Source organism: Miscanthus floridulus, chromosome 18, assembly GCF_019320115.1.
Source record: "Miscanthus floridulus cultivar M001 chromosome 18, ASM1932011v1, whole genome shotgun sequence".
Lineage (NCBI taxonomy): Eukaryota > Viridiplantae > Streptophyta > Magnoliopsida > Poales > Poaceae > Miscanthus > Miscanthus floridulus.
The window spans coordinates 107690318-107834496 of NC_089597.1; the positions used below are offsets into that span (position 1 = coordinate 107690318).

Here is a 144179-nt window from a genome sequence, read left to right on the forward strand (position 1 = left end):
GGAGTATACGACGAGCTTGGGGCAAGTCTTGCCGTGGGGTGCTACCTAGGCACCCCTGGAATGGATACCTGTGGTGGGTAAATGGTATATGAGGTGGTCCTAGGTGTGAACCTGTGATGGGAGGAGCCCGGGATGGAGGTGCTGTGGTGGCACGATAAAATGGAAACCCTGATGAAGACATTCTGGCTTGGTCACCCCTAAGGACTTACTAGTACTCAGATTCACCGAGAAGCCTTACATACCACTCGCCCTATATGGTGCGGGACGGCCGGACTACTTGGTAGGATATTGCCACTACTGCTAGGTTGATAGCGGACAGTGTAAGGAGGTATGGGGCGCGAAGGATTTCCCCCACACCGTTCCGAGACTTCATGGAGACCTTGTGGACCCGGCTCATGACTCACAGTTTCAGCCACCCTAGATTAGACTAGGGGTGTACCAGGGCTGAATGGTAGAGTGGCATTATCCTAGGCTAGCAAGCGGCCGGAATTAGCCCAGTTGACGACGGTCAGCGAGGAAGGCAGATCTTGTGGTCACGTAAAACCTCTGTAGAGTGTAGGGTTGATCGATCGATACATGAGCTAACTTGTCGGCTATGGACCTTTCCTGGGTTTTGCTTAAACTAGATAATGAGATGAGTCCTTCTTTTCTCCCCCTAGAAGTGAGTGTTCGGTCGTAGCCAGGGGCTACGGGCCTTGAGACAGTGCCGAGAGGGAGTTGGCCTATCGACTGAGTGATGGTATGGTATGGTATGGTATGGTATGGTGATGGTGTGGAGATGGTGGTATGCCAATCCTCGGGATCGAAACCTGGCTCTGGAATGGGAATGGGTGGAATATGTGTGGGAATGGTGTTAAAACTTGACTATACTATTATATACTTGATATGCTGAATGCATAGGAAACCCCAGCCTTATAGGTTCCTCTTGACTATATCCAACTTGCATCCAATTTCTACAAAGCAATGCTCATATGGTTGGGAGTGGCTAGTACAAATCGTACTGATAAATTTTGGCATATAGGTTCTGCTAAGGAGTATAGCTCCGAGGAGTTTGACGGTTGAGGGGTTCATGCCTACGCTCGAGTTTGGCGATCTTATCTTCAAGCTGTTCTGAATGAATGTTACTTTTGATTCCGCCAATGGGGCGATGTAATAATTAATGTAATTCTGCACTATTTGTACTCTGATATTATCGTTGTATGGATGTGATACTCGACTGGGATTTGGGTAATATGATCTACAACGGTCTTATTACACTTCAACTTTGTGGATTTCCCTTCACGGAAATTGGGGTTGTTTCAGTTGGTATCAGAGCCATACTTGACCCTAGGACAAAACCCTCAGAAATGGATGATAGAATAGGACGTGAACAACCCTTCTTTCGGTTATATACCGACCCTGCATTTACTTTTATGCAAGGCTTATCTATTTATTGACCTGCTAACACCTGTCCCCTTGAAACATGCAGATGGCAACGAACGTCGACTGGTCACCTCTAGGACCACTACCTCTGGACCACGCCAAGCTTACCTTTGACCTACGTGAGCTCGAGGGTTTTGCACAGACCCTCTGCCGAGTTCTCATCATGTTAGGTGTCCCTAATGAGCTTGTCAAGGTCACCTGCACCGGAAAGCCAGCTCAGGAAGGAGGAATCGAAGGACCAGTCATCACCTCAGTCGAGTTCCCAGCTAGCACTACCTTACCTTCTATCCTAGCTTCCACCGAGTTGACTATAGAGGACACAGTCGAGGAGGGACTGCAGGCTATCTCACACAAGGCACTTCGCAGAGTGATGAGGGACCACTACGAGCACCTGAAGATGACAGAGTTCCGTCTACTTCCCTAGGCCCTCGACCTCAGCCTTACCCTTAGTGAGCAGAGTTTTGCAGCAAGACGAAGCCTAGGGTAGAGGAGTTTGAGTTAGCCTCGACTCGCCTCAACCTAGACGCCTGCCCTACCCTACCTGGAGCCAAACCTACTGAGAAGCTCGCCGAGGCCTTAAAGTACGTGTCCCGACTTCACAAGTCTGATGAGGAGATCGAGATCGAGAACAGTCGTATCCTAGCCACGGTATACGAGCAAGAGTAGAATGACCCTGTGTGGTCATGAGTCATGTCAGTAGCTTCCATGAGTTGTACCCCATGATGTACCCTTATGAGATGTATTATGAGACATTATGCATAGTACAATTCTTGCACGTCTTTAAGTGTAGCTACTGGAGATGGTGCTATGTAATAAAACCCATGTAATGAATGTTTTGGATCTTATTGCATCTTATGGATCTTATTGCTTCTTTGTAATGAGTGTTGGATAGTGTAAATGTTTTTCTTTAAATCATCAAAATCATGTAATCATATTGAATTATAAGCACTTTTGGCACAAGCACTAAATTCTCTATGATCCATGTTGCAGATGCCGAACCGCTGATCTAATCGACTAATGAACCATGGATGTGCGCCCACCCCTGAGCTAGTTGAACCAAATGGGGGACGTGGTGGCAACAACTATGGCCGTGGTCATGGCCATGGACATGGAGGGATACCCTTCCACCTAGAGAATACTCCGCCGCCTGAGGAGAACATTCCACCACCACCACCACCTAACCTGGCGGAAGTGATGGCACAACAGACCTAGCTTCTTGTAGCTCTTGTTGAGGGAGAGAACCGTCACCAGGGAGGTCAGTAGAATGACTTCCAAAGGAAGCTAGAGGGATTCCTGAAGCTAAGGCCACCTACCTATGATGGCACCGACCCTGACCCGCTTGTAGCCGATGACTGGCTCAAGGAGATAGAGAAGAAGCTTGACCTCACTACTTTCACCGACGATGAGTGTGTTGGAGCTACCGCACACCAGCTCACATGTGCAGCACATGCCTGGTGGGACAGTTTCAGTGATTCCCATGAGGACCCTGCTAACATCTCATGGGATGAGTTCGCTGAAGCATTCATTGAGTATCACATTCCCAAGGGTATCATGGAGGCCAAAGCTGAGGAGTTCCACAACATCAAGATGGGAAAAGACAGGGTGACTGAGTACACTACTCGTTTCACCAATCTTCTGCGCTATGCACCTCCCTATGTTGTGAACTCGGAGAAAGAGAAGCTGTACTATTATCGCAAGGGACTTAACCCGCACATCAAGCTAAAGTTTGGTGGTATTGAGAGTATCATGTTGTGTGCTCTGGTAGATCGCTGCATCCAGATTGAGAAGGACCGTGCTGAAGCTGGAAAAGAGTACAGGGAGAGGAAGCATAAGCCTGAGGAGTCTCTTCGTGGTCGTGATTGCAAGATTTTCCGCAGAGATGCACCATCCAGGGAACGCTCTCGCCACAATAGGGATGACAACCCTTGATCGAGTAGGGGTAGTGGAGGTTACACCACCAAATACTCCCGCCCTGCTTAGGATCGATACACCCGAGACCGTTATGCTAAGGACCGCAACACTCAGGACCGTTCCAACCGTCCCCGCTCAGCGAATGAACACCTAGCACAGAACCGCTCCGCACCAAGCACTGGAAACTGAAAGGCACCCATGCCAATCCCTATAGGCAGTACGCCTTTCACCTGCTTTGCTTGTGGCCAACCAGGTCACAAAGCCGCTGAGTGCCCTCAAAACTTAGCTGCTCAGAAGTCTTAGCTCAAGGGATCTGCTACTCATGGATGTCTCAACCATCTGGACGCCGAGGAAGCACAAGCTGCCCCTGATGTGGTGTATGGTATGTTTTTAGTTAATAGCAACACTGCATCAGTTCTATTCGACTCTGGAGCAACTTGTTCATACATATCATCCAAGTTTGCACGAGAGCATGACCTGCCTGTAACCCCATGTAAAAAGCCTATCATCACCAGTTCACTGTTAGGAGACCTAAAATGTACCCACATCTATAAGGGAGTGAGTCTTACCATTGAGGGTCTTGTCTTTAAAGCTGACCTAACCCTTTTACCTTCCACTAGCTTAGATGTCATCCTAGGTATGGATTGGTTAACCATTCACCAAGGTATCATATCATGTTCACCTAGATACGTCCAAGTGACCCACCCATCAGGCCAAGTCATTAGATGTGAACCCTAGTCTAGAAAGTCCACCTCTATCCTATGTGCCCTTAAAGCAAGTTTAGAATCACAAAAAGAGGAGAAGACAGTTCATGATGTGCCAGTAGTCAGAGACTATCTCGATGTATTCCCTGAAGAATTACTGGGTATGCCACCAGACCATGATGTAGAGTTCATCATTGATCTGTTACTAGGAACAGGACCCATTGCCAAGAGACCCTATCGCATGTCAGTGGATGAACTGGCCGAGCTCAAGAAATAGCTTGATGAGCTCATCTCGAAGGGATATATCAGACCTAGTGCTTCACCCTAGGGATCCCCTATTCTGTTTGTTAAGAAGAAGGATGGCTCGATGAGAATGTGCATTGACTACTGGAACTTGAACGCAGTCACTATCAAGAATAAGTACCCCTTGCCAAGAATTGATGATCTGCTTGATTAGCTTCGAGGTGCCAAGTATTTCTCCAAGATTGATCTCAGATCTGGCTATCATCAGATGAAGATCTAGGAAAGTGATATTTCGAAGACAGCTTTCGTGACTAGGTATGGACAGTTTGAGTTCACTATGGTATCCTTTGGACTCATGAATGCGCCCGCATATTTCATGAACATGATGAATAAGGTTTTCATGGATGAACTAGATAAGTTTGTGGGGGTATTCATTGATGACATCCTTGTCTATTCACCCACCGCTGAAGAACATGAACATCATATGAGAACTATGCTCGAGAAATTAGCCCAACATTAGCTCTACGCAAAGTTCAACAAATGTGAGTTTTGGCTACAGGAAGTTACCTTCCTAGGCCATGTACTATCAGCTAAAGGTGTCGCAGTTGACCCAGGCAAGATCGAAGCTGTGAAAGAGTGGGATCAACCCTGTAATGTGACATAAGTTAGAAGTTTCTTGGGATTGGCTGGATATTATCGCCGATTCATCGAAAACTTCTCCAAGATAGCCCGTCCAATGACCAATCTTCTGAAGAAGACCAAGGAGTTTGAATGGACACCCGAGTGCGAACTAAGCTTCTAGGAATTGAAACAGAAGCTTACCACAACTCATGTGCTAGCATTGTCTGATATCGACAAAAATTTCGTAGTGTATTGTGATGCATCCCGTCAAGGACTTGGTTGTGTATTGATGCAAGATGGAAGAGTGATAGCATACGCATCTCAATAGTTGAAAGAACACGAGAACCGTTACCCTACTCATGATCTTGAGTTAGCAGCAGTTGTGCATGCCCTAAAGATCTAGAGACACTACTTGATAGGCAACAAGTGTGATATCTATACGGATCACAAGAGCTTGAAGTACTTTTTCACTCAAGAAGATTTGAACATGAGGCAACGCCGTTGGCTAGAGTTGATCAAGGACTATGACCTAGAAATTTACTATCATCCGGGAAAAGCTAATGTAGTCACAGATGCTCTCAGTCGCAAGAGCTACTGTCACACTTTGATCACTGAATCCGTACCACCTGAGCTCAAGGATGAGATTGATGATTTCCAACTTAAGATACTACCGCACGGCTTGTTGAACGAGCTCCACATATAGTATAATCTCACAGAACGCATCCGTCAAGCTCAAAAAGATTGTGAAGAGATCGAATATCTCTGTGGTCTGATGAAACTAGGCTATAAGACCAACCACCATGAAGATGAACAAGGAACCATCTGGTTCAAGAACAGAATCTGTGTTCCATCTGACCCAATGATATGAGAGGAAATTTTGTTAGAAGCTCATGATTCTAAGTACTATATCCACCCTGGAGGTTCAAAAATGTATCAAGGTTTGAAGGAACACTTTTGGTGGAAAGGCATGATGACAGACATTGCAGGACATGTGGCACGATGTGACACCTGTAATAGAGTCAAGGCTGAACATCAAAGGCCTGCAGGTTTGCTAAAGCCTCTTGACGTTCCCGAGTGGAAGTGGGAGAGCATATCTATGGATTTCATAGTTGGATTGCCCCGTTCACAGAAAGGCAATGATTCCATCTAGGTGATTGTTGATCGTCTGACCAAGATTGCTCACTTTGTACCAGTTAAGACCAAGACCAATGCCGAAAAACTAGCAGATCTATACAATGAACATATTCTCAGACTGCATGGAGCTCCCTCTAGTATTGTATCTGATCGTGGCCCTCAGTTTGTGTCTTGATTTTGGGAAGCCCTACACAAGTCCATTGGAACCAAACTTGACTTTAGTACCACTTATCATCCACAGACAGATGGACAGACTGAACGAGTAAATCAGATCTTAGAAGACATGCTTCGCGCTAGTATACTGAATTATGGCTCTAATTGGGAGAAATGCTTACCCTATGCAGAGTTCTCTTACAACAACAACTACCAAGCCAGTATCAAGATGTCACCATTTGAAGCTCTGTATGGTAGACCTTGTAAGACACCTTTGATGTGGTCTCAATTGGGAGAAAGATCGTTCTTTGACTCCGCTAAGATTCAAGATGCCAAAGAGGGAGTTGCTCAAGTGAAGGAGAATTTGAGAATTGTTCAAAGTCGATACAAGAGCTATGCTGACAAAAGGAGAAGAGAACTTGAGTTCAATGTGGGGGACTTCGTCTATCTCAAGGTATCCCCGCTACGTGGGACTGTCAGGTTCCATGTGAAAGGAAAGCTTGCCCCTAGATTTGTTGGCCCATACAAGATCTGCAAGAGAATTGGAAAGCTCGCTTACAAACTCGAGCTACCTGAGGAATTGGTAGGTGTACATCCCGTATTTCATGTCTCACAGCTATGCAAGTGTTTGAGGGTGCCCGATGAGGTAGTCCCAATTGATACACTTGACATTCAAGATACACTTGAGTATAAAGAACATCCTATCAGAATTCTGGATAGAGATACCAAAGAGACCCGAAGCAAGACTATTCCTATGTGCAAGATCTAATGGAGTAATCATACTAAGAGAGAAGCAACATGGGAGAAAGAGTCAGACCTCTGGCTACGATATCCTTACCTCGGCCCAGCTAGCCAGCCGCTCGGCCCAGCTAGCCCAGCGCGCGCAAGCAGGCCTAGCAAGCAGGTCTAGGCTATCACAGCCGCCCGCGCGCCCAGCCCCGCCAGCTGCCGCTACCACTTGGGCCCACGCGTCAGTTGCGCGTCACCCAAGCCTGCGCGTCCATCTGCTCCACCCGCTGTCGCTGCCACCACGACCCCACGCAGCCGGCCGCACGCCACACCGTTGTTCATCCCACGCTGGCTAACGAGTGGACCCACAGCGTCATCCTCTTCCTTGGTCCCCTCCTCTGCTTCTGGCAAAAGCAGAGCACGAAAGCCGTAGGAAAGATCCCAGGCCCCTGCACCCTTTCTCCGTCATCCGTGCCTCACGACCACCTGCAAAGCCGTTGGATGGATACCACCAAGGCACCGGCTGCCTGACAGGGTCACGCAAGATGCATGACCACTGCCGCACGCCTACCATGGCCATGGCCAAGCCATGCCCTTGCTCCCTCCCTGTCCCCCGCCTTGCTGACCAAGGATCACGCAAACGGATTCTCCATCGCACCCACGACCGCGTCGCAACCCCGTAACCCTAGCCGCGACGCAATCATGGCCCTTCACGCGCACCTAGCCATCTCCAGCCGCTCGTCCATGACATGGCCGATGCTCCGTCTATAAGAGCCCTAGCCCCAGAGCCCTAGCGATCGTCCATCGCCCACCGCCATTTGGTGGCCATACACTGCACACCTGAACCAAGAGAGAGGAGGGAGAAGGGGAAGGGAAGGGGGAGAAAAGCACCGAAGCCGCTACAGAAGAGGAGATCGCTGGAGCCGAAGACGACGCCGTCGTCTTCATCATTGGCGTGGGCAATGCGGCACTGCATGGCCACCGAAGCTACACAGCCTCGAATCGACACGGCTTCACCACCCGCTCTTCCCCGCCACCCACGGTGAGTTTTTTCCCCCTTCTAGTCTCTCTCTACCGCCGAACCTCACCATTGACCATGATGCCCCACACCTAGAGCGCATAGGCCAGTGCCTTGTCTCCGGCCACTAGGAACACACGCACCCACGCACACCCCACGACCATGCCGTGACCACCCCGCGGGAGCCCCCTTGATCGCCCGTGCGCATCACCATCGACATCGTGTCGCCATGGCCGCTGGAGCCCCTAACGGCCACCTAGGAGTCTGAAGCCCCGCTTGAGCCCTAGACGCCTTCGTCGTGCACCCACGAAACCACCAGAGCCATCGTCTGCCCAGCCTAGTTACTAGAGAGCCAGCGTGCGCGACCTTGCCACCGGCGGGCACCGCCGAGCCGCCAGCCGCCGTGGCCAACAACTTGGAAGACCCCGGCCACCACTAGGGCCCTAGGATCATGATCGCCATGGCCTAGGGTAGCCTTTCCCCTCCCCAGTTGGGCACTAGCCTTGCCACGGAGGTCACCCGCGAAGCTCGCCGCCGTGGGAGAAAGACATGGGAAACACCCCCCCCCCCTCGCTGACACCCCTGCGAGAGCTTGATGCACGTGAGCCGAGCCAAGGAGAAGAGACAGTGGACTTGGTTCACCGTGCGCCCTGTTGTAGGTCCATGGACCATGAGCGTTGGTCCAACGTGAGCCACACGGTGTGAGCCGCGCTGTGGACGAAGCCTAATAAGAGCCCACGGCCGTGACATGGCTGCGCCATAGCACGCCACGTGTTCGGCCCAGCCCGACCCAGACCGGCCCAACCTGAAGCCCGTTTGAGACCCGGCCGTGTTGACCATTGATCTGGCCCCACATGTCAGTGACACGGATATTTTGGACCCACACGACAGGCGCTGACGTCATGCTGATGTCACACGGGACCCACATCTCAGTAGTGTAACACCTCGGGTGTTAGCCTTGCATAACTTGACTTTCATAACATGAGCATGATCATCAAGCATTCATAAACAAGCATTTACAACTGAAACATTTGATTAAAACATCTGTAACATTTGCTTGTTATCGCATGTTTCTTAAACATTTGCAACTTTTCTCATTATTTCATGTCTCCATGTGTCTATGCATATGCTCATGAGTGTATACATGTAGATGGTTGATATGAGTCACCAAAATATTTTGGCAATGCTTAGGTTCACAAATGGAACATGGTTCATGAATGTCATTTTCCATGATCAAGTCCTTAAGTCATGTTTCCTATGATTACTTAAATAGCTCTATGAGTGACTACTACATGAAATGATTGAATGACTTTGAAAATTGCTTAAACATGTTTAGAGTATCATTATGAACAACTTTGATATTCATGGTTAGGGGTAATTGGGTCATTAAGCCATGATTTGAAGTGTATCATCATTTAAAAGTGACATGTTTGACCAACTTTGAACTAGGTGTTAGAGACCTTGCAAGGAGGAGATCACTAAAGCAAAGTTGTAGTATTTGACATAAGGAACAACTTTTATTTTTGGGTCACTAACTGATTCAGCTCCTAGCATGCTTGAATGGGTCCCACAAAAATCAGCAAAATCAAGATTTCAACACTTAAGAAATTTTTCTAAGTCTTGTACCCTAACCGTGCTGACAGCCGATGTTTGGGATGATTTTACTCTGTTTCTGTTGTGAATTAGAACAAGTTCTTTGAACAAGATTTGTAGCTGGTACTTCGAGCTTCAACTTTGGTTTAGGAAGTTTTGGCTAGAAGTCCACGGATTAGGAGTTTGATCGACTCGAAAACGCGCTGTCAGGCTGCTACTCGCTCGACTGAATGAACTGAATCGCAAACCTTCAGTGGCCGACACCGGCAGGAACCGCGCGCCACGTGGAGGTCGCCATGGCCGTGCGTCGCCGTTGCCCTAACCGCGCAGGCCACGACGCGCATAAGTGTGGCATTATCACGCCAGCACCCGCCCGCTCCTGTCCGCGCCCTCATTTCAGTTTCCCCGCTCCTCCTTCGCCGTCCGCAGCACCCGCAAGCGTAGCCACTGAGCTCCCCCAGCGCCACCGTCATCGTCGATGGCACAAACCCGCGCCTAGCCACTCGGTCGCCACCGCAACCTCTCCACCCTCGTCTCAGCGACTCACCGCGCCCGCACTAGCTCGCTGAGAGCGCTTGGTAAGCCACACCAACGCACATGCCCTCGCTGGAGCTTCACCGTCGTGTTCCGTCGTCATGGCCATGCCGTTATAGTCTACCATTCCACGCGATAGCTGATGTGCTAGGTTCGCCGTAGGACACTGGTGCTCGTCCGAGCTTTAGGTCGAGCCGCCGAGGTCATCACCGGCGTACCGCCATTGTCTCGCCTCACCAAGCCGCCATGGCCGCCGCCGTCATCACTGGCGTCGACGATAGGGCCGGCCAAGTGGTTCAATAGATGCGCTAGGTCGAGTAGGTCACGCCGTAAAGATGTTACCGCCGGCAAGTTCACCGTCGTGTGAGCTCTAGCCGCGTCCGTAGAGTAGCGCCGCTGGCTCTGTTTCCGTCTCAATGACAGGTGGGGTCAACTGACCAGTGGGTCCCGCGTGTCAGCGACTCCATGTATTAAAGCCAGTTCATTTTTTAATGTAGATTTCATATGTTTTGTAATTTTTGTATCTTCAGTTTGGTAACTTCAAAAATTGTGAAATAAATTTGTTAGTGTTCCTTAGGAAGTGTAGTATTTAGGAAAAATATGTTCTTGACATTGACAGTAGAAATTTTTGGAGATTTAAATAGAGATTTGAAATGTGCTTTCGAATGCATTCAAATTTGTTTATTTTATATCTAGAGTTCCTATGCTCCAACAATTATGCAATTTTTGTGGTAAGCTAGTCTTAGCATATATGAGCTCTGGTAAAAATTTGAAGATGAGTGCATGTGTAGATTTGTAGTTATAGATTTTTCTTTTATAATTTGGAGATCCTTGTGTAAATTTTTATAAATTATTTAGGAATCAAATACTCATGAAATTTGTTGGAGGTTATCCTAGTAGTATATGGATACTAAGAAAAATAAGAAATCTATTGCTTGACACTTTTCAATAGGGTTTTCCATTTATGCTATTTCAAGCCTTGCTGCCTTATAATTTTTGTATAGGATGTTCTACTTGGCAAAATGACATGAAATTTTTATAGTAGTCCTTTGATAGCATTAGAAAGTCACTGTAAATTTTTGAGAATTTATGAAGTACATCTGGTATATGTTTATTATTTAACCTAAATATCTCAGTAAAATAATAAAGGCATTTAAATAAATAGTTTGGGCTTCACCATTATTTTGTCTTACATTTATTTGGTATGCTTAAACTGTTGGTAGGTTTTATGTTGTCCAATTTTGACTGATTACATGAAGTAGAAGTATTGTTACTTTGTATTGCAAATTGAATAGTTTCCGGATAGATTCTGGAGTTTGATGAGTTGCATGTTAAAAATGATGTGTACTGTAAAAATGGTTAATAACAAAGTTGTAGAGAATTTGATAAGCTTTCCAGAAAGTCTAGGATCACTGTATTTGGATTAGTAGAACTCTAGTTGTGAGCGAAACAAGTAGCTGTTGTTTTGTGGTATAGTCGATGCATTGTGGAAGTAGCTAATTAAATAATCGAGAAGAAATATGCACCTACTCAATAAACATGATGCACTTGTTAACATATATGCATTCGTAATACTTATGCCATACTCATGCATCTAGGATCGGAGGAAGAGATAACGTTGCTGGAATTCGAAGAAGCAGAGGAAGGGGACCAGTAGGAGAATCCTCAAACCACAGCTCCCGAAGGCGTGGAGCAGAACCCTGAATAGCTTCCGGAGTGTCCTGACCACCGCCCTACTTCCGTTCTGCGAGGCAAGCCCCGGAGCATTATAAGTCTCCTAGTAATTTACAAATGTTTACTTAAGCATTTATGATTGGTGCATTAGGTTATACGAGTTGAATGGAACCACTTGATGCATATAAATTCCTTATCTAGATATTACACCTTTAACTGGTATAGGTACAGGATCGAATATATGCTTAGCCATGCTTAGACTGGTAGAAGTCAGGTGATGTCCTATCACCTGTGAGATATAGGTGGATACCGGAGCACGGTTGGCTATATTTGCTATCGTGGAACAGAACCATGGGGTAAAAGAAAATCGAGACCGGGCGGGATGTCGATAGAGAAGCAACAAGACATGGAGGTCTTGGGTGTGGATTTATCCCCGTCTGTGTCGACTAAGGACCGTACCGTTGTTGGTGCTTCTGACAAGATTGAACGCATGCCTCTCACTTAGCTGGCCGGATAACTCGTTCTGACCATGAAGCCGAGTAATTCAACTTAGGCCGGGACCCGTTCTGTTGTGCGCTCCTTCCAGGGAACAATCAGACTAAGCCAAAGGGCAGGCTTGGCCTGAGCAACCTAGCATCTAGTGTTCCAGATTGTGCGGCGTGGTATGGACCAGCGAAATGTGTACCTGAGTTGTACCAAAGGTGACCTATGGCTATCGTGGCTGGTAGACCTGGGTTTGTGTTAGGAATAAATTCCCAGCTGGTTGGAAATCGATTCGAATCGCCATCTCTCCCGAATAGTGAGCAACTTGGCTAGTCCCAACATCGTAGTAACTATGTTATAGAACATGATGGTTCGGATGAATATGGAATTACAATACCTGCTATGGTTACTATTGTATGCTTCTCAATTGATATACCACATGTTTGGCACAGGATAGTTGCTAATCTAGAAATGGATAGTTATAATTAACTTGGTAAAGAAATTGTAATTGTATAATGAGTCAATTGCTTTTATGCAAAATGTTGTCGAGTTACGTCCACTTATACAGCCTTGCATAATTCTTGGAGTCATTTTTTTCTGGTTCATGACGGGTAAGTCTAGCTGAGTACCTTCTCGTACTTAGGGTTTTATTTTCTGTTGTTGCAGATGGCACTGTGTATCATGGTTATTGCAAGAGTTGCTTCTATCCCGCCGTGGATGAGGAGTAAGCCTTAGGCAAGCTTCTTTATTAATCCCTATCTTTGCTTTTGTGGACCGTGATCCTACTTGGCACTGTATCAACTATGTTGGAAACTTTATTTTCGAACTTAATTGCTTCCGCTTTATCTATCAAACTCGGTTTGTAATAACTTTTATTCGTACTCTGATGAGGAAATGTATCTGTGAACTTTATGTAATATATGGCATGTATGTTGAATCATGTACGATCTTGGTTGTTATAAATCGTTTATCGAGACCCGACGTGGTACTCGATGGACTACCGGGTTTATATGGGTTTAAGTATGACAGTGCGACCGCTTGCGGGCTGCCATTGCACTTGTACTCTTATAAATTAGTCGGTTCTGCGACAGCTGGTATCGAAGCAAGATTCAACGTTAATTGTCACATGTATATTTAAAACAAAAGTTTTTGTTTTCCAAAAACCTTTCTCTAGCAACTAATAGTTATATAATAGGTATTTGAAATCTAAAGTGTGCCAATGATCACTTTCCTTATGCCCAAATTAAGGACTATTAGGTGGCTATTTAAGTACTAACATGGGGGTTTTTACTTCGTCGTCCATACAGCGTGCTATTGTATGGATGCCATTCACTTGAGTGGTAATGTATGGATCAAATGCCTCTACGTCAAGGTAAGATGATTAGTGTATGACCACAAGAGGTGAGCGTGTGGTCGGGGAGAGTTAGCTTTGGTACGACTATGTATGCATGCTTGCATGTGTATATGGTACGTATTTAATTGTGGGTTTAAATTATTGTCGGGTAGCTTGATACGGAAGTATATGTATGGGTATACATATATGGAAGTATTTACAATTACATTCTGCATATTTCATTATAGGTTTAGGGCTGAAATGGAATTTTATGCAGGTACACTGACAACGAAGCGTGTAGCTCGACTAGTTATGCTATATATGAGAGAACGAATGTATGCCACTGTGTCTACCAGTAGAAACAAATTTTTCCTAAGTTTGTGAGGATGTACGGAATGAGCATGCATCATTATAATTACCATTCACATAACTACATTGTTCCTCCCCTTATAAAATTCTTACTCGGTTATGTAACTCTTATCCATTATGGCATTGTCTCACCAAGGGGTACATGTTAATGGTGCAGATGGCACGCACAAAGCAGACCGCTCGCAAGTCCACCAGAGGCAGAGCTCCCAGCCGTCAGCTTGCTCCACATACCTGTCAACGTCACATGTTTCTTGGAGAGTTTGGGATGCCTACACTCTTGTGGAGAGTGCTTAGCTATGTAGGCTATCCTGACGGAATGGAACCCCGCTACTTCTGGGCAAATGAGCAGTTGGGGGAAGGTCTCTTGGTTACTATGGAGGCCATTGTTCATCCCCGAGGTGATGATTCTGAGTGGATAGGTTGGTGTTATGAGTCAACTGGCAGGACTGCTGAAGAAGCAGCTGGCAAGGCAGCCTTTGGGATCCTGAGGGATATCATGGATTGTTTTCCTCAGGAGCTGGCAGCCACTTTGGTTGGAGTCTTTCCGAGGGGCAGCCCCTCCACTGACTCATGGCAGTAGGCAAGAGGAAGACCCTTGGAGATTGGTGCAGTAGAAGGGTAGAATAGTAATAACCCTGCCATGAGCACCATGTTCACAGTGATGAGAGTGTTAGATGGAGTAGAAGGTAGCCTCAGACATGTTTCAGGTGCTCTTGGTCATGCCCGTGAGGACCGACGTCAGCTTCAGAGGGAGCATGATGCCAAGATTGAGAGGCTCACTATAGAGATGGCTTGGTTAACTCACCAGAGGAATGCAACCTGGTCCAGGGAAGATGTTCTAAGAGCTCGACAGTTTGAGCTGGGGCAGCAACTGGCTAATGCAGAAGAATACAACGATAACCTACATGAAGAGGTTCATCTGCTGAACAACCAGCTCCACCCTTATGTCCCACCTGGAGCCGCAGAGATGGATCTAGAAGAGGATGAGGAAGAAGAAGAAGTGGAGCCTGAAAAAGAAGTGGAGCTTGAGGAAGGAGATGATCCTATGTCTGACCTCGATAGTGATCATGATGAGGATTAGATCGCTTAGTACTTAGTGGAAGGCCAATGTATCACCTTTATTCATGTAATGGACCTGTAGCTCCAAATTGGTAGTAGCACTCTGACTATCATGTAATATCATTAATCGCACGACTATCGCACGTTTGGTGGAACATCAATGCAATTCCAGTCCTTTGTTGGTAATCACGATTTAAATTTGCATGTGCTGTGAGCGCGATAAGTGGTCAAATTGGTGATGTCATATTGCGAGAATGAATTGTTATGCCTCTATTTTTATTGTGATTTTGAGAATTTTCTCTAGTAATTTCGGTTTGGCATGATTATGGTTCATCTGCAATCTCTTGGCATCAACCAATAATCGCTTATTGTTGCAACTTCACAGATGACGCGCACCTATGCTGGAGCTGGTGGTAGCCAGGAGGGCAACCATGATGACTTGCCACCCCCACCACCGCCGTCTGCTTAGGAGTTCTTTACCCAGTTCCTGGGGAGCCAAAGGACAATGGAGGAAGCTTTGTGCCTCATCGCGCAAAACACTGCTCGTGGCCACCCACATCAACCAGGGCCCGAACCAAATCAGCACAGTACATTCAAGGAGTTTCTGGATACAAAGCCTCCAATCTTCAAGGTGGCTGAGGAACCACTGCAGGCTGACGAGTGGCTAAATACCATTGAGCAGAAATTTCGTCTGCTAAGGGTCACAGAGCATCTGAAAGCTGAGTATGCTTCTCATCAATTGCAAGGACCAGCAGGGATCTGGTGGACACATTTCCTATTGTCCTTGCCTGCTAATGCGCGAGTTACCTGGGGACAGTTCAAGCTGGCTTTTAGGGGACATCATATTCACCTGGGCCTAATGCGCATGAAAGCGGCCGAATTTATGAGGCTCACTTAAGGAACAAAGTCACTCACAGAATATATGCACGCATTCAACAACTTGTCTAGATATGCTCCATGTTTTGTGTATACTGAGGAGAAAAAGATAGAGAGTTTCAAGCGAGGTCTGGGTACTAAACTGATGAAGACTATGGCAAATTCTAGATGTGCCACGTACAATGAGTTTATTAGTGATGCCTTGACCCAAGAAAACCACAATAACATGCATGCAGTTGCCAAGGGTCGCAAGAGGGCATATGAGGCAGGTGCCTCCAGATCCTTCTAGTCAAAAGCGTCTATCACAGCTAGGCCACAATTCCGTCCACCTGCACCCAAGTTTAGGCCTCCACCACCTAAAGCTCAAAATAATAGGCCATAGAAACCATTCCGTAAGGCGTTCACTATTGCCTTACCAAAAGGAAATGGCAGTCAGGACAGCTCCACCGGATTCCGAAGTAATCAACCATGTTTCAACTACAACCAACTGGGTCATTGGTCCAAGGAATGCCCCCACCCCAAGAAGAATGGCAACCAGAATCAGAACAATCAGAGGCAGGCGAATGCTAGGGCACGTCAGGGACACGTGCATTATACCGCTGTTGAGGAAGTACCCGCTGGAGAAATTGTCACGGCTGGTATGTTTTTCGTCAACAAGCATCCCGCTATTGTTTTATTTGATTCGGGAGCTTCTCATTCATTTATGAGTCAAGCATTTGCATCTAAACATGATCAAGAAATAATTGAAGTAAGCAAAGGGAGTTATAACATAAGTTCAGCAGGGGGTACTGTTACTACCAAAAAGATAGTCAAAAATGTACTCATCTCTATACAAGGGAGGGAGTACACAATGGATTTGATAATATTGCCTGGGTTGTCAATAAGTGTAATCTTCGGCATGAATTGGATGAAGGATCATGGTGTTCTTATTGACACTAGCACCCGCACTATTATGTTGAGGGAACCCACAGGAGGGAATGCTTTTCTAGTACCACTCTCCCAAAATTTTGAACTCCAACATTTAGCCTGTGCTATCCAAACCACCACAATATGTGATATCCTAGTGGTTTGTGAGTTTTCGGATGTATTTCTAGATGAATTACCAGGCTTACCACCGGATAGGGATGTGGAATTTAAGATCAAGTTAGTGCCGGGTACGGCACCCATATCAAGAAGGCCCTATAGAATGCCACCTAATGAGTTAGCAGAACTTAAGGTTCAATTGCAAGATCTATTGGACAAGGGTCTTATCCAACCTAGCTCATCTCCGTGGGGATGTCCAGCCCTGTTTGTAAAAAAGAAGGACAAGTCACTAAGAATGTGTGTAGATTACAGACCACTCAATGCTATGACCATCAAGAACAAATATCCATTGCCCCACATCGACATCTTGTTCGATCAGCTAGCGAAGGCAAAGGTATTCTCCAAAATTGACTTGAGATCAGGTTACCATCAGATAAAGATCAGACCGGAGGATATACCTAAAACTGCTTTCTCTACTAGGTACGGCTTATACGAGTATTTGGTTATGTCTTTCGGACTAACAAATGCTCTAGCCTACTTCATGTACCTGATGAACTCGGTATTCATGCCCGAACTCGACAAGTTCGTGGTCGTGTTTATCGATGATATATTAATTTATTCAGAAAATGAGTCAGACCATGAAGAGCATCTGAGGATTGTCCTATCCAGATTGAGGGAGCATAAGCTATATGCCAAGTTTAGCAAATGTGAATTTTGGTTGAGAAAAGTACCTTTCTTAGGTCACATTTTATCAAGAGATGGAATCTCAGTAGACCCATCAAAAGTACAAGAGGTCATGGATTGGAAAGCCCCAACTTCGGTTCATGAAGTTAGGAGTTTTCTAGGGTTAGCAGGATATTATCGTCGTTTCATTCTAGATTTCTCAAAGATAGCTAAGCCTATGACCAGACTACTTCAGAAAGATGAGAAGTACAATTGGACACCAGAATGTGAAGTAGCTTTTCACACCCTCAGAACTTTGTTGACTATAGCACCTGTGCTAGCACAACAAGACATTAAAAAGCCTTTTGATGTATTTTGTGATGCATTGGGAATAGGTTTGGGGTGTGTGCTTATGCAAGAAGGAAGAGTTATTGCATATGCTTCTCGGCAACTGAGGAAACATGAAGTCAACTACCCTACACATGATTTGGAACTTGCAGCCGTTGTTCAAGCATTAAAGATATGGAGACATTACTTGTTGGGCAATATATGTCATATCTATACTAACCATAAAAGTCTCAAGTATATCTTTACCTAGCCAGAACTAAACATGAGACAACGAAGATGGTTGGAATTTATTAAGGACTACAATTTAGAAGTGCATTACCATCCGGGTAAAGCAAATGTAGTAGCCGATGCCCTTAGTCGGAAGTCTCATTGCAACACTGTGGAAGCATTATTGGAAGATGGATTCAACTTGTTACATCCTGCTGTACTACACAATATCATGATCAGTTGTTCACTTGAGAGCAAAATCATAGAGCTACAGCAGACCGATGTAGGAATAAGTCACATCAAGAGAAAAATGCAAGAGCAAGAAGCCAAACATTTTAGATTGGACGAAAGAGGTGTATTATGGTTTGAGGACCGACTTGTGGTACCAAAAGACCATGAGCTAAGGAATCAAATTTTAGATGAAGCTCACTCGTCCAAATTGTCCATCCATCCGGGTAGTAGTAAAATGTATCAAGATTTGAAGACCTATTTTTGGTGGACTAAGATGAAGAAAGAGATCGCAGCCTATGTTGCTAGGTGTGATAACTATAGTAGAGTAAAAGCTGTCCATATGAAATCTGCCAGACTACTTCAGCCATTGCCTATTCCAGGATGGAAATAGGAGGAAATCAGCATGGACTTTATCACAGGCCTTCCAATGATGCCACAAGGTCACGATTCAATATGGGTTATTATTGATCCACTCACCAAGTCAGCACACTTCATACCCATGAACACACGGTATATAGTTGGAAAATACGCTGAGATATATGTTTCCCAGATCGTGAGACTGCATGGAGTACCTAGGACTATAATCTCAGATCGAGGACCACAGTTCATAGCTCGTTTCTGGGAGCACTTACACTAGGCTTTGGGAACCAAGCTAATCAGAAGTTCAGCTTATCATCCGCAAACTTCAGGATAGACAGAGCGAGTGAACCAAATCCTAGAAGATTTACTTAGAGCTTGTGTTATATCTTCAAAAGGTTCATGGGAGAAATGATTACCTTTAGCTGAATTCTCCTATAACAACAGTTATCAAGCGAGTATCAAGATGGCTCCATTTGAAGCCTTGTATGGCAGAAAATGTAGAACTCCATTGAATTGGATTGAGCCCGGTGAAAGGAGATACTTTGGTATTGACTTTGTCAATGAAGCCAAAGAGCAAGTACGTATCATCCAACAACATATGAAGGCAGCTCAATCAAGACAGAAGAGTTATGCCGATAGAAGAAGAAGACCACTGACTTTTGAAGTGGGTGACTATGTATATTTGAGAGTATCACCCATGAAAGGTGTGAAAAGATTTGGGATGAAAAAGAAGCTTTCACCAAGATATGTAGGGCCATACAAAATTTTGGAACGAAAAGGAAATGTTGCGTATAAGTTACAACTTCCACCAGAGATGAGTGCAATATTTGATGTGTTCCATGTGTCTCAGTTGAAGAAATATCTACGAGTACCTGAAGAAGCTATTGCACCCACCAACGTGCAGCGTCAATCGGATTTGACCTATGAAGAAAAGCCAATTCGAGTATTAGAGGAGATGGAGAGAGTAACACGGAGTAAGATTATTAAGTTCTATAAGGTGGTGTGGAACAATCATAGTGAATAAGATGCTACGTGGGAAAGAGAAGATTATCTACGAGAAGTTTATCCCGCCTTTTTCCAAGAATGGTAGGTCTTGCAAATCTTGGGACAAGATTTTTATAAGGGGGAGGGGCTGTAACACCTCGGGTGTTAGCCTTGCATAACTTGACTTGCATAACATGAGCATGATCATCAAGCATTCATAAACAAGCATTTACAACTGAAACATTTGATTAAAACATCTGTAACATTTGCTTGTTATCGCATGTTTCTTAAACATTTGCAACTTTTCTCATTATTTCATGTCTCCATGTGTCTATGCATATGCTCATGAGTGTATACATGTAGATGGTTGATATGAGTCACCAAAATATTTTGGCAATGCTTAGGTTCACAAATGGAACATGGTTCATGAATGTCATTTTCCATGATCAAGTCCTTAAGTCATGTTTCCTATGATTACTTAAATAGCTCTATGAGTGACTACTACATGAAATGATTGAATGACTTTGAAAATTGCTTAAACATGTTTAGAGTATCATTATGAACAACTTTGATATTCATGGTTAGGGGTAATTGGGTCATTAAGCCATGATTTGAAGTGTATCATCATTTAAAAGTGACATGTTTGACCAACTTTGAACTAGGTGTTAGAGACCTTGCAAGGAGGAGATCACTAAAGCAAAGTTGTAGTATTTGACATAAGGAACAACTTTTATTTTTGGGTCACTAACTGATTCAGCTCCTAGCATGCTTGAATGGGTCCCACAAAAATCAGCAAAATCAAGATTTCAACACTTAAGAAATTTTTCTAAGTCTTGTACCCTAACCGTGCTGACAGCCGATGTTTGGGATGATTTTACTCTGTTTCTGTTGTGAATTAGAACAAGTTCTTTGAACAAGATTTGTAGCTGGTACTTCGAGCTTCAACTTTGGTTTAGGAAGTTTTGGCTAGAAGTCCACGGATTAGGAGTTTGATCGACTCGAAAACGCGCTGTCAGGCTGCTACTCGCTCGACTGAATGAACTGAATCGCAAACCTTCAGTGGCCGACACCGGCAGGAACCGCGCGCCACGTGGAGGTCGCCATGGCCGTGCGTCGCCGTTGCCCTGACCGCGCAGGCCACGACGCGCATAAGTGTGGCATTATCACGCCAGCACCCGCCCGCTCCTGTCCGCGCCCTCATTTCAGTTTCCCCGCTCCTCCTTCGCCGTCCGCAGCACCCGCAAGCGTAGCCACTGAGCTCCCCCAGCGCCACCGTCATCGTCGACGGCACAAACCCGCGCCTAGCCACTCGGTCGCCACCGCAACCTCTCCACCCTCGTCTCAGCGACTCACCGCGCCCGCACTAGCTCGCTGAGAGCGCTTGGTAAGCCACACCAACGCACATGCCCTCGCTGGAGCTTTGCCGTCGTGTTCCGTCGTCATGGCCATGCCGTTATAGTCTACCATTCCACGCGATAGCTGATGTGCTAGGTTCGCCGTAGGACACTGGTGCTCGTCCGAGCATTAGGTCGAGCCGCCGAGGTCATCATCGGTGTACCGCCGTCGTCCCACCTCACCGAGCCGCCATGGCCGCCGCCGTCGTCACTGGCGTCGATGATAGGGTCGGCCAAGTGGTTCAATAGATGCGCTAGGTCGAGTAGGTCACGCTGTGAAGATGTTACCGCCGGCAAGTTCGCCGTCGACGAGCTCTGGCCGCATCCGTAGAGTAGCGCCGCCGGCTCTATTTCCGTCTCAATGACAGGTGGGGTCAACTGACCAGTGGGTCCCGCGTGTCAGCGACTCCATGTATTAAAGCTAGTTCATTTTGAATGCAGATTTCATATGTTTTGTAATTTTTGTATCTTCAGTTTGGTAGCTTCAAAAATTATGAAATAAATTTGTTAGTGTTCCATAGGAAGTGTAGTATTTAGGAAAAATATGTTCTTGACATTGACAGTAGAAATTTTTAGAGATTTAAATAGAGATTTGAAATATGCTTTTGAATGTATTCAAATTTGTTTATTTTATATCTAGAGTTCCTATGCTCCAAAAATTATGCAATTTTTGTGGTAAGCTAGTCTTAGCATATATGAGCTCTGGTAAAAATTTGAAGATGAGTGCATGTGTAGATTTGTAGTTATAGATTTTTCTTTTATAATTTGGAGATCCTTGTGTAAATTTTTATAAATTATTTAGGAATCCAATACTCATGAAATTTGTTGGAGGTTATCCTAGTAGTATATGGATACTAAGAAAAATAGGAAATCTGTTGCTTGACACTTTTCAATAGGGTTTTCTATTTATGCTATTTCAAGCCTTGCTGCCTTGTCATTTTTGTATAGGATGTTCTACTTGGCAAAATAACTTGAAATTTTTATAGTAGTCCTTTGATAGCATTAGCAAGGCACTGTAAATTGTTTAGAATTTATGAAGTACATCTGGTATATGTTTATTATTTAACCTAAATATCTCAGTAAAATAATAAAGGCATTTAAATAAATAGTTTGGGCTTCACCATTATTTTGTCTTACATGTATTTGGTATGCTTAAACTGTTGGTAGGTTTTATGTTGTCAAATTTTGACTGATTACATGAAGTAGAAGTATTGTTACTTTGTATTGTAAATTGAATAGTTTCCGGACAGATTCTGGAGTTTGATGAGTTGCATGTTAAAAATGATGTGTACTGTAAAAATGGTTAATAACAAAGTTGTAGAGAATTTGATAAGCTTTCCAGAAAGTCTAGGATCACTATATTTGGATTAGTAGAACTCTAGTTGTGAGCGAAACAAGTAGCTGTTGTTTTGTGGTATAGTCGATGCATTGTGGAAGTAGCTAATTAAATAATCGAGAAGAGATATGCATCTACTCAATAAACATGATGCACTTGTTAACATATATGCATTCGTAATACTTATGCCATACTCATGCATCTAAGATCGGAGGAAGAGATAACGTTGCTGGAATTCGAAGAAGCAGAGGAAGGGGACCAGCAGGAGAATCCTCAAGCCGCAGCTCCCGAAGGCGTGGAGCAGAACCCTGAAGAGCTTCCGGAGTGTCCTGACTACCGCCCTACTTCCTTTCTGCGAGGCAAGCCCCAGAGTATTATAAGTCTCCCAGTAATTTACAAATGTTTACTTAAGTATTTATGATTGGTGCATTAGGTTATACGAGTTGAATGGAACCACTTGATGCATATAAATTCCTTATCTAGATATTACACCTTTAACCGGTATAGGTCCAGGATCGAATATATGCTTAGCCATGCTTAGACCGGTAGAAGTCGGGTGATGTCCTGTCACCTGCGAGATATAGGTGGATACCGGAGCACGGTTGGCTATATTTGCTATCGTGGAATAGAACCATGGGGTAAAAGAAAATCGAGACCGGGCGGGATGTCGATAGAGAAGCAACAAGACATGGAGGTCTTGGGTGTGGATTTATCCCCATCTATGTCGACTAAGGATCGTACCGTTGTTGGCGCTTCTTATAAGATTGAACGCATGCCTCTCACTTAGCTGGCCGGATAACTCGTTCCGACCGCGAAGCCGAGTAATTCAACTCAGGCCGGGACCCGTTCTGTTGTGCGCTCCTTCCGGGGAACGATCAGACTGAGCCCAAGGGCAGGCTTGGCCTGAGCATCCTGGCATCTGGTGTTCCAGATTGTGCGGCACAGTATGGACCCACGAAATGTGTACCTGAGTTGTACCAAAGGTGACCTAAGGCTATCGTGGCTGGTAGACCTAGGTTTGTGTTAGGAATAAATTTCTAGCTGGTTGGAAATCGATTCGAATCGCCGTCTCTTCTGGATAGTGAGAAACTTGGCTAGTCCCAACATCGTAGTAACTGTGTTATAGAACATGATGGTTCGGATAAATATGGAATTACAATACCTGCTATGGTTACTATTGTATGCTTCTCAATTGATATACCACATGTTTGGCACAGGATAGTTGCTAATCTAGAAATGGATAGTTATAATTAACTTGGTAAAGAAATTGTAATTGTACAATGAGTCAATTGCTTTTATGCAAAATGTTGTCGAGTTACGTCCACTTATATAGCCTTACATAATCCTTGGAGTCATTTTTTTGGTTCATGACGGGTAAGTCTAGCTGAGTACCTTCTTATACTTAGGGTTTTATTTTCCATTATTGCAGATGGCACTGTGTATCATGGTTATTGCAAGAGTTGCTTCTATCCCGCCATGGATGAGGAGTAAACCTTGGATAGGCTTCTTTATTAATCCCTATCTTTGCTTTTGTGGACCGTGATCCTACTTAGCACTGTATCAACTATGTTGGAAACTTTATTTTTGAACTTAATTGCTTCTGCTTTATCTATCAAACTCGGTTTGTAATAACTTTTATTCGTACTCTGATGAGGAAATGTATCTGTGAACTTTATGTAATATGTGGCATGTATGTTGAATCATGTACGTAAATCGTTTATCGAGACTCGTCGTGGTACTCGACGAACTACCGGGTTTATATGGGTTCAAGTATGACAGTGCGACCGCTTGTGGGCTGCCATTGCACTTGTACTCTTATAAATTGGTTGGTTCTACGACAAGCAGCCCACGCAGCCAGGGTGACGTCATACTGACGTCACGTTGACATCAGCTGCTGACGTCAGCAGCCAGGCCCCACATGTTAGTGACCCTGACTGTTGACCGTTGACCATTGACCATTGACTCGACGTTGACCGACGTTGACATTGACCGGACCCACCTGTCAGTGACCCAATAGCCTTTGGCCCCACCTGTCGGTGTGGACGATGTTGATGACGTCACGCTGACGTCAGCTAGGCCCCACTTGTCAGCTCGGAACAGTGATGTTGATGTCATGCTGACGTCAACAAGCCACGTGGACCAACCACAGCATGACACGTGTCAGCCCAGGATTAATTCAGCCTTTTTCCATTTTCAGAAATAGATTTAAACTTCAGAAATTCATAACTAATTCATATGACCTCAGAAAAATACGAAACTAGGACCAAAATTCATCTAAAATTAAGCTCTACGCATTGAACCCATGTTTGAGTGCATTTGGCTCTTTTGAATTTTCATTGTTCCTTTGTGCTATTCTATAGACGTCGCTAACACGACTATAATGCGATCGTTTGTAGACTCGGAGGAGCACCAGATCGACGAGGATCGTGAGTACCGTGAGGAGTACGAAGATGACTACACTGAAGTTGCCACATCCCACCCAATCTTGTAGCACCTATTACACATGGCTAATGTAGAATTGCTATTGCTTTACTTTACTGTTATAATCATACTATGATAGGACTTGCATGGTAGTATGCTTTCTTGATGGCCTTTACCTTGACGCAACCTTACCCCTGCATACCCTGCTATTAGGTTAGACACACGCTTACTGCTATATTTTACTTGCTTGTACTTCTACTACGCTTATACTACATTAATGCATGGTGTATTCTGGACTACGGGGAGAGTGCTGCGTGTGTGACTTGGGTGTGTGGAGGGTGAGGGTTGTGTCGACCAAGTTGGAGTATACGACGAGCCTGGGGCAAGTCTTGCCGTGGGGTGCTACCTGGCCACCCCTGGAATAGATACCTGTGGTGGGTAAATGGTATATGAGGTGGTCCTAGGTGTGAACCTGTGATGGGAGGAGCCCGGGATGGAGGTGCTGTGGTGGCACGATAAAATGGAAACTCTGATGAAGACATTCTGGCTTGGTCACCCCTAAGGACTTACTAGTACTCAGATTCACCAGGAAGCCTTACATACCATTCGCCCTATATGGTGTGAGAACGGCCGGACTACTTGGTAGGATATTGCCACTACTGCTAGGTTGATAGCGGACAGTGTAAGGAGGTACGGGGCGCGGAGGATTTCCCCCACACCCTTCCGAGACTTCATGGAGACCTTGTGGACCCGGCTCATGACTCATAGTTTCAGCCACCCTAGATTAGACTAGGGGTGTACCAGGGCTGAATGGTAGAGTGGCATTATCCTAGGCTAGCAAGCGGCCGAAATCAGCCCAGTTGACGACGGTCAGCGAGGAAGGCAGATCTTGTGGTCACGTAAAACCGCTGCAGAGTGTAGGGTTGATCGATCGATACATGAGCTAACTTGTCGGCTATGGACCTTTCCTGGGTTTCGCTTAAACTAGATAATGAGATGAGTCATTTTCTCCCCCCTGGAAGTGAGTGTTCGGTCGTAGCCAGGGGCTACGGGCCTTGAGACAGTGCCAAGAGGGAGTTGGCCTGTCGACTGAGTGATGGTATGGTATGGTATGGTGATGGTGTGGAGATGGTGGTATGTCGATCCCCGGGATCGAAACCTGGCTCTGGAATGGGAATGGGTGGAATATGTGTGGGAATGGTGTTAAAACTTGACTATACTATTATATACTTGATATGCTGAATGCATAGGAAACCCCAGCCTTATAGGTTTCTCTTGACTATATCCAACTTGCATCCAATTTCCACAAAGCAATGCTCATAGGGTTGGGAGTGGCCAGTACAAATCGTACTGATAAATTTTGGCATACAGGTTCTGCTGAGGAGTATAGCTCCGAGGAGTTTGACGGTTGAGGGGTTCGTGCCTACGCTCGAGTTTGGCGATCTTATCTTCAAGCTGTTCTGAATGAATGTTACTTTTGATTCCACCAATGGGGCGATGTAATAATTTATGTAATTCTGCACTATTTGTACTCTGATATTATCGTTGTATGGATGTGATACTCGACTGGGATTTGGGTAATATGATCTACTACGGTCTTATTACACTTCAACTCTGTGGATTTCCCTTCGTGGAAATTGGGGTTGTTTCACAGCCGGCATAATTTCTCCTCTTAGCCTTGGGGAAAACGCTTGCTATTACAACCCTAAATCAGGGAAGAACAGTATTCCATTGCATGCAGACTTACCAAGGGTTCTTGTTTTTGGAGACAAACCATCTTAATCTCGAGCGTGCGGATCTCTGAACTCTAGACCTGAATAGTTACATACAACAAATGATGAGTCTCAGGTTTTATTATCATATAAATCTACCTTACTAGGATTTAATAAAGGGACTCATTATAAATATATGGTTACACAATTTATTACAAATATGTATCCCTACAAAGAGTAGTAAAACAATCCATTGCTGGCTGGATTTTAAAATAATATCATAGCACAAATATTTGAGCTGTCTTAGAGAGGGAAGTTCTAACAATCTTTCATTTGAATAAGATTATTAACTAACCTTGAAGCAACTTTCACGTGTCATGAAACATTAAATGGCAATATCGAAAGGTTGTATTACATTAAAATTCCTACGACGTGCACAAAAATATATTGGATTGAATTATTTCGTTCCATACTTGAAATAGGAAAAGAGATGTCAGCCTAGGCATTATATTTGCTAAACCATTGATAATCATCTGTGCATGACACAACAATACATCTATAGGTAGCAACTAAAAATATACACTTATCGAACAGTTAGTAGAACACCAGCCAAGTAGAAAATTATCAACCACAACTGACAGTCCATGCTTAGACTTATAAAGGAATTCGCTCAGATAAGTGAACATATAATTTTTAATCAGATATAGCACAATACGCTGTTGGTCGCCTTGACTGTTATAATATGAACCAGATAATACCCCAAGGGTATATCATCAATTAACATTAAAAAAGATACAATTGGAATAACCCCACCTTTTCGTCTACTCAAACTAATTGTTGTGGAAAAAAGAAAGACTTTCTTATGGGTATAAAACGAAGATGTTACATGTCTAGGCATCCGATAACTACATATGTGGTCAAATGTATGATCCTGGTCCATTAGCACCAGCATGCATACAGAATTTTTGACTTGTTATTTGGACCATAAATGAATGATAAATATTGGTTGAATGAAAGGAATCAAAGGGACAACTGAAATAATTTAAAATACAAGTTGATTGTTCTAAACTGATTTATAAAAAATTAGAAACACTCACACACCAAATAAGTTTTTCCAAGTTAGAAAACAAATTGCAGGAAATGATTGAAGTTTCTAAGGTAACTAATTTTTTAGTTCATCTAGAAACCACACAATAGAAACCCGAGTCAACTTGGCCAATTCAGATTGGAAAACACCACAACCAAGTGGTAATGTATTATGAAGGTTTTCTATACAACCGAATATACATCAGTTCTCATCTAGCCCTAAGAACTTAAAACTGAAATATACATCAAGGAAAAAAAGGAGAGTATTTTCCTTGCATCTGGTAATTTACAGAAGCAAACAGTAAGAGCAAAAAAGATAGCATCATTTTAGGAAGAAAAATAACTTAGTACTATAGTTGTTGTAGACTAACGGTAAAGAGTAATAAGAATAAGTGTCAAGCTTAGGTGAGGAATACAAAGATTGTGGCACAAGAAGCATGATGTGTACATGGTACTCCCAAGGATGACATAAGATAAATTCACAGAAACATTATAAGGGTACGGCACAAATCTTACCTAGACAAACGAAACCTGCATAGATTGGCGCGCCAGGAGCTCCTTGCCATAGCAGAGCTAATCGTGCTAATCTTGCACACCTGCATAATGGTAAGTCTAAATTGATAATCTAGCAATGACCATTGTGGCCATGAAAAAAATCAATCATGAGACCTACAAAGTACACAAAAGAAATTCCACACAGGCCATCATTTTTACTCTATATGAACTATGCACTTCGAAGTTGTTTAACACGCCGCCTCTTTTTTGTTTCAGTAGTCTCAAGTTACGTCACACACCTCACTACAATAAAAATCATGTTTCAAATCACATGGACCTGGAGACCATTCCTTGGTTCGTTAAATTTACTACTTCTAAAGTAAACAACCGTGTCGGACGTATGAAAGATAAAGACAACTTACATTGGCAACATGCTGCTGCTGCATATGCACAGAAGAGAGGGCAGCAATAGCTACAAAACCTAGCAAGCAGCAACTAATAACCCCTTCCGCACAGTGACCTGAAAAACAGTAATAGTGGCTCCTAAGGACACACGTAAATTTGGTAAATACAACTGCAGTCTATAAACGCCATGTACCAAGCACACATCAGTAGGACGCCCCCATGTTGCATCCCTCGATGCTGGACACTGTGAGAGGACGCCTTCAGGCCAAATCCGGTAGGGGAATGAACGGGTCCATCCATGGAGGTCCTGGATCCGGTCGTGGAGGCCTCGGATCGACCCCAGCAAAGGCCGACACCCATTTACCCCGGGGAGCACCCACGCACCGCGCCCAGAGAAATGAGAGAGGAGGAGGGAGGTGGGAGAGGCAGGCGTGCTCGCCTTGCGCCGGCGGGCGCCGCTGGAGCATGCCTGTGCTGGGGCACCGCGCCGCCACCGCGTCGGGGCCCGCCCATGCTAGGGCTGCCGTGCCCGGGGGGCGTGCCGAGCCACCACGCCGGGGGCCTACCACGCCACCACCGCCGCTGCCGCCGGGACGCGCGCGACGCGGCCCGCCCTAGCCAAGAGAGACAGAGAGGGAGGACTGGAGGAGATGCGGGCACGAGAGAGAGGAGTGTGTGCTGTGAATCGGAAGCCGGATATATATTTGGTGTTGAGTAGAAGCGGAAGCAACATAAGCTATAAGAAGATGCTCCGGACAGAAGCGGATTGAAGCAACATCTGTCGTAGGATCAAAGATCGAACAGCCAGAATTAATCGGAGTGACGTGTACGCTCTCATTGAGGTTGAGCTCCTGCGGTTCTTTTGTTTTTAAATGCCTCGCTAGCTTGGGCCACCCAAGAAACTACACCATTTATGTTTGGATCGCGTAAACTAACCAATTACGTCTTCATTAGCTTTTCTCGTGGTTGGAAAGTAACGGTACTTTCTATTTTTATTTTTACAGAACATGAATTTGAGAAAGAAAATTAAAAATAAATTCATAGAGAGAAGGATATATTGGTAATTCTTAATTTGACTCGCTCTGGTCGAGTCAACAACCCCCTCAGCCGACGCACTGAGGCGACTACCCATTACCCCCTCTATTTTCCTAAAGGAAGTCTTTGAGGTTGTGTTAAGTCAAACATTTTAAACTTTGACTACAAATAAATTCTTTTGTGTTGCGTTTGAAAATATGAAAATGATGTAAGTAGATTCATCTCCAATTGTAGTTTTATAAAATTATATATTGACTATATTTTATTAATATTTTATAGCAAAAGGTAGCCATTAAAGTTGACAACTTCGAAACGGAGGAAGTAGGTCACTACGTGCCTTCTGCAGTAGAGCAGCCATCCCGCTCGGTTCACGAGCTCCGACAACAAACGATAGGCTTACACGACAATTCAGTTGCACTGATTAATCAAAGCAAACACATATGGCTTGCTCTAATCATCACAAAAGCAATCATTAATCATTTCATATCTATCAAATTTGCAGTTCATAGTTTATTAACTATTTTTGTTGTGATGGTTCCATGCATTGACTGCATGGGGTCGGAACTCGCCGGTTCGACCCTACCGTGGCATAAGAACCAGCCACTACCCACTAGCCTTGCCTACGATGGTGTACAGGATGAGGGCGGCTGTGACGACGCATGGCCAGGAGGAGGGCGCGCGGTGGCGAGATGCATATATAGGATCTGCTCTATCCGGTCGTGGCACTCCATGCACGACGTGGAGGAAGGGTAGAGGCTGGGCGGCGCATGAGCACAAATCATCCCCAACTCGATAAACTGCCGGCGATGAGGGTGCATCCGGATTCCGGAGGCGGAACTCAGGTTGCAGGGGATCCATTTTCGGTCGTGCACGAGGATCGTCGCTCAGCTCGATGTAGACAGGAGCAACGACAAAGGAGCTCACCATGAACGATTCTCGTCCTCATGTTCGTGATGATGCTCGGGATGGAGAGGGAAACGAGGAAATTGGTGCTGGGCATGATGGATCCGAGGGTCGTTGACATCGAACCAAGTTAAATTACCTAGATGCCCTTTATTTTTTTAAAAAAAAATCAGTAAATCAACTAGAAAATATAGGTATAGGCTCTACACGTTTTGGTACTGGTCCCACATATTTTGGTACTTCTCAATACCTTTGCTTCAGTGCTTCCTATTTTTCTGCTGTTCGATCTCGCTGATGGATGGTCCATGTTTTTTCCAACCATTATAAAACTTGTAAATTCTGAAACATACTAATCATGTGTGCTGATTTTTGTTGAAAATTTATTTTACAATACATTTATTAGTGGTGAAGTCGCATCTTTGAAGATTGTAAAGCTCGACAGAACGCAAATAGTTTGCGAAGACTGGGGATTTGAATGATACTATATCAAAATTTTGAAGTGGCGTGTATACGTAAAGTCCGTTAATCAATCGCACAGTGCTGCGTCTGTACGCACTAGCAACAGCATCACACTTGCTAATAGCTGAGCCATCAAGGCTGGAACAGTCTTGCTAATAAGCTCTCATCTGTTTTCCCATGCGACAGGGTTGGGTTCCAAGACAAGAGAGGCATAGATGAGCTCGTTCCAGGCGTCCGGCACGCCGAGGAGGCACCAATGGCTGCAGTCCTGCTTCCTCTTGGACACCTTCTTGTCTCCGGCCTTGCCGTACACCGACGGGTGGCCGTCCCTGCGGAAGTTGGTCAGCTTCGTGACGTTCAGCAGCCGCACCGGGAACCGCATCTGGGCGATGGCCTCCTGCACGATCCTCATCTTCAGAGGGTAGCTGTCGATGATGGCGCCTCTGAACGTCGGCTCCGTCTCGCCGTTGCACGAGCCGCCGGAGTCCCAGTCTCCTCCCCTGCCGCCCAAAAAACACGTGAAACTCCTGTCAAGCTTGCTTCTGTGCTTCACACTACTACTGTTGGTTGCTCGATCTATCGTCACCTGAAATGCGCAGTGGAGTATCCTCGGTAGAAGACGACGCTTCTGGCCGGGTCCATGTTCTTGTCGATCCAGCGAGCCCATGTCTTGAGGGCTCTTATGTAAGCTTCAGTCGAGTCGAATCGAGGGTACAACGTATCGCCTTCCTTGTAGTAGTTCTGGCTGTGCACATCGTTCCAAATTCGAGACTGATCAGTCATCAGTAACTATGAGCAGAGGAGGCTGATTGTTTGAGCTGCAAAAACAGCACAATCTACCATCGAAAGCCGTGCGTACCCTCTCGCCGTCTTGCCGTGCGTCCACCAGTGGCCGGTGTTGAAGACGAGCACGTCGGTCTTCCTCCACCGGTTCGCCGTCTTGTCGATGCGGTCGATCTGGAGGATCGGGTTGGAGTTGCCCTGCCTGTTGAAGCGCACCCCTTCGCGGACCAGGAAATGCGACCGCACGAACTCCACGGTGCAGCCGTAGTCCTACGTTCGTTCGTCACACGCACACACACTGAACGAGCTCATCATCCTCCTCCACCTCCATTCCAGGCTAGCTAGCTAGTTTGCAGGCTGCCACACACACTTGATTGATTTCATTACCGCAAACTTGAAGACGAAGTAGCCTCGGCCCTTGCTGATCCTGTACCCGTGCGTCTCGAACATCCTGGCCTTGTCCGGCAGGGCCTCGCGCAGGACGCAGAGCATGGACTCGAACTGGTTCCGGTTCATCGAGTCGCCCACCAGCAGCAGCCGCTTGCCGCGCAGCCTCTCCAGGAAGTCCGTCGCGTTGAACCTACGGACCTAGCGCGCGAATCAGCAACATTTTTTTGGGGACGCAACGCAAACGTGTCGGTGGGTGGGTTGGTAGTGGTACCTGGGGAGGCTGCAGTGGCGCGGCGCCCAGCGCCACCGCGTGTACCTGGAGTCCGGCCGGCCGTTCGCCGCGCACGCGTACGCCTCGTCCACGTAGGGGCACGTTCAAGGCGGGTAAAGCGGCCGCGCCTCCTCGTACGGCACCCACTCCCCGTTGTACACGTCGCACCTTCCGGTTTCAGTTTCACCTGCCTTCTCGTCCGCCGCCGCTGCCGTGGACGCAGGCGGTGGCGGTGGTGGTGGTGGTGGATGCGGCGGCGGTGGAGAATGCTGTGCTTGTATCGGCGGCGGCGGCGGTGGAGAGTGCGACGCCTGTATCATCAGTGGCGATGGGGGGACGGACGGTGCAGAGGGAGACGGCGGTGGTGGGGAAGGCGAAGGTGACCAGGGGCGGAGCTACAAGGTGGTCCCTGTGGGCCACGGACCACCCTGCGCTCGGCCCAACAACCGAAGCCCATCCATGTAACGTATACTAGAGAATTGATGCGCCGGCCTTCTGGAATTGCATCTGGCGAGAGACCGACGAGCGACGGTTCACGTATTCTACTGATCTCCTCCGTACGGCGCGGGTGCGGCCACGGGCCATCGAGATTGGATCGAGCACAGGGAGCGGCGACTCCACGAGGACCTCTCCACGACGGCCGTGACTCCGTGATTAGCAACGACGGCAAACGCTAAGCCGTGACTCAGGATCAGCCGATCAGGTACGTACGTCCAGGAAAACCTAAGATGAAGACTCAATTGCTATTTGCTAAGCCAAAGCCCTACTCTGTAGTCTGTACTCACGTTTCTCCTTTTTCTTTCAGCCAGTATCGAAGATTCGGAGGATCCACGTTTCTGCAATTGGCAAGCTAGGAACAACAAAAGTGCACAGGGTATGGGTATATAAAACTGATTTAACTTTAATTATATGTTTTTTACGGTATTGGATTATTGGTTTGGTAAATTGAAACGTCAAATAATTCTCATGCAGATTTGTTAAAAATGAAGAGGAGTGGTGATATTGCCTCTCTTTTCCGGAAATATGAATCAAAGAAGAAGGCTGGTTCTCAATCTCCTTCTGTGGCTTTAGCTGTTCTAGAAGAGCAAATGGAAGAACAAGAAGATGGACAAGATCAAGATAGAGTGATTGAAGAAAATGTAACTCCAACTCCAATGTCTGAACAAGAAGATGGTTCAGATCAAGATAGAGTGATTGAAGAAAATGTAACTCCAACTCCAATGCCTCCAAATCCACCTCCAGTTGCCCAAAAAGAACCTATTTATGATATCAGTCGGCTTCCACTTGATCCGGGGGAAAGACGACCCATTGCAAATTATCCAGTCAATGATCAAGATGCAGTTCGACGATCATATATTATTAAAGGTCCATTCCAACCTTATGCACATCAATTTGAAAGCAGAAAAATTGGAAATAGGGATCGACAATTCAATCCTATGTGGTTTTATAAATATCCATGGATTGAATACAGTGTCAAGAAGGAAGCAGCATTTTGCTTTGTGTGCTACTTGTTTGGAAAGGAGAAAAGTAAGAAATCTGCATTTGTTGAAGGTGGTTGGAGAAATTGGAATAGAAATGATGCACTTGATTTACATGTGGGAGGTGTAACAAGTGCTCACAACGCAGCTCAAGAAAGATATAACTTATTTATGACTCCCCATGGAGCAATTGATGATAAAATTGTGAAGGTGGATAATGAGGAGCGCCGTCTCTACAAGATTAGGTTGACTTATTCACTTAGATGTTTGAGATTTCTTTTGCAGCAAGGATTAGCATTCCGTGGGCATGATGAAAGTGAAGAGTCTAGCAACAGAGGGAACTTCATTGAGCTTTTGAAGTGGCTTGCAGCAAATAATGAAGAGGTCGACAAGTTTGTTTTGAAGAATGCTCCAGGTAATTGCACATTAACTAGCCCAGACATACAAAAAGAAATTATTCAATGTTGTGCAATGGAGACTAGAGATCAAATCATTAAGGAAATTGGAGATGATCACTATACAATTTTAGCTGATGAGTCTAGTGATGTCTCTCATAAAGAACAACTAGCCCTTTGCTTGCGTTATATTGATAAATCAGGAAGGCCATGTGAGCGGTTTCTTGGAATTGTTCACGTAGATGATACTACTTCTTCATCACTTAAGGAAGCAATTCAATCTTTACTAGTTAGTCATGGTTTGACTATAACTCAAATCCGTGGTCAAGGCTATGATGGGGCTAGTAACATGAAAGGAGAGATTAAAGGGCTAAAAACCTTGGTTATGAAATAATCACCATCTGCTTATTATGTTCACTGTTTTGCACATCAACTCCAATTGGTTCTTATTGCTGTTGCCAGAGACAATGATGATTGTGTGTGGTTTTTTGATCGAGTATCCCTCTTGCTAAATATTATTGGTAGCTCTTGTAAGCGTCATGGCATGCTTCGACATCACCAATATGCCAATGTCATGAAAGCACTTGAGTGTGGTATACTAGAATCTGGAAGTGGGTTAAATCAAGAGATGGGGCTACCTAGACCTGGTGACACTCGGTGGGGCTCTCATTATAAAACTGTGGTCAACATGATTGCTATGTATCCCACAATTCACGATGTACTCATAGCTCTTGGACGAGATACTTCACAAAGGGGTGAATGGCCAAAAATACATACTATGGTTGGAGTGTTTGAGTCATTTGATTTCATTTTTAGTGCTCATTTGATGCTTGATATTCTTGGACATACAAATGAATTGTCTGAGTGTTTGCAAAGAAAAGACCAAGATATCCTTAATGCAATGTCACTTGTCCGTTTGGCAAAGAGTAAAATGCAACAAATGAGGTCTGAAGGGTGGGCTTTATTTTTTCAAAGGGTTACAATATTTTACAATAAATATGGTATTCAAGTTCCTGGAATGGAACATAATTATGTGCCATATAGAAGATCAGCACGTTTTGCTCAGGACCAAACAAATGATGATCACTTCAGAAGAGAAGTATATATTGGAGTCATTGATAAAATTAGTCAAGAGCTTGATAGTCGGTTTGATGAGGTAAATATGGAGTTGCTTACTTGTATGGCTGCTTTGAATCCAGCAGATTCCTTCGCTTCTTTTGATGCAAACAAGGTACATAGACTTGCTAAATTTTATCCTAATGATTTTTCAAGCTCTGACTTGCTAAGGCTCGATCTGCAACTTGAAACTTTTATTGATGACATGAGGAAAGATGAAATGTTCAAAGGCTTAAACAATCTTGTTGACCTCTCAGTAAAACTTGTTGAAACAAAGAGGGATAAAGTTTATCATTGGGTCTATTTACTTATCAAATTGGTATTGCTTCTACCGGTGGCTACGGCAAGTGTTGAAAGAATATTTTCTGCAATGACCTTTATCAAGAATAAGTTGAGAAATAAGATGGGTGATAGCCTTCTCGATGATTGTCTAGTGACTTTTATTGAGCGGGATATGTTCTTACAATTGAGTGAAGAAGAGATCATCAACACTTTCATGGCTATTAGAAGGCGAAGGCCTGACAAGAAGAAGTAGTAGTGACATATTCTTCTTCAACTATTATAGGTATGTAATATTTCGATCAATTCTACGTTAAGAAAGCTATACTCGTCTATTTTATGAACTCTATATGTCCTTTTTTCCTTAATTGTATTTTGTAATTCATATACTTGTGTACTGACAAGTTAAATTTATAGCGGTTAAAAAAATTTAGACAATGGACCACCATAGCTACAAATCCTAGCTACGCCACTGAAGGTGACATATGTAACATTGGCGGCGAGGGCGCGGATGGTAGTGACGGTGACGGAGCAAGTGGCGGCGAAACCGTCGGAGCTGTCCGTATCGTTGGGGACGAAGGGAGCCAGGTGAGGCTGTTCAGGGAGAGCGCCCGTGGGGAGACGTTGGAGCGGAGGAGGAGGGGGAGCGTGAGCGGGAGGATGAACGGAACGGAGGCGAAGGCGGCGACGAGCGGGACGACGAGGCGCTAGGGGAGCCACGGCGTGGACGGCATCGGGGAAGCCGGCAACCGGTGCGGGGGGAGCTGTCCCTGCCCCGCGGCGAGTGATGCGAACGGGCTGTGGATCCGGCGAGGGTGAAGCGAGAGCCAAGAAGAGTGGCGGGAGTCGCACCTGGCAGTTGACTGACTCTGGGCTTCCGGTGACAGTGACATGTTATGTGGGCCCCAGAGATCGTGGCCCGTTACAGAATACAGAGTGGTGCAAGCCTGCAATTGTGTCGGTGTCGACAAGCCAAGCTGTGGCCTGTGAAGTCGTTTGGGCCGTCCAGTTTGGAGTCGGTCTAAAACAAGGGAACTTTTTAGACCCAATTTGAGGATTTCTAAATACCTCCAAGGCTCCAAACGATTATTGACCATGTTTTTATTCCCAAATCCAAATTAGAGAACATTCGCCATAATAAAAAACAGCAAACTAAGACAACCCCGTGACTTTCTTTTGTTTGGAAAAAAATGTTTTCATAATTTTTCATTTTTAGAAAGTTACAAAGTTATAATATTCAAAATTGTTACACGTAATATTTTGTGGGGCATAACTTATCACAGCAACTTCTAATCATAATTATTTTCAATATTTTTTTATAAAAATTTGTAGACAACTTATCTTAATAATTTTCCTACATGACATTTCAAACCTAACTTTCTTACAACGATTTCGCAATCATGACGTAATATCCGATACTACGCCCTATTATCTCACTCTCTTTTCTTCTTCTTAATATTAACCTATCTATTTTTCTTTTATATACTATGAACAAATTTTTTGGTTGAGAAAAGTTTGTCCATAACAAACTGTGTAAAAATGTGAAGTTGTATCTTTTTTTGAAATATGCTGAACAACAAAAGCTTATGTGTATAAGTTACGTCATTTGTAATATTTATATTTATTATATGAAAGTATACCTACAAAATTGATGTTTAGAAATTGTTATAAGTTTGTCGGATTGTAGATGTCATGTTGAAAAGTTGTCTACGAGCCCTTTGAAATACAAAAAAAAAACAAATTATATATGAATTTCAAATGAAAATACGGAATTTATGAAAAAAATTACGTGTTCAAAAGACGATGTACATGTACTACATGATACATTGGCACATGGCCATCTTCTTTGTGATCCCGAGGTAAGCAGGAACAGAAAAATCATACTCCGCCGCCTATGAACTTGGGAAGCCGACGCCGTCTCCTGACATCCGGTCGTCGTCGCAGCTTCCTCGTGGCTCGTGCCATGCGAATACGAGTTTGCTGTACTTTGTACCCAAGCATCAGATTGAGGCGCCATTGCTCGTCACTTTCCGTGCTGACGAGCTCACGGCCTCATGAAAGTCACGACGCGTTGACGCTCCTCCGCCGCCTGTCCACGTCTATCTCCCAGCACGAGCACCGCCACCGTGCACCGGCCAAGCCACTCCCGCGCACCGGGATGAACCCGTGCTGTCTCCGCGAAGCAAGCACACTGGCCACACCCACACGACGCCGCGCGAAAAAAAAAAGCAGGAGCAGAGCAATATCAAACGATCCGTCGGTTCAGACTTCAGACGTCGGTCCGGCTCACCACGCCGCACCGGCATCGCACCATCAGGCCCAGCCGCACAGGCGCGCAGCTGAACGGAACCCGCCCCGTCCTGGCACCGAGACGGGGGGCGTCCACCCTGTGACGCCCCGGTACGCCGGGCCCCAGGCCTCCAGCCCCACCGCCAGGGTGACGCTGGCGCTGCGCGCGCTGCGTACGACCGGGCGGCACCGGGAATTGGACTTTGTCTGCTCTCCGTTTCTCCCCTTTCGCCTCCCAGACTTGTTTTTGAGCTGCCGGTTGCCGGTGGGCGCCTGGGCGGTGACCGACCTCTATGAATGGCTACGTGGACTATATCCTAATCCTCGTCACCTTTCGGCGCAATCACATTTTTTCCCTGTAGGACTACATGGATTATGGATGGACCGATGGCTTCGAGCCGCCAGACAGCTCAACAGAAGTGCCAAAAGAGGAGCAGCTCACTCGACCTTTGTTTGCTTGCTTGGTACTTTTACTTTTGGTAAGAACATCTGTGTGGGCAGGCCGGCCAGCTAGCATGCGATCGAGTAAAAACTTTCTCTAATAATCTGATTATAATTCTTCCTGGAATGAAACAACTAATGGTGTTCAGACTAGGGTAAATTAGGAACTGATGAAGATTCTCTTAGCAAGGTGGTGGGGTCGTACGAAATGCAATTTAAGTATGATTAATATTCAAATCCTGCTAATGAATGCATAGGTTTTGCACTTGTGTGTGACCGTCACCTCTTTGCCATTGCAAGCTGCTACCAATGTTGGTATCATACATATGCCATGTTTGGAACGGCGACCGACCAAATTCGTGACCACGATAAGCCGAACGCGGCTCAAATCTTATGATTTGTGATTTCGGCCTACTTAGTTCATTTTCTTCGGCGTCTCGCGTGTAAGCGCCGCAAACACGGAAACAACACGTGGCCATAGTATATTAGGGCGCGTTCGCTGGTCTGAATGGTCCAGACCAGCCGGGTGACTCCCCTCACAAAACACTGTTCATTAATCAGCCGCTACAGTATTTCTCTCTCACAAAACCAGCCAGTTTCAGCCAAGTTTCAGACCAGCGAACGGGGCCTTAGCATCCTTGTCGCGTCGCAATTCCAAAGTATGTTGTATGCCCAAGTATGCTTCCATTAACCAATGCACGCGACGAGTATCCAATAGCCACCTAGTGTGCGTGTAATTTTGCTCAGGTTTAGTTTTTTTTTTCTTTCATACGTAGAGTCATAGCTAAACTTCCTTGTAAATTTGTATTTTTCCTAATAACCATTACTCTAACGGTCAAAATAATTCAAACCACTTCACGGTGAATTTCTTTTGTTTGTAGTTCATTTATTGCCCGTCCAACTCAGTTCTTTGGAGGTGTTTATAGGGGTAGGATGTCTATACAGACGTTCATAGGGGTGAGTACGCGCTCATGTATGTGAGCGTCTGGGTTTGTAAAAAAAAAGAAGCGGAGTCCAAGCTTCCTCATAATTTTGTATTTTTCTCCACAACTCTGCTCCAGTACTTAGACTAACTCATATATATACCCGCTAATCTTTACGTACTCTATCTAAGTTGGCATTAAAACGCATAAGGCCTTGTTTAGATCACCTCCAAATTCCAAGTTTTTTCACTCTCTCTCCGTCACATCAATTTTTAGCCGCTTGCATGGAGCATTAAATGTAGGTAAAAAAATAACTAATTGCACAGTTTAGTTGGAAATCATGAGATGAATCTTTTGAGCTTAGTTGGTCCACGATTGGACAATATTTACCAAATAAGACGAAAGCGCTACTATTCATCGGGTTACAATTTTTTGCAATCTAAACATGGCCTAAGTTGAACCATTCTTGTGCCAAAGTTCAAATATGGCATCAATTTCAAACGGTGTGTGAATTTTCATTTCCATGAAGGCGACATTATCTATCATTTCTTGTTTTGTTTATCATATCAAGCAGGCTGCTGGAACCTTCAAAGTTTGACGAACATTTTGCTCCTATCCTTTTCAACAACCTTTCAGTCTCTCGCTTTATCGAGCTCCCTTTCTCTCTCTTTGTTTTCCTCCCTGATTATGCAGATCTAGCTGTACCATGTCGTCCTCTACGCCGTTAGCATCATGCTAGTATATCCGCCTGTAGCTGTCGACGGCCGTTTCCCCAGCTCGGCAGCTCGTCAGAACGAGGAGCCACGACAGAATAACGGCGCAGCGAAGAATTTCATCCAAAATATAAATAGCGCAAACTCCCGAACACCTGCTTCACCTCCTGATTTTTTTACATTTTAGCCTTTTTTTTTTAAGTTTCTCATAAATATATAATAGGACCTGAGCTCGGCGCCATTGATGCCGCCACCGAGTTAACACGTCTCGGCACCAGCGTCTCTGGCGCCGAGCTCCTGGGCACGGTAGATGACATGGCAGTGAGCTCGGCGCCAGTCACTCTGGCGTCGAGCTCGGCGCTAGAGTGATTGGCGCCGAGCCTTTAATACATATGGGCCCCGAGCCTCTCTTCCTCTCTCTCTCGCCCTAGCAGAGCCGAGCTCCGCCGCCGCCGCCCACGCCCTTGTCTCCACCGGTCGCCCTCGCCCGCGCCGCGCTCGCTCCCCGAGCCCCGCGGCCGCCCCGCGCCGCGCCCCAGCGGCCCTCCTCCGCCCTCCACCGCCGTCCTTGCCGCCCTCCACCGCTGTCCTCGCCTGCGGTCACCGTGCCTCCCGCGCCTGTCGAGCCGGACTCACCGCGCGGAGCCCCGGGCATCCCGCGCCCGCCGCGCGCCACCGCTGTCGTCGGCCGCGCCACCGCCGACCCCGCCACCTGCAGCGGGCAGCCGTGCCACCGCCGGCCCCGATCGTCGGCCTGACCCACGCCCATCGTCCGCTGTGACTCCGTCGACGTCCGCGGATCAGTTGTTGGAAAGATAAAAATTATGAATATGCAATGTACCTACTTAGTTGGCATTTATTATTTACTAGTTAATGTGATGCCTCAGGTAGTTGATATATATGTCAATCTAGTGAGATATATATGCCGATAGATAGAAACATAAATACATAGGTACATAGATATAGTTAGATAGCTACTTAGATATGTAGTTACATATTTAGTTAACTATATATGATCTAGCTATTTAGTGAGTACACTGTATATATATAGGTAGTTATTATCTTATTTACTTAGTTTGTAGTTAGAAAGTACTTGTTAGATAGCTACTTAGATATGTAGTTACATATTTAATTAACTATATATGATCTATCGTCTAATTTAGACTAAATGACATGTGTTTCGTTACATGTTTGAATTAGATGGACAACCTAGTCACCATATATCATGGAGGCACCATTGAAAGCGATCGCTGTGGATATGTTGAGTTTATTGACATGCAAAGCGTGCCTGTGCTATTTAATGATATGCCTTCATTTAGTGAGATGGGTATGAGCAGCTGCCAGTTCTTTTCAATGCAATCAAAGCGGTGAATTCAGGCATGCATTATGAGTACATCTCAAAACCTAATGCATGGAAGGATGGGAGGCAGATATTCTTCCGTACCTTCTGGTGCTTTCCTCAGTGTGTCGATGCTTTTAGGCACTGTCGTTCCGTCTTCTCCATTGATTGTACGTTCTTGATTGGTAAATACCAGGGCACACTTCTTATAGCCATATCCTGTGACGCGAACAACAAGTTGGTTCCTTTGGCATTTGCTTTGGTTGAGAAGGAGAACAATAACAGTTGGGGATGGTTCTTGAGGCTAGTCCGGATATACGTGGTTGGGCCTGACAGGGAGGTTGGCATCATATCTGATAGGCACCAGGGCATACTTAATGCCGTGCGAGAGCAGATAGAGAGGTATGCACCTTTGCACCATCGTTGGTGTACTCGGCACCTTGCCGAGAATCTACTCTGGAAGGATGGTGTGAATGGTAACTTTGATTTGTTCCAGAAGGCTGCTCGACAGCTTGAGGACAAGTACTTTCATGAAAAATTAGAGCAGGTCAGAACCGCATCAACTGCAGAAAGTAGACAATGGATCACAGGTTTGTGAGGGATTTGGAGAAATGGATGAGAGCCTACCGCTTGAAGTGCTCACGTGCATGTCTCCCTCTAAACCAATCGTCGAAAAGAAGGTACATAGGATCAAACTTGTCTGCATCGTCGATCCACTGAAAGAAAAAGCACATCTCATGGTCCTACACAACGAGATTCCAATAAAATATAGTAGCATACTTACACAAATAAAGAAAAAGGATAGTGAAAATAATTTTTTACATTAAAACGACTGCATGTGTAGAAGCAACGCGTCACTATGTCCGAATATTTCGATTGAAAAATATGGGCTGGGAAACCACAGTCACAGTTAGGGACAGTGAGGTCAGGAGGGACGGGGCATCTTTGCTAGACGCGTCGGGGTATAATTCTCGAGGACGACTCCGTTTTCGCCAAAACTCCTCCTGAAATATTTCTTGCATCTAACAAAACGGATGTAATTTAACAAACATAAATCAAAACATCACAAATAAATATCAATGAGAACCATAACTACAGTACAACCAATTTCGTTACAAGAACCCAAAGCAGTTAACATTAAATCATAAACCTAGGGTTTCCCATTTGATGCACAACAATGAACCCATAACATAACTACATGCGCCTAGGTTTGCTAGCTTTTTCACGCCTTGGCATCATCCTACGGTTGTATAATACATATATTGATGGATACAATGAAACCCTAAGTGATGACGATTATTATGTTAAAAAATCCGACTAATACATACTAAATCGATGCGAAAAAAACTAGGAGAAGAGCGAGGATACCTTGCTCTCGAAGATCTACGGATCAAATCAAAGTTTTCAAGGTCCAATATGCCAATTCGTGAGGTAGGGTGAAGTGGGGAGAGAAAAAATCCGAGAGGGAGGAGAAAGAAGGACAAAAACGCTCGGGCAGGAACATTGGCTGGGGTTAAATGGTAGGGAGCTCGGCGCCAGTCACTCTGGCGCCGAGCTCGGTGCCAACATCTATGACGTTAAACTCGGAGCCAAGATCTACGGTGCCGAGCTCACTGCCATGTTATTTACCATGTCCAGACCAACGACGCCGAACTAAGGGTCCATTTTTTGAATTCTTCGTATGAGGAATTTATATATGAGAAACTTTGAAAATAAAAAGGGTTAAAATGTAAAAAAATCGGCTCCACCTCCCCCTCGCCTGTCCTGTCTTCTGCCTCTCCATCCTCCTCCTCGTCCTCCTCCTCCATAGTGGCGAGCACGCCACCCGCCACGCCCACGCCTCGCCTCCAATCATTCGCCTCCCAAACCCAACCTCTCTCCGCTCCGTCCCGTTTAGCCGGGGATTAACGGATTATTAGTTAATTCGGAGGCTTCACCTCGTTTTCGCGGCCCTGTTCGTTCGCCCCGCAAAAGGCTAACGCCAGCCCGGGCGCGCGCTAACGGCAGCAGCGACAGCAACCCGCTGGCTAGCTAAGTCCTCCCCACGATTCGACTCCGCCACCGCCCCTCGGCCCAGGTGCGTGGCGACCGAATCCTCCATTTCAGCAATTTTTTTTAGGGAATGATGTGGGGAGGGAAGGGCCGGGGATTTGTTTAATGGTGCCCGCGGCGGGGGTGGTTAAGTTGGTCCTTTGATCGGGGCTTCGGCTTCTGGCGATCTGAGGTCTGACCATGGCCGCGCCGGGGTCAGCGATCAAGGTACGCGGGGGTCTCTGCTTGGCTGCCCGGCTTGGGTGCGTCGGATCTGGGCTGTGGGAATTCTGTGAGTTTTTGGGATTTGTTAGTGGGTCGTGGATGAATGATGGGGTTTAGCATGTTGTAGTGGTGGGGAAATTTTGCTCGGTTGATTTCTGGATGGCGGATTGGGATCTGGCCGTTTGGCATTTGGAATGGGAATGCCCATTTTGTGCGATTTAGATTAGACGTTGGATCACTGTAATGGTTTAAGCCGCTGTCTGGAGACTAGTCTTATGAGAGGAGCGATTTTGTTTTTCTTTTTGGGCGTGAGGTGGATCTGGGTGGCCGGAATTTGGTCCGATTTATGCTTGTTCATCTGCCACTTGATGGCTCTGTTTGCTTATCCTGATGCTGATTCGTGCTCCAGAAGTCATTGGATTTGGCTGCCCAGTTGGATTGTTTTGGAAGCAAGGTTCGGTTAGTTTTGGGTGTTGGAGCATGAGTCATGCAAGTTCCCACACATCATTTTGTTTTGGATTGAGTGAGCTGGATATGGATGTTTTGTTGGACCCAGGATGTCATGTCTTCTCAATTGGACTTTGGCCGGGAGTTGCACAAAGAAACATCGCATTTCGTGGGTTAGCTTTCAACCTTCTGTTAAATGGGCTGATCAAATTCGGCAGCTGGTACTTCATTGGAATGGAAGGTGGGAGCTCACTGGAGCAGTTCCATAACATCCTGGAAACGTGTCAAGCACCTGTCTATTCTGTGGGTATAGGAGTTTGAGTCTGCAAATGATGTGATGTTCTATCTGGAATTTAGTGAATTAGCTGGTCTTTGCAAATCTTATGCTCAGTACTTTCTGCACCATAGTTGGATACAAGCAATTTCTGTCACATTGTTGAAGCCGGATGATACTGTGATCAGGATGTTAGTTTGCTCTATTATCATGCCAACTCCTTAGTTTGTGGATGTTTCTCGGGTGTTGTTCGAGTTCCTAGCATTATACTGGAGCAGACAAGAGGTCTTGGGAACTACTAGACATTCTAATGACATAGAAGGAAGTCCTCAGCCCTTATGAACGGCAAACTCACAAGCGGCATTGTGTTTCTATCAGTAGGCGTTTTGAATAGGAAACTTTTGCATGCAGTGTTGTCAAAAAATTCGCATGTATTTCATCTCATTTTGGATTTTCACTATCCACGTCTAAATATTATAAAGGATCTGTGTTTATGTTCTTGTTTAAGAATGCTTTTATACAGGCTTTGCTTTGAGGATTCATCTTTCCCCCCCTGTTTCAGCACACCTTTTCTTCTCCCCTGAAGCAAAAACCACCAAAGACTAGTCCGACAAAATCTAGGGGTCCTATGGCTGTTTCAATGAGGGAGGTGGATCCTGTCTTTCAAGGTGCAGGTCAAAAAGAGTATCCTTCAGTTTCTAGTTTGCTACTGGTCACAATATCTATACTTATCCCTGCCTGTCGTTTCGTTCCAAGAATGTCACGTGCCATCATTTTTCTCATTACAGTTTTATTATTATTTCGAATTAGTCCCTGCTGCCATAGTATCCAGTAGAAAATCCTTAAAAAACTTGTAGGTTGACCACAAATTATATTTCATGAACCACGAGTCCACGGTAAACCTTTGTGATAATAACTGGGGACATTAGGTTAGCATGGTGCTGCAGTACTAACATTCAATTCTGTTTGTCTATGATTCTTATTAATTCATCTCTGTATTATTATCCTTAACAACGGTCAGTGGATTGGAAATATGGCGGATTGAAAAGTTACAGGCTGTTCCTGTTCCCAAGGAATCATATGGGAAATTTTTCACAGGAGATTCCTATATAGTACTGAAGGTACTCAGCTTTGCTCATATAGTAAATGCGTCAATTCCTATATTTAGTTCTATGGGAAAAAACGTTGTGAGCTGCCTGATGTCAGGAGCGCAATTGTTTCCATTGCTTACATCTTTACTCCAAAGATCACTAGTTCACTACATCTTTACTTCCCCAGTTCACATGCTTATCAAATCATGCATCCTTCATACTAGAAGGAATTAGTTGTTTCTGATGCTACTGATCATTTCAGTATATTCTTTATGCTACAATAAAATGTTTATATTGTGCAGATACTCAGATTACAGTTATATGCTCATATTCATATTGATCAGGAGTGAAATTTATTAATAGTTATTTTGTTCTTTGAACAGACAACTGCCCTTAAGAATGGTTCTTTTCGGCATGATATCCATTATTGGCTCGGCAAAGATACCAGTCAGGTTTGCTTTCACATTTTGAGTTCATTTCATTTGCTTGCAATGTAGCTAATGAACAAGAAGATTTATAAATTGCATTGTTATTAATGAATAGGATGAAGCTGGTACAGCTGCAATCAAGACTGTGGAACTCGATGCTGCTCTTGGTGGAAGAGCTGTCCAATACCGTGAAATACAGGGAAATGAGACTGAGAAATTTCTTTCGTACTTTAAGCCGTGTATTATACCAGAGGAAGGTGGTGTTGCATCTGGCTTCAGGCACGCTGAAGTAAATGAGCGGGAGCATAAAACACGATTATTTGTCTGCAGAGGAAAGCATACTGTTCATGTTAAAGAGGTGAATTTCGTTGTCAATTGGTCCTTGTACAGTCAGCTTCCTAGTACGGATACCACATTCCTTTTTTTTCTCTCCAACAGGTTCCTTTTGCACGAGCATCACTCAACCATGATGACATATTTATTTTAGATACAAAATCTAAGATATTCCAATTCAATGGATCAAATTCAAGTATTCAGGAGAGGGCTAAAGCACTTGAGGTTGTGCAACATCTTAAAGATACCAACCATGATGGGAAATGTGAAGTAGCGGCGGTTGGTAAGTTAATCTTGGCCAAAAGGGTCTATACAAGCTTAAATGGACAAGGTCCGATATTCTTTCAGAATTATAATTGAGTCTTTCAAACAGAGGATGGAAAGTTGATGGCAGACGCTGATGCTGGTGAATTCTGGGGTCTCTTTGGCGGATTTGCTCCTTTACCAAGAAAGACGTTTTCTGAACTCAATGGGAAAGATTCTACTTCCACTTCAAAATTGCTTTGGTAATATATCACAAGGGACAAAACATAGTAAATTTAATTCTTTTTGAATGAATTATATCTTTCATGGTTATGCTATAGCATGTCTATTTTCTCCTCTGCTGAAATGTTTTTTTTTCTATTTTTTACTACCAGTGTCAATAAGGGCCAATCAGCTCCTATTGATTGCGAAATTCTAAAAAGAGAGCTATTAGATTCATCAAAGTGTTACCTACTAGACTGTGGTTCTGAAATTTATGTCTGGATGGGTAGAGAAACAACTCTTGAAGAAAGGAAACGAGGAGGCTCGGCTGCTGAGGTAACATTGTCTTTCTTCTGCAATCTTGATTTAGTGGCTATGATAATGCTCCACTTTATGTGAACCAGCCACGGCAGATATAGGGAAAAAAGGAGGCGAATGAGAGGTCAACCACAGATGTAATAGAGCTAAGGTCCATCACCAATGTGGCAACCACAGATGTATATTTGCTAAGAAATTTTGCAGCCAATGTTGTTAAGCATGGGAAGCTTAGGCATCAAACTAGAAATTGCCTATAAAAGAGTTTGGGTTCACCTGCATCAATAAAAAAGAGTTCCTATGGCGAGTATTGACTATGTTATAGTAGTGCCATCTTTGACGTGAGTTAAAGTTTATGTGCAAGAGAAGGCCTTTTGACCAATTCAACTTTACTTGGCGGGTAGTTCAGCAAATCAGCATGATCCACAATATGGGTTTTCATCAAGTTTAAGATATCCCTGGTGTTGCGGACTACTAACCCCAATATATTAGTTAAATATCATTATCTGAGAAGATGCCCTCGCCCTGGCATTCCAGTTTTTCTCATTTTTCGATTTGCCACATCCAATTTGGTTTCATGCCCGGAAGGTCAACCATGGAGGCAATTTTCTTAATAAGACAAGTTATGGAGCGGTATAGGGAGAAGAAGAAGGACCTACACATGGTTTTTATTGACTTGGAGAAGGCTTATGATAAAATACCAAGGAATGTTATGTGGTGGGCTTTGGACAAACATAAAGTCCCAACGAAGTACGTCGGGCTCATTAAGGACATGTACAACAATGTTGTGACTAGAGTTCGAACAAGTGATGGAGACACAGATGACTTTTCGATTAGGATAGGACTACATCAAGGGTCAGCTTTGAGCCCTTATTTGTTTGCTTTAGTGATGGATGAGGTCACAAGGGACATACAAGGGGACATCCCTTGGTGTATGCTTTTCGCGGACGATGTAGTGCTAGTTGATGAAAGCCGGACAGGAGTGAATCAGAAACTGGAGTTATGGCGGGAGACTTTGGAGTCCAAAGGTTTTAGACTTAGTAGAACTAAAACTGAGTATATGAGATGTGACTTCGGCACTACTACTCGGGAGGAGGAAGATGTTAGTTTGGAAGGTCAAGTAGTGCCTAGGATGGATACCTTTCGATATTTAGGATCAATGCTACAGAGGGACGGGGATATTGATGAAGATGTTAGCCATAGAATCAAAGCAGGGTGGATGAAGTGGCGGCAAGCGTCTGGTGTCCTATGTGACAAAAGGGTACCACAGAAGCTAAAAGGCAAGTTTTATAGGACGGCGATTAGACCTGCTATGTTGTATGGTGCAGAATGTTGGCCTACGAAAAGACGACATATTCAACAGCTAAGTGTCGCGGAAATGCGTATGTTGCGTTGGATTTGCGGGCATACAAGAAGGGATCGAGTTCGGAACGATGATATACGTGAGAGATTAGGGGTAGCGCCAATTGAAGAAAAGCTTGTCCAACACCGGTTGAGATGGTTTGGACATGTGCAACGGAGACCTCCAGATGCACCGGTGCGTAGTGGAATCCTAAGTCAGGATAGTAACGTGAAGAGAGGCAGAGGAAGACCGAAGTTGACTTGGGTAGAGGCAATAAAAGGAGACTTGAAAGGATGGAATATACCCAAAGACTTAGCCTTAGATAGGAGTGCTTGGAAGACAGCTATTCACGTGCCTGAACCTTGATTGTTTCTGTTGGGTTTCAACTCTAGCCTACCCCAACTTGTTTGGGACTTAAAGGCTTTGTTGTTGTTGTTGTTGTTGTTCGATTTGCCACATATTTTAGACAATAGTTGGCCTATTTTTTTCTCTAAACATACAGAAACACATTCTTACTTCTTCAGGAATTACTACGTGAAGGAAACCGGCCAAAATCTCATATTATTCGGCTCATGGAAGGATTTGAGACTGTTACATTCAAATCAAAGTTTGATAAATGGCCTAAGAAAGCTGATGCAGTTGTCTCGGATGAAAGCAGAGGAAAAGTGGCAGGTTATCATCTGAGCCGCAAATCTTATTTTTTTTCATTTTATTTGCCACAACTGATTCTTTCTAACTAAATTTCCTACTGTAGCTCTTCTTAAGCGACAAGGATTTAATTTTAAGGGTCCAGCAAAAGCTGCTCCTGTAAAGCAAGAGCCTCAACCTCAGATTGATTGCACTGGCAATTTACAGGTCAGTGAACTTCCTTTCTTAGAAAAGATATTGCAACCAGACCACATTCAGTTGTAGCTATTGATTTATCATTTATTGAGCTTGTGACATAGTACCACTGATACTCTGGAATAAGATTGTCAGTTAGAGCAGTAGAACACAAATCTACTTGGAAGGGTTTAGTTTCAATAACAAGATGAAATAATGTTTTTTTGAACACCACTGCTAAAATAACCATGTTTTGATTGGCCAAGCGCCAAGTAGGATTGTACTGTTATATAATAGCCTGATACATTCGTGTTCTTTTTTGGTTTGGGGGGGGGGGGGGGGCAGTGTTGCTCTTACCATTCATGCACTCATTCACTTAAGACTTTCCTACCATAACACTAAATGTCATTTTGCTGCTCACCTTTGAGGAAATGTTTTACTGGACCTTAGCATGGGCCCGGTGTATTTCTTTCCTTCTTGCCCTAGGGCTGGCTGTGAACCAGTAGGTATTCTAATTCTGGTCGTGTTTGTTGTAAGAGAAGGGAAGATATGTAATCTCAGAAACAAGGGTGTGTGTTGTAAGGGTCTTGCCCCTTTTTCTTCTTAATATAAAGATATGCAGTTCTCCTGCGTGTTCAAGAAAAAAGAAACTAAAGTGTCATTTAGATGTACAAAATCTCAGGTAGCTGATATCTTACAGGTTTGGCGTGTGAATGGCAGTGATAAGACTTTCCTTTCGTTCTCTGAGCAATGCAAGTTTTACAGTGGAGACTGCTATATCTTTCAATACACGTATCCTGGAGACAATGGAGATGAATGCCTTATTGGTACCTGGTTTGGGAAGAAGAGTGTCCAGGTAATTGTTTAATGCATTTTCCATTTGCTGCATTGCACATATGATTGATACATTGCCATGAAACTTACGCAATGTCTCATTATTTAGTGCATGTCTGTACTTTATTAACAATGTGCTTTGTGTTATGTGAGAAAATGGAAATGCATATGCTGTTCTAAGCTGAATCATTAAAAGAAAGATCAAGCCTTATATATATTGTTATATATATTGATAATATACTTTGCATATTCTCAAAAATCAAAATTAGTGAGACCAACTTCTAGGAACTGATTCTGTGTTGCTTATACTACCAACATTTCTAGATTGTATATATATTAATCACTATTTCCGAGGAGCATTCAATTATGGCCATCTTAACACTTTTGTTTCTTTGTTAAATGCTATCGAGTTGGATTACTTAACCATGTTGTTGCTTTTTCCATATATAAACAGGAGGAAAGAAGTGCAGCCATTTCACTAGCTGACAAGATGATTGAGTCTTTAAAATTCCAGGCTGTTCTGGTTAATACTCTTCCAGTCCTGTCTTAAAAGATTTTTGTAAATCTTGGTTAACTATCCTAACCTCATTTTCTTTGGTCATCACAGGTTCGCGTTTATGAAGGAAAGGAACCCATTGAATTTTTCCCAATATTTCAAAACTTGGTTATATACAAGGTTGTTCTTTAATCAAATTCATGTGAATATAAGCTTCTGTGAATTCTTTCTCCTTACAGCGGTAATATGATTCATATGTGTATTTACGTTTTTCACTAAATACAGGGAGGTACAAGTACTGGGTATAAGAAATTTGTCTCAGAAAACGGCATTGAAGATGATACCTATTCAGAAAACGGGGTTGCACTTTTTCGAGTTCAGGGCTCAGGGCCAGAGAATATGCAAGCTATTCAAGTTGACACGGTACTTTATTTTTTATTGTCTTCTCCAAACAAGGCATTATGGTTGTGTTATGGCCTTGTTATCTTAGTGGGTTTTGTTTCTACCTCATTGCAAAAGTTATGACAATGCTATGATTCTTATTACCAGGCAGCATCGTCGCTGAACTCTTCTTATTGTTACATACTGCATGATGGAGATACAGTATTTACATGGATCGGTAATCTAAGCTCATCAATGGACCAAGAGCTCGCTGAGAGGCAGCTAGATGTGATCAAGGTTTGAGGAGTGTTTTTTAGTGATTGTCATGTTGGTGTGGTTGACCATTCAAATGAACATTCTGCTATGTTGCCGCTGCACTTCAGTGAACTCATTATCCACATGATAATTTAGGCCTTAAGTTGTGTTTCTTTTTTCTGTTATTTCTAGATTGATGCAACCAGTGGGTAATGACTAGTCAACCATCTAAGCTAAAGATTTTCTCAACACAGTTATATAGTAGATTTCTAGTTACTGCATTTATGATGACTTATTGATTGTTAGATATATATGGTGTATAGCCTATTTTCATATTTTCCTCTTTGTGTAAGGGCTTAGATGCATATATGCCCAACTCATGTACATGTTTGGGTTGTTGCCCCCAGGAATGTAGTGAGCTTCATTCCTTCAAACATGGTACCAGAGCCTAGGATTTAGGGCTTACCTCGCTCTCTCGCGCGCTCTTCCCGTTGCGCTTGCCTGGAGCTCCGCCGCCCGCCGGCTCTCTCCCTCGCGTGCTCTTCCCGTTGCACGCTCCGTAGCTGGGCGTGGCCCCGCCGTCGCGCGCTCTCCGCGGCCGGGCGCGGTCCCGCCATCGCGCGCCCTCTGCGGCCGGCACGGCCCCGCCGTCGCGCGTCCTCCGTGGCCCCGTCGCTGGGCGCCCCGCCGCCGCGCGCCCTTCCTCCGCTGCTCTGCTGGGCGCGGCTCTGCTCTGCGGCCGTCCGTTTCGAGTGCTATGTTTTTCTCTGTTCCCGCGCGCGCCCTTGCTCCGCTCTTCCCACGCGCGCGCTCGATTCTGCGCGCTCATCTCCCACGCCCCTCTCACATCCTTTGCTGCTTGCTCTGTTTTAGATTAGGTAAAAAAAAAGTCAGATCCCGCTTTGCTGCTGCTGTTTTTCTGCTTTTCTGGAGAAAGAAAGATGGCATCTCCTCCTGTTCCTCCCTCTGGAGGCGCTCAAATCCCGCGTTGTCCAGTGATTTTCGATGGCACCAATTATCATGACTGGGTTCCACATATGCGGTGGCATATGCGTGGTCTCCGACTCTGGGAGTTTCTTAGTGGTGAGCTACCTTGTCCAGCATTGCCTGATCATCCAGTGCAGCCGGTGATTCCTCCAGAAATATCTGAAGAGGAACAAAAGAAGTTGCGCGAAGCTTATGATGATGATATGGCCTCTTACATGTCTCATTTTCGGGCTTATCGGATTTGGTTGGATGAAGATGCTCGTGCTGGGGCTGTTCTTGTTGCTAGTATGGAAAAGCATCTGGCAGGAGAGGTTATTCGGCTTGATCATGCTGCTCAGATGTGGGCTGTTCTTCGTCAGCGCTATGAGCCCTCTGGTCAGTCCACTTATATTGCCGCCCTACGTCAAGAACAACTGTTGCAGCAGGGTGACAGTTCGGTTGAGGATTTCTTTCGACAACTATCTGCAATATGGCGTGAACTGAACACTCTTAGTCCTCAGTTGTCCCCGGACACTTGTGACTCCTGCAGGAAGCAACAGAGCCGCCTCGAGCTTCGTCGCACCTATGACTTCCTGACTCGTCTGCGTGCTGAGTTTGAGCCCCTTCGTGCTCAATTACTTGCTCGTGAGCCGTGCGTGTCCTTGATGGAGGCTCTTGCTGCTGTTCGTAATGAGGAGACTCGCCTTCGTTCTGCTGGTCTACTTCAGTCGACGTCCTCCTCAGTTCTGGCTGCTCGGTCTGGAATTCTTGGTTCTCCTCCCAAAGTGCCTGCTTCAGCAGCCTATGGCGGCTCGGGGACTCGCAACTCAGGTGGCCTTCATTGTAAGCACTGTGGCAGAGATGGACATGATGAGGATCATTGTTACAAGATGAAGAGGCAGGCTCAGTCTCAGTCTCGCCGAGGTGGGCGTTCCTCACATGCTCAGTCTCAGCATCCTGATGCACAGCAGGAGATACTCATGTTACTTCGTCGTCTTGCTGTTCCTCCACCTACTGGAGCTTCTGGTTCTGTCACTACTGGAGCTGCTGGTTCTGTCACTCCTGCCCCAGTACTCTCTGCTGCTACTTCTCAGTCTTTTATTGAGAGACCACCATCCACTTCAGGTATCTTGCCATGGATTCTTGATTCTGGTGCTTCTTTTCATGACACCTGATAGTACCTCTCTTTCTTCTATTTGCTCTCCTTCCATTCCTCTCACTGTTCAAACTGCTGATGGCTCATCTCTTTCGGTTGTTGGTCGTGGCACTCTTTCTTCTTCATTTCATGTTCCTAATGTTTCTTATGTTCCTGATTTGACCATGCAACTTATTTATGCTATCCAGCTCACTGATCATGGTTGTCGTGTTATTTTTGATTCTGACTCTTGCCGTGTTCAGGATCTCAGCACGGGTCTCCTAGTTGGTACTGGCCCTCGCCGCCGTGATTCTCCGCATCTCTGGGAACTCGATTGGCTTCGTCTTCCTTCTGTTGCCTCTGCCTGTCTTGTGAGCTCTGCTTCTCCTGCATCGGCTTCTTCCTCTTTTGCTCAGTGGCATCATCGCCTGGGACATCTATGTGGTTCCCGCTTATCCGCTCTTGTCCATCGTGGTGTTTTAGGAAATGTCTCTGGTGATGTTTCTTTAGATCAGTGTCAGGGCTGTAAGCTTGGCAAACAGATCTAGCTTCCATATCCCTCTAGTGGGTCTGTGTCACAGCGTCCTTTTGATCTTGTTCATTCAGATGTATGGGGTCCTGCACCTTTTGTTTCAAAAGGGGGTCATCAATATTATGTCATATTTATCGATGATTTCTCTCGCTTCACATGGGTGTATTTCATGAAACATCGTAATGAGGTGTTATCCATATATAAAACTTTTGCTCAGATGATTCGCACTCATTTTGATGCTCCTATTCGTGTTTTTCGGGCTGACTCTGCCGGGGAATATCTTTCGGGTGCTCTTCGCCAATTTCTTTCTGAGCAAGGGACTCTCTCACAATTTTCTTGTCTTGGTGCGCACGCTCAGAATGGTGTTGCTGAGCGTAAACATCGTCACCTTCTTGAAACTGCTCGTGCTCTTATGATTGCTTCCTCGGTCCCACCTCATTTCTGGGCTGAAGCAATCTCCACTGCCACCTATTTAACCAACATTCAACCCTCATTTGCTCTTAAAGGTGGCATCCCATATGAGCGCCTTTTTGGACATCCACCTGATTACTCTAGTCTTCGTCTTTTTGGATGTCTGTGCTATGTTCTTCTTGCTCCTCGTGAACGCACTAAACTCACCCATCAATCTGTTGAGTGTGTTTTCTTAGGCTATAGTGCTGAGCACAAGGGCTATCGTTGTTGGGACCCGACTGCTCGTCGTATGCGGATCTCTCGGGACGTTACTTTTGATGAGTCTCGTTTCTTCTATCCTCGGCCCTCCTCTGATGTTTCTCCTCAGGCCGTTGTTGAGCCTCTGTCCTTCTTGACTTTTCCTGATACACCTATCTCCACTGTGCTTCTTCCTCCGTCACCATCTCCACCTCCTAAACCATCTTCACCTCCTCCACCTTCTCCTCCGCTGCCCTCCGAGTCGTCTTCACATGCTCCTCGGTCCATTTATGATTCCAAACCTCCCGTGATTCACACCTACAGTCGTCAACTCCTAGATTCCTCGCCTCCTGTTGAGTTGCCTTCTGATGTCTCCTCTCCTGCTGAGCCATCTTCGGTTGACGATTCTTTATCTCAGCCCTCCTCTCATTATAATCTTCGCGATCGTAGCTCGCTGAAGCCTCTTGATAGGTATGGTTTTGCTGGCACTGTCTTTTCTGAGCCGGCCACATACCATGATGCCATTTGTCATTCTGAATGGCAACTAGCCATGGCTGAGGAGATTGCTGCTCTTGAGCGCACTGGCACTTGGGACCTTGTCCCTCTTCCTTCTCATGCTCGTCCCATCACGTGCAAGTGGGTTTATAAGATCAAGACTCGCTCTGATGGCTCTCTCGAGCGTTATAAGGCTCGTCTTGTTGCTCGTGGTTTTCAGCAAGAGTATGGTCGTGATTATGATGAGACATTTGCTCCTGTGGCTCACATGACCATTGTTCGCACTCTCCTTGCTGTGGCCTCTGTTCGTGCTTGGTCCATTTCTCAACTTGATGTCAAAAATGCCTTCCTTAATGGTGAACTCCGTGAGGAGGTCTACATGCGACCACCTCCTGGGTATCTTGTTCCTGATGGCATGGTTTGTCGTCTTCGTCGCTCTCTTTATGGTCTGAAACAAGCTCCTCGTGCTTGGTTTCAGTGCTTTGCCTCTGTGATCATTGCTGCTGGTTTTTCCCCAAGCAGTCATGACCCTGCCTTGTTTATTCACACATCCCCTCGTGGTCGCACTCTTCTTCTTCTTTATGTTGATGATATGATTATCACTGGTGATGATTCTGAGTATATTGCCTTTGTCAAGGCACGCCTCAGCGAGCAGTTTCTTATGTCTGATCTTGGTCCTCTTTGTTATTTCCTTGGGATTGAGGTCTCTTCCACCTCTGATGGCATTTACTTATCCCAAGAAAAATACATTCAGGATCTTCTTGCTCGCTCTTGCCTCACTGATCATCGCACTGTTGAGACTCCCATCGAGCTTAATCTTCAGCTCCGTGCTACTGATGGTAAACCTCTCACCGATCCCACTCGGTATCGTCATATTGTTGGGAATCTTGTCTATCTAGCTGTGACCCGTCCTGATATCTCATATGCTGTGCACATTCTTAGTCAATTTGTTTCTTCTCCCACTCATGTCCATTATAGTCATCTTCTTCGTGTCTTGCGTTATCTTCGTGGGACCATTACTCGTCGTCTGTTCTTCCCGCGTTCTAGCTCTTTTCAACTCCAAGCCTACTCTGATGCTACTTGGGCTAGTGACTCTGATCGTCACTCTCTTTCTGCCTATTGTATTTTTCTTGGTGGCTCTCTCATTGCTTGGAAGACAAAGAAGCAGACAGCGGTCTCTCGTTCGAGTGCAGAGGCCGAGTTGCGAGCTATAGCTCTTGCGACAGCAGAGGTTACTTGGCTTCGATGGTTACTTGAGGATTTCGGTGTTTCAGTTTCTATGCCCACTCCTCTTCTGTCTGACAGTACCAGTGCTATCAATATAGCTCGTGATCCTGTGAAGCATGAGCTCACCAAGCATATTGGAGTTGATGCATATTACACTCGGGCTTAGGTGCAGGATGATGTCATTGCTCTTCGCTATGTGCCCTCCGAGCTCCAGGTGGCTGATTTCTTCACCAAGGCGCAGACGCGAGTTCAACATCGTTTCTTTCTCTCCAAACTCAGTGTTTGTAATTCACCCTGAGTTTGAGGGGGGGGGGGTGTTAGATATATATGGTGTATAGCATATTTTCATATTTTCCTCTTTGTGTAAGGGCTTAGATGCATATATGCCCAACTCATGTACATGTTTGGGTTGTTGCCCCCAGGAATGTAGTGAGCTTCATTCCTTCAAACAATGATCACTACAGCTATTTTTATAATTTCTACTAATATGTTGTACAATGTTATCTTCAGACTTATTTGCACACCATCAACATCATACAATATTATTTACTTATTCTAATTTCCTAGTAACTATTTTTACATCTGTTTCCTGTCATGTGTACATCATGTTATTACTAAATCAACATAGCCATTGTATGGCAGTAAATCCGTTCATTGCTTGTCTAGTTGTATTATGACAACATATATGCTTCCTGATCATATCTTCCCAACTTGCATATTAGCTTGTTGATTGCTTCTGTGTAACTTTATATTGATACATTACCTGAGCATGTTTCTGTCCTGGTTGCGCTGCTCACTGCTCTATCATATAAACTACTGCAACACTGAACCTTTCCATTCTTCTATCCACTATATATGCAGCCAAATTTGCAGTCCAGAATGCTCAAAGAAGGATCTGAATATGATCAGTTTTGGAAGTTACTTGGAGTCAAGTCTGAGTATGGCAGCCAGAAGATTGTGAGGGATCAAGAAAGTGACCCTCATTTATTTGCTTGTACTTTTATAAAGGGTAAGACAAATTTGAAAGTTCCCCACTGCATTTATTCATTATCTTAATATCTTAATTGGTCTTTATAATTCATTGTGCACCTTATCTGATTTCCTCTTTTTGATTTTTTTTTTCCCGTGGTCATACTTTGGGGTGAGAAGGGGTGCTTAAGGTGCGTATGCTGAAGTTTATATATTGTTTGTCATGAAAATAGTGTGCTGATAATTAATGCTGGTAAACTGGTTCTGTAGGTCAGAGAAATATTCAACTTCACTCAAGATGATTTGATGACGGAGGATATATTTATTTTGGATTGTCACTCATGTGTCTTTGTATGGGTTGGACAACGTGTGGACACAAAAATACGATCACAAGCTTTGAACATTGGAGAGGTATATGATACATTCATATTTTCTTTGTATAGAGTGCTATAAATGAGAAGCCTTTTTTTTCAAAATTTAAAGTGGATTGTGAAACCATGCTTTGTGGCAGAAATTTCTAGAATTTGACATTCTAATGGAGAATGTATCACGAGAAACACCACTTTATGTCGTCACTGAAGGAAGTGAACCCCAATATTTCACCAGGTTCTTCAGTTGGGATTCAGCAAAATCAGCAGTAAGCACTCCCTTCTCGATTACAGTGGCTTTGGAGTTGAGCAAATATCACGTGCTAAACTCATGTTTTTCCCTTGTGAGTTGTTTCAGATGCATGGTAACTCATTTGAAAGGAGGCTATCTATAGTGAAGGATGGAGTAAAACCAAGAGCAGATGTAAGATTTCTGTATCCGATAATGACAATTACTACCTCCGTCCCAGGAAGGATGCAATTATAGGTTTTGTCCTAACTTAAATTTGATTGAGTTTATGGAACAATAGTAACAACATTTAAGACTCAAAATAGGTATATTATGAAAATATATTCCATGGCAAATCGAATGACGCCTATTTAGTATGATAAGCATTAATACCTTTTCATAAATTTCGTCAAACTTCACAGTTTGACTGAGCACTATTCTAGAATTGCATCCTTTTTGGGATGGAGGGAGTATCTTGTTAGACAGTTGGGACCATATGCATGGTTGACTGGATCAACATGCATTCACTGTGTTTAGCTCAGTTTCCTAATGTTGTTTTTCCTAGAATTAGGCTAATCCATGGTTATAATATTTGTAGAAACCAAAAAGAAGGCCAACAACATCGACACACACCGGAAGGTCTAGTGTACCTGATAAATCCCAACGTTCCAGAAGTATGTCATTCAGTCCTGATCGTGTTAGAGTCAGAGGAAGGTCGCCTGCTTTCAATGCATTGGCTGCTAACTTCGAGAACCCAAATGCTCGAAACCTATCAACTCCTCCACCAGTTGTTAGGAAACAACTTCCGAAGCCTGTATCTCCTGATTCTTCAAAGCCACCTCCAAGGACAGCTTCAATCGCTGCAATTTCTTCTACTTTTGAGCGGCCTAAAGCAACTCTAATACCAAAGTCAATAAAAGGTATGCTAGCATCCTTAAAAAGGATAGTGGTATTTTACATTTCTGGCATGGTTTCTCTTACCTTCTATCTTCTTTTGGTGTCAAGCGAGCCCTGATGCAAGCAAGCCCCAAATTGAAGCGAGCAAACCTAAACTAGAGACAAACGCCAAGGAAATTAACCCTACAAAGGATAGTCAAATTGCAGCTCCTACAGTAGAGGAAGATGTAAAAGAGAGTCATGCAGATGGTCAAGCAGGGCTTCCTATATACCCATATGACCTCTTGAGGACATCATCCACCAATCCCCCCACAGACATTGATGTTACCAAGCGAGAGGTAAATCTTTCTGCCCTTACGGCGCCATTGCCTAACTGACTCAAGCCCTAAAACTACTACACTGGCACATTGCAGACATATCTGTCTTCGTCGGAGTTCAGAGAAAAGTTTGGGATGACAAAGGAGGCATTTGGGAAGCTACCAAAGTGGAAGCAGAACAGGCTCAAGATTGCCCTTCAGCTGTTCTGAAAACCTGCTACTGTCAAACAGACTGCGCTTTTCTTTGCTAGGTCAGAGCACAATGACACTGTTTTCAAAAGGTAAAACCATTTTTTCAGGCACAGGCACTCGCAATCTCTCGTAGTCAATTCAGAAGTGGTAAGAGTCATTGTAAGTGTAGCCTACCAGGGTCAAGGGACCCTCGGTGGGTTTTAGAGGAGCAAGTCCAGTGAGTTTTTAGCTGCTCATGCTCCTGAGTTGTGTTCTTCACTGACAATTTGCATGTGCGATGACTTGTGCCAGATCACTGCATTGGTGATCCGGTCACTCCAATTCTTTCCTACCCAAGGTCACAGGTTTGTTTGATAGCTTGCGAACCCTTTTTTCCCCTGTGAAGCCATATTTGTTCTATTTTTTTAAAAGTAGAGTCCCGAGATAATAAGGGGTATATATATGATGTAATTTAGACAACAGATCATGCTGTACAAAAGAGTTTGTAAAATGTTACTTCTGGGGGCTGTTGTTTTGTACTTCCTGTTTGTTTCCGTAATAACAGATCATGCTTGTAAATTTGTCCAGATACGTATTGTCTGGCATGATTACCTTGCTTATTTAGAGGTTCAAGTTGTACTTGGTTGTTGTGTTGGTTGCCGTTCTGGAGAGTTTAATTGGCATGCTGGAATTTCCAGGCTCAAAACCGAGGTTTCTCTAGCAAATGCCAGCGAACTCTCAGTTAATTGCACTACAATATGTCGCCAGGAACGCGTGCTCTGTCGAAGTTAGGACAGGATGAAAAGGTGACAGGTCTGAGGTCTCCATTTTAATGGTGCCTAAAGAGATGGCACTGCAGCTGCAGATTGGATGGTTACATGCATCGTGCATTTTCCGCTCCTCTTCTGATATCACATTGTAGTTTTCAGTGAGGCGCCGGAAGCTAGCTAGTATTTCGTTATTCGTTTACATACCCGGTGGCCAGCAGGCCGCAGCCGCCGCCGTAGGAGAAGGCATGGACACGTGGTTAACGACAGGAACAGCCGCAAGGTTCAGCAGGTCCCCATTCGTGCCTAATACACTTCTTTTATATTTCTGGTGCCTAATTTTTATTGTTATTTTTGTTTGACTATAGAAAAATATGAATTATTGCTTATGAGCTGTTCTTTTTAATTGTATCAGTTGGTTGTCTGAGAACCAAGGAAGCTAGGTATTTTTTTTAGAAAAACCAAGGAAGCTAGAGTTAAGAGTGAAGAATCAGAGAGCATACAGTATTTGTTGGAGATTTTTTTTTTTTAGCAAAGAGTATTTGTTGGAGGGCCATCTAACATCCAGAGGTCCGTGGGCTTCCGTCGCTCAGCTCGTCTCGCCGGCTTAAACAAGTGGACCTGCCCGGTGCACGCGCGTCGGCCCGTTCTCTTGCTCAGCCCAAATCGCGCGCCACGGCCCCACCACTCCAGCACTCCTCCCCGTCGACGCAGCGGCGCAGCGATCGGCGACTGAAACATCTGCCTTCCACCCGCCCGGCCGCCGCAGCCGAGCAGCCCGTCCACCTTCTCCATCTCCACGCCGCTCATGCTCCACCGCCTCGCCCACACCCGCGTGTGCCACTGCTTCATCCTCCCCACATCCCGCGCGCTCTCCAACGCTCCCGCTCCCGCTCCCACTCCACCCACTGCGGCGCCGCTCTCGGCCGCGGACCTCGAGCAACTCCTCCGCCGCTGTCACTACTCTGCCTCCACCCACCGCTTCCACTCCCTCCTCCCCCTCCTCTCGCATCCCTCCGTCCTCCTCTCCTCCGCGCTCCACCTAAGCCGCCGCGAGCACCCATCCCTCCCCACCCCGCCCCAACCCCCACCAATCACCATTGCCGCCGCCGCCGGCGCGTTCTCATCTCCATCATCCCACCTCCGCCTCCTCCTCCCGTCCCGCCTCAAGGGCCAGCCGCTCCCCGTCCCCACGCTCCCGCTCCGCCTCGCTTTGCACTGCGCCGCCTCCGTCGTCGACGCCGTGTTCGCCCCGCGCGCGGCCACGTTCGCTTACCGCGGCCGCCACGCAGCCGTCCGATACCTCAAGTCCATTCCCAGCGCGTCCTGGTTCTTCCGCGTCGCCATCCCGCGCCAGCCCTTCGCCCCCCGCCACGTTCGCCGTCTGCTCGGTGCCATCTCCAGTAAGGTCGATGATCCCGGGTTCCTGGAGTTCCTCAACGAGCTGTTCGTCTCTGATGCGGTCGCATTTGAGCTTGGTGGCTGCGAGCTCGGACGCGGGCTGCCACAGGAATCAGAGCTCACTGGCACGCTAGTGAACATATTCTTCAATCTTGTGGATGGAGAGATAATGGACATCCGTGAGGAAGTGCACAAAAAGCATCCTAGAATGAAGGATGACAGCGTTCGGCATACGCCTGTGAGAGTGTATGCGATTCGGTATCTAGATGATATTCTGGTTGTGACGTTTGGGTCGAAGATGCTCACAATTGAGATCAGGGACAGGATAATTGCAGCCTTGGAGAGGGATTTGGAGGTGAGGGTGGATAGATTGGGGAGCTCAATCCACAGTGCTGTATCAGAGAAGATTGAGTTTTGGGGATAGAATTCCAAGCTGTGCCACCGTCAGTCGTGCACCCACCCATGTCAGAGAAAGCAAAGAAGGCAAGGAAGAAGTATCTGAAGATGAAGGCTGAAAAGGCACAGGAGCTGAAAAATGCACGGTAGACGAGGAGGAAGAAGCTCGGTTTGAAGATACTGAACCACTTGTTCAAGAGGATGAGGAGGGGCGAGGAGTTTGAATTCGATTTCCGGATTGAGAAAGAGGTGCAGCAATTGTTCAGGGACTGGGCAGAGGAGACAGTGGCTGAATACTTCGAATCACGTGAGCATTGCCAATATTGGCACCGACTGCTTGCGTCAGGTGACTTCTTGTCATTGAATAGGGTGAGAGATCAATTGCCACCTGCCTTGGTGGACTCATATGATAAATTACAAGAGACAATTGACAAGTTTTTGATGCCCATGGGAGGTCATGACATGACAGAACAAGAGGAGAGGCTAGCTGAGGAGGAAGAAGAGAAGCAATATGAGAAGAGGACTGTTGAGGAATTGACAGAGCTTAAGATGAGGGCCAATGTGCCGATAGATCTTGTAAGGAAAACGGTAAAGCTTGCTGGATTCACAAATTCCATGGGCCGGCCACGGCCAATGAAGCTACTTCTCTGTTTGGATGATGCAGATATCATCAGATGGTATGCTGGCGTTGGGAGGAGGTGGCTAGATTTCTTCTGCTGTTGCCGTAACTTCAAGATGGTCAAGACTGTTGTCACTTACCACTTGAGGTTCTCCTGCTTCTTGACACTAGCAGAGATGCATGAGTGCACTAAGAGGCAAGCGATTAGCCATTTTACAGAGGATTTAAAGGTAGCAAATGATGATGGAATGGCAGAAGTGCACTTCCCAACAGAACGTGAGATCAAAATGACGGGTGATAAAAACTTGTCTGACCCAAAGCCTGTGGATGGTGCCTTGACGATGATATCAGTGATATTAGCAGTTGATGGCACCTCCTATCCATGCCTAGCACACTTTTGTGCAAAAACAGAAACTGTGCTTTACAGAATACGTTTGCTGCAAAATCGCCTAAATATTGATCCGTTGAATGAAAAGAAATGGGTCCATGGATTAGGTGCTATTCATGAGAGTCTGAACAAGAAATGTCTCCCCTTGTCTCTATGCATGCAAGTGATCTCTTTCTTGGCAAGATCACTCTTCAAGATATTGACTGTACTCAATTTGTTGATGTGGAATAAGAAAAAGGTGTATTCGCACAATATTTCTTGCAGATCATAGCTCCTGCAGTATTGCAGGTCGTGCCCAGTGCATTGGATATTACTTCTTTTTACTTAATTCTTCATCATGCCTGTAGAAAAACACACATAGGGTTCTGAAAAGCCTTCTAGGCATCAGATCATTACTAATTGAAGCATGCAGTGTGTGGGACTTCAAGCAAACTATGTACATATCATGATATCAATAATACTCAGCTCAGGTAATTCTTCCATTTGACTGCGTACATATATTCCAAATTGGTGACTTAAATTCCTCTGTTCGTGCTTAAATTATTTATATATGTTTCAAAAGAAAATGAAATTTAGTGATATGCCAAGTACCCTATTCTTCCTTTGTTGTTTCATCTTCGCTTCTAAATCATTTCGTTTACTATTAGTCAATTCTGTTGCTTATGAATCAAATACTTGTTAACTGTAAAAAAACCGGATGCCTTTTTTTTTTCTCGAAAACGCAGGAGAACTGCGCTTCATTATATTTAGAAGAAAAAAGGGGGGGAAGAGTCCCCTGATACAACACACACCACACCACCCAAAAAATAAAAAATGCATACGAGCCTGCAGAAACCAAGAGGCGACCAAGCTATACTAGCTCCAGGCTACAGAAAAAGCTACTGGGGGAGGGGGCGGGGGAAGCCAAGAAAGATAGTCCCCGCGCCCCAGCCAAAGCCCACAGCCGACTCTCCTCCAAAGCAGAACCCAAAGCGCCAACCAAGCTGGGAGTAGCTCCATCAAAAACACATCTATTGCGGTGATTCCACAAGGTCCAAGCTCCTAGGATCACATAAAAAACCGGATGCCTTCTGAATCTGTTTATGGGCTAAATGGTCTCATCTCCTCATTTGACGCTCTTTTTGTCAGAATGTAATTTACCTTAGTGCCACTACAACTGGTTTCTCAAACTCTAAATCTTTCTGTACAGTGACTGTGCCGATACATTTATTTCAAGAAACAAAATTCTCAATTCTGTAAATTTTTAAAAAGAAAACCAGCCACGTTTTGCTAATCAGGCAAGGGTAAGTTTTCCCTGAAACAAGATTTTGGTCTCCGGATTTGAAATCTGCCTTTTGTTTCCTGTGTAACTATTTTTTTAAATCAGGAATATACTCTATAATAATACTACCTCCGTGCTAAAATGTAGGTCGTTTTAGTTTTGTCCTAAGTCAAACCTCTCTAACTTTGACCTATTGTGTAGGAAAATATATCAGCATCTACAATACAAAATAAATGCTCAATTTGTGTGTTGCTCTGTGAGCATCTTGTGCTGTAATGTGTGCTGGTAACACCAGCATTCTTGTAACACACTCTTACTAGCTTTCTATAAAGCTGGGACCATCTTTCTCTAAGAAAAATAAATGCACTGTCAAGACATATTCATGGTGGATTTGATGAGACTAATCTGATGTTATAGATTGTATTTTTCTATAAACTGGTCAATATTACAGAAGTTTGACTTAGGACAGACTAAAGTCTAAAATGGCCTACATTTTGGAATGGATGGAGTAGTTGGTAAAGTCATGTTTCCTTAACCTTAATTGGTTTCCCATGAAGTTTTAAAATTCAGTTTTTAACCCTGCTTTGAGGAAACAGGTCAAAACTTCATTAGGCACTCTCCGTTGTTTTTTATTTGATGTTTCTTACTCCCTCAGTCTGCAAATGTAATGTGTAGTTTGTATTGTTAGGATAAGACTTTGATCAACAAGTACTCTACTACTACGGACTACCCCTGTCCGGATAAGGATGCAATTATACTTCTGTCTCTAGTTAAACTATCAAAAGTTTGGCCAGGTTTGTAGAAAAGATTATCAATATATATGACATCAAATAGGTGTATTATGAAAATATATTCCATGATGAATCTAATGGTGCTTATTTGATAATATAAATATTAATATCTTTTTGTATAAACTTGGTCAAACTCAAGATGGTTTGACTTAGTACTATGCTAGAATTGCGTTCTTTTCCGAACAGAGGGAGTAATCTATTACTCTTTTTATACAAAATTGTTGTCATTAGATTCGTATTCAGAAGTACTTATTTATGATTAAAAGTTTGTATTTTGAAAATGACATTATTGGAGTAATCGCCAATATCTTGTCCTAACAAAACAAAATGTGCCTTACATTTCACAGACAAAGGAAGTATTTCACAAGGTTGCAACAATGATTTTTTTACCATTTGTTTTGTAGCTTTGTTTTAATGTCTATTAGTAAAATTACAATAGGACTGATATGATGAAAGTGTTTTGAATACCAGAACTAGTAATGTAGTTTCCATTGTGCCAATCTATGTACTCTTGGGCATATTAATGGTCAAGCATTAGAAGGTTAGTCCTATACTTTATTAGTTTGTGTCTTAACTTTCCATTATTGCTCTTGGCAGTACAGTCACTATAGGAAAAAGATTTACAGTAACATAGCTCGATGCAAGAATATTATAAAGGACGTACCTAGTGCAGAGAGCTCCCGCTCTGTGCGGGGTCTGGGGAAGGGTGTTAGTGGCAAGCCTTACCCTCGCCTGTGCAATGCGAGGAGACCGTGACTCGAACCCGAGAAAAAATGTTGTAGTACCATTTGGTGTCCCTCATGTTTGGCGACTCCCCGCCTTATAGAGGGTAATTTGAAATCAGAAATCCATTTAGTATTCTAAGAATTGTTTGTTCAGTTTTCCTATAATTTGGCAATATGCATTTTTTCATTTTAATGAGATTGTTGATGCATTAAGTCACAAAAAAAAGAGATTGATGATGCATTTAAAATTCTGGCAACCTATATTATTGTAGATATTGCTTTTGCTTCTACTATTAGCAATAGGGCCCTCAAGTTTATTATTGCAATGGACTTGCTTCCCAGACAACTTCAATCGTCTAGAAATATCTTATTCGCAACTACAGGGTTTATCTCTGCCTGGTTGACTTACCAATTGCTAAGTATCATAGCAGCGAGTATGATGGGCAGGTAGGTACTTTTTGTTTTGTTATCTGTATAATAGATCACCTTTAAAATTGGTACCTACATCAACACCAAGCAGTTTGATCTTAGCAGTATGAAGAAGATCACACTAGCATGTAGGTCGAAAGAAACTTGCTATCTTCATTTTTGGATTGAATGTTCGCATTATCGACTTTTCAATCATGTTGAAATTATTCATGCAACACGGCCTGCCTGCTTGTCTCCTTGACTGATTATGTAGCCTAGAACTTCTTGACATTGTCATTTTCTAAATTCTGGATAAGCATTGAATGGAATTTTTCAATGGGAATACTGGATATAAAAGGCGTCCAAATTATGGTTGAATAGTGTATCTGGTATTCTGGATGGTGAGCAGGTTTTAGTTAGTGCATGAGATCGTCGTACAGCTCATGCATAGGATAAATATGAGCCAATAATCACTTGTGCACTTGTTAGTTTTGAACTTTTAATATCATAAGGAATCCTATGATACCAACTGAGCTTATTTTTGTAGTGAAGATGCGTCATCATGCCCAACTGCCGTAATCCATAGTCTAAGTGGCTCCTGCTTCTCTCACATGGCTGTGGGTTTGTATGCTGAACTGAAGTTATTGCGATGATTTCTCTTGTCTACACTATTATGTGCTCTTCTTGTAGCTTTCCAAGTGCATTCCATTATCACGTGGCAGAAGCTGCTAACTGCCATATGCTGATATGCAATGTGCCGCGTCCTGCATGTGGCACCTAAACAGACTGTTTTTGGTTGTAGTGTTGCATCATCGATTAGCAACAGGACTTCTGATACCCCTCTTTTTAGACACATGAGAAAGATGATCGGGTCCATGGAATTCAGAACAGCATATTCATTTGTGCCTCTAGGCAGCAGCCAAGATTACATGGTTGCTATCTTATGTGCAGGGCACCTTGGTGGTCCACCAGGGTGACAGTTCCCCATGCCGTCCACGAGGACAGCCGGGAAATCTGGTGGTTGCCATAGTGCGCGTCGTCACTTCAAATCCACAGCAACTCTGAGCCGCAGTATGTATGCACGTTCTGACTGCAAGGTGGAGATCACTTCATCAGCAGCAAAGATTGCTAATTTGGACAATTAGCAGGTACCAATAATCAGCCTGTTCGCTGGTACAATCGTGGATTATAAACTGGAATAGTATTTTTCTCTTACACTAAACCAGTCAGCAGTAAATAATCCACGATCGTTTACGACGATGACCCCAATTCTGGCATGCCATCTTCACATCGGATACACTGGGGTGAAGCTTTGTGGGCCGTCCGCGTCCGCCTGTGCATCCTGCCAGTGCCAGCATCGGTATGGGCATGAACAACAGCACTCCAGTTCCAGAAACCTATCCATTCTTCAAAGTCAACTGTTCACAGGCAGTGTGAAAAAAGGGTACATTTGCATACTCTACCGCAATAGTTGAGTTCTAAATTTAAACATTTTCACAATGTCATTGGAGCACATATACTACGTGACATATCGAATCTTATCCTTGTCCGGTTTGCCATGTTCTTTCCACAGCCAGTTGCTGACTGTACACGCTGGTCTGTCTATCGGCCCTGCACGGCACGCACCTCGCAGTTTTGTTTTGATTTTCACTTCTGCTTAGAGATGAAAACGGATCGGATACGGACGGATATCACTGATATTACATTTGTTTTTATATTTCTGTCCGGATTCGACATCGAATACGGATAGTGTCAACTATATCGGATAGGATACGATTGGATATCGATATCATAAATATGCGATTTGAGTATTTGGATACGGATACGGTATCGGATGTTGGATATCCGGACTCGGATACGGACAGATCTCAACCCCTCTAAACGGATTCGGTTTCAAATACGGTTGGAAAATATTCGTACCGTTTTCATCCCTACTAGTTCTGCTGCTGCTGAAAGGCTGAGAGAGGCCAGAGAAACTGTGGGGGCGCGCGACGTTTCACACCGTGGGCATCGGAAGAGAATTTTTTATTTTATTTTTAACATTTTTTATAAACTAATTTTAAATCTAACACTGTTTGCTTTTTTCTCTCTCCAAAACTAACACTTTTAGTCGCGCCTATTGTCATGACGCGGCGAAACGCCTGTGTCGCGCCATGCATGGTGGCGCGGTGGGAGGATGACGTGGCATCGTCGTGGCAGGGTCTGCCGCGCCACCCATCTTGGTGCGGCTGTGACACGCCATCCCTGGTGGCGCGGTAAGGCCCAAATAAAGCCCGCGACGCCCCTACGGCGCCCGCCCTCGCCCTCGAACGCCGCCGCCACCTGCGCCCCCGCCCGCCCAGCGTCGCATCGCCTCGCCTGCGCCCTCGCCCGCCCAGCCCCTACCACTGCCGCCGTCTCGCCTGCCAACGCTGCCTCCTCTCCTTCGGCTCATATGAAGGTAGCTCTCTCTCGATTTCTTGTTATTATGAATGCTATTTTAGTTAGGGTTAATGATTTATGATAGTTAGGGTTAGTGATTTAGTATAGTTGGGTTAGTGAATTTGTTTATTTAGGTAGGTAGTTTTTAGGGTTTATGTTGTGCGTTGTAGTATAGTTAAGGTTTAGTTAGGTTGTTAGGGTTTAGGTTACGGTTAGTTAGGCCTTTGGGTTTAGGGATTGATTAGGTATTTATTATTTAGTTAGTTTATAGTAGTAAAGGTTGTCAGTATAGATACTAGTTTTTAAGTGTCGGTACTTAGTAGTGTGTGATACGGTGATTTGGAATGGTTTGATGAACCTCCTACCTTCAATGACGTTTGTGTCCGTTTGAATACATAAAAGTTGCTTATTTTTCTAGTAAAGTTGTTTAATATGTCTGCTGATGTTACTTTGAATATATATATATATATATATGCTTTCATATTGTGTTCCTATTGCATAATAAGTAGTTCAAATTTTGCAATGCTACATAATGTTAATTTGAATACTCTAACCCTTTGTTTGTTAATTTGTAATAGGATGGCCCCTCCCACGCAGCACCCGTTGCACCCCCGTCTTGAGGTGGAGTACGACGAGCCGCACCGAGCACACTTCTTGAGTGACACCGACGCAGAGGTGTCCTTACCTCCTTTGAGGCCCCGCACGCACACCAGGGCGCACCAGTGGGACGAGCGTTACGCGCGCGTACATACGGCGTGCTGGCTTCCTCGAGCTTGTCTATATTGTCAACTACAGTCTTCCGTCCTTTAACCCAGCACTACTTACTGCAGCTGTAGACAGGTGCGAGTGCCTTCATTGTACATAAACATTCTTATAACAAATTTAAGGCAACTAATGGTCGTTCTATTCTTATAACAAGTGGAGGTCTGAGACCCACACGTTTCACCTACCTTGCGGTGAGATGACCTTGACCTTGCAGGACGTGAAGGCTATCTTTAGCCTTCGGTTGGGGGGACTTCCAGTGACAGGTATAGTTGACAACGATCACTGGAGAGAGCTGGTGGCTCAGTTCACTAGCTTTCTTCCACTGGACGACGAGGTTTCCAAGAAAAATAAGTGAGCAATTCAAACCTATTTAATACTTGCATTGCTTTTCTGCAGCCATTGGGTCTCATTTTCTTTGGTGATTTTCAGGAAAAGTTCTGGTGTTTCGTCGTTGTGGATCACAGAGCGCTTTGATTACTTGGACCCACAGGCTGATGAGGCTCAGATCGACAGATTCGCTAGAGTGTGGATCTAGCACTTCCTTGGTGATTTCCTCTTCCTAGACGCCTCGGGCAACACCATCAGCTGGATCTTCCTTGACATACTACGCCAGCCGTGGGATAACATAGCGGTGTATAGCTGGGGCAGTGCAGTCCTGGCATGGACGTATCGACAGCTATGCGTTGCCTGCCGTCGCACCTCAGGGTATGCGAACCTCGGGGTTGCTCCTACCTACTCTAGGTTTGGTGTTGGGAACGATGGCCCGTTGGGAGGCCCCTTGCTACTGGTTTACCGGTAAGTACTTCGGTTCACTATATTCTTCGAGGCAGTTACATATGATTAAATTATTAATGGCTAATTCATTATCATGTTCAATGCAGTATTGGAACGGGCAGGATACACTCCCTACAACTCTATATATCTGGACGCAAATAGAGTTAGTTAGAGGGAATGTGAGACGCAAGTACAGGGAGTACACGGACGGTCTCGACGTCCTAACACAGCACCAGGTTACGCTCTCTTTACTATCATACATGTGATGTACACTATATTACAACCTAACTCAATTATGAAATGTTCAGGTGCATTGGTGTCCTTGGGATGTTCCGGAGCTCGAGTACTATCTGAGTCCTGTCAGTACGGATGAGTCAGAAGAGTATCGCTGCAACGTTCCTCTTATTTTTTTCCACGTGGTCGAGATTCACTTGCCAATCAAGGTTTACAGGCAGTTTGAAAGAATGACAGGCTACCCACCACCGCTTTACTCCACCAACCAAGAATTGCATGGGTGCGTTATCGATTAATAACAAAGCTATAATTCAGAGGTGTGCATGGTACAACTAACAATCGTTTTGTTGCAGGTATGACCGCAGAAAGAGGTACAAGACCAAGGATTGGCGCGTGACACACAACGTGTACATCCAGTTGTGGCGGAACAGGGATCGGTAGCCGGTCGATGCGGGTCCCCCACATGACCAGCACATCTTCGACGAGTACCTACGGTGGCTTCACAGGTTTACGAGGACACATATTAAGCCCCCGTACACTGAGGAGGCGATTGACGAGGACGACGAGGAAGATGTGATCGAAGATGTATACGATGTTGCCACTAGGGACGACACACAACTACAGAGAGCCCCACTTCAAAGATACGTGGTAAGATACTCGAATAATACAATTTGTTATCCATTTGGTATTAAGTATCTATACTAAAACTGTCCAACCGCGTTTCTATACCCAGGCGATACAATTGTCAAGGATGTCCAACGAAACAGCGTTTCGGCTTCACGAGTCTAGAGGGCTAGAGCCAGGCGTTTTCGAGGCTTTTGTGGAGGTAAATATAAACTTTTTCGTTCCGAAAATGTTTCTTTAGTATATATGTGTTTGGGAAATACACTAACTTTAACGTCTATTTATGCAGAAGGTGAAGCGGAGCTGCAGGAAGCTAACTCAAAAGCTGAGCTACATGGACACTCCTTGGGTGGAACCAGCAGTCCCGGCGTGGTCGGGTGGCACGTCTTCTGGCTCTTTGAGGACATCAGCCGGCTCTTCTCAGCTGGTGACAGGTGCCACTTCCGCAGTGCGTACACCACCACATCATAGCGCTGGGAAGGACCCTGCAAACGAGGACGACGACAATGACGACGACCCCCCAGGCTTCCGCAGACAGCACGACCAGTGGGACGATTGGCCACAGGACGAGATCAACATGTCTCAGCTAGGCCGTACCCTGCTTGGTACCCAAGGAGCCTCACAGGTAGTAACAAAGGTAGTTTCGTTAAATACGTAGGCTCCATGAACTAACGATCATAAAGATTATAAGTAATCGTGCATATCATATACTTGTATGGTACGAGCCGTACGCACCGGCAACGCGACTACACTGACGTTGGCTACACTCACAATGTGTTGCCTACAAATCCGAAGAGACAGAGGCGTCCGAGGGATCCTTACACTCCTGGGACTTAGTTTGTTATATCGAACAAATATTGTCGTCCGAAACTTGCAGACTCATGAACCAATAAAAATGTTATGTGGCAACTTGTAAACTTGCGCACGGACTCTATTTATTTGCTTCATATTTGTTTCAATGCGTCGCGGCAGCACTTGTAGTTGTTTACAGCACCGACAACATGCACGTCATCTCGGACTGCAAAAAGTTGGTTCCGATTAGACGGTATGACCAGTCTTGTATAACAGAGCAAAGCTGCATGGCCTATAGTTATACTTGGCCATGCAGCACGAGGCACGACGGCACGACACGAAGCACGAAAAAAAAGCCCGACACGAACCCGGCACGGCCCGATGAAACTCGGGCCCGGGCTGGCCCGGCCCGTTGCTCAGGCCGTGCTTGGGCTGACCCCCAAGCCCGTGGGCCAGCACGGCCCGGCATGAGAAATGGAGGGAGGCCCGACAGCGGCCCGGCCAGCCGGCCTGCTAAGAGCACCAGGCCACCAGCCGGCCCGCGCAGCGCAGCCCCCCTCCGCAGTCCCCATGCGGACGCGGCCACGCCCGAAGGCCGAACGGCCGAACCCTATCCTCGCGAGTCGCAGTCGCGACTCGCGACCTCGCCCCAGTCGCCTCCCCACGCGGCCGCCTCCTCCTCGGCTCCTCGCCTCCCCACCTCCTCTCTCCCTCCCTCGGTGGCTCTCCCTCTCCCTCCAACCACGCCGGCGACCCTCCTCGCTCCCACCATGGCGGCGCTCCTCCTCCCTCTCCCTCCAACCACGGCGGCGTGGCTCGACCAGACGACCACGGCAGCGAGCGCGGCCCCGTCTCCCTCCAACCACAGCGGCGGTGCAGCCAGGGCAGGCGGCGCATCCACCGAGCTCGCAGCCCCGACGAGATCCGGCGCGAGGAGGCGGAGGACGACGAGATCCACGCGCGAGGAGGCGTGTGGCGGTCCCCGGCGGCGGATCCAGGGTGGTGGCGTCCCAGGCGGCGGATCGAGGGCGGGCGCGCTCCCCGGTGGCGGATCTAGGGTTCAAGGCTTCACTTCAAGCACGCGTAGCCGTCTTCCTCCCGCGCGCGGCGTCCCCACCTCCAGGGCGAGCGCGCCGGCGGCGGCGGCCGCCTGCCGCGGCGCCCTGCCTCCTGCAGTCCTGCTCTCCCCTTCCCTTCTCTGTGGGCCTCGGGCCAGCCTGGCACGCTTGGCAGGCCGTGCCTTCTCGTGCCGGCCCGGCCCGAAAAACGGCCCAGCAGGCCGTGCCTGGGCCCTTGGTCAAGCACGACGCCCGGCTGGGCACGGCCCGGGAGGCCCGCGTGCTGTGCCGGCCCGACATCCTCCGGGCCGTGCCTGGCACGGGCCCGTGCCGTGCCGAGCCGGGCCGGCCCGATGGCCAAGTATACCTATAGTTTAGGGCTACGAAACTAGAGTCAACAACGTAGTGCTATGTCAAGTCACGATAAATCAATAAGATGAGATACAATATATGCAACGACATTGAAACAAGAGATAAAATCTAATATGACAAGTACAACGACATAGAAGCGAGATACAAAGTTTGAAAAAAAGGTACATTGAACGGAGAACAGACCATCGTTACGGCAAGGCGGAACACATCTGACGAAGGGACGCGCTGTGGGCCGGGGCGCGGCAATGCCGCGCCATGCATGGTGGCGCGGCAGCTCCTACCCCGTCAGCGGCCATGGCGCGTGGAAGTGCCACGTCATCCTCCCGCCGTGCCACCGTGCATGGTGTGGCACAGGCGTTTCGCCGCGCCATGACAATAGGCGCGGCCAAAAGTGTTAGTTTTGGAGAAAAAAAATAGTGTTAGATTTAAAATTAGTTTAAAAAAAGTGTTAAAAATAATAATAAAATTCTCGGAAGACGAATAAAAGAAAGCCCCCACTTGCCAAAGGCGGCTTCGAATGAACGGCAATCAGGATCCCGGGACGATTCGGGTGGAGCACGTGAAGCTCGTCGCTTGCCGCCACGCGCGGTACAGCCTGACTGCCTGAGCCTGAGCCCATCCATCCATCTATCCGAAGCCCCGGAGGACCTCCCAACAACCAAAAAACATGTCACGCCTGTCCAGTTGCCAAATCACAACTGGAGCTACGAAATGGCAGGACAAAAACGTTGCTGTTGCCGCGGTTTCTTATCGGTTGAGTTTTGTAGACGGGCCTTTCTTTTTTGAACTGGATGTGAAACTGAATCCACTGTCCTATAGTCCTTGCATGGACACATGGTTTTGACGTTTCGTTTACACGCTTAGAGCACTTTTGCGACATTTTACGCCAAAAAAGAGTGGGCTTCGATTTGTGCTATATCTTGGTTTGGCAGCTACAGGTCACGTGGAAACTAGCCGTAGTCGTAACGCCTGTCAGCCACGTAGAGGATCCTTGCCAGAATGAAATACGAAACTTTTTACCACCCAATAACAAAAATACAGTGTGAACATAAAAATACAGGGAGTCAAGAAAACTTGCAGATTGCTTTGGAAAGAGTCATGTGAAACACACTCTGCTACAAAAAAGTGTAGGTCAAGTTATACACTCAACAATGTGCCACAAATGGTTAGAGCAAACTTGTAAATTCCAGGCCATATAAAACGCTCTACTGGCAGGCGGGGCAAGGGAGTACTCTCTCTCTCTCTCTCTCTCTCGGAGAGATCGGCTGCAGTCGGAGACAGGCAGCAAAGGCAGCGGCAGGCTCCTCTCGAGCCTGCGGCGGCGGGCCTCAACCACGGCGAGGCTGGGCGGTCGGCCCCGGCGGCCAGCCGAGCCGTGCGCCGGCGGCTCCGGTGACGCGCGGCAGCCGGCGGGCAGGCGGCGCCAGCAACAGCAGCTGATCGGGACGCGCGTCATGGCGTGGTGGAGCGCGAGGGTGGTCGCGCCCGTGCGCCGCGCCTGGCTCGCCGTCGCCGCCGCGCGCGCCCGCGTCCGCAAGGGCGGTAAGTAAGCTGACCGTGCTCTCTAATTCTAGCTTCTCCTCAGTACCTCTGCTCTGCACGGCAGCGTAATCATGTTCGTTCGAGAGCAAAAGCTTAGAACAGGGGCAGCAATCGAGGAGTAGTTCATGGCATGAATCTCTTGCGCGAACGCAAGCCACTAGCTACATTTAGGATTTGCACAATGCCATCAAAAGTTGGAGCTCTTTTCGTCGAATTGCTGTGACGATTCTTTTTGACGAGGAACACAAAACTGTTTGCGATGTCGGCAGATCTAGGCATATTGCTAGGAGCATTGTTTTACTGCAGTAGAACACACAGTTTGAGCTTTACCTCCTTTCTTGAAACGACAAAGGAGAAAAGGAAAAGATCACAAGAAACAAACAAATTATTTAGCAATGGGTAATGGTCCTTGCGCACCAAGATTCATGACACGCTATCTTTCTTGCCTCCAACCGCCGTTTGCAGTGTATGCAGACAATTAGGCCTTGGACCACCCAATCCCCTTTGCGATTCTTGTGGTTCATTATTTGATCTTTTATCTTCACTCACCGGAATCTCCTGCTTTAACTGAAATTTTGATTTAGTAGTAAAAAAGTGCAGTAAGCACTAAGCAGTAATTAATCATTTCCCCTCATGTTTCTGAACTGGACCAATGCAGAGTGTGGCATCCTGAGCCTTCACCAGGACGTGCAGACCTGCGGGTACCAGGACGTGCAGGTGATGTGGAACATGCTAAGCTCGGAGAAGGAGGCAGTTGCCGCCGGCGGTGGCAGCGCGCTGCCGAAGCCGCCGCGAAAGCGGCCGTTCTGGAGGCTGCCGCTCTGGCCCGTCCGATCGCCCCGGGCCGCCGCCGCACGGTGAGACGGCAGCAGCAGCATCGCAAGGAATATTGTTACCAGAGCCTGGTTTCTCCGATCCCATGAGCGAGTAGGACATCGTTCTCGTCATCATGGCACGTCGTCATCCACCTCCCCAGCGAGGCCTACCAAGGTTGTGAGACTCCCAAGCCTGAAAGGGTCGCGTGTAGTATAAGGGCCTGCCTGTTGTACAGTTGGGGACAACGCGTTCTTGCAAGCTATTGCTATATCCTATAAGTATATCTGGCTTGTGCCATCTGGTGCTTGATTCTAATATGAAGTTCTGAACTTGAGATTGCAAGAGCCATGGTGCGCTGCTTAACAGTCTGAATTATTCATCTTTCGTGTGCCTTTGTTCTTGGCATGAAGGGCTGGTGCATCCGTAGCTCTTCCCGGTAGGAGCTGTGGCGTTATTTGGATGCATTGCTTTCTGAAGAGCGATCAGATTGCGTCAGTGATCTGAATTATGTGCTGAGCTCCATCTCCAAACATGGCTTTCTTTTGAGAATATATCCAAACATGGTTGAGTGTGGAAGTGGTCAGTGCCCACGGCCTGATTACGAATTTACGGGCTCACCGTCACCGGTGTCCGCGAAGCCCACAAAAAACCAGGCACAAGCCGCGGCCCAGAAAAAACTGGCCTCCGGTCTGCACTACATCGGCTCGGGAGTCAGTTTGTGATGTTTGTGCAGAGTGTTGCTTAAGTTGTACCCCCGTCCCAAAATAGATGTCATTGCCACTTCTCGAGAAGTTAACTTTATTTAACTTTAACTAATTATATATTAAATAATATTAATATTTATGATACATAGTTAGTATCATTAGATAGATGGTTGAATACACTTTCATAATAAACTTATTTGGAGATATAAATGTTGTACACATTTTCTATAAACCTAATCAAAGTTGAGAAAGTTTGACCTGCATCCCATAGCGACTTCTATTTTGGGACGGAGGGTGTACTCTCTAAAAAAGATCAGACGGTCCTATCGGTAACGGGTTAACAGGGTTTCCACGCTTTTGGTGGAAGAGATTCCTAATAAAGAGAGCCTATTACCATTTTCGCAACGGCGCCCTATCTGTGACGCTCCCTGCCCGTGCTTGCGCGACCTCGGAGAGCAATCGGCAGAGAGCGATCGGCGGCGACGATCTCGGTGGCCCTATGTCGCATCAAGACCATATTCCCCGACAGTCGGCTTGCCCCACGCCTCCTCCGCGTGGCGCCTGCCTCGTCGTTCACGCGCGAAGTAATTAACCTTTGGGGTTTGCTATGCCTGGGTTTTTTTCGAGGTTTCACGCCTTCTTTGTGGTGTGACGCTAAGTTGGCGAGGCTTCTCAAGGCTCAGCGCCGGCAGGTCGGTGGCGCGCGTGGGACTGTCGGACGCCCGAACAAGGCCGTCGATCACGACCACGGTGTCGGGCCCAAGGGTGGACAACACGGTAGCGGCGACAGGGGCCACGACGGGGACCACGACGAGGGCGGCGACGGGGACCACGGTAGAACATGCCGAGCTCGGAGAAGGAGGCCATTGCCACCGGCAGCGGCGACACGCTGCTGTTGGTATTTCTTACGTTCACAGATAAATCCGCAAGCGCACGGATACTGCTGTAACTTTTCACCCGGAGTATTGCAAGTATCGTATCCATTAAGAAACGTGTGAGATTAACTAGAACTAACTTAACCGGAGATAGCAACAAGGTTAAGATAAATAGGAGTATAGAGAGGACTTCTAAGGCTTTTAACTTCTAACTTAAGTTAGCGTTTGTATTCTAGTGTTCAACCGGGGACATTAATAAAGAAGAATTATAATTCTTTGATTGTAACTAAGGTGTTGCTGGACCTACAGACAAGATGTGAAATACAGAGGATCAACGAGCCTATCACTTTCGACGATCTACCACATCTGGAATGAAAGGTGCATCCCCGAATAATAGAAAGTCTAAGCACCATGCTTACACCAACGATTAACACTTTAACCTCGTATCCTAGGTTTAAAGCACTCAAACGAGTCATGATCCTGATAAACACTAAAGCACAAAACAACTTTAAATCAGAAATCAGCTACTAGAGTTATCTCGAATGCAAGCTCAGAGAACCTGAATCCGCCAAGGTAAAGCCCTAAAGATAGCACCGACAAACCTGGTACTTCCTCCAAACTCTTCCCTCACTCTCTAACTCACTATTTTCTATGTACAAAGAACTAATCCTACTTTAGTGGACTATTCTTCTCTTTAATTGCGATGCCTTCTGGAGGAGGGTCTGGGGTCCTTTTATAGGGGGTGCTAGGCTCCCTGTGGGCCCATGAATCCATGGCACAGCTTAATCTCAACTCTTCATCCGAACTGACTTTAATAAAAGGTGGAGATTCAACCTTAGAGGAGGTGGAAATCGACTAGAGCTGACAAGTGGGCTAGGTGGGGTCGGTCGACCCCCACCAAGTGCCCTATCCACATGAATTTCCTTCTTTATCTCATGTACGGTGTATTAGAGCCTAGTGGAGTCAATTTTGTTACGGATGGATATGATTTCCTGTGATAGCAAGGCCCACTTGGCCTGTTTTCTAGATAAACCCTCCTGCATTCACATAATTACTAAAACTTGTGGAAATACTTAGTTTAAACCACTAGACCTATGTTGGTGATTGATTTTAAAGATAAATGTAAGGCATATTGACGGTTTATAATTAATGTTAACGACCAGCCATTCTAGAGGTTGTCGCTCTAGCCCGTCCGGTCACCCCGCACCACCATCGCGCGGTGAGACGGCATACGGCAGCAGCATTGCACGTAATGTTACTACCAGAGCCTGGTTTTCGATCCTATGAGCGAGTAGGACATCGTCCTCGTCATCATGGCATGTCATCGTCCACCTCACCAGCGAGGCCTACCGAGGCTGTGACCCCAAGCCTGAACTAAAAGGGTCGTGTGTAGTATAAGGGCCTGCCTATTGTAGAGTTGGGGACAATGTGTTCATGCAAGCTACTTGTCGGGTTCATAAACCTAGGGTCCCTCATGGACTAGCTTCCTAACAAAAGCTCGCCCTAGCAGACGATGTTGTGAACGACGCGCAAACTCCTGGGCTGGCCCAAACACCTAAACGAAAGGCCAGAAGGGCTATCCAATCTGACCGGAAGGCCTCGCTAAGGAGGAACAACGCTTGCTTTTGACTTCGGTCCACCTCTCCGACCGGAACGCCTAGCCAAGGAGGAACAATGCTCGCTTCCGACTTTGGCCCACCTCTCTGATCGGAAGGCCTGGCCGAACACCGCTTCTGAACTCTGACCCGCGTCTCCAACCAGGGACACACCGAACCCTTGCTTGTAGCTCTTCATCGACTAGTGCAGTCGAAGCCAACTGGGACCAACCGACTGGGGACGCCCACTCGGTGAGGACCAAGAAAAGGACGGAGCAAGTAGGGCAGGGCACTCAAGTCAATCGCAATACCAAGGACTGTACCCTATACACCTATAGGACAGTACCAACAGGACATGTTAGAAGAGTGCCCTGCAACCTTCCAGGCATGTCAGAACCCAAGAAGTGTTGTGGGCGCCAACATTTGCCCTACAGTGTTGTGGGCGCCCGCAAACTCCCATACCAGATGAACATGGTAAAACCCCTTGCATGCCTCTGGGCATCAATAGTATGGTAGGCACCGATGTTTGTCATACCAGAAGAAGACGACACAACCTCCGACATGCATCTGGCATTAACAGTTGTCGGGGACCTAATACCAGGGTACCCCAGAAGGTGGAACCGATAACCACCAAACGTGAAAAACTTCTGGACGCATAAGGGCTCCATGTCATCCCTTGTTCGAGTGACAGGAGTTCGGTTCCGCCTCGCCCGACACCTTTGGGATGGGCTCGGTCTCGCCCGAGGGCCGAGGGATAAACTCCGTCTCGCCCGACGCCTTGAGGGCAGGCTCGGTCTCGCCCGAGGGCTGAGGGATGAATTCCGTCTTGCCCGATCCCGGAGGGGCAGGGTCAGCCTCACCCGACGCCTTTATGGGATAACCCTACCTCGCCCCAAAGGTTCAAGGCTAATCTCCGTCTCGCCCGATGCCTATAGGGCGGGCTCGGTCTCGCCCGAAGGCTAAGGGATGGATTCCGCCTCGCCCGATCCCGGAGGGATGGGGTTAGTCTCGCCCAAGAGATAGGGATTGGTCTCCGTCTCACCCGACTGCCCAGAACGAGCCTCGCCCTGATCGATGTCTATCCCTCATAATGATGGGTACAGGACGAGACAAGACGTTCGGGTCAACCATGGCTCCAACGACCATACCTTGCGCCCTGGCAGGAAAAGGACTGTCAGGGAACGATAGGACTGATGCTTTAGACCCTTCCGGGCGCCGCAGAGCCCAAAAGGTATTACAGGTGCGTGCACCTCACCCTGTAGAGTTGTAGGCGCCGCCTTCAGCTGTGGGACACGGAACCCGACGAAGATATACGACAACCGCTACGCTCCAGGAAAGGATTTGCTATCTCCATGAACGACGGGTATTCCGTCACCACGCAGTGGACCCGGGGGAGCTACGCCCGCTTCCCGACCCCTCAGGTCCTCCCAGTCAGAAGGCCTTGGCCACAGCGTTACACCGGACCCCGACCCCGCATTCTCCCAACGAGGACTCATGAGAACCAGAAGGCGTGCGGAGCAAGGCTGGGGGAGGCTCATAAGTCAAAACTACTGTACTACAGCCCATACCCTGCGCAGGTATGGGCTCTAGTGATATGACTCGCTTCGGCTCACTAGGGTTCCCCACACTCCCACCTGTTGGGATGCGGGGGCCTCCCGTCTTTGAGCCATCCTAGGTCTTCCTCTTCGGAAGCCTAGACTTCATCGCCGACCAGCTCAGCGTACTACACCTCCGTGAGGAGGCACTTGTTCCGGCACCCATCGGAGGGGCACCCTCCATCTGCTCTAGGACACCCGACGACTTCAACGATGAGGCGCCTGCGCTTCATTCTGAGCAAACGCTCTGCTCAAACCCCGCAGTGAGTAATGTATATGTTGTTATTTAATCGCTATTTACTATCTTCTGCAGATTCTCCAGAGGGACCCTATTGTCCCTACCGCAACCGCCATTTGACTGGTCCCCCTACGACCTCGCGTCCCCCGCGGACGCGTACGCCCATGGGCTCCAAAAGATGCTGACGCCGCCTCCTCTCACATCTGAATTCGTGGGGATGGCGAGCTATGCTCCCACATGTTTCTACGAACTTGTAGATGATGAGGTTGAGAGCAACGGCTCCAGCATCGGTGACGTGATACCTAGCCACCGTCTGTCCCAGGAGTACGCTATGGCGGACGCTACGGGACAGCCGTCGGTGGTAGCGGAGTCCCTGTAGACTCACACCCCTCCAGACCCTCGTACGATGGCCCTCGCGCTTGCACAAAAGCACGGCGAGGAGCTACGACAATGGCGACAGAACCAGCCACCACCTGCGCCGGCGCGCTCAACGCACCACGCTGCGCCCCATGCGCGTAACCTGGCGAGCGGCACCTGGGGTCACGCCCGCTAGGTCCAGCGCAACATCATGGATGGGGGGAACGATCCTCCACAGTTCACTCGGGCTGGCTAGAACATCGCCACCACGGCAATGCTTCTGCGTGGCCTTCCCGAGCCAAACGACCCCTAGGAATAGGCAATCCACCGGAACCTCCGGGCACTAGTGGAAACCGCCGCCATTCAACAGGCAGAGAGCTTCGCATCGCGACACCGACTCGCGGCCTCTCTACCTGCTCACCGCTACAGCCGCCAAGCACGGCACAGGAGGCCGCATCTGCTACCCAGCATGACCTGCCGCCCGCTCCATATCGACCGCCTGTGCGTGAGCGGCACGAGCTGAACCAAGACGCTCACAATGTCATCAGCACCGGCGTCGGTCCTGGCAAGATGATGACGTCCATCGAGCGACAGTGAGGGCAGGCGACGCAGACCCCGACCGGACCATCGCAGGGAGTGGTGAAATGCACCCCAGGCGCGGTCGCCGGCCGGACGACCAGAGTCCTAGCCCAGATGGCCCGACGCATCCAGAGAGCGTCGTTCCCACCACGCTTCTGACCGCCTATCAACATCACCAAGTATACCGGGGAGACGAACCCCGATATATGGTTTGAAGACTTCTAGCTCACCTGCCGAGTCGGTGGAGCGGATGATGACCACTTCATCATTCAGTACTTTCCTATCTACGTAGGGGAACATGTTCGAGCTTGGCTCGAATTCCTCCCACGCGACAGCATCCGCAACTGGGCGGACCTTAGGAGGGTCTTCGTTGGGAACTTCCAGGGGACATATGTCCGCCCTGGGAACTCCTGGGACCTCAAGAGCTGCCAGTAGGAGCCCAACGAGTCCCTACAGGATTACATCCGCAGGTTCTCGAAGCGATGCAACTCCCATGTCGTCGACGCAGACGTCATCAACGCTGTTAACACCAAAATTTGGTAATTTTATTGCCTATCGAGTCTACGGAAGTAAGCCGATATTTGTGAAGAGACTTTCGGCTCGTTTGTCTAGACTGCCCAGTAAGCCATGTTGACATATCAAGCTGACAGGAAATGTTATTCAATAATATTCCAAATACTTGGCAAGGAATGGCAAGATGTGCTTCACGTGAGCAGAAGAAGGAAAGCAAATTTGTGCATGCACACGGTTAATTGAAGGAGAGGCATGAAGTCCAGATGTTGCTTGGTCCTCACGTGGAAATAAAGGAAAAGTAAGAGAAGCTAGTTTATTCCTATTTGCTTCAGCTGGTATACGAATACATGCTGCTAGTGCCTGGTACGTGCACAAAGGAAACAAGAAAGGACCAGGAAGGAGAGAGTTTGGCTTTAATACTTGAGAAAGGAAATACTTTAATATTATTTGGCTGGACTACACAAGGAAATTAAAATATATTTGAATGGAGACGTAAAGTTTCTTAAACCTCGATGGTGTACGTGCAAAGAAAGGGGAAGCTAGCAGGATCGGGAGTTGGCTTGTATGTACGTGAAGACTAGCCGCCACATATAACATGCTGATTTCCACGTGATCGGGAAAGATTTGGGCCAAGGACCCTTGGCCGTATTAGTGCTGGACTTACCATGCATAGCCGAATCAGTTAGGGAATATAGATTTGTTTTATATTCGGCTTGTATGTAAAGAAACTCCCGTGCCCTGCTCTATATCACTGAAGACCAGACATCCCTATAAATATAAAGGGTTACGACAAATTGTAAGACACACAATCAATCCAATACAAATTACTTTTTTTTTCTCTGGCTACCCCTTAGGAATAGGAGTAGAGTAGATCTCGGCGAGTTCTTCAGCGAGCAGGGCTGCATCGGTCCGGTCGATCTCCGGCTTGTCTGTAAGTATCGTCATGGCTTATACTTCTGTTCAAGTATGGCTGCATCGATCTGGTCGACCTCCACTGCTCAAATTAGATTAAGGTCAAGTTATCGGCTCTATCTAAGGGTGGTGTCCTTTGGATAGATTCATTAAGTTACCGATATTGCTTATTGCTTTCATTATTTATTTAATTACAGCAATATCACTTCGCCTGAGTGGGATTGATCTAGATCGTCCTTATATCATGTTTAACCCATCGTTTATTAATCTAAATTGATCTAATCTACACTTTAAATGATGAATTATGTTTTATCGGCTGTTTTACGTCAATCTTGATCGTGTATAGTGTGCGGTTAAGGCATGTCTGGTCTTGAATAGATCTATTAGCTAACGAGAACCGTTACAAGGCATGTTATCACGGCCCATGTGATTCTGCCTCACACTTCACTGTTAGCCCTGTGGAGTGGGGATCGTTATTTGGTACATCTATTCCTGATAGGGCATGACTTTAACTGTGCGCTATGCCTGAATCGACTGTTTTAGCTGATATCGAGTGTTTTCGCATATGCAGTTCGCGTCACGAGACCGTTGAAGTAAAGATAGGTTGAAAGATGTGTTAGCTCCATGATCTTATTATTGTATTACGGCCTGCATGATTCTGCCTCATGCCCCACTGATATTAGTAATAAGTTAGGGTCGTCGAATTTATCGCTGTTTCTACGGCTTACATGGTTTTGCCTCATGCCCCACTGGTCACGATGATAGATGAGATCTACTATGTTTATTAGATTTATCTCTATTATATAGTTAAATGATGATGAGCTATTTCTTTTATATAAAAAGGAATTCGGTTACTTGCAGTCATTGGCTTAGCATAAACTGATTATTGTTGACATCCTATTGACATTGACTAATATTTGTCTAAATAATGATATTCATCCTAAATGATAACCGATTTTTTCTTCCACAACCCCATGAGCTTTAACTGATTTATTCTTATGAGTATGCTGGAATCGACTATTTAGTCGACTTCCTTCCACATCGGCTCTCAGAGCCGCACATTCGGGACTGTCTGGCAACACCAGCATATTCCACCTTAAATTACTGATTAGCTTTCTCTCCTTGTCAATTGAAGGGTCAAAATGACTGGCACGTCTCGGGAGGAGTGCGCAGGATAGATAATCCCTGCGTTGAAGCTAGGTGGATCTCTAGGTCCATCGAGCGGACCCTTCCGGCTTGCTCGTGTGCCTCGGCACGGGACGAAATTTCGTGCCGACACACGTTTGGCACGCCCGGTGGGACCACAATCATTTGATTAGAATTCAGACGAATTAATCACTTTTCCTTGCTGGGATGATTAATCAATTCGGTTAATTGTTTGAGCTGTCAGAACTATTCTAGGAACATTGATCTATATTGCTAAGATTTGCCACCGCCCCAAGTTTGCAGGATAATTCTTCTATACGTGTCATCTGCATGGGGCTGGTTGTAGCGTATGGCGACACGTTGACACCCCAATTAATAAGCTCAAGAAGATCAAAAGCGATAGTAACTCCTTCACCTTCATCGGCTGCTCACATAGTTGGCTGCTCATATCTATCGGATGTTCACGTCCGCCGGCTTCAAGAAAGTTTGGGTTATCAATGTTGCCAGCTAAAATAGAATGCTTTGCTTGCATACCCACATACAGCAAGATGATACTATTTTGGACCCAAGGAATTAATATGGACACAGAAGCCGATGACACACAGCTAAAACAGAAGGTGATTGCAAAAGCCGACGAGAACATGCCCACAAAAGCCGATGACACAAATATGCATTAGCGCCAAGACCAAATATACAGATATCAAGCTAAGAAGAAATAGCAGCCATATCTCCATGGTTTGGAAGGACTTTATACTAATTAATTATTCGGCTAGCACTTCTATCAGTTTCAAGACCGGAAAGAGGCAAGTCGCAACCCAAAAATTGGAATATGTTATTAAAACAATGTTGATGATCCGGTGATTAAAGTAGAAGTTGTTGGGACATCTGGAAATAGCCGATGCAGTCAACTACGTGGGAAATAAACTGCACTAGTGGGAAAACAGAAATAGTTACCAGAAGACGCTCCGAAAAGGAATATGCTATTGGCTTAGTTTCATCAGTTACTGTTGATGAAACGCACCCTAAGAACAAATAGCAGGGGGCAAGGACAAGTCCTGCAAACAGCAGAGGGGTAAGGTCAAGATCAAGTGACAGGGGTGCAGCCACCATAGCTGCAGTCACCAGGTGCCTCTGTCACGCAGGCAACTCAGCTTCCTACTGTACAAAACCCAGATGTATAGTCCAGCAGCCAACCTCATCAGCTACCCAACATGATTGTGCAATGGCCGGCTCAGGTGAGATTCAATGCTTCCTACTAGATGCCTCAGTCGAAAAAAAAAATTGTTCTATCGGCTTAGTGGTCGGCACATCAACCAGACTTGGGTTCGTTCAGGCGGCATTAATTTGCTACTGCTAATTTGACCGTAAGCGTCAAGCAGACAATGAAGGCAAGCTATCTGCTTCGACTCTGTTCATCCAAAATGGATCTATAGGTTGCAGCAGAGATTAAAAGCAAAATCAGAAGTCTCACGGACAAAGTCAGCTGGCCAAGGAAGAGTCCAGAGAAGAATTAAATAATCAGTTGAGAATTTAGTTGCCGATGAACTATCTGCTCCTCAAGACAACGAGATCCCGGCCGTTCAGGAGGAAAATGCAATTATTATTCAACCTATCGTTTCTGTCGGCCTTAGCTTCGAGAATAAAAGAAGTTAAATAACTTGAAGATTCTCAAAGATATACTACAAGCGACTTCACGTCCGCTGCGTGTGCATGTTTGGAATATACTAGTTAAGGGATTAAGGAAAAACTACACACGGAAAGCATCGTTGGATAACGGGACGACTCATACGTGATGTCCAATAGCTGAACCAAGCATTCGACCAATGACGACGAGGAGGAAGTTGATCGGCAAGGACTTTTGAGTTCTCTCAAGTATAAGGAAAGAAAGCAAGATGATTACAAGAGATACATCTGCATACTTACCGTAGTTGGACACGGTTCGTCAATGAAGTGCGTCATCAGAAGCTTCCCACCTCCATCGGCTCATCATTAGTTTCATGGGCCCTCCTTTACATGATGATCAGACATCAAGCTGATGGATTCATTGAGGCCGATGGAGTTATTTTTAATACCAGGTACATAGCTGATAGAAGTTGTTTTCATCGGCTGGATGACAAGGAGACAAGACGATAACATGCATAGCTACTGAAGCCTACGGGGTCTTTTACTATAAACGACCAAGATGTCACCAAGGAAATAAATCAGGAAGGTGATTATTTGTTGTATAACGAAGACGACCATACCTCTCGAATATATTTTGAATTTATAATTCATATAATATAGCTGGACATAAGTTTTGTTTGGCTGGGGGCCCACGTGCCAAGAAGAAATATAAAACGGAGCATCCTTATTGACTAGCGTAGTGCAATCAGGCCAAGCAATAGAAAGAAAAATTCTTCACTGGTAGGAGGTCCACCTCAACACCATTGGTAATCGTCTCATCAGACTTCATCATCTACACTGCCAAAGTGTGCATCATGGTCAGTTTCTACAGAAAGAAATATTTATATATCATCAAGAGAGCAGCCACAGCCGAATCGGTATCGACTCGGGCTTTCTTATTCACAAAAGAAGGTGCAAATCCAAGATTTCCATAACCAGAAAAGCAGGCCATCTCAATTGGCCCTGAATCTTTCTGTTGTTACTACTACTGAGCCGATTGCTTAAGGGCAGTTCCAATGGTGTATTGATGATGGTTTCTATCCTCATTAAATGACTTGCCACGTAGGCAAAATGCTGACATAGCAACGTAATTAATGAAGAAAGAGAGCAAAAATCCTAGAAATGGTTTCCTCACGAAGAAATAAGGTCTTCTCTTGACCCAATGCACCAAGAAACCTTGAAATCGCCATTGGAGAGAAACCACCAATTTTCAGGGGGCTTGTGCCACACTCCTATTGGAGGAAGAAGATAGAGTTGAGAGAGATAAAGAAAAAATAATTATTACACAAAGACACCTCCACTATGAAAAATAGTTTCTATAGATAATTTCTTTTGCTATGAAAACCACATCAGTTTTTTTTATTGGGACTGCCCTAGGCCCCGGCGAGCAGAACGCGGAAGAGTATGGTCTGTAACGCGATGAATGCTACTCATTGTTGTCCACACGGAGTCTCTTCGACACGGCGGGCGAAACTCAGCCGCACCATGTCCTATACGTTCATATCCTTCTTGGAGCAGTACAGCAGCGCCGACATCAGCAATCTGTTCGAGCCGACCGCCACCATGGCCAAACCTGTCGGCCGATTCTCGGCATCTACCGCTGCGCCTCTCAGACGGCTCAATATGAAACCCCGCTCCGACATGGTCGACCGCCGCTCCATTCGCAACAAGATAGAAGCTGGCGAAAGAAGGGTTCTATGAGCTCGCGCTCAGCGAGGTCATGTCCAACGGCAGCAAGGGCATCAGCACCATCATTACCATCTCCAAGGACCGCGTGAAGCCATCACCGACGTCTGACATGTGGAAACTCAAGAGGGCCTTCAACACGGGAGTCATGCCCAACACCCACATGGCGCTCGCCACGGCGCAAAGGACGCTGCACGGTATCAAGATCACCACCACCTCTGACCTCTTTAGCAATAACCAAGGCTACCGTGAGCTGTTGGAGCTCGCCAAGCAGGCTGCAAATTGCGCCCACATGTTCAATCAAGTCCATCATCAAGCTCAAGGGCCTCGATGTTGAAACCATTCAGCAGAGCCACGCCGTGTGAACTCAATTCAGGCATTAAAGCCGATGGGTTTTTTCTGTGATGATTAAACTCCATCGGCTCAAGGAGGCAGAGGTCTGGAGGCAGCCTATTGCATTCATCCTTATTTATACGAGAAAGGAACCAGAGAGCAACTAGAATTCGTGCTCCCTCACCTCCATCATCAGCTCGGTTCTGTGCTTCCACATTTAGCATAGAGCCGATAGCAGATGAACGACGACGATGGCATTCGTAAGCCCGCCTGAGTACCTGGTGATCACAGGGTGTGACATCGACGATGCAAAAACTGACGAAGGAGGTGTAGATCGCATCGGGACAGCGCTGCACGCACTTTGACATCTTCCCCATCAACTACACGTTTGAGTGCCTCTTGTGTTATGCCAAATTCATCTCCCCACGCGACAAGCTGTCCCAGCACGTAACGAGCTGATCAAGGACGTTATGGTGACTGGAGTAAGAACTGCTACTAAAAGCCAATCCTTGTTAGGTAAAAAAAGCCTAACTGATCGGCTCAGCATCCTCTACCAAGATGATGACAGATTTGAGATAGATCAATACCTACTCAAGAGCCGATGCATTAAACTTTCATCGGCCCCTGGTTCTTCCGTATGAAAAAAAATTACTTGACATGGACGGTATAAGATAAACCTGAGCATACTCACTGCAGAAATCAGATCGGAGCAGGAGCATATTTTAAAGTGGCTGATACATATCTGAAACCGGCTTCTGACAGAAGTAAATAGCCGATAGGCTGAGATATTCTTTTATGATTACCTCACCATCGGCTAAATAGTTTTGAGCAGTAAATTTACATACCCCGTGCTCAAGTTCATGGCGAAGGAGTTGAGCTAATGAAGATGATAGCCGATCAACAAAGATATCGGCTCTAATTATTCTTGTTGCAGCCGCACAGGCCGATCGTACTAGCAAGGATACCCTCTTCCCGTGACATTTGCCAGAGACTGTTGATTGGGATTCATCTATTGATCTAAGAATTCGGTTCGTGGAAGGATTCGTATGTATGTTTTTTATTAAAGTAATTGGTCAGTGTTTGAATTACCATACACCGTTGTTGCTGCCTGCTACACGTCATCATGCGGGAGCTGGAGTTAGCTACGTATTTTGCTCAGAGAAATCCAACAGATCGATTCTAGCACATGGAGATCGGCTATCCTGAAGTAGAATCAGCTGAGATGTGCAACGTGCGAAGAAGAACAAAGATGGAAATATGAACGAGGATCTAACATGGAGATAAGAAAGGTGTTCTACACGGGTTAACTATCTGGCAACTTCAAGCAATTTATGCGAGTCGTACGTCAATGGGGCTTCAAGCTGATGATATCTATACGTGTTTGCATCCGCCGGCCGTAAATCAGAAGGGTTAAGAATATTATTTTCAGTTCTCTATATGGCAGCACCGCAGAAGTATACAAGGATTCTATATGCAACAGCCGATAAGCGCACTGATAAAAGCATCATTATAAAAAAAAATGGGTCCCAAGCAAAAGCATTTATCGGCTCAGAATGGAGGAGCGTACATGCAAATATGAGGTACATACCCTTCTATGCTTGACTCGTATATTATTCTTTAGTTCTTGCTTTTTCTATCACTTGTGAACAATCTATTATAGGAAAAGCATGCTATCTAAGTAGTTGATGAATAAGATATGGTATGATGAAAGAACCTTGGTTATTTTTGCAAAGGACTTGGAAAATTTTCTTACAAAAAAAATCAAAATCAATAGCTTGTCTCCTCAATGATATTGAATTTCCTACCAAGGCCATATATTAGTCTCATTAAGAACCTTCCACATAAGCTGCTTGCTCTGTGTTGAGTTTTGTCAAGTCTTGTTGACCCTTGTTGAGAGATTTATCATGCTGCCAAGATCAAGATCACGTACATGCCACATATATGTGCTGCTTCTATACTGGAAGTACGTAAAAAGATGTTTTCGTCCACCTCAAAATGTTCTGCTCCTACACTAGGAGAAGACAAAAATATGTTTGTTAGGGTTTTATCAGAATAAATGCTCCAAGTTTTTGATAATATTTCTCTCAAAAGTTTATTGTAAAAAGAGACATGGGTTATGCAAAAAAAAAGAGATACAAAAGAAGTCCAAAATAAATTTAAAAAAGGGGGGAAAAGTTGAGAAAAAGATAGCCCATATTCTCGCAAAAATATTCCAAAAGAGAGAAATATATTTAAAGGAGCACAGTAGAATTAGGTTGGCCACCAAATATTCCACGCACATGTACATTTTGATCTAAGAGTATTACACTTCTCTCCTCGAATCTAGGATTTGTCCTTACAATATATGCAAGGTAAGTATGCTACATATTTTATCCCTACCTGAATTCCACATAAGCTTTTTAGAAGTTGGATGAAAAGAGACAAAACAATGCCTTGGTGAGGAACTATACACATTGAGCGATCTAAGAGAATCATTTAAGGAGAAAAACTATGTTTTAAATTGAAAATCTTTCAAAAAAAACCCAAGTTTTCTGAGTAGGAGAAGTGAGGATGACTGGATTCTAATCCGTTCCATTCTTCAACCACCCAAGATAGTGTGATAGACACTTCAAAGTTCATATGTGTAGGTGAGGCTTGGAATAAAGTAATATTACAGCTAGTAAATTCATTGGCTCCTTGGGAGAAACCATCAGATCAAAATAGTTCGAAGCATGAAAATTCATACTCTGAAAAAGGAGGCATGTGTTAACACCAAAATTCGATAATTTTATTGTCTATCGAGTCTACGGAAGTAAGCCGATATTTATGAAGAGACTTTCGGCTCGTTTGTCTGGACTGCCCAGTAAGCCATGTTGACATATCAAGCTGACAGGAAATGTTATTCAATAATATTCCAAATACTTGGCAAGGAATGGCGAGATGTGCTTCACGTGAGTAGAAGAAGGAAAGCAAATTCGTGCATGCACACGGTTAATTGAAGGAGAGGCATGAAGTCTACATGTTGCTTGGTCCTCACGTGGAAATAAAGGAAAAGTAAGAGAAGCTAGTTTATTCCTATTTGCTTCAGTTGGTATACGAATATATGCTGCTAGTGCTTGGTACGTGCACAAAGGAAACAAGAAAGGATCAGGAAGGAGAGAGTTCGACTTTAATATTTGAGGAAGGAAATACTTTAATATTGTTTGGCTGGGCTACACAAGGAAATTAAAATATATTTGAATGGAGACGTAAAGTTTCTTAAACCTCGATGGTGTACATGCACGAAGAAAGGGGAAGCTAGCAGGATTGGGAGTTGGCTTGTATGTACGTGAAGACTAGCCACCACATATAACATGCTGATTTTCACGTGATCGGGAAAGATTTGGGCCAAGGACCCCTGGCCGTATTAGTGCTGGACTTACCATGCATAGCCGAATCAGTTAGGGAATATAGATTTGTTTTATATTCGGCTTGCATGTAAAGAAACCTCCCGTGCATGTATCTACAAGAGTCCTGCTCTGTATCGCCGAAGACCAGGCATCCCTATAAATATAAAGGGTTACGGCAAATTACAAGACACATAATCAATTCAATATAAGTTACTTATTTTTTTTTTTTGCTCTGGTCACCCCTTAGGAGTAGAAGTAGAGTAGATCTCGGCGAGTTCTTCAGCGAGCAGGGCTGCATCGGTCCGACCGACCTCCGGCTTGTCTGTAAGTACCGTCATGGCTTATACTTCTGTTCGTACGGCTGCATCGATCCGGTCGACCACCACTGTGACTCTGGTATAAGCTAGTTATTGACTCTTGTTTAGTTCAAGTACGGCTGCATCGATCCGGTCGACCTCCACTGCTCGAACTAGATTAAGATCAAGTTATCGGCTCTATCTAAGGGTGACGTCCTTCGGATAGATTCATTAAGTTACCGATATTGCTTATTACTTTCATTATTTTTTTAATTACAGCAATATGACTTCGTCTGATTGGGATTGATCTAGATCGGCCTTATCTCCTGTTTAACCCATTGTTTATTAATCTAAATTGATCTAATCTGCACTTTAAACGATGAGTTATGTTTTATTAGCTGTTTTACGTCAATCTTGATCGTGTATAGTGTGAGGTTAAGGCATGTCTAGTCTTGAATAGATCTATTGGCTAACGAGAACCGTTACATGGCCTGTTATCACGGCCTGTGTGATTCTACCTCACACCCCACTGTTAGCCCCGTGTAGTGGGGATCATTATTTGGTAGATTTGTTTCTGATAGGGCATGACTTTAACTGTGCGCTATGCCTGAATTGACTGTTTAGCCGATATCGAGTGTTTTCACATATGCAGTTCACGTCACGAGACCATTGAAGTAAAGATATGTTGAAAGATGTGTTAGCCCCGTGATCTTATTATTGTATTACGGCCTGTATGATTCTGCCTCATGCCCTACTGATATTAGTAATAAGTTAGGGTCGTCGAATTTATCACTGTTTCTATAGCCTGCATGATTCTGCCTCATGCCCCACAGGTCACGACGATAGATGAGATCTAATATGTTCATTAAATTTATCTCTATTATATGGTTAAATGATGATGAACTGTTTCTTTTATATAAAAAGAGATTCGGTTATTTGCAGTCATTGGCTTAGCATAAACTGATTATTGTTGGCATCCTATTGCCATTGACTAATATTTGTCTAAATAATGATATTCATCCTGAATGATAACCAAGTTTTTCTTCAACAACCCCATGAGCTTTAACTGATTTATTCTTATGAGTACGCTGAAATCGACTATTTAGTCAATTTCCTTCCACATCGGCTCTTAGAGCCGCACATTCGAGACTATCTAGCAATATCGGCATGTTCCACCTTAAATTATTGATTTGATTTCTCTCCTTGTCAATTGCAGGGTTAAATTGACTGACACGTCTCGGGAGGAGTGCATAAGATCGATAATCCCTATGTTGAAGCTAGGCGAATCTCCAGCTCCATCCAGCAGACCCTTCCAGCTTGCTCGTGTGCCCCGGCATGGGATAAAATTTTGTGCCGACAAACGCATTCCTCTCCGGGACAACCTACGAGTCCCTGATCCACAAGCTTGTCTGCCTGAAGCCCCGTACCACCCGCGACCTACTCGACATCGCCATGAACCATGCCTCCGGCAAGGAGGCGGTCAGAGTGGTCTTCAACGGAGGCTAGGACAATTGCAAGGCCAAGCGCGAGGATCAGGATGAGGGCTCCTCCACGCAAAGGGGCAAAAAGAATAAGAACGATCAGCGTTGACCGGCCAACCCCGTGTTGGTTGCCGCGGCTGATCGCACGGGCAAGTAGCCCCAGTAGGGCCTGCCTGACCATTTCAATGAGCTCATGGAGAGCTCGTGCACCAACCACGCCTACCCCGTCAAGCACCTCTACAAGGACTGCGAGCTCCTCAAGTGCTTTCTGCGATAGGCCGGCGGGCCGAAGGAAGGAAAAGACAAGGAGGCAGTAGCCAAGAAAGGAGGCGTAGCGGGCGAGGATCCGGATGACTAAAGGTCCCTATACGGCGACCAAGGTGATTCAACCGGGCGTCTACCGACTGAAGGACGACAACGGCAACGTTCTCACCAACACTTGGAACAACGAACAACTACATCGTTTCTTCCCCTAAAATTCGGTCTTACCATTTTTTACTTAACGCTTGCTCCTATAAAGAGCCCTGACCCAAACGCTTTTGGCCCAGGTCGCTTAGGGGGCTCCACGGGGGTGCAATACCACCTCTCTTTTTTACTATCATATGGTAAATACTCCCTCCGTTCCTTAATATAAGCCATATAGATTTCTAAAGAAAATTCCAAAATATAGGTACGTATCAGCTCCCATGCCGATTAGTTTGGAAACCTTTCCACCGTACATAGCACATGCCCCAACCAATCCCTTAGATTTAGGAAACAATTTGATTGGGAGAGAGAAGATGGCCTGATTTTCCTTTTTTTTCCTCGGTCTCACATCCTTCCCCAAGCCGTGCGTTAATATTGGTGCTAAAAACTATATGGCTTATATTAAGGAACGGAGGGAGTACCTTTTTACCCAAACGAAAGGGTAGTCCATTCCTTTAATTACCTTACGTAACTTTGCTTTAAATATTCTGATCGATCGCACCCCGCCTCTACCTATGGTTACAAGCAGCTGAGCCTTGCGGGCCACGGGACGAACAGGCAGGTGCGAAAAAAGAAAGAATAAAATATAAAGTTATGCTAAGGTAAAAATAAGGAACGAACGGGACAAGCTTCCCCAAACGAAGTAGTTCCATCACAAAAACACTTTACACAGGGGGCTCCCCCATGACCTTATCTTTTACATCTGTTAAAGTATTTCTACTCTAAAAAACTTCTACTGTGGCTCCCCGATGGCATCGGCTACCGGCTCGACCGGCGAGGGTAGGGGCTGCTCATCCTCCGACTGGGCAATGTTCACCTCGATCGGAGGTGGGGCGACGTCCGCTTCTGACCCAGGCTCCATGCCATCCACAAGCTGGGCAACGTCCTCCTGACGCACTCCTTCGGCCATGTACGCACGGCGAGCATCCATCACCCAACTTTGCGTGTGGTAGCAAGCTCTCCCCGAGCGAGTGGATGTCCTCCGCGCTCCAACCATCGGCATACCCGTTGTAGATGGCGGCAAAGTCTAGGTCTGGGTGGTACGTCACCACCGAAGTCAACACCCCCGAAGTCCCGTAGAACTGCTCATCTGTGATGAGGGCCCGAACCTCATTTGGAACCTCCGTCAGCCAGATGGCGGGCGCGCTGGTACTTGGCGCCGACCCGAAGACCTATGAGGCGACGAGCTGGGCAACATTACATATCTGGTCAAGTTCCCCCTCGAGAGCACATCGCTCTTTAAGGGATTTGGCCAGCGCCTTCACATTTTGGCCAATCGTCGCCTTGGCCGTCTCCAGGTCCCGCTCTAATGACTCCACCTTTTTGCCCAGCTCTAGAAGAAGGACAACAAGCTCAGAAGCAGGCTAAAGAAAAAAAACCAAGACACCAAAAGCAGAAAGGGTACGTACCAAGGTGGGTATTCTCGAGGATGGAGAGTCCCTCCTCCTGCCGAGTCACCTGCTCGCGCAACCGAGAGTTCAACTCCTCAATCCCAATCATCTTGCCCCAGAGCGCAAGCACTTTCGGGTCGGCCTCTGACCGAGCCTTCTGCTCAGACTCTAGGGCCTTCCGCTCTGCCTCTAGGGTCGATAGGGTACTCTAGAGTGCCACCTCGATCTCCTCTAGGGACTTCTATAGCGCCACCTCGGTCTCCGCCTGGCTGACCTTCACCGCCTCAAGCCCCCGCTTGGCGGCAATCGCCCTTTCCACCACAAGCAGCTCCGCCGCCCGTGCCCTGGTCACCTCTGCCGATCGGTCTTGGGACTCACGGTGGGTGGACTCTAGCTCACGCTAAAGCTCGGTGACCTAGGCGTGCTCCATCTAGAGGAAACGGGACTTGCGGCTCGACATCTCCTCTAGACACTATAAAAACAAGAAGCAAGCATGCTGAAGCAACCGACGAAAGACCAAGGGGTCAAGGACAAACGTAGAAAACTCACCTCTATGATGCGGGGTAGGTCAACTATGACCGCCCGCTGGACGGACTTAACCCGCTCCTGGGCCTCCTCAAGCTTCATCGATGGTTGGGCAAGATCGGACTCCATGGCGAATCCTCTCCCTCCTAGCACATCCCAAAGCTGATCCTTCTGCTCATCCCAAAGGATGAACCGAACCTTCCTCGGGTCCTCGGGACAGGGCCACACCAGGTCGGTGGCTCCCAGCCCACTAGAAGGTCCAGCTGATGATCCGACCACCGCCAGCTCCTACGAATGCACTGGTGGCTCCACCTCATCACCTGCTTCGCCGTTAAAAGGGATCTCCACCACCTTGATTTCATGGGCCACCGGTAGGCGTTCTGGCTCTGGCCCGGCCACATCTCCCCTCGACACCTCTAGCTCCGACCGGGAGGGTGAGCCATGTGGCCCTCTGCTCGGCGAGGCAGGGAGCCTGGTCTCCCTCTCCTCTTTCGCCATAGCCAGTGGAGGAGGGGCCACAAGGGTTACCTCTGATGTGGCCTCCACTGTCACCACCGGGATCGCCACCAACACCGTCGTCGCTGCTACCGCCGTACTAGCGGCTGACCCGAGGGGCGCTGCCCTCGGAAGGGAAGGACCCGCCACCACCACCCTACTCTCCCCACCACTCACCACAGCACGCTGCAAGGTGGGCCTCCAATCCTCCCACACGGGAGTTGGGGCAATGCTCAGCCCCATCAGCATCTGTCCGCTATCGAAAAAAATACAGGTCAGTCGCACTCTAGAAAACTCAAAATGACAAGATTGAAAAGAAATAAAGAAAGACATACCGGGATGTAAGCGGTAGGGCTCTGAAGCCCCGATCAGACGTCAACGGGCCCATCGAGCGAGGACCGCTCCCAGGCCATGACCCACACCCCTCACTTCAACCGGGGGGCGGAGTTGACCAAACCGGCTCTTGCTCAGCCCATGAATCACCATGACCTTCTGCTCAGGGCATGCTGACCGAAGTAGCTGGCGGGGCATCCTGCCATTGTGGGTCACGCGCTGGCGCCAGCCCTGATGACGCGCGGGTGCGAGCCCACTCCTCTGACCGCCTGGCATGTCCCACCACGCCTACAGCAGGTGAGGACAAGGCTAGCGACGCCTCTGAAGGGCGCGGTGACCGCATCCGCTTCGCCTCCCATTCACCAAGGGCATCCGAGCTCGCGGTGTGCTTCCTCAGCATGGGAACGATGTCATGCCTCTCCACCTCCCGCTCACCACCAGCGCATGTGTCGATACAGGACCCACAGGATACCCCGCAAGGGAGAGAGAAGATCTAGTTCAACTAGGATTCTTCCCATGTAAATCTTAGCAGTAGAACTATTAAGTAATCCTACTAGGAAATCTCACTGTAAACCGACTAGGACTCTGGCCTCCTAACTATATAAAGGAGGGCAGGGCTCCTATCAAAGGGAGACGACACTTGAGAATCAATCCAACGCAAAGACCTAAGGCCGACTGGACGTAAGGTTATTACTCGATCTACGATCGAGGGCCTGAACCAGGATAAATCGGCTGTCTCTTGCGTTAACCATCGAGTTCAGCATACACCGAAGCCCGAACATACTGCCTCGGGTACCCCCGTGGCAGGCTATCGGTGGTGAAACATCGACAGCTGGCGCGCCAGGTAGGGGCTTTCGGCGACTTTGCATCCGAGAGCTCGATGGACCTCGACAACATAATCTTCCCGACGGGATCAACTTTCATCTTCGGCTCGTGGATCTATGAGGCAGACAACAACGGCAAGCTTCAAAGCCATCTCCTTGAAGATCCAGATCATCTTAAAGAAGTTCTTATTTCAACAATGGTAATGGATCAACTCACCAGAAGATTCGCGCAGCTCATAGTATCCGATTCAAATCAGATTTCACGACCACTCGTATCCGATTCGAATTCAAGCTCCAAGGCGAAGTTTTATCCGAGTGCTTTCAAGAAACCGAGTTCTTTTTTGGCAAGATTCCAGAGCACAACCCAAAACAACTCGGATTACCTTCAGAGTTCTCTCAAGAAGTCGAGTTCTTTTTCATTTGGGCTCGACAACATGGCAAAATCCTATCGGGGACAGTTCAAAAGATCTTTCAATCCTAGATTCGGGATACCACTGACAGGAGCTCAGGAGGGTCTCGTGCTAACAATAACATCGCAGGACTGTATCATCCACTGGTCGGGTTCCGTTCCTGAGGGTAGCGGAACCCAACTAGTCGGCACAACAACAACCGCTATTCTACCTTACCAAGAGGGAGACTCGATCTACGACGCCGAGGCTTCTACTAAAGTTATCAGCGACTCCGACAGCATGAAAACTAACGCCAATAACAGAGCAACTCACGTACGAGAAGTGCTCATGGTTCGACATCCGCGGTCACTATTAAATCCCCCGGAAGCACCCGATATCAGATCATCAGATGAATCAGAATCCAACATATCACCCTTTGCCCAGGGCTACGATGGAGAAACCGATAGTCAGAAACAGGCTAGAGAAAGAAAAAACAAGTTGAAGAAAGGGCGCCAACACCGTGCTAGGTAGCGCAGGGAAGCTTGGATCAGATACGAGTCAGAATTGGCTGAGTACGATAAAAGAAAATCGCAACGGGAAGTTGAAGGAAGACGCACGGCAAATACGCCTTACGATAAGATTCGAGAAGCATTAGAAGAACTCGGAGCAACTTCTCATCCTGGTGAGAAGTATGAACAGCTCCAGGACTTGCTCCGATCGACGATCCCGAGAACGCATGAAGAGAAAACTCGATCAAGACTACCCGCCAGATCAACAACTCACCGGCAAGAAGATCAAAATCAAAGGAAATCCGCTTTCGAAAGACTTGGGTCGGGTGGAAGCCATGACGGAGGAAGTAGGAGGGAACATAATCAAAGCCACCGATTTGAACAACTAAGGAAGACTAGGAGCAGGGTACCTACCCAGACAACCTCGCAAGATTGTTCCCATCAGGATAACAGTTGGCCAGAAGAAGGTGCCGAATCTGAATTCAAAGAAACCAAGGCACACGACAAGTTCCCCTGTTTCGCGAACAGGCTCGCATTAGTACGATTACCTCACAAATTCAAACCATCTAACCATTCCAAGTATGATGGCAAAACTGAACCAAGGCAATGGCTCAGAATATATTCACAATCAATTGAACTGGCCGGAGGAGACGACGATATCAAAACCCTTTTCTTTCCCATGGCACTGGAGGCCATGCCCCTCCAATGGTTCGACAAACTGAACCCAGGATCTATCAGAAATTGGGAGGATTTGCAAAGAGTTTTTTGCGAAAATTTCGTAGGAATCATTACACACCCAATTACTCATGCAGAGCTAAAAGGACTCAAGCAAAAGGGAGGTGAAAGTCTTAGAAATTACTATCGACGATTCGGCGAACTACGAGCTCAAGTACATGACATAACCGAACGAGAAGTAATTGAAGCTTTCTCTCACGGAATCATGGCTAGGTGGCAATTTCAAGATTTCTGCAAAGAAAACCCGAGAAACAATGAAGAATTTAGACGTACAGTAGAAAAGATGATTACTGCAGAAGAAAAAACACGAGAGAGGTTCCCGGACAGAAGCAACCAGGACAACTCGGACAAGCAAAATCAACAAAATAGCAGACATCAAGAAAAAAACGTAGACCAGACAATACTGTGGCAATGGCCGACAAATCAAAGAAGTTTCCCAAACCCAGAAGATATGATGACATTGAAAACATACGTTGCCCATTGCACCCTAGTGGGAGGCACACCATCGGAAATTGCTACACTTTCAATGATCGATACACAAGAAGAGATAGTAAGGAAAACACCAAAGAGGACAATCAGAAAAGAGAAGAAGACAACCACGAGGACAAAGGATTCCAAAAACCCAGGGGAACGGTAGCAGTGATTTTCTCAGGGGCTCTGGATTGCAGAAGCAAACATCAAGAAAAACTAGCACTGCGGACCATTATGACAGCAGAACCGGCTACACCAAGATACCTCAATTGGTCACAGTATCCTATCCAATTTACCAGAGAAGACCAATGGACTAGCGTGGGAAACGCAGGCCATTATCCACTGGTTCTGGATCCGACTATTGCCGGTATGACCGTCACCAAAGTACTAATCGATGGAGGAGCTGGACTCAACATCATCTTTTCAGAAACTCTAAGGAAAATGGGACTACAACTCGCCGGGATGATTACGCCAACAAGCACACCCTTTTACGGAATAGTACCCGGCAAAGCAGCCATGCCACTCGGACAAATTACTTTACCTGTTACCTTTGGAACTCCTTCAAACTACCGAACAGAGTTTATCAAATTTGAAGTCGCCGACTTCGATTCGTCTTATCATGCAATCCTCGGACGTCCAGCACTGGCCAAATTCATGGCAATACCACATTATCCGTACTTACTGCTTAAGATGCCAGGACCAAACGGTATCCTTTCTCTCCGAAGCGATTTGAAGCGCGCTTTTGACTGCGACGTTCAGGCAATCCAAATTGCAGCTAAAGCGCAAGCCGACAATGGAAGAAAAGAAATAGCCGCAATCGCTGCAGAGATAAGCCAAGAAGAATTAGAAATACCGGCTAAAAAGCCCAGCATCATCGCACCACCAAAAGAAGCCGACGTCAAGCAAATCGACTTAGGCACAGGCGATACCTCCAAGACAGCAACCATCAGTGCTCACCTCTCGGCAAAATAGGAACTCGCGCTCACCAACTTTCTTCGGGACAACAAAGATATCTTCGCTTGGAAGCCGGCCGACATGCCAGGAGTCCCAAGGGAGTTGGCTGAGCACAGAATTGATGTTAACAAACGCTCCAAGCCTGTAAAGCAACGGCTACGACGATTCTCACCCGACAAGAAGGCAACAATTAAAAAGGAAATAACAAAACTAATGGCAGCCGGATTCATCAAGGAAATCCTTCATCCAGATTGGCTAGCAAATCCGGTCCTTGTGCAGAAGAAAAACATGGACGAGTGGCGTATGTGCGTCGATTACACAGATCTCAACAAACATTGCCCAAAAGATCCGTTCGGGCTACCACGCATTGACCAGATAGTTGACTCGACAGCAGGATCTGCGCTATTATCTTTTCTCGATTGCTATTCGGGATATCACCAGATCGCACTAAAAGAAGAAGACCAGAGCAAGACATCTTTCATCACCCCGTTTGGTGCCTACTGCTATAAGACCATGTCGTTTGGACTAAAGAACGCTGGCGCCACGTACCAAAGAGCTATCCAGACTTGCCTTGGGAATCAAATCGGCGAAAATGTGGAAGCATATGTGGATGATGTGGTGGTGAAAACAAAGAACCCAGACACTCTAATTGAAGATTTAAAGCAAACCTTCGAAAACTTGAAGAAATGGAGATGGAAATTGAACCCAAATAAATGTGTATTTGGAGTTCCCTCAGGACAACTACTCGGATTTTTGGTCAGTCAGCGCGGGATCGAAGCCAGCACCAAACAAATTCGAGCTATAACAGAAATGGGCCCACCTAGAAGTGTCAAAGAAGTGCAGAAACTAACAGGATGCATGGCGGCCCTCAACCGCTTCATATCAAGACTCGGCGAAAAGGGATTACCTTTCTTTAAACTACTAAAGAAGACAGACAAGTTCGAGTGGACAATAGAGGCCGATGAAGCTTTCAAAAAACTTAAAGAATACCTCACTTCATCGCCTATCCTGACACCTCCAAAGAAAGATGAAGATATGATGCTATATATTGCGGCAACTCCTACAGTAATCAGCACAGCAATAGTCATAGAAAGAGAAGAACAAGGGCGCATGTATAAAGTGCAACGTCCCGTATACTACATCAGCGAAGTACTGTCAAAATCTAAAACCCGGTACCCGCATGTACAAAAACTACTCTACGCTCTACTCATTACCTCACGGAAGCTTCGCCACTATTTCGAAAGCCACAAGATTACCGTGGTGACAGATTTCCCACTCGGAGACATCCTACACAATAAAGATGCCACGGGGCGCATATCCAAGTGGGCAGTTGAAATTGGAGCTCTTGACATCAATTTCACTCCACGGAAAGCAATCAAATCTCAAGCCCTCACCGATTTCGTGGCCGAATGGACAGAGATTCAACAGCCTTTATCAGATACAATCCTTGACCATTGGAAGATGTACTTTGATGGATCACTCAAACTAGGAGGGGCCGGTGCAGGCGTTCTCCTCATTTCTCCAGAAGGAAAACAACTCAAGTACGTCCTTCAGATATTATGGCAAGCTACAAATAACGAAGCAGAATATGAAGCCCTCATCCACGGGCTACGAGTGGCGATTACCCTCGGAATAAAAAGATTACTCGTATACGGCGATTCAGCAGTAGTCATCAACCAAGTCAACAAAGATTGGGATTGCACCAAAGAAAACATAGGTGCTTATTGTGCTGAAATACGGAAACTTGAAAAACATTTCCAAGGATTAGAAATTCTACACGTCCTACGCGATTCCAACATTGCAGCAGATGTCCTTGCCAAGCTCGGATCAGACAGAGCAAAGGTTCCACCCGGCATGTTCATAGAAGAGCTATCAGTTCCCTCTATCAAACAACCCGGTGAAACAACACATGAAATTCAGGCTAAAGGCGTTCAGATCTTGGTAATCAACACTTCATGGAGCCAAGTTTTCATCGACTATATCAAGGAAAATAAACTGCCAGCAGATAAAGCAGAAGCCACCCAAGTTGTTCGCAGAAGCAAAAACTACGTTCTAGTAGGGGATAAACTTTACAGAAGAGCAGCATCATCAGGAGTACTACTAAAATGTGTCTCATTTGAAGAAGGCAAAGAAATCCTAGACGAAATACACTCAGGTTGCTGTGGAAATCATGCCGCTTCAAGGACACTGGTTGGCAAAGCATTTCGCACCGGATTCTACTGGTCAACCGCTTTGAAGGACGCAGAAGAGCTTGTCAGAAAATGCAAAGGTTGCCAAATGTTTGCGAGACAAGCCCACGTACCAGCTCACAATCTTATCTGCATCCCACCCGCTTGGCCTTTTTCCTGCTGGGGGCTAGATCAAGTAGGACCCCTGAAAAAAGCAAAAGGCGGCTTCGAGTACATCTTTGTGGCAATCGACAAGTTCACCAAGTGGATCGAATACAAACCACTCACGAAATACAGCGCAACCAAAGCAGTCGAATTCATCCAAGACATTATGCACCGCTTCGGCATGCCCAATCGAATCATCATAGATCTAGGCTCCCCCTTCACAGCTACAGAATTCAAGAGCTGGGCACAAGACTGTGGTTTCAGTATAGACTACGCGTCTGTTGCACATCCAGAGGCTAACGGACAAGTAGAAAGGGCTAATGGACTCATACTAGCCGGATTAAAGCCAAGATTATACGAAGAACTAGTGGACTATGGGTCCAAATGGATTGAAGAATTACCGAAAGTAGTATGGGGACTACGAACTCAAATAAGCAGAGCAACAGGCTACTCGCCCTTCTTCCTAGTTTACGGGTCAGAAGCCGTACTGCCCGCCGATTTGATCTGGACATCCCCAAAGATAGAACAATATGATGAAGGGGAAGCAGAACACACAAGAAGATTAGAACTCGACAGCTCAGAAGAAATCAGAGTAAACGCTACCATCCAATCAGCCAGATACCTACAAGGTTTAAGATGGCATTACAACAAAAGTACCCAACCCCGATCACTACAAGTCGGAGACTTAGTACTAAGAAGGATACAGAAGATTGACGGACGACATAAGCTACTCGGTCCATGGGAAGGTCCGTTCATTGTCACAAAAGTCACCGTACCAGGCACATACAAGTTAATGACCGAAGATGGAAAAGAAGTCAGCAATACATGGCACATCAGCCAGCTAAGAAGGTTCTACGCGTAAAAAACAACTCAAGAAAAAAAACCAGATATGCAAGCCATAAGGGACCTACGTTCACAATCAACGAAAGACAATACTCTTCAACAACATATGTATCAGTCTATACTCATGATCAATAAAGATGATATTCATCCACAGCATGTCTTGTCATGACTTCCAACGAGTTGTTTTCACGAAACAAAAAGCAAAATGGCTAAAAACATGCCTGAGCATCCCGGCCGAGAGCAAAATAGCTGAAAAGACGCTTGAGCCCGCCGATGAGGGTAGCTAAAAGCTAACACCCGAAACAAAAAGCAAAATGGCTGAAAACATGCCTGAGCATCCCGGCCGAGAGAAAAATAGCTGAAAAAACGCTTGAGCCCGCCGATGAGGGTAGCTAAAAGCTTACACCCGAAACAAAAAGCAAAATGGCTGAAAACATGCCTGAGCATCCCGGCCGAGAGCAAAATAGCTGAAAAGACGCTTGAGCCCACCGATGAGGGTAGCTAAAAGCTAACACCCGAAACAAAAAGCAAAATGGCTGAAAACATGCCTGAGCATCCCGGCCGAGAGCAAAATAGCTGAAAAGACGCTTGAGCCCGCCGATGAGGGTAGCTAAAAGCTTACACCCGAAACAAAAAGCAAAATGGCTAAAAACATGCCTGAGCATTCCGGACGAGAGCAAAATAGCTGAAAAGATGCTTGAGCCCGCCAATGAGGGTAGCTAAAAGCTAACACCCGAAACTAGTCGACCGAAATTTAACTTCAAAAGACCCTCCAGCATTTCGTTCCAAAAAGCAAGAGGCTGAGGGGCTACATCGGCAACATTCCATACCGAGTCGTTTCACATAGCGCGGGAAGAAAACACTCGGATGCCGAAAGTTTGTCAAGGCAACATTCTATACCGAGTCGTTTTACATAGCGCAGGAAGAAAGCACTCGGATGCCGAAGTTTGTCAAGGCAACATTCTATACCGAGTCGTTTTACATAGCGCAGGCGAAAGGTTGTCAACGCAAAGATCTACATCTAACAAATCATAGCACGGACAAAACACTCGACGGATCACAAAAGAGGAAGAAAAAGAAAAGTACTCGACAAATCGAAGGGTCTCGTCAGGATAACACACAGAGTTGTTTTGCGGAGCGGAGACAGGAACAGGACAAAGTACTCAGCAAGTCAAGTAACTTCAACCACACCCAGGCAAAGAATACATCAACAAAAATAAAGAATCTTCATTTAAAGGGGAGTGTAATATTACAAGGGGATGCTCGATCAAGTCAGGCGTTGTCATCAGAAAGGGAGATGTCAATATTTAGACTATCTACAACCCTACTGGCTAGACCTTCGACCTCGGGCTCCATCCTCTCAACGGCGTCAAGGTATTCTTGGCTTTCAGCCTCCTCTGCTATCTTGGATAGAGGCGCCTCTGGAGCGAGGACCCGGACCTGGGCCAGCACGTTCTTGGTACATACTTGGGCACACTTCTTCGCGAACTCTTGGAAACGAGTCAGAATCCGAGGAATGAACTGCGCCCAAGATTGCCCGTCATCCGCTGGAGTCCGAAGGACGTCGGCTACTGAGCGAAAAGACTTCCACAAAACATTCCAATTTTCAGTAGCCGCCGCCAACTTCCCGGACAAGCTTTCAATAGTCTTTTGGGCCTGCACAAGATCTCTGTCAGCTCCGCGCCTAATCAGCCTAGCAAGGGCGAGTTCTTCCTCAGCATGAGTAATTACCTCCTCAGCTTTATTATGACTAGAATGGACGAGGGCCTTCATTTCATCAATACTCTCCGAGAGTTTCTGCTTCTCGACTCGGAGAGCTAAACAAGACACCCAAGAACAAGTCAGCGGAAAAAGAAGTCAAAATACAAAAAGAAACAGGCCGAACCCGTGGCACCTTTGCATTCATTCTTCGCAGACTCCACCGCAGCATCCCTCTGCTTCTCCATCTCCACTACCCGGGCGCGAAGGGTCTTCTCCTCCTTTTGGTATATTTGACGCTCCGTCTCCAACTCAGCTCGGAGGAGGTCAAGATCGGCTTTCAGAGCGTCCACCTCCGAAGACAATTTCCTCTCATTTTCAGATGAGAAAAAGAAGCCAGAATGATCACGAGAGAAAGACTGAGCAAAGAGAAACAAGGCATAAGAACAGAAGAAAAACAAGCATGCAAAAGAGGAGTAGCAATAAAACCTACCTGGAGCTTTTCACCAAAAGAACTCGCGAGGGTCGACAAGCTCCCCCAGGCTGCGGTTAGCTCTGATAACCGATGAGTGGCATCAAACTGCTGCACCACATCACCGGAAAAAGAGGGGCCACCGGAAACAAGAGAAGGGGAAGGAGAAGCCGGCTGGGGCGAAGAAGGAATGACCAAAGCAACCTCCAGGGAAGCCGGAGCCAAACCCTCAGAAGGACCCGGCGCGACGGCCACAGTCACCTCCGGAGCGGCCAAGTCCGCAACTCCGCCAGGAAGCTCTGGAGCCCCCACGGCGACTTCACCAACAGAATATTGTGAGTCCCGAGGCTCGGAACTCGTTGGCATGGTGGGAGGCAGAGAAGAAGTCAATGAAGAAATAAGAGAAGACGAAACACTGAAAAATGATAAAAGGAAGCACCATTAAGAACCGGAGGAAGGAAGACAAAAGCCGAAAAGAGAAAGCTAGAATCTACTCACCCAACCACTTTTTTCTTCGCGAAGCCAAGAGAAGGCCTCGTAGGGGGAACCACGACGGCGAAGACGTCCCCGCCACCCGACGACGGGCGCGAAATAGTCGACAACGGAGCCGCGGAAGAAGCCGGCGCTGGAGCTATGGAAGGACCCCGCACCGGAGGAGCAGTAGAGCTCGGGGCAGAGGCAACCAAAGAACTCGACACCGGAGCTTCAGGAGAAGTCAGCGCGGGAGTCTCGGAAGAACTCACACCCGACCTCCGATTACTTCAAAAAATTCAAAACTAAAAGTCAGGACGAAGAGGAGGAATTCAATACAACAAGAATATGAAAAACAACTCACCGCCGCATGACGAGGGGGACTTCATCATCCTCTTCTTCCTCAGCCAAGGAAACCAGAGCACCTGCTGAAAAGAGAACAAAAGTACTCGGATCAAGAGAGAGACATGAAAATAAAGGAACAAAAAGTATTAAATGTGCTCACCTAAGAGCATGCTAGCAACGACTGGAGTACCTGAGGGAGTACTTGGTTTGCGAGGCTTCTTGGTGGCAGGCAGGCTAGATGAAGACCCATCCGTTCGCCCCCTCTTCGGGACACTGCGAGGGCCACGAGGGACTAGACGAGGAACATATTCTTCATATACATCAACAAATCCGGAAGAAACCCCAGAAAGGGCTGTAGAGGTTTGGGACTTACTAATTGCAGAGGTTCCAGCTAAACGATCCCCAGTCTCCGCCACGGCAGGGAGAACGTCAAGGGGGATCGGATCGACAAAGTTTCGCCCAAGCTCCTGTGAAAAAGAATAAAACAACCGAGATAAAGAAAAGCTAAGCAAGAACGGATGCAGCAAAAGTATATAAAGTACTCAAACAAAAAGATAGACAACTCACAGCTGGAGGCGGGTTGATGGCTGAGAACTCAGAGACGGTAGGAGGAATGACGCTAACTCCTTTTAGCATCTTCTGGAGACGCTCGAGTACCTCCTCACCGGTCAGCTCAAGAGCTAGGACCATGCGTGAAGGATCCTCGGCTCTAGAATACTCAAAGCCAAGATGCTCCCGCTCCTTCAAAGGCTGAACCCGACGACGAAGGAAGCTTGAAACAATACCAAAGCCGGTCAAACCCTGCTGTTTCAGCATGCTAATCCTATCAAGGAGTGGCTGGATCGCTTGAATCTCGGTAGGTGACTCAAGCTTCTTGTCCCATCGGTCATTCACCACAGGACCAGATCCGGAGTGGACGACAAGGGAAGGGATCAAATTGGCAGCGTAGAACCACTCGGCACGCCAATCTTTGATAGAATCGACCAGGTCATAATCAAAAAACTTAATTTTGAGACCCTGGCGAAACTGAATCCCATAACCGCCGAGGGCGCTGGTTTCTTCACGGCGGGGTTGAGGTTTCAGACGAAAGAAAAAGCAAAAAAGAGATAGAGAAGGAGGGATCCCAAGGAAGGCTTCACAAAGATGAACAAAAATAGAAAGATGGAGAACGGCATTGGGGGTTAGATGGTTCAGACTAACCCCGAAATAACCAAGAAACTAATGAAGGAAGGCGGAAGCAGGAAGACAAAGTCCAGCATGGACAAAGGAAACAAAAAGGACAATCTCACTAGGACCCGGAGCCGGAACCCGATGCTCGCCCAGAACTCTCCATTCAGCGATGACTTTGCTTTGGATCAGGCCGTCGCTAACGAGCTCGCGCAGCTGGTCTTCGCTTGTTGTTGGAGCCGGCCAAACCTTCTGAGCTGCCCTCATGGCCACAAACTCCTGGTTTTCAATCAAAGAGAGGGATGACTCCTCGTCCACGAAGGTCGCCTGAGACTTGCTTGCGGTTTTCTTCTTTCCCATGAACTGGCGGAAGCAAAAAAGACACTAAGGAAGATGAAGCTAGGATGATGGTGCTCGGGTGATGGCAACAATGACGGCGGCGGATTTCTGAGAGCTAGGGTTTAAAGGCAAGAGCTGGACAGCAAAGGAAAGGAAGATAAAAGGTCTTTAAATAGATTTTTCAGTGATACAAACGGCCCACAAGGCCCGTTAAAACACAATGTGGGAACGCAATGGTCCATTTACCGACGCAGTTAAAACGGCGGAGGGCACGAATCCACACAACGGTATAAACCAACGGGCAGATCTCAGACTTATCCATCCAACGCCACGGCAGGGTTATCAGTTTGATACAAGAACAACCCGTCAAGCCAAGAAGAAAGAAAGAAGAAAGAAAGGGTTACCTCACGAGGAACAAAAGAACCCGGTTATGTAAGAAAGAACTCGGTAGCCTCGCGAACGACAGGGATCACAACAGAAAAGTCAAAGACAACTCAGAAGACAAGATTCGTTACATTACAAGTGACTTCAAAAATAGAAGATTACAAATCTTACAAGACCCAACGAACTCGGCACCACGAAAAGCAAAGTAGCAAAGAGGAACATGGGCACGACTAGGCTTTGGAATGACTACGTATCCCAAATTGCTACTCGGAAGGACAGACCGCCATCAGCTACACTGTTTTCTTCAAAGGACGAACGCAGTGCATCCAAGGCGGAAATCGGCAGCACAGCAAGGCAACATGGAGCAGAGAAGGCCGGCGGGCATCTGTCCACCCAAGACCGATGTGATGCTAGATATGGTGTTGATCTGCACCGGACAGTCTCAAGACAGGCGACGAGGATCAACCCAGAACTGCCGGATGAAGGAACGAAGCCCACATCACAAGACTTCCTCCAACTACCACCACGTACATCCTGGCACAATGCTGTCGCGGGATTAGCCTACCTCTAATCCCTATCACAAGACTTCCTCCAGCTACAACAAGACACATAGGAACTACAAAATATGCCCGGGGGCTGCTCTACTTCACAAACTACCATGTTCATGACCACCAAGGTTTCAACAGAATGTCCAATGGATGAAAACAAGCACTCCAGGACAGTATTTATAGACCAAAGGATCAGCGCACATGGACTAGGAGTACCAACGAAATAAGCCTAACAAAGGATACAGTGAAAAGACAGGACTCAATAATAGATGACTCAGGCGAGAGGAAGCAGTACTCGAAGACGGGCATATTCGGAAGAATATACCAGCACAGTACAACCCGTGAACAAAAGGCATTTACACTCAACCACCACCGTACAACTACATCTGACAACAGCAGACCATCAAAGAATATGCCAAGACCTCGCATCTGAGTTCTTCCTAGACAAAACAACACGGATATACGCTCGGGGGCTCGGCCAGCACCATAGCTTAATCAACACTAAGCTAGGGAACCCGGTTTTTATTTCAACTACTACCGGAGGCTCGGAACCAAAGACAAAGGACCAAGAATACAAGAAACTCAACACTACAACCACGACGATACATCAAGACTCTTCATCCGACTTCATTTCTAAAGAGAAGAACTCGGAGAAAGCGCGGAGCTGCGGGATAGACCCAAAAGCACGAGGCTCGAGGGCTACACTCAGTGAGTGCACTTTCACCCAAAAGGAACCCGGACAAAATCTCAGAGGCTGCATGCCGCCAAACTACTCGGATGAGGGTTTAATCCAAGACTAAAAGGCCGCTTCGGAAGGATGCCGCGAAACTACTCGGACGATGACATAATACAAGTCTTAGGGACTACTTTAGAACACAAAATTTCAAACAACATAAAGGATCAAGACCCTCCAACTTTTTGTTCCAAATAGCAAGAGGCTCGGGGGCTACACTCAGTGAGTGCACTTTTTCCTCGAAAAAGCGCACGTCACCAAAAGACTTCCTCAACGCAGACCATTTCAAGACATTACGACAAAAAGAACCCGGAGCGAGCCGTATTCGAGTTCTTTTTGATAAAACTTCAACGAACGATCAGAACAACTTCAAGACAAGATCCTCCAGCTCCTTGTTCCAAATAGCAAGAGGCTCGGGGGCTACAACCAGATGGATGTATTTTTTTCAGAAAAGCACTCACCACTCAAAGATCCTAAGAAGCGCTACAAGGTTTCACTCCAGAAAGCACTCGGATGACATCTTGTTCCTATTCAACAAGACTTGAAGGGGCAGAGCGAGACTTTCAGAGCTCAACCATGAAGTGCTCGGGGGCTTGTCGATACAGGACCCACAGGATACCCCGCAAGGGAGAGAGAAGATCTAGTTCAACTAGGATTCTTCCCATGTAAATCTTAGCAGTAGAACTATTAAGTAATCCTACTAGGAAATCTCACTGTAAACCGACTAGGACTCTGGCCTCCTGACTATATAAAGGAGGGCAGGGCTCCTATCAAAGGGAGACGACACTTGAGAATCAATCCAACGCAAAGGCCTAAGGCCGACTGGACGTAAGGTTATTACTCGATCTACGATCGAGGGCCTGAACCAGGATAAATCGGCTGTCTCTTGCGTTAACCATCGAGTTCAGCATACGCCGAAGCCCAAACATACTGCCCCGGGTACCCCCGTGGCAGGCTATCGGTGGTGAAACATCGACAGCATGTGGCTGTAGGATCACGATGCTCCACCGAGGTCGCAACGACCTCCTGGCCTTTCTCCTCCTTAGAGAAGATCGCATCATCGCCCACCTCTGTGGGGTCCTTCGACTCGAGCTCTAACTCAACATCGCTCCTATTTTCCCCTGCCCACACGCACTGGGCTATCTCCATCTCCTTCTCATGCTTCCACCGAGCCTCCTCAGCTTTCTTCTTCTTCCTCTCAACCATCGCCTCCTTCAGGGTGGCTTGCCGAGCCGTGCCCAACAGCCCCTTCAGAAGGTGCGGCCGAGACTTGTAAACTCCAAGTCCCTATGGAATGGATGACTCAAAGTTAGGATACGGGAGAGCAAAAGGGGAAAAGAACATGGAAATAAAGAGAGGGAAGCATACCAGATTGGACTGCTTCATAGCGTTGAGAGCTCTGGGCTTTCCATCAAGGGTCTCTCTAGGCCTTAGTTGCAGCACCCGGTCAAGATGACTCCAGACCTCGTCATTTGCTAGCTCTTCTGGTGACGCACGGTCGGGGTCCATCGGGCCGCCGTACATCCACATTGGCCACATCCTCTCTGCCAGCGGAGTGACCCAATGGCGAAAGAAGGTGTGGAACACCCGCACCCTGTCAAGGCCGCATCGCACGAGCTTTTGGAGCTCTACCTCGATAATCTCCATCTTCTTCTTCTGTCGGCTAGCGGGGCCCCACAACTAGCTCTCTTACCTCTCTGGCCTCCTACCGATAAAAGGCAGGAATGGCGCCTCTGCTAGGTTCCTGATGTAGAACCATTCCCTATGCCACCCCTGATTGGAATCACAGGGGATGTACGCGGGGTACGAGCCCAACGCGCTCGGTTTCTTCTACAGCATGAAGCCCCCACTAGCGCGATCATGAGCAGCTTCCCCTCTGAAAAAGCTCACCCAGAGAATGTCCGCCGAAAGAAGTCCACATGTGGCTCCATCCCAAGGAAGGCCTCGCACACGGTAACAAAGCCAGCGATATGTAGCACCCTAGTCGGATTAAGGTGCTGTAGCTCTAGGCCCCACTCGTTGAGGAGCCCATGTAGGAACCAGTGCGTGGGGTATCCTAACCCATGCTCTTGAAAGGTGAGGAAGGAAACAACCTCGCCGGCTCGAGGTTGCGGGAAATCCTCCCCCGTATGAGCCCTCTAGTGCGCCACCTCCTTCAGCGGTAGAAACCCCTTCTTGGTGAAGGCAACCAGCACCGACTCCCTCATGACGGATGACCTCTAGCTCGACATTGTGCTCTGGGTTCACGAATGGATCTGTGCGTTTTCTCCTCTCCCTCGCTCTCCCCTTTTCTCTCCTAGGAACCGCCGCGACACTCAAATGCTCTTAGCGAGAAGGAAGAAGGAGAAAAGATGGCAGATGAGGAATAGGCGAAGGAATAGAATGAAAGCCCTCTCTCTTCCCCTACTTAAAGAAAGAGGCACAACAGTTGGGAAAGGCGCAGCGATTGGGGAAAGGCAAAATGACGGGGGCAAAAAACCCTCTCCCTTCCCCCATTCAATGTGGATGGGATATGATGGGATGCGCCCTGACCGATGGGATGCACCCTGCCCGATGTAACAGCACCTTGTCAGATGGGACGTGGCCTGGGTTTGGCTTGCCACTACTGCATGTTGGGCATAAGAAACAAGGCACCACTACACGTAGGCGGCCCTCCGCCTTCCTAGATGGGACTTGGAAAGGCCCAATGATGGGATCTCCGCTAGGAGAGACCAATGGGCTTCCTGAGTCAATCGAACAGCTCAGGCGAACATCGAGAGACAGGTAATGCTGACTCTGTCACGAACGATGAGCACGGATCCTGGTTGGACATATCCGATAGGAGCTCCTTAAACCCCGTCACTCGAGTCATCAAGCTAACATTACCAACCCCCACTATTTCTTTATATGAACATTCATTCATCCATGCACACATTCATTCATTCCATTCATCCAAAAGCATCACATATGCAGTTAAATGCATCACAACGCTCCATGTTGTGTCACGAAGCGGCAGTTGCCTCATTCAACATGAGCAACGACTGACCGAGGTTCGAAGGCTGGCCCACAAAGGGCTCGAGGCTGCCTCGCATCAAACAGAGCCAGGGGAGAAAACACAGATGAGCCTCGAGCGGCCCTCGCCCAGTCTGCCCCAAAGTAGATAGGGTCATCTCAACCTTCTCATTCGATCCTAGCCTCGAGCTAAACCCACAGAATCTCCAACGAGGGGAGGCTAGCGGGCCACCTAGGTCGGTCTCTGGAACGACCTAGGGATCTACCGGGTTGCAGGTTAAGGAGCAATGGAGTGCCACATGAGGGCTATGCTGACCCCATCACGAATAATGGACCTGGACTTCACTCAAACGTGCCCATTAGCAAGCTCACCAAGCACGTCACTCGAGCCATTGAGGCAAGCGACGTTAGCTCAGCCCCTCTGGTTGTGAGAAACCATGGACGGGTTATGCACAAAACTCAACCGACCCCTACCAAGCCTAATGGGGCTCAGGGGGCTCAAGACACCCAAACACCTTGGCTGCGCCTGGGTCTATGACTCCAACTCGCCTGATCCCCCGGTACACCCGACACCTAGATCCGTGACTCCGACTCGCCTGATGCCCCGGTGCGCCCGACGCCTGGATCCGCGAGTCTGTCTTGTTCGATCCCTTAGCATGCCCAATGCCTTGGTTAGCGACTCTGACTCACTTGATCACTAGATCTGTGACTCTAATTTGCCCGAACCCTCAGCACGCCCGATGCCCCAGTAGACAAAACTCTATCTCGCACAGTCCCTTGGCCACGACCAAACGCCTGGGACCACACTCCTAGAAACGATGGGCCAGAAACTAGAAAAGGGAGGCTACACCCACCAAAGTGCAAACACTCACGCCCACTGATAAAACCCCCCCAAGCGATTGAAAGGTCCTAATATGGCTAGAGAGGGGTGAATATCCTATTTAAAAATCACCGGATCTGTGACTCTGATTCGCCTGAACCCTCAGCACGCCCGACGCCCCGGTAGACAAAACTCCATCTCGCACAGTCCCTTGGCCACGACCAAATGACTGGGACCACACTCCTAGAAATGATGGGCCAAAAACTAGAAAAGGGAGGCTACACCCACCAAAGTGCAAACACTCACGCCCACTGATAAACCCCCCAAGCGATTAAAAGGTCCTAATATGGCTAGAGGGGGATGAATAGCCTATTTAAATTCTACAAATCAACTAGAGCAATTTGATTAGTATGACAAATGGCGAAATGCAAACTTGCTCTAGCTCTACAAGGGTTGCAATCCACCTAACCAACAATTCTAGTAGCAATGATCACTTGACACACAACTTGCAATCCTACTAGCTAGATGAACTAGAATAACAATGCAAGCTCTCAATTCTAATTACACTAAAGAGCTTGCTACAACTAGTTTGCAAGAATGTAAGTGAGTGAGTAGGATGATTATACCGCTGTGTAGAGGAATGAACCAATCACAAGATGAAGATCACACCAATCACCGGGAGAATACAAATGACAAGTGACAACCGATTTTCTCCCGAGGTTCATGTGCTTGCCAACACGTTAGTCCCCGTTGTGTCGACCAACACTTGGTGGTTCGACGGCTAAGAGGTGTTTCACAAACCTCGTCTACACGATCGGACACCACAAGAACCCACCCACAAGTGAGGTAACTCAATGACACGAGCAATTGACTAGAGTTACCTTTTGGCACTCCACCGGGGAAGGTACAACTCCCCTCACAATCACCGAAGGCGGCCAGGAACAATCACCAACTCGTGCCGATCCTCCACCGTTGCACCAAGCTATCTAGGTGGTGGCAACCACCAAGAGTAACAAGCAAAATCCGCAGCGCAACACGAATACCAAGTGCCTCTAGATGCAATCACTCAAGCAGTGCACTTGGATTCTCTCCCAATCTCACAAAGATGATGGATCAATGATGGAGATGAGTCGGAGTGCTTTGGCTAAGCTCATATGGTTGCTATATCAATGAAAATGTGTAAGAGTAAGAGCTTGAGCCGGCCATGGGGCTTAAATAGAAGCCTCTATGAAATACAGTCGTTGTACCCCTTCACTGGGCACTGATTGGGGTGACCAGACACTTCGGTCCTACTGACCGGACGTAGGGCTTAGCGTTCGGTCGCCCGATGGCGGCCACGTGTCATTCTACATTCAACAGGAGTCATCTGATCTTAACGGTCATGACATGACCGGACGCTCCGGCACAAGTGATCGGACGCTGGACACCCAACGTCCGGTCATTTCCAGTCAGCTCCTAGAGACGCATTTCTTCGACCGGACATGTCCGATCGCACTTGACTGGACGTAGCTAGTGTCCGGTTAGTTACCCTGACTTCTATGGAGCTATGTTGTGGTAGAACCGCCCAAAATAGCATACTTACATAGGCACTCATCTTCCACCAGACACTAAGCACCCCGGAAGCAAGCTACAGCGAGCGGTGTCTGTCGAGCACACCCCGAGGGAGAACCCAAAAGATCCACATTTTCCCCAAGGATCCAATAATGAGAACGAGTTACAACACAAGTACATTTCATACATTATAGTTTCTTAAAAGCTCATTATTATAATACCAAATACCAGAGTGCGGAATGATAAATAGCGGAATTTAAAAAAATAATATCTAGCGGTAGGGGCGAGGATTCTGTCTGAGCCCACCAGAAGGATCCTCCACACAATGGTACTCTTCAAGCATTACCTGCAACAAGGGTAAATAAACCCTGAGTACACAATGTACTCGCAAGACTTACCTGACTAATGGAAATACTTTCCCGACTCCAAAGGATATGATAGGCTTTATGGGTTGCTGGTTTTCTTTAGCAGAAAGCAATACTAATAGTGAGTCATTATTTATGTATTCTTATTATCAGCCGTATTAAGTTTTCATCTAGCCAATCTATATAAGCACCTGTTCTACTTTCAAGCAAGGGTTGAGCAATCAGTTCTGTTTCTTCTCCTTTTCCACTTTTAGTTCTTACTACGGTGCTAAATCGTAGACAAGCCATACCGGATCGCCCGGCGATTCGCGAATCAATATGCCCAGCTGGGTGCCTCGAAAACACATGCCCCGCTTGTACCCCAGGCACAAGCAGGACTAACCCACCAGTCTCCTGTCTTGGGTGTCTAGGTCCTCGTCCAAACTTGGACTCGAAGCCCCCACCCCTGAGTCTCGGACTCAGTGTGGTGCAAGGACCTCCACCACCTCCTCTTCCCATCAGTCGGTCCGGAAAGAGCTGGATCCGCGACAAGAGAGCAGCAAGCCTTCCCTGCGCCCATACCCAAGTATGCGCTCGGGACAATAATCTATGACTTGCCTAGAGTCATATGCAATGACCGGTCCTTAATCGACACGGACAGGGACAAAGTGTAACCGAGCTATGCCCTATTGGCCGCAGGACACAACCCTTTACACCCACCAATACCCAAACCATTTCCCTGCCCGGTCACCATTTACCTTTCCATCATTTTATTATGAGTGATCACATTGTATCACCTATGTGCGAGTAACGGCAGGTTACTCATGCTACCGATATCCTGAGCATAGCAGCTACTCGACCTGTACTAGTAGGACTCATAGGTAAATATATTTATGCATGTAGTTTCCATAAAATGCCTATAACGTAAATGCACACCATATATATATTCAGTGATTATTAAAAATAGGGGTTATGCGCCAGGGCTTGCCTTGGGTAGGCGCCGGGTCAGTAGGGTCAACACCAACAGGCTCCTGGGCTTCCTCCTATGCGAAGACCTCTCCTCGTACTCCTCGATCACCTCGTCGTACTCTGGCTCGCCGACAGGCACGAAGTCTACCAGTTTGTGATCTACATGAAATGATGATGCAATGTTTAATAATATAACAACAGCAGCTCTTAAAATAGAAGTACATCGATTTAACTACTAAGCTAGTGCTATCGACCATGGTGCTAAATTATCTATTGCTATCGACAACAAGTATCAAGTAGGGCATTCATCGTTATCCCAGCAACTATCGGTATTTTCACTCCTAACACCGATTTACACTATATACCAATAAACAAGGGTAATAGCTACTTTATTTAACAACACCTTCTAATGCTATAAAATTTACAGTGAGCACATAACATCCTCGGAAACCAACTGTAAAATTTTCAAAGCTAAAACTATTATCGATTTGCCACAAGAATTCCTACAAATATTAATCTACATAATACTAAGCTTTTTAATTAGAATTTATGAGCCTATGATCATAACAACTAACTGTGAACTAACTACACTACCAGATAGATGGTATTTTTGTGAACCTAATAAAATTAGTCTCACTATTTACGCAATTTACTACGATTTATCGAAGTTCAACTCATAACAAAAATAAATAAACAGGTCTATTCTCTGGAAATTAAGAAACCAAAACTTGGCTTCGCGGCCCAACACGCGTGGCCTGGCCCACGACTACGCGACGTGTGTCAGCGTAGCGCAGCCCATGCGCATGCGCGCGGCCCAGCCGGCCAACAGCCCGCGACGGGAGAGGCCAGCATGCGATGGGAATATGCACGGACACCCCCGATCGACTCGGTATTCACAGCGAACTCTATGACACTATTCCACCAGTCTACGCTTTTACAGCTGCACCCTCTGAATCCCTTGTCCTCTCACTGATGACACCCCTGTAGTCACCCACGCGCACCGGCACGGCAGGGCTGGCACCAGTGACCCACGCCGGCCACCTCAGGCCTCCTCCTCCCCAACCAATGAGCCAAATCTCACCTAGGCACGAACGCGAAGTGCAGGGCGGATGAAACACGCACAGGGACGCAGCAGCGGGGTCAGACCACGACGGCGGGCAAGCTGCAGTCACGGCGGTGCCGTTCCAGTGAACGTCAGCAAGGCCAGGGCCAAAGAAGTAGCTAGCGAGCTCCAGCGACTCACCATAAAACCTTACAACACGCTGTCATGTCTGGAGATGGCACGAGCCGAGCCGGCCACATGAGCGCGAGGTGGTGTGGCAGTGCACAGCGATGGCACGGCTGTGCCAGCAACTGCTATATGACGGCAGGCCTTAGTCTATGGTGAGCATGGTGATGACCAGCTAGAGGAGGGGCTAGGAGAGCAAGGAATTGGGACGGGATGCTTTGGTTGCGTGGCTAGCCGACGGTGCGCATCTGTCCAGTCTTATGGACCTGGTGGCACGACGATTTGAAATTAAGGCACAGTGGGGTGAGAACGGCTGTGCGGTGGGGTAGGTTGGAGGGCCGGCTGCCTAGCAGAGCTGTGGGCAAGTCCAATTGAAGCACGGTACAGTTACCGCGGTGAATTTGAAGGATGGCCCCACCGGTCATGGCGACAGCGGAGACAGGGGGGTCCTAGAGCGGCTTGGCTCGGCCCAGCAGCAGATGTCAACGTAACAAACAAATACGCATAGCGATGGGGGACAACGGGACAAGCTCTAGGTGGCTGTCCGTGCGGTCATGGCTGCAAGCCGACGAGGTTCAGCATGGTGACACAGCGGGCAGCGTCCGACAAGGGACACAGTGCGATTGTGATGCCGAGGTGATGGTGGGGCAGGCTATCGTCCTGCGCGCGAGCATCCAAGGCGATGTCAACGGGTGTAGTACCAGCGTGGCGACGAGCGGCATGTAGAGTAGACCCGACGCACTCCTAGCCAAGGCAGTGCAGAGCAGGGCATGGCGCGACAGTGCACGGTCGACGTCCTGGGCACAACACGTCAGCTAGCGAGGTGACCCGCGCACCACGAGGAGCAGCAGGCAGCCAGGTCCTACGCACGCGTGTTCATGGTGGCAGCGAGGACGCAAATGGTGCTCCGGTGCGCTGGGCAAGTCAGCAGCGATGGTAGGCCAGGCAGTGGCGGTGGCCGCGACCAGCGCGCGGTGGCAGGCGGTCATGGCCCATAGCACAGGTGCCGTGCGCGCGCGTACACGCCCTGGCACATCAGTGGAGCGTGGCCGGCGTGGCAGTGGGACGCGATTGGCGTGGCAGTGCGCTGGCAAGCCAGCAGCGTGCCCAGCCAAGTGGTGACCGCGCCCACAGCTTAGGCCATGTGCCTTGCATGCTTTTTAAAGCAGTTAGAACACTAGTACATCATGCTCCAAACACCAAACTAATCGTTCGATGTGCAAGAGGGTACATCAAGCTATCCACCACAGTCAAGACACTGCGCTACCTCCTAAGCCAATCGCTCCCCAAAGCTCGCCAAAAGTGGCTTCATCGACCTCTTCTAAAACTTACGCGAACGACGTCGTTTTGAACGATTTCGCGTCGAATTCCAATTCCGACCTACGGGATGTACTAACTAGCTATCCTTGTCCTCGACCGCACATATTTCATCGCCGTTCGCAAAAATGTTCTATAGCATTTTCGTTCGACAAAAATTCAATTAAGTGACACGAAACATAACATTGCTTCGTGTTTCATATAAATGTTTCAAGGACTGAACATTGCTTTTATCATTCATGTTATACATATATGCACAAAACCATGATGCTCATGAGATGTTTAGCAAAATAGTGCAATGTAATACCCTTGGTGTTACATACGTCAGCTCTGACCGGACGCAACCTTCCAGCGTCCGGTCAGTCAGAGGCCCAGCGTCCAGTCGCATGACCGACACAAGGTTATCACTGCCATGCCTGACCGGACGCACCGGTCCCCCTGAGACCAGTGTCCGGTCAGTTGTAAAACAGCGAGACTGACCTTTTATCATCTCTATCTTCTTCACCCTTGCTCAAATGTGCCAACCACCAAGTGTATCACCTTATGCACATGTGTTAGCATATTTTCACAAATATTATCAAGGGTGTTAGCGCTCTACTAGATCCTAAATGCATGTGCAATGAATTAGAGCATCTAGTGGCACTTTGATAACCGCATTTCGATACGAGTTTCACTCCTCTTAATAGCACGGCTATCTATCCTAAATGTGATCACACTCACTAAGTGTCTTGATCACTAAAACAAAATGGCTCCTACATTTTATACCTTTGCCTTGAGCCTTTTGTTTTTCTCTTTCTTCTTTTCCAAGTTCAAGCCTTTGATCATAACCATGCCATCACAATTGTCACGATCTTCGTCATTGCTTCATCACTTGGAATAATGCTACCTATCTCATGATCACTTTGATAAACTAGGTTAGCACTTAGGGTTTTATCAATTAACCAAAACCAAACTAGAGCTTTCAATCTCCCCTTTTTGGTAATTGATGACAACCCTTATACAAAGATATGAATTAAAGTTTATTTGAATCCATGTTGCTTGCCCAAGCATATTTACCATGTGTAAAGGATATGGACAAGTTTCATGAACTCCATATGGTAGCAATTGCTCCCCCTTTGAAGCGTGATACCAATTGGAGTGCACCATTATACCATCCTTAGCACCATTAGTATCTAGACATACATAAAAACTAGAGTACCCCATGAGATCAATATTACAAGTAAGGGTCTAATTTCCATATGATGAACATAAGTCTAGCTACTTTAGCTAGATACCACTTGATAGCTAGCTACCCCTTGTAAAAACATGAGAATGAAATCATTAGATGACCTATGCATGCTAGATTTTCATTTCATCATTCAAATCTACAACTAGCATACACCACACAAACATGGATATTGAAATTAAGAACTTGTACCATGCAAGCAAATATATGTAATGCGCATTCAAATGCACCATACAAGTTCATGAGCTTGCTCCCCCTATTTGTATGCTCAAAGTTAGTTAATTGATCCCCTTCCTTTGTCATATCTTATCTCTCCCCCTTTGTTCCTTTGTTGTCTATCTTTGTACACTATTTCTCCCCCTTTGTCATCAATGACCACAAAGGCTTAAAGTATAGATTGGTTAGGATTATCAATGTCAACAATTAGCCCAAAAAGGTGAGCTCAAATTATAGATAGGTTGGGGTGAAACCATGTGAAATTGGGATCATTTTTCCAATTTGGTTCAATCTAGATGACTTGCAAAAGATATTTAACTCGGTTTGATCCAAGAACAAGCTTCTTCACACCTCCAAATAAGGGTTATCTTGTACCATGTTGAGTTAAACACTTATAGCTCATTTTATAGATCAAACACTAGGTTTACAAGCCCACAAACATGTCATATGCTACCACTAGATCATTTCAAACCTACAAGCAATAGTGGTACCATACAAGAATCAAATTCATTTGATTTTCATGAATGAGCTTATTCAAATGTGAAATATGTCTAGATGCACTAATCATGTCCTTAGCAAGGATATATGCCATGCCAATCAACTTTTACCTTGGATTGCTCGAATGGGAGGCATGTCATATAAATTTGAGGGTGCATCAACACATATTAGAGAAGTCAAGTATGTTCAATTCATTCCTTAGCTCGCTAAACCTCTTTTCATCAAGTGGCTTGGTGAATATGTCGGCAAGTTGATCTTCGGTGCCCACACTCTCTATGCAAATGTCCCCTTTTTGTTGGTGATCTCTTATGAAGTGATGACGGACATCTATATGCTTTGTTCTTGAATGTTGAACTAGGTTGTTGGTAAGTTTGACGGCACTCTCATTGTCACATAGCAATGGCACTTGCTTGATCCTAATTCCAAAATCACTCAAAGTAGCCTTCATCCAAAGTAATTGAGCACAACAACTACTGGCCGAAATGTACTCCGCTTCGGTGGTTGAAAGTGCTACACTATTTTGCTTCTTTGATGACCAAGATACAAGTGATCTTCCCAATAGTTGACATGTGCCCGATATGCTCTTTCTCTCAACTTTGCATCCCGCATAATCGGAGTCCGAATATCCAATCAACTCAAATCTTGCTCCTTTGGGATACCACAATCCAACATTTTGTGTATGCTTCAAGTATCTCAATATCCTTTTTGTTGCTTTCAAGTGACTTTCTCTTGGTGAGGCTTGAAATCTAGCACACATGCATACACTAAACATCACATCTGGTGCTTGTTTCAATCCATACAAAGCCTTTCTCAACTTGTAAACATGGTTGGGTTTCTTTCTATCTTCAAAACCGGGAGGTTGCTCAACATACACAAGCTCATTGATGTACCCATTGAGAAATGCACTCTTCACATCCATTTGGTACAACTTGATGTTGTGGGCACAAGCATAGGCTAACAAGATCCTAATTGCTTCCAATCTTGCAACCGGGGCATATGTTTTTCCAAAGTCAAGACCTTCAACTTGAGTGTAACCTTGAGCCACTAAACTTGCTTTGTTCCTTATTACTATCCCATCTTGATCTTGCTCGTTCCGAAAGACCCACTTGGTTCCAATCACATTATGATTCTTAGGCCTCTCAACTAAATCACATACTTGTTTTCTTGTGAAGTTATTTAGCTCTTCATGCATAGCATTGACCCAATCAACATCCCTCAAAGCTTCATCTATCTTCTTAGGTTCAGTGGATGATACAAATGAGAAATGCTCACAAAATGAAGCCAATCTTGATCTTGTTTGCACACCTCTTGAAATATCACCAATGATAGTGTCCAATGGATGATCTCTTGCAACATTGGTTGGTTGAAGCACTTGCACTTAATTGCTAGCATTTGATTGATCACTTGGTTGAGATGATGAACTAGCCACTTCTTGATCTTGCACATTGCCATCACCAGTGCTTGCTCGGATTTGATCATGAGAACCACTAGCTTTCACATTTGAGTTAAAGAGCACTTGATTCTTGTCATTTTCAACATCAATCACCACTGTAGGCCTTAACTCACCAATGTCCATGTTTCTCATTGCCTTGACCAATTGAGTGCCTTTCACATCATCTAGATTCTTATCTTCCTCTTGGGAGCCATTTGTTTCATCGAACTCCACATCATGAACCTCCTCAAGAGTACCAATAGCCAAATTCCAAACTCTATAAGCCTTGCTAGTAGTGGAGTAGCCAAGCAAGAAATCTTCATCACATTTCTTTTCAAACTTGCTCAATCTAGTGCATTTCTTCAATATATAGCATTTACAACCAAATACCCAAAAGTATGCTATGTTTGGCTTTCTTCCATTCAATAGCTCATAAGGTGTCTTCTCCATCATGGGGTGACAATAGAGTCGGTTGCTATAGTAGCAAGCCGTGTTGATTGCTTTGGCCCAAAATAAATGATTCACATTGTACTCACTCAACATTGGTCTTGCCATATCAATTAAGGTTCTATTCTTTCTTTCAACTAACCCATTTGATTGAGGAGTATACTTGGCCGAGAATTGATGTCTAATTCCAAATTCATCACACAACTCATCAATTCTAGTATTTTTGAATTCACTACCATTGTCACTTCTAACTTTCTTGATGGTTGTTTCAAAAGCATTGTAAATACCCTTGACAAAAGATTTGAATGTTGCAAACACATCACTCTTGTCAACAAGAAAGAAGACCCATGTATATCTAGTGAAATCATCCATAATCACAAATCCATATTTATTTCCACCAATGCTAGTGTATGTGGTTGGTCCAAACAAGTCCATGTGCATCAACTCAAATGCCTTAGATGTGCTCATCATACTCTTCTTAGGATGTGTGTTACCAACTTGCTTTCCAGCTTTGATATGCACTACATAGCTTATCTTTCTCAAAAGTGACATCTTTCAAGCCTCTAACTAAGTCATGCTTGATTAACTTGTTTAATTGTTTTATTCCAACATGACCAAACCTTCTATGCCATAACCAACCCATGCTAGATTTAGTGATCAAACATGTTGACAATTGAGCTTCTCTAGCATTGAAATCAACCAAGTATAGATTCTCATATCTAAATCCTTTGAATATCAAGTTAGAGCCATCTACACTTATGATCTCTACATCATCCACACCAAATATGCACTTGAAACCAAGATCACACAATTGAGCTACCAACAAAAGGTTGAAGTTCAAGCTCTCTACTAGTAGCACATTGGAAATGCTCAAGTCATTGGATATTGCAATCTTACCAAGCCCTTTGGCCTTGCCTTTTCCATTGTCACCAAATGTGATACTATCAAACCCATTGCTCTTGTTTTCATTGATTGAATTGAACATTCTTGGATCACCGGTCATGTGTTGTGTACACCCACTATCAAGCACCCAATGCCTTCCTCCGGCTTTATAATTTACCTACAAAAGAAGATCAATTCCTTTTAGGTACTCAAACTTGCTTGGGTCCTTGTAGGTTAGTTACCAAGGTCTTTGGTACCCAAATGGCCTTCTTCTTTGGGCCCACAATTGGTGTACCAATGAACTTAGCGTTCACACCGTTGGCACCCTTATAAAGCTTGTAATAAGAATCAAATTTGATTGAGGATACATTAGGTAGCTTGTTCTTGTTAGTCTTATAATTTTGCTCTATATGCCCAACTTGCTTGCATCTATTGCAAAACCGACCATTGCCCTTCACAAAGATAGCTTTGGGAGTGACAAAGACCGCCTTGCCTTTCTTGGGGGTATAGCCTAATCCCTCTTTGTTGAGAGAAAACCTTTGGCTACCCAAGCACTTTAGCAAGCGGGCTTCTCCACCATAGGCATTGCCTAAGGCACGAGTGAGCTCATTCACCTCCTTCTTGAGGGTCTTATTTTCCACCATTAGTGAGGTTTCATAAGTGAGACCATCACTCAAAGGTGAAGTAGAAGTGGTAGTGCTACAAGAAGTGTTAGTGGGAGCAACAAAAATAGATTCATCAATAAGATCACATGTTAGTCCCACATCACATGATATGATCACTTGCTCCTTCTTAGCTTCCTCCACTTTGACTTGCTCAATGAGAGAGGAGTGAGCCTTTTCAAGCTTAGAGTGAGCTTTGCCAAGCTTCTCATGGGCTTCCATTAGCCTCTCATAAGTAGCATTGAGCTCATCAAAGGATTGCTCAAGAAATTTTACTTTCTTGCGCAATTCTTTGCACTCCTTTCTCTTTATCTCATTGCAAGCGTGCACTTGCTCACACATGTCCAAGAGCTCCTCCTTGGTGTACTGCTCATCATCATCATCATCATTATCATTCCTACAAGAGTCACTTTCACATTCATCATCATCACTCATCATATTTTACCTTGGTAGGCTTTGCCATGAGACATGTCGATGGAGTGTCGAAGATGGAGGGCTTGTTGTTGATGGCGATGCTTGCTAGTGCTTTCTTGATAGATTTCTTGCCATCATCACTAGAGTCATCACTATCCGATGAGCCATCACTATCCCAAGTGACTACATAGCCTCCACCCTTCTTTTGGAAGGTCATTCTCTTCTCCTTCTTTTCATTTTTATCTTTCTTGTGCTTCTTCTTCTCATCTTCATCATTATCACTATTGTAGGGACAATTTGCTACAACATGATCAGGGCTCTTGTAATTGTAGCATCTTCTCACATACTCTTTGCTCTTGGTGTGATCTCTTCTCTTTCTTGCACCATAGCCCTTCTTCTTCATGAATTTGCCCATCTTGCGCATAAATAGAGCCATGGCTTCATCATCAATGTCACTAAGATCATCATCATCACTTGATTCTTTCTTGGACTTGCCCTTGTTCTTGGATGATGATGAGCTAGCCTTAAAGGCTACACTCTTCTTCTTCTTGTCCTCTTCTTCCTTCTTGTCCTCCTTGTCATCCCCCTCCCTTTCCACACGGTATGTCTCTTGTGTCATGACATCACCTAGTACTTGGTTGGGGATAATGTCCTTCAATCCTCCTCTTATGATGAGCAATCTCAACATCTCAAATCTTGGAGATAAGCACATCAAGAATCAATGAGAGACATCATCATCCTTGATCTTCTCTCCCAATGCCTTCAAGTCATTGACAATGACTTGCAATCGATGGAACATCTCTGGAATGCTCTCATCATCCTTCATCTTGAAACTTATCAACTTGTCCTTGAGGATGTACAAATTGGCACTCTTCACCGCCAGTGTGCCCTCATATGTTTCTTCAAATCTTTTCCACACCTCATTTGCTCTTTCACAATCCTTGATTTGCTCAAACACCTTGGAATCAATGGCATTGTATATTGTGTTGAGAGCCATTGTATTGCATTGCTTGTTGATCTTATCTTGGTTGGTGGGATCATCGGGTTCGATGATAGCATAATCATTCTCGGTCACTTCCCATACTTGATCATTGATTGAACCAAGATACATCCTCATCTTTCTCTTCCAATAATCATAGCATGTGCCATCAAAGAACGGTGGATTGCCCCCCACATGGTTGAACACAACTTGAGCCATAATTTAACACTGAGGTTGTTAAGCCTTCAATCAAACGGTGACCATGGCTCTGATATCACTTGAAAGGTCCTAATATGGCTAGAGGGGGGTGAATAGCCTATTTACATTCTACAAATCAACTAGAGCAATTTGATTAGTATGACAAATGGTGAAATGCAAACTTGCTCTAGCTCTATAAGGGTTGCAAACCACCTAACCAACAATTCTAGTAGCAATGATCACTTAACACACAACTTGCAATCCTACTAGCTAGATGAACTAGAATAACAATGCAAGCTCTCAATTCTAATTACACTAAAGAGCTTGCTACAACTAGTTTGCAAAAATGTAAGTGAGTGAGTAGGATGATTATACCATCGTGTAGAGGAATGAACCAATCATAAGATGAAGATCACGCCAATCACCGGGAGAATACAAATGACAAGAGACAACCGATTTTCTCCCGAGGTTCACGTGCTTGCCAACACGTTAGTCCCTGTTGTGTCGACCAACACTTGGTGGTTCGGTGGCTAAGATGTTTCACAAACCTCGTCCACATGACTGGACACCACAAGAACCCACCCACAAGTGAGGTAACTCAATGACATGAGCAATTTACTAGAGTTACCTTTCGGCACTCTACCGGGGAAGGTACAACTCCCCTCACAATCATCGAAGGCGGCCATGAACAATCACCAACTCATGCCGATCCTCCACTGCTACACCAAGCGGTCTAGGTGATGGCAACTACTAAGAGTAACAAGCGAAATCTGTAGCGCAACACGAATACCAAGTGCCTCTAGATGCAATCACTCAAGCAATGCACTTAGATTCTCTCCCAATCTCACAAAGATGATGGATCAATGATGGAGATGAGTGGGAGTGCTTTGGCTAAGCCCACAAGGTTGCTATATCAATGAAAATGTGCAAGAGTAAGAGCTTGAGCCGGTCATGGGGCTTAAATAGAAGCCCCCACGAAATAGAGCCGTTGTACCCCTTCATTGGGCACTGATCGGGGTGACCGGACGCTCCGGTCCTACTGACCGAACGCAGGGCTTAGTATTCGGTTGCCCGATGGTGGCCTCGTGTCATTCTGCGTTCAACAGGAGTCGTCTGATCTTAATGGTCATGACATGACCGGATGCTCTGACATAAGTGACCGGATGTTGGACACCCAGCATCCGGTCGTTTCTAGTAAGCTCCCAGAGATGCATTTCTTTGACTAGACACGTCTGGTCGCACTTGACCGGACGTAGCCAGTGTTCGGTCAGTTACCCTGACTTCTGTGCAGCTCATCAGCTCTAATAGGACGTAGCCTTCCAGCATCCGATTAGTTAGAGGCCCAGCATTCGGTCGCATGACCGACGCCAGGTTATCACTGTCACGCCCGACCGGACGCACTGGTCCCCCTGAGACCAGCGTCTGGTCAGTTGTAAAACAGCGAGACTGACCTTCTATCATCTCTATCTCCTTCACCCTTGCTCAAATGTGCCAACCACCAAGTGTATCACCTTGTACACATGTGTTAGCATATTTTCACAAATATTATCAAGGGTGTTAGCACTCCACTAGATCCTAAATGCATGTGCAATGAATTAGAGCATCTAGTGGTACTTTGATAACCGCATTTCGATACGAGTTTCACTCCTCTTAATAGTACGACTATCTATCCTAAATGTGATCACACTCACTAAGTGTCTTGATCACTAAAACAAAATGGCTCCTACATTTTATACCTTTGCCTTGAGCCTTTTGTTTTTCTCTTTCTTCTTTTCCAAGTTCAAGCCTTTGATCATAACCATGCCATCACCATTGTCATGATCTTCGTCATTGCTTCATCACTTGGAATAGTGCTACCTATCTCATGATTACTTTTATAAACTAGGTTAGCACTTAGGGTTTCATCAATTAACCAAAACCAAACTAGAGCTTTCAGTGATTCTGCCCAAATCGCCTGGGGCTACCCCCACGGGTGTGCTCGTGCGCACCCACCGATGAAACAAAACTTCCCCCAATGACAACATGAACCCCCCCCCCCAAACGATTCTACATGAATCACCCGGGGGCTCAGGGGCTACACCCGTGGGTGCGCTCGCGCGCACCCGCTGTCAAGACAAAAATCCCCTAGACGATTCTACCTGAATCGCCCGAGGGCTCCTGTCGGGTTCATAAACCCAAGGTCCTTCATGGACCGGCTTCGTAGCAAAAGCTCGGTGTCGATGTTTGACCACCGATAGCCTACCATGGGGGTACCTAGGGTAGTATATTTGGGCTTCAACGTATGAGGAACTCAACGGTTAACGCAAGAGACAGTCAATTTTATCCTGGTTTGGACCCTCGATCTTTGATCGAGTAATAGCCCTACGTCCAGTCGGCGTTAGCCTTTGTGTTGGATTGATTGTCAAGTGTTGTGTTGTTAAAAGTCACCGTCCCTAGGATCCCTGCCCTCCTTTATATAGTCAGGAGGTCAGAATCCTAGTCAGTTTATAATGAGAGTTCCTAGTAGGATTACAGAATAATACTACTACTAAGATTATAGGGGAAGAATCCTAGTTAGACTAGATGTTCTCCCTTCCTTGCGGGGTATCTCATGGGTCCCACACCAACAAGCCCCCGAGCACTTCATGGTTGAGTTCTGGAAGCCTCGTCTTGTTCCTTCAAGTCTTATCGAGTAGGAACAAGCGTCGTCCGAGTGTTTTCTTGAGCGAAATCGTGTAGCGCTTCGTGAGATCTTCGCATGGTGTGTACCTTTTTGAAGAAAAAAGTACTCCCATTTGGGTATAGCCCTCGAGCCTCTTGCTGTTTGGCATAAGGAGCTTGAGGGTCTTTTCTTGAAATCGCCCTGATTCTTCGTTGAAGGGCTCCCGAGCATATACCCGGGTTCTTTGTTGAAAAGAGCTCGGATATAGCTATGTCCGGGTTCTTTTTGTCATGTGACCTTGAAGTCATCTGTCTTGAAGAAGTCTTCTGAGTGATGTGTGCTTTTTTTAAGGAAAAAGTGCACTTACTGAGTGTAGCCCCCGAGCCTCTTGCTATTCAGAACAAAAAGTTGGAGGGTCTTGAATCTTATGTCGTTTGAAAAACTATTGTCTTGAAGTAGTCCTCTTGGTGACGTGCGCTTTTTTGAAGGAAAAGTGCACTCACTGAGTGTAGCCCCCGAGTCTTTTGCTATTTGGAACAAAAAGTTAGAGGGTCTTGAATCTGAGTTGTTCAAAAGAACTGAAAACCTCTCCTGTTGCAGCCCCGAGCATATATCTGGGTTCTTTTGTTCAGAAAGAACTCGGATGCAGGGTCTTGGCATATTCTCTGGTAGTCTACTGTTGTCAGATGTAGTTGTATGGTGGTGGTTGAGTGTAAATGCTATTTGTTCACGAGTTGTACAGTGTTGGTATATTCTTTCGAATATGCTCGTTCTCGAGTACTACTGCTTTACGCCTGACTCCTCTTTCATTGAATTCTGTCTTTTCACTGTGTCCTTTGTTAGGTTTTTCCACTGGTGCTCCTGGTCCATGTGCACCGCTTCTTTGGCCTATAAATATCCTTCTCTTGTGCTGTTTTGATTCATCGAGCATTTTTGTTGCGTGGTCTGAAGTCTCCGTAGTCATGAATATGATAGTTTGTGAAGTAGAGAAGCCCCCCGGGCATATTTTATAGTTGTTGTGTATCTTGCCATAGCTGGAGGGAGTCTTGTGATAGGGATTAGAGGTAGGCTAATCCTGCAGCAGCATTGTACTTGGAAGTACGTGGCAGTAGTCAGAGGGAGTCTTGTGATGTGGGATGTGTTCCTCCATCTAGCAGTTCTGGGTTGATCCTCGTCGCCTTCCCTGAGACTGTCTGGTGCAGATCAACACCATATCTAGCATCACATCGGACTTGGGTAGATAGATGCCTGCCGGCCTTCTCTGCTCCATGTTGTCCCGCCGTGCTGCTGATTTCTGCCTTGGATGCACTACGTCCGTCCTTTGAAGAAAACAGTGTAGCCGAGTGCGGTTTGTTCTACCGAGTGCAATTTGGAACACGTAGTCGTTCTAGAGCCTAGTTGTGTCTAGGTTCCTCTTTGCTACCTTGCTTGTCGTAGCACCGAGTTCATTGGGTCTTGTAAGATGTGTAATCTTCTATTTTTTGAAACCATTTATAATGGAAAGAATCTTGTCTTCTGAGTTGTGATTCTTTATTCTCATGATGTCCCGGTTGTTTGTGAGATTCCCGAGTTCTTTTTATGAGGATCGGGTTGTTGCGCTCCTTGTGAGGTAACCCTTCTTTGCTTTATTGTTGATGAGTTCTTTTTGTAGTAATATGATAACTCTACCGTGGTGTTGGATGGATAAGTCTAAAATCTGTCGGTTGAACTGTACCGTTGTGTGGATTTGTGATGTCCGTCATTTTAGCTGTGCCAGTAAATGGACCGTTGCATCCTCATGTCATGTTAAAACAGGCCTGTTGGGCCGTGTTTTTACCGGTGTAAAATCTATTTAAAGGCCTTTCTCCTCGTTTTCTTTGGTACCCTGCCTTTGCCTTGAAACCCTAGCCTTTGAAACTCCGCCGCCGCCATTGCTGCCGTCGTCTGAGCACTTCCGTCTTAGCCTCCTCGATTCTTAGAGCTCCATTGCCTTTGCTAGTATATGGGTAGGAAGAAGTCGGCGAGTAAGTCCCAGGCGACCTTTGTTGATGAGGAAGCATCGCACTCCATTATTGAAAATCAGGAATTCATGGCGATGAGGGCTGCTCAGAAGATCTGGCCGGCTCCAACAACAACTGAAGATCAGCTTCGTGAGCTCGTTAGCGATGGTCTAATTTAGAGCAAGGATATTGCTGATTGGAGAGCTCCAGGCGAGCATCGGGTCCCTACTCCAGGCCCTGGTGAGATTATTCTTTTCGTCTCCTTTATCCGTGCCGGTCTCTGCCTTCCTGCTTCTGCCTTTCTTCACCGATTTCTTAACTATTTTGGGATTAGCCTGAACCACCTTGCTCCCAATGCTGTCCTTGATCTTTCCATTTTCGTTCATCTTTGTGAAACCTTCATTGGAATTCCTCCTTCTCTTTCTCTCTTTCGTTACTTCTTTCGCCTGAAGCCACAACCCCGCCACGATGACACCAATGTTCTTGGTGGCTGCGGGATCCAGTTTCGCCTGGGTCTTAAGAGCAAATTATTTGACTATGACCTGGTTGATTCTGTGAGGGAATGGCGTGCTGACTAGTTTTATGCCGCCAACTTGATTCCTCCTCTTTCCATTCACTTCGGATCTGGTCCCTTGGTTAATGACCGATGGGAAAAGAACCCTGTGACGACTGCTGAGCTCCAGACGATCAAGTGTTTTCTTGAGAGGATTTGCACTCTGAAACAGCAAGGCTTGACCGGCTTCGGGATTATTTCTAGTTTTCTTCGCCGCCGAGTTCAACCTTTGAAGGAGCGCGAACATTACAGTTTCGAGTACTCTGGGGCGGAGGACCCTTCTCGTATGGTCCCTGCCCTTGAGCTGACTGATGAGGAGGTGCTCGAGCATCTTCAGAAGATGCTGAAAGGAGTAAGCGTCGTCTCGCTTGCTGTCCTTGAGTACAGTGCTAACAACCCACCCCCTGCTGTGAGTTGTTCTTTTCTTATGTGGTTACTTTTGAGTGTCTTTTGTCGTATCCACTTGTTGCTTAATCTTCCTTGTCTTGTTGTTTTACTCTTTTATAGGCATTTGGGCGTAATTTCACTGATCCAATTCCCCTTGATGATCTCCCTGCAAATGTGGAGGCTGGGGGAAGTCTTGCTGGGGCGTCCTTGACCAGTAAGTCTCAAACTACCATGATGCTTCCTGGTGTTTCTTCCACATTTTCTGACGTATATGAAGAGTATGTTCCTCATCCAGTTCCTTGAGCTCCTCGTACTTTCGGAAAGAGGGGGTGAGTGGATAGTTCTTCTTCTGCTCCATCTGCTACCAAGAAGTCTCGCCAGTCGAGTACTCATCCAGGTACTCCAGTTATAGCTAGCATGCTCTTAGGTGAGCATATTAATATGCTCTGTCCCTTTGCTGTTTGTTTTTATCTTTGACCGAGTGCTTTTGTCCTTTTTTTCAGCTGGCGCTATGGTGGCCTTGGTCGAGAGTGAAGAAGAGGAGGATGATGATGCTGCCCTCGTTACTCGTCGGTGAGTTCTTTTCTTGTTTTCCTGTTGTTGAACCCCTCTTTTTGTTTTGACTTTGGTCTTGTTCTCTTGTAGTAAGCGGTCATCAGGGTCGAGTTCTTCTGGTGCTCTAGTACCGGCCGCACCGCTCCTGTCGTAGGGTGGCGGTGATGTTTTTGCTGCTATGGTTCCCCCTGCGAGGTCTTCTTTTGGCTTTATGAAGAAGAAGATAGCTAAGTGAGTGAATTCTGGTTTTATTTCTTTGTTTCTGTTCTCCTTTTTTCTTATTCTTATTGGTGAGTTTCCTTGTCAACTTTCAGGCCTTCATCTTCCCCGAGCCTCTAGTTGACTTCTTGTCAGACCTCTGGTGCACCCTTGTGCACCGAGTCTCAGAGCTCGGAGCGCGTAGTCATCGAGGTGGCTATGAGGGGGATGGAGTACGCAGCTATTGATTTGCTGACTCCTGAGGTGACTATGGCCATGGCGGCGGGTTCATATGAGGGAGGGGTCGTGGCTTCCCAGGAGATTGCCCTGGTTGTGCCTTCTTCGCCTCGGCCAGCTTCTCCCTCTCCTCTTCTTGCTTCTGGTGGTCCGCCTTTGGCTGATGACGTGGTGCAGCAATTTGATGCCACTCATCGATTGTCGGAGCTGATTGCCACCTGGGGAAACTTGGCAACCTTCGCGACTTCTTTCGGGGAAAAGCTCCAGGTAAGTTTTTCTGAACTTTTTTCTTTGGATGTTCATTTTTCTCCTGCCCTTATTTCTTGTTTTTCTCTCTTTCTTTTTGCTCAGTCTTTTTCTCATGATCATACCAGCTTCTTTTTCTCGTCTGAAACCGAGAAAAAGTTGTCCTCCAAGGTGAGTGCCCTAAAGGTAGAGCTTGACTCTGTCGGGCTGAGTTGGAGACTGAGCATCAAACGCATCAGAAGGAGGAGAAGGCTCTCTGTGCCCGGGTGGCTGAGGTAGAAAAGCAGAGGGACACAGCTGCCTAGGAGGCCTTGAAAAATGTGGAGGCCATGAAGAAAGAGTGCCATGGTATCATGAGTTCTTTTTTGCTTCCCTTTGTATTCAAATTTGCCTTTCTGCTGACCTATCTTTTGTTGATTGGTCTAGCTCTCCAAGTTGAAAAGCAGAAGCTCTCGGAGGGTGTCGAGGAGATGAAGACACTCGTTCGTACTAGCCATAATAAGGCTCAGGAGGTAATTACTCAAGCAGAAGAAGAACTCGCGCTTACTAAATTGATTAGGCGTGGAGCTGACAGAGATCTTGTCCAGGCCCAAAATTCCGTTGAGGACTTGACTGGCAAGTTGGCAACGACTACTGAGAACTAGAAAGCTTTGTGGAAGTCTTTTCGGTCAGTAGCCGACCTTCTCCGGACTCCAGCAGATGATGGTCATTCTTGGGCTCAGTTCATTCCCCAAGTGCTGACCTGTTTCTAGGAGTTCATGAAGAGGTGTGCCCATCTTTGTACTAGGAATGTCCTTGCCTAGGTCTGGGTTCTTTCTCTAGACTTTCCTTTGTCCAAGGTTGCTGATCAAGCCGAGAGCCAAGAGTATCTAGATGCTGTTGAGAAGTTGGAGCCCGAGGTCGATGATTTAGCCAGGAAGATTGTAGATAATCTTAACATTGATGTTTCTTCTCCTGATGATAATGCTTGATGTAATCGACCTTTGTATTCCAACTTCTGTAATAAAATAGTATACTTGAAGACTAAATGGAGATTCTTTATTTTTTGTTGATGTCTTCTTTGTCTGTATTTCTTTGTCTCGTAATCAACCCGGCTTAGGTAAATCGTTGTCTTGACAAACCTTCTTGATCTGTCGAGTGCTTTCCTGGCTTTAGTTTGTGCCTTGTAAACAACTTGATATATGTAGATTGATGTTTTGGCAGACTTCCTTGATTTGTCGAGTGCTTGTCTGGCTTTTGTCTATGACTTGTAAACAACTCGGTATAGATCGTTGTCTCGACAAACTTTTTGTTCTTGTTAGTACTGAAAAGACTTAGGACATCTCTAGCTTCTTCTTTTTGGCTTAACTCAGAGTGTGGTCAGCATCTGGTCCTATCTGTGGTTGCAAAAACATCCTAGGATCGATAAGCCCCCGAGCACTTCATGGTTGAGTTCTGGAAGCCTTGTCTTGTTCATTCAAGTCTTGTTGAGCAGGAACAAGCGTCATCTGAGTGCTTTCTTGAGCGAAACTGTGTAGAGCTTCTCGGGATCTTCTGAGTGTAGCCCCCGAGCCTCTTGCTATTAGGAACAAGGAGCTGGAGGGCCTTGTCTTGGAATTACTCTGATTTATGCTCAGGCTTAGTTTCAGTCATTTTGCTTTTTGGTCCGGATGTTAGCTTATTAGCTACCCTCATCAGCAGGCTCAAGCATCTTTTCGGCTCTTTTGCTCTCGGCCGGTATGCTCAGGCGTATTTTCAGCCATTTTGCTTTTTGGTTTGGGTGTTAGCTTGTTAGCTACCCTCATCGGTGGGCTCAAGCATCTTTTCAGCTCTTTTGCTCTTGGCCAGTATGCTCAGGCGTCTTTTCAGCCATTTTGCTTTTTGGTTCGGGTGTTAGCTTATTAGCTACCCTCATTGTCGGGCTTAAGCATATTTTTAGCTCTTTTGCTCTCTACCGGTATGCTCAGGTGTCTTTTCAGCCATTTTGCTTTTTGGTTCGGGTGTTAGCTTATTAGCTACCCTCATCGGCGGGCTCAAGCATGTTTTCATCTCTTTTGCTCTCTGCTGGTATGCTCAGGCATCTTTTCAGCCATTTTGCTTTTTTGGTTCGGGTGTTAGCTTATTAGCTACCCTCATCGGCGAGCTCAAGCATGTTTTCAGCTCTTTTGCTCTCTGCCGGTATGCTCAGGCATCTTTTAAGCCATTTTGCTTTTTTGTTTGGGTGTTAGCTTATTAGCTACCCTCATCGGCGGGCTCAAGCATGTTTTTAGCTCTTTTGCTCTTGGCCGGTATGCTCAGGCGTCTTTTTAGCCATTTTGCTTTTTTGTTCGGGTGTTAGCTTATTAGCTACCCTCATCGATGGGCTCAAGCATCTTTTCAGCCCTTTTGCTCTCGGCTGGTATGCTCATTGGAAACAACTCGGGGAAAGCCATAATAAGACATATGTTGTTGAGAAAGAAACATCTTTATTGATCATGAACATTGATAGGTCATAATAGTACATATGTTGTCGATGAGCCTCATCTTTATTGATCATGAACATTGATCTCTTGTGGCTTGTATATATATTTTCCCTTGAGTTGTTTTCATGCGTAGAATCTTCTTAGCTGGCTGATGTGCCATGTATTGTTGACTTCTTTTCCGTTTTCGGTTATCAACTTGTATGTACCTGGTCCGGTGACTTTTGTGATGATAAGAGGACCTTCCCATGGACTGAGTAGTTTATGACTTATGTCAGTTTTTTGTATTCTTCTTAGTACTAGGTCTCTGACTTGTAGTGATCGAGACTGGGTATTCTTGTTGTAGTGGCATCTTAATCCTTAGAGGTATCTTGCTGATTGAAGGGTAGCGTTTACTCTGACTTCTTCTATACTGTCAAGTTCTAATCTTCGGGTGTGTTCTGCTTCTCCTTCGTCATATTGTTCTATCCTTGGTGACGTCCAGATCAAGTCGGTAGGTAGTACGGCTTCTGATCCATAAACTAGGAAGAAAGGTGAGTATCCGATGGCTCTACTTATTTGAGTCCGTAGCCCCCATACGACCTTGGGTAATTCTTCAACCCATTTTGATCCATAGTCCACTAGTTCTTCATACAATCTTGATTTTTATCCGGCTAGTATGAGTCCATTAGCCCTTTCCACCTATCCGTTGGCCTCTAGATGTGCGACTGATGCGTAATCTATTCTGAAACCGCAGTCCTGTGCCCAACTTTGGAATTCTATGGCTGTGAAGGGAGAACCCAAATCTATGATGATTCGATTGGGCATGCCGAAGCAGTGCATAATGTCTTGGATGAACTCTACTGCTTTGGCTGCGCTGTATTTTGCGAGTGGTTTGTATTCAATCCACTTTGTGAACTTGTCAATTGCTACGAAGATGTACTTGCAACTACCTTTTGCTTTCTTGAGAGGTCCTACTTGATCCAGCCCCCAGCAGGAGAAAGGCCAAGTGGGTGGGATGCAGATGAGGTTGTGAGCTGGCACATGAGCTTGTCTTGCGAACATTTGACAACCTTTGCATCTTCTGATGAGTTCTTCTGTGTCTTTCAAAGCGGTTGGCCAGTAGAAACCGGTGCGGAATGCTTTGCCGACTAGTGTTCTTGAAGCGACGTGATTTCCACATCAACCTGAGTGTATTTCGTCTAGGATCTCTTTGCCCTCTTCAAATGAGATGCATTTTAGGAGTACTCCTGATGATGTGGCTCTTATGAAGAGCTTGTCTCCTACTAGGACGTAATTCTTGCTTCTACGAACAACTCGGGTAGCTTCATCTTTTTCCGCTAGCAACTTATTCTCTTTGATGTAATCAATAAAAACATGGGTCCATGAAGTGGTGATTACCAAAATCTAGGTGCCATTAGCTGAGATTTTAGGGGTTATCTCACCGGGTTATTTGATAGAGGGAGCTGATAACTCCTCTATGAATACACCGGGTGGGACCTTCGCCCTGTCTGATCCAAGCTTGGCGAGGACGTCTGTCGCAATATTAGAATCACATAGGATGTGTAGAATTTCTAATCCTTAAAAATGTTTTTCGAGCTTTCGTATTTCAGCACAGTAGGCGCCCATGTTTTCTTTGGTGCAGTCCCAATCTTTGTTGACTTGATTGATGACTACTGCTGAATCACCGTATACGAGTAAACGCTTGATTCTGAGGGTAATTGCCACTCGTAGCCCATGGATGAGGGCTTCGTATTCTGCTTCATTGTTTGTAGCTTGCCATAATATCTGAAGGACGTACTTGAGTTGTTTTCCATCTAGAGAAATGAGGAGGACGCCTGCACCGGCTCTGCCTAGCTTGAGTGATCCATCAAAGTACATCTTCCAATGATCAAGGATTATACTTGACATAGGTTGTTGAATTTCTGTCCACTCGGTAACAAAATCGGCCAGGGCCTGAGACTTAATTGCCTTCCATGGGGTGAAATCGATATTGAGAGCACCAAGTTCAACTGCCCACTTAGATATGCACCATGTTGCGTCTCTGTTGTGCAGGATGTCTCCTAGTGGGAAATCTATCACCACAGTAATCTTGTGGCCTTCAAAATAGTGGTGAAGCTTGTGTGAAGTGATCAGGAGGGCGGAGAGTAATTTTTGCACATGCGTGTATCGGATTTTTTATTCTGACAGTACTTCGCTGATGTAGTATATGGGGCGTTGTACTTTATATACACGCCCTTCTTCTTCTCTTTCTACGATAATTGCTGTGCTGATCACAGTAGAAGTTGCCGCGATGTACAACATCATGTCTTCGTATTTCTTCGGAGGTGTGAGAACGGGTGAGGAGGTGAGGTATGCCTTGAGCTTCTTGAAAGCTTCGTTGGCTTCTTCTGTCCACTCGAACTTGTCTATCTTCTTTAGCAATTTAAAGAAAGGTAACCATTTTTCGTCCAGTCTTGATATGAAACGATTGAGGGCCGCTATGCAGCCTGTTAGTTTCTGCACATCTTTGACACTTTGAGGAGGGCCCATCTCTGTTATGGCTCGGATCTGCTTGGCGCTTGCTTCGATTCCGCGATGACTGACCAAGAATCCGAGTAGTTGTCCTAAAGGAACTCCGAATACACACTTGTTTAGATTCAATTTCCACCTCCATCTTTTTAGGTTTTCAAAGGTTTGCTTTAAGTCTTCAATTAGTGTATCCAGGTTCTTTGTATTTACTACTACATCATCCACGTATGCTTCTATGTTTTCGCCGATCTGATCACCGAGGCATGTTTGGATAGCTCTTTGGTAAGTGGCACCAGCATTCTTGAGTCCAAATGACATGGTTTTGTAGTAGTAAGCACCGAATGGGGTGATGAAAGATGTCTTACTCTGGTCTTGTTCCTTTAATGTAATCTAGTGATATCCTGAATAGCAATCAAGGAAGGATAATAGGGTAGATCCTGCTATTGAATCAACTATATGATCAATGCGTGGTAGCCCGAACGGATCTTTCAGGCAGTGTTTGTTGAGATCTGTGTAGTCGACACACATGCGCCACTCGTCCATATTCTTTTTCTGTACCAGAACTGGGTTTGCTAGCCAATCTGGATGGAGGATTTCTCTAATGAATCTGGCTGCCATTAGTTTTGTAATTTCTTTTTTAATTGCTGCCTTCTTGTCGGGTGAGAATCATCATAGTCGTTGCTTCACTAGCTTGGAGCCTTCATTGATATCAATTCAGTGCTCAGCCAACTCTCTTGGGACCCCTGGCATGTCGGTCGGCTTCCAAGCGAAGATATCTTTGTTGTCCCGATGAAAATTGGTGAGCGCGAGTTCCTATTTTGCCGAGAGGTGGGCACTGATGGTTGCCGTCTTGGAGGGATCACCGGTGCCCAGGTCGATTTGCTTGACGTCGGCTTCTTTTGGTGGTGCTAGGATGCTGGGTTTTTTAGCCGGTATCACTAGCTCTTCTGGGCTCATTTCTGCTGCAACAGTGGCTATTTCTTTTCTTCCATCGACGGCCTGTGATTTTGCTGCAATTTAGATTGCATGAACATCACAGTCAAAAGCGCGCTTCAAATCACTCCGAAGAGAAAGGACACCATTAGGCCCTAACATCTTAAGCAACAGGTACGGATAATGTGGTATTGCCATGAATTTTGCTAGTGCTGGGCGCCCGAGGATTGCGTGATATGATGAATCGAAGTCTGCAACTTTAAACTTGATGAACTCTGTATGGTAGTTCGAGGGAGTCCCAAAAGTAACTTGTAGAGTGATTTCTCCAAGTGGCATTGCTGCCTTGCTGGGTACTATGCCATAAAAAGGCATGCTTGTTGATGTAATCATCCTGGCGAGTTGTAGTCGCATCTTCCTTAGAGTTTCTGAAAAAATGATGTTGAGTCCGGCTCCCCCGTCGATTAGTACTTTCGTAACGGTCATACCAGCAATAGTTGGATCTAGAACCAGCAGGTAATGGCCTGCGTTTCCTACGCTAGTCCATTGGTCTTCTCTTGAAAATTGGATTGGATACTGTGACCAATTGAGATATCTTGGTGTAGCAGGTTCTGCTACCATGATGGTTCATAACGCTAGCTTTTCTTGATGTTTGCTTCTGGAATCTAGAACCCCGGCAAAGATCACTGCTACTGTCCCCCTGAATTTTTGGAATCCCTTATCTTCATGGTTGTCTTCTTCTTTTTTCTGATTACCTTCTTTGGTATTCTCTTTACTATCTTTCCTTGTGTATCGATCTTTGAAGTTGTAGCAATCTCCGATGGTGTGATTTCCTTTGGGGTGCAAGATGCAATGCATGTTTTCAATGTCGTCATACCTCCTGGGCTTAGAAAACTTCCTTGATTTGTCAGTCACTGCTATGGTGTTGTCTGGTCCACGTTTTCTTTCCCGATGTCTGCTGTTTTGAGGATTTTACCTATCTAAGTTGTCTCGGTTGTTTCTATCTGGGAATCTTTCTCGTGTCTTTTCCTCTATGGTAATCATCTTTTTCACTGTTTGTCTGAATTCTTCATTGTTTCTTGGGTTTTCTTTGCAGAAGTCTTGAAATTGCCACCTAGCCATGATTTCATGAGAGAAAGCTTCGATTACTTCTCGTTGGGTGATGTCATGTACTTGAGCTCGTAGTTCGCCAAACCGTTGATAGTAATTTCTGAGGCTTTTACCTCCTTTCTGCTTGAGTCATTTTAACTCTATGTGGGTGATTGGGTGTGTAATCATACCCATGAAATTTTCACAGAAAGCTCTTTGCAAGTCCTCCCAATTTCTGATTGATCCTGGATTCAATTTGTCAAACCATTGAAGGGGCATGGTTTCTAGGGCCATGGGAAAGAACAAGGTCTTGATGTCATCATCTCCTCCGGCCAATTCAATCGATTGCGAGTAAATCCTGAGCCACTGCCTTGGTTCGGTCTTGCCATCATACTTGGAGTGGTTGGACGGCTTGAACTTGTGAGGCAGTCATATTGAAGCAAGTCTGTTTGTAAAACAGGGGAATCTATCATGCGTTCTAGCTTCTGTGTATTCTGATTCCGCGCCCCCTTCTTGCCAACTGTTGTCTTGGTGAGAGTAGTTCTGCGTGGCTGTCCAAGTAGGTGCTTTGCTTCTGGCCTTTCTTGGTTGTTCGACTCGATCGTTTTGACTATGATTTCTTCTGCTTTCTCTGTTGTGACTTCCACTTGGTCCAAGTCTCTAGAAAGCGGACTTCCTTAGATTTTGATCTTCCTGCTCATGAGATGTTGACCTATCATGTAGTCTTGAGCGGGCCCTTCTGTCATGCGTCCTTGGGACTGTTGATCGGAGAAAGTCCCGGAGTTGTTCTTATTTTTCATTGGGATGTGAAGTCGCCCTGAGATCTTCTAGTGCTTCTCGGATCTTATCGTAGGGTGTATTCACTGCTCGTCCTTCTTTGACCTCTCGCTCTGATTTTCTTCTATTGTACTCGGCTAGGTCTGACTCATATTTGATTCAAGCTTCCTTGCGCTGCTTAGCACGGCGTTGACATCATTGTTTTAATTTGTTCTTTCTCTCTGGCTTGCCTCTGACTCTCAGTCTCACCATCGTGCCCTAGGTAATTGGTGATATGTTGGATTCGGATTCATCTGAAGACCTAACATCGGGCGCTTCAGGGGGAACCAATGGTGATCGAGGACGGCAAATCATGAATACTTCTCGAGCGTGAGTTGTTCTATAATCAGCGTTGGTTTCCGTGCTATCAGAGTTGTTGATAACTTCAGTAGAGGCTTCAGGGTCGCAGATCGAGTCTCCTTCTTGGTAGGGTAGAGCTGTTGTCGTTGTTGTATCAACTAGCTGGGTACTGCTATCCTCAGGAACAGAACCTGGCCAGTGGATAATGCAGTTTTGAGATGTTACAGTTAGTACGAGACCTTTCTGAGCTTCTGTCAGTGGTACTCCAAGCACTGGATTAAGAGATCTTTCGAGCTGTGCCCGATAAGACATTGCCATGTTGCCGAGACCGAGCAGAAAAGGACCTGTGTTCTTTAGAGTGCTCTAAGTCTACTCCGAGTTGTATTCTTGATAGGTTGATGTCGCGTTCCGGAGCCTTATTGGAAAATAACTTGGTTTTCCAAAAGAACTCGGATAGGACTCCGTCTCGGAAGCGGAGCCTGAGTTTGAATTGGATACGTGAAGCCGCGAAATCTGAGTTGGATCGGACATCACGAGCTGTGTGAATCTTCCGACAAGTTGATCTGTCGTTGTCGCTGAAATGGAAAGGTCTTGATGATGATCCGAATCTTCGAGGAGATGGCCTTGGAGCTTGCCATCGTTGCCTGCCTCGCAGATCCATAAACTGAAGATGAAGGTTGATCCCGTCGAGAAGATCATGTTGATGAGGTCCGTCGAGCTCTCGGGTGCAAATTCGTCGAAAGCCCCTACCTGGCGCGCCAGCTGTCGATGTTTGACCACCGATAGCCTGCCACGGGGGTACTCGAGGTAGTATGGTCGGGCTTCAGCGTATGCGAAACTCGACGGTTAACGCAAGAGATAGTCGATTTATCCTAGTTCGAACCCTCGATCTTTGATCGAGTAATAGCCCTATGTCCAGTCGGCGTTAGCCTTTGCGTTGGATTGATTGTCAAGTGTTGTGTTGTTAAAAGTCATCGTCCCTAGGATCCCTGCCCTCCTTTATATAGTCAGGAGGTCTGAATCCTAGTCGGTTTATAATGAGAGTTCTTAGTAGGATTACAGAATAATACTACTACTAAGATTACAGGGGAAGAATCCTAGTTAGACTAGATCTTCTCCCTTCCTTTCAGGGTATCTCATGGGTCCTGCACCGACACTCGGCCCAACAGATGACGTTGCGAACGACGCACAAACTCCTAGGCTGGCCCAAACACCTAAATGAAAGGCCAGAAGGGCGATCCGATCCGACCGGAAGGCCTCGCTAAGAAGGAACAACGCTCGCTTCCGACTCCGGCCCACCTCTCCGACTGGAAGGCCTGGCCAAGGAGGAACAACACTCGCTTCTGACTCTAGCCCGCCTCTTCGACCGGAAGGCCTGGTCGAACACCGCTTCCGAACTCCGACCCACGTCTCCGACTAGGGACGCACCGAACCCTTGCTTGTAGCTCTTCACTGACTAGTGCAGTCGGAGCCAACTGGGACCAACCGACTAGGGACGCCCGCTCGGTGAGGACCAGGAAAAGGACGGAGCAAGTAGGACAGGGCACTCAAGTCAACCGCAATACCTAGGACCGTACCCTGTACACCTACAAGACATGTCAGAAGAGTGCCCTGCAACCTTCCAGGCATGTCACAACCTAAGCAGTGTTGTGGGCGCCGACATTTGCCCTACAGTGTTGTGGGAGCCCGCAAACTCCAATATCAGACGAACATGGTAAAACTCCTTGCATGCCTCTAGGCATCAACAATATGACAGGCACTGATGTCTGCCATACCGGAAGAAGATGACGCAACCTCTCACATGCATCTGACATTAACAGTGCTATGGGCGCCTACAAACATCTTGTACCCGACGGCGTGGGCAACAAGACTTAGCATACACACTCTCTCTTTTGTAAGACCATCCCCTTCATTTATAAAAAGGGGTGTGCTCTCTCCCAAAGGGGAGGATGAGTTCACTCACACACCACAACAGAACCACTAGGTTCAAACCTCGAGGACACGCCCAAACACTTAGCACATAGCGGAGCTCCCATCATTCTCGGCCCTTTAGACTAGAGTCCGACCGGACCTCTTACATCCTCCATCTTTCTCCCTTTCGTTTGTAACTCAACAGCAAACTTTAAGCACCTAGGCTCAGGAATAAAGTCACCGACCGACTCAAACTGGACGTAGGGCGTGTTCCCTGAACCAGTATAAACCCTGTGTCATTGAGTGCTAGGCCACATCCGATCACAACGTACAGCAAAACTACAAATATTCACGTGTTAGTCACTTTCTGCACCGATACTACTCCTATGTCCTATAAGCATATATGGCTTGTGCCATCTGGTGCTTCATTCTAATATGAAGTTATAAACTTGAGATTGCAAGAGCTTGGTGCACTGCTTAACATTCTAAATTATTCATCTTTCGTGTGCCTTTATTCTTGGCATGAAGTGTTGGTGCATCCGTAGCTCTTCCCGGTAGGAGCTGTGGCGTTATTTAGATGCATTGCTTTCTGAAGAGCGATTAGATTGCGTTAATGATCTGAATTCTGTGCTGAGCTCCATTTCCAAACATGGCTTCTTTTAGAATCTCTCCAAACATGGCTGAGTGTGGAAGTGGCCAGTGCCCACGACCTGATTATGGATTTATGGGCTCACCATGATCGGTGTCCACGAAGCCCACAAACCCAGGCACAAGCCATGGCCTAGAAAAAACTGGCCTACGATCTGCACCGCACCGGCTCGGGAGTCAGTTTGTGATGTTCGCGCATACACTACCGGAAACATCAAATTTGCTGATTGTTTTTATGTTTGCCGAGTGTATTCTCTCAGGCACTCGACAAACAAGTTCTTTTCCGAGTGCTGCGCTAAAAACACTCGACAAAAGAGGGGGTTTGCCAAGTATTTTCTTTTTTATACTCGGCAAAGAAGTAAAATCTTTTTTTTGGGAAAGAAGGAGAAGAAAAAAATGAAAAAAAAACTTTGCCGAGTGCCTAGATCTAGGACACTCGGCAAAGAAGTAAAATCTTTTTCTAGAAAAGAAGGAGAAGAAAAAAAATGAAAACAAATTTGTCGAGTGCCTAGATCTAGGACAATCGACAAAGGAAAAAAAAACCCTACTTAATTAACCGGCCCCAGCGGGCGCCCCTCCCCTCCCCCTTCTTCTTCCCCCGCCGAGTGCCCCTCCCCTCCCTCCCCTCCTCCCTTTTCGGCCTGGCGTGCCCCTCCCCTCCCTCTCCGGCGTGCCCCCCTCCCCTCCCTTCTATCCTCTTTGTCTGGCGCCGGTGCGTCCCCACCTTCCCCTCCCTCCCCTCCTCCCTCTTCAGCGCCGGCGTGGCCCCGCCCTTCCCTCCTCCCTCTCCGGCGCTAGCGCGGCCCTGTCCTCACTTCCCTCTCCGCCGTGCCCCCTCCCCTCCCTCTCAGGCGCAGCCCCGCCCTCCCCTCACTAGATCTGCCCGGCCCCTCAGCTCCCCTCCCTCCTCCCGTGCCTCCTCCCTAGATCCACCCGCCCACGCCCTCTCTCTAGCGCCACCGCGCCGCTCCCCTCCCTCCCCTCCTCCGGCGCACCCCTCCCCTCCCTCTCTGGCGTGGCCCCACCCTCCCCTCCTCCGGCGCACCCCTCCCCTCTCCCTCCCCTCCTATGGCACGCCCCTCCCCTCCCTCTCTGGCGCGGGCCCTCCCTCCCCTCCTCTGGCGTGCCCCTACCCTCCCTCTCCGGTGTGGCCTTGTCCTCCCCTCCCTCTCCAGATCCGGGTGCCGCCCCTCCCCTCCTCCTCCCCGGATTCGGCCGCCGCCGCTCCCCCCTCTCTCCCGGTGGCGGCGTGGTGGTGGTGGTGGCATGGCGTCGGCAGGAGGCATGGTGGTGGTGGTGAGCTCGCCGGAGCTGCACAAGCCAGTCGAGCGCGAGTAGGCGATGAGCTCGCCGGCGATGGCGGCGACGCTGTTGGTGGAGGGGCTTGCGTGGTGGTGCTGTTTTTTTTATTTTGTTTGGAAAAATATTTGCCGAGTGTTTTTTAGGCACTCGACAAAGTCTTTGCCAGGTGCCGGACGATTGACACTCGGCAAACAGCTCTTTACCGTTAAAACCTACGCACTCGGCAAACCCTTTTGCCGAGTATTTTTGGGACTTTGCCGAGTGCCCCTGGCACTCAGCAAAGCTCCTGGTTCCCATAGTGAGAGTGTGCGGGTCATGCACGTGCCTAAGTTGTACCCTC

The 144179-nt window shown here is 46.3% G+C and overlaps 4 protein-coding genes and 3 pseudogenes across 6 annotated transcripts; 5 read left to right on the forward strand and 2 right to left on the reverse strand.

Moving 5' to 3' along the window:
• Positions 1–31081: 31081 nt before the first annotated feature.
• Positions 31082–36364, reverse strand: LOC136519589 (protein trichome birefringence-like 5; annotated as a pseudogene).
• Positions 33346–36071, forward strand: LOC136521138 (uncharacterized; annotated as a pseudogene).
• A 4059-nt stretch (positions 36365–40423) lies between the features above and the next one.
• LOC136524341 (uncharacterized) lies at positions 40424–40765 on the reverse strand. Its single transcript, XM_066517748.1, has one exon. The coding sequence runs from the start codon at positions 40763–40765 to the stop codon at positions 40424–40426; it is 342 nt and encodes a 113-aa protein (XP_066373845.1).
• Positions 40766–43094: 2329 nt separating this feature from the next.
• On the forward strand, positions 43095–59685 carry LOC136524814 (villin-3-like). Of its 3 annotated transcripts, none has more exons than XM_066518059.1 (23): positions 43095–43412; positions 44836–44996; positions 45334–45433; positions 45787–45855; positions 45947–46189; positions 46270–46447; positions 46538–46670; positions 46803–46965; positions 48811–48958; positions 49041–49141; positions 49809–49964; positions 50397–50465; positions 50550–50618; positions 50724–50861; positions 50988–51116; positions 56939–57086; positions 57227–57237; positions 57317–57457; positions 57558–57683; positions 57773–57838; positions 58242–58563; positions 58649–58878; positions 58954–59684. In XM_066518059.1, the coding sequence occupies exons 2-23, from the start codon at positions 44941–44943 to the stop codon at positions 59065–59067; spliced, it is 2910 nt and encodes a 969-aa protein (XP_066374156.1). In that variant the 5' UTR covers positions 43095–43412; positions 44836–44940; the 3' UTR covers positions 59068–59684. The 3 variants fall into 3 exon arrangements, with proteins under 3 accessions (XP_066374156.1, XP_066374155.1, XP_066374154.1); XM_066518058.1 differs by having other exon boundaries at positions 44875–44996; XM_066518057.1 differs by lacking the exon at positions 43095–43412 and adding an exon at positions 43467–43594 and having other exon boundaries at positions 44875–44996; positions 58954–59685.
• On the forward strand, positions 51946–53364 carry LOC136524815 (uncharacterized). The gene has a single exon (XM_066518060.1). It carries the CDS (start codon positions 52016–52018, stop codon positions 53213–53215), a length of 1200 nt encoding a protein of 399 aa, XP_066374157.1. The 5' UTR covers positions 51946–52015; the 3' UTR covers positions 53216–53364.
• A 398-nt stretch (positions 59686–60083) lies between the features above and the next one.
• On the forward strand, positions 60084–65660 carry LOC136521919 (nuclear intron maturase 3, mitochondrial-like; annotated as a pseudogene).
• Positions 65661–74058: 8398 nt separating this feature from the next.
• LOC136522865 (uncharacterized) lies at positions 74059–75546 on the forward strand. Its single transcript, XM_066516661.1, has 2 exons — positions 74059–74366; positions 75025–75546. Exons 1-2 carry the CDS (start codon positions 74279–74281, stop codon positions 75225–75227), a joined length of 291 nt encoding a protein of 96 aa, XP_066372758.1. The 5' UTR covers positions 74059–74278; the 3' UTR covers positions 75228–75546.
• The last annotated feature ends 68633 nt before the right edge of the window (positions 75547–144179 follow it).

What these genes read in the sequence shown, in the direction of transcription:
- LOC136522865 (XM_066516661.1), top strand. Translation starts at nt 74,279, where the DNA reads ATGGCGTGGTGGAGCGCGAGGGTGGTCGCGCCCGTGCGCCGCGCCTGG. An exon ending in CGCCCGCGTCCGCAAGGGCG is followed by an intron (nt 74,367 to 75,024) that starts GTAAGTAAGCTG and finishes GGACCAATGCAG; the next exon opens with AGTGTGGCATCCTGAGCCTT.
- LOC136524341 (XM_066517748.1), bottom strand. Translation starts at nt 40,765, where the DNA reads ATGGGCGTGGGTCAGGCCGACGATCGGGGCCGGCGGTGGCACGGCTGC.
- LOC136524814 (XM_066518057.1), top strand. Translation starts at nt 43,568, where the DNA reads ATGGCCGCGCCGGGGTCAGCGATCAAG. An exon ending in CAAGGTGCAGGTCAAAAAGA is followed by an intron (nt 44,997 to 45,333) that starts GTATCCTTCAGT and finishes AACAACGGTCAG; the next exon opens with TGGATTGGAAATATGGCGGA. An exon ending in GAGTAAAACCAAGAGCAGAT is followed by an intron (nt 57,839 to 58,241) that starts GTAAGATTTCTG and finishes TAATATTTGTAG; the next exon opens with AAACCAAAAAGAAGGCCAAC.
- LOC136524815 (XM_066518060.1), top strand. Translation starts at nt 52,016, where the DNA reads ATGGCATCTCCTCCTGTTCCTCCCTCTGGAGGCGCTCAAATCCCGCGT.